Source organism: Eurosta solidaginis, chromosome 4 (genome assembly GCF_040869045.1).
Source record: "Eurosta solidaginis isolate ZX-2024a chromosome 4, ASM4086904v1, whole genome shotgun sequence".
Lineage (NCBI taxonomy): Eukaryota > Metazoa > Arthropoda > Insecta > Diptera > Tephritidae > Eurosta > Eurosta solidaginis.
In genome coordinates this window covers 114,870,562-115,014,740 of record NC_090322.1, presented here as the reverse complement: position 1 = coordinate 115,014,740, position 144,179 = coordinate 114,870,562, and the positions used below count along the sequence as shown (strand labels likewise).

The 144,179-nt window shown below is 40.5% G+C and overlaps 6 protein-coding genes, 1 long non-coding RNA gene and 2 pseudogenes across 23 annotated transcripts; 5 read left to right on the top strand and 4 right to left on the bottom strand.

The window, feature by feature from the left end:
- Positions 1 to 265: 265 nt before the first annotated feature.
- On the top strand, positions 266 to 13,258 carry LOC137250165 (TBC domain-containing protein kinase-like protein). The gene is made up of 9 exons (XM_067782547.1): positions 266 to 570; positions 652 to 907; positions 965 to 1,724; positions 1,783 to 1,938; positions 1,992 to 2,169; positions 2,250 to 2,456; positions 2,519 to 2,790; positions 2,849 to 3,142; positions 13,068 to 13,258. The coding sequence occupies exons 1-9, from the start codon at positions 375 to 377 to the stop codon at positions 13,170 to 13,172; spliced, it is 2,424 nt and encodes an 807-aa protein (XP_067638648.1). The 5' UTR covers positions 266 to 374; the 3' UTR covers positions 13,173 to 13,258.
- A 4,263-nt stretch (positions 13,259 to 17,521) lies between these two features.
- Positions 17,522 to 21,553, top strand: LOC137250166 (uncharacterized). 4 transcript variants are annotated; one of them, XM_067782548.1, is made up of 5 exons: positions 17,522 to 18,117; positions 18,227 to 18,355; positions 20,483 to 20,668; positions 20,726 to 20,882; positions 20,945 to 21,553. In XM_067782548.1, exons 1-5 carry the CDS (start codon positions 18,112 to 18,114, stop codon positions 21,067 to 21,069), a joined length of 603 nt encoding a protein of 200 aa, XP_067638649.1. In that variant the 5' UTR covers positions 17,522 to 18,111; the 3' UTR covers positions 21,070 to 21,553. The 4 variants fall into 4 exon arrangements, with proteins under 4 accessions (XP_067638649.1, XP_067638650.1, XP_067638652.1 ...); XM_067782549.1 differs by having other exon boundaries at positions 17,534 to 18,269; positions 18,333 to 20,384; XM_067782551.1 differs by adding an exon at positions 20,176 to 20,384 and having other exon boundaries at positions 17,534 to 18,355.
- LOC137247712 (transcription termination factor 4, mitochondrial-like) lies at positions 18,360 to 19,519 on the bottom strand (annotated as a pseudogene).
- A 3,072-nt stretch (positions 21,554 to 24,625) lies between the features above and the next one.
- LOC137250163 (uncharacterized) lies at positions 24,626 to 31,837 on the bottom strand. 2 transcript variants are annotated; one of them, XM_067782535.1, is made up of 6 exons: positions 31,636 to 31,837; positions 31,394 to 31,579; positions 25,709 to 25,771; positions 25,418 to 25,630; positions 25,203 to 25,359; positions 24,626 to 25,135 (listed from the first exon to the last, which is right to left on the bottom strand). In XM_067782535.1, exons 2-6 carry the CDS (start codon positions 31,439 to 31,441, stop codon positions 24,993 to 24,995), a joined length of 624 nt encoding a protein of 207 aa, XP_067638636.1. In that variant the 5' UTR covers positions 31,442 to 31,579; positions 31,636 to 31,837; the 3' UTR covers positions 24,626 to 24,992. The 2 variants fall into 2 exon arrangements, with proteins under 2 accessions (XP_067638636.1, XP_067638637.1); XM_067782536.1 differs by lacking the exons at positions 31,394 to 31,579; positions 31,636 to 31,837 and adding an exon at positions 25,898 to 26,477.
- On the top strand, positions 25,793 to 143,616 carry LOC137250164 (succinate--CoA ligase [ADP/GDP-forming] subunit alpha, mitochondrial-like). Of its 13 annotated transcripts, XM_067782541.1 has the most exons (8): positions 25,793 to 26,445; positions 31,734 to 31,976; positions 33,849 to 33,951; positions 34,674 to 34,863; positions 34,936 to 35,148; positions 140,489 to 140,678; positions 140,751 to 140,963; positions 143,168 to 143,616. In XM_067782541.1, exons 5-7 carry the CDS (start codon positions 35,063 to 35,065, stop codon positions 140,874 to 140,876), a joined length of 402 nt encoding a protein of 133 aa, XP_067638642.1. In that variant the 5' UTR covers positions 25,793 to 26,445; positions 31,734 to 31,976; positions 33,849 to 33,951; positions 34,674 to 34,863; positions 34,936 to 35,062; the 3' UTR covers positions 140,877 to 140,963; positions 143,168 to 143,616. The 13 variants fall into 13 exon arrangements, 9 of the variants coding, with proteins under 9 accessions (XP_067638642.1, XP_067638640.1, XP_067638639.1 ...); XM_067782539.1 differs by lacking the exon at positions 33,849 to 33,951 and having other exon boundaries at positions 25,793 to 26,356; XM_067782538.1 differs by lacking the exon at positions 33,849 to 33,951.
- Positions 56,836 to 58,528, top strand: LOC137248131 (putative nuclease HARBI1). The gene is made up of 5 exons (XM_067778998.1): positions 56,836 to 57,177; positions 57,232 to 57,551; positions 57,614 to 57,717; positions 57,775 to 57,922; positions 57,985 to 58,528. Exons 1-5 carry the CDS (start codon positions 57,020 to 57,022, stop codon positions 58,362 to 58,364), a joined length of 1,110 nt encoding a protein of 369 aa, XP_067635099.1. The 5' UTR covers positions 56,836 to 57,019; the 3' UTR covers positions 58,365 to 58,528.
- On the bottom strand, positions 58,992 to 59,821 carry LOC137248130 (uncharacterized). Its single transcript, XR_010952086.1, has 3 exons — positions 59,545 to 59,821; positions 59,292 to 59,487; positions 58,992 to 59,235 (listed from the first exon to the last, which is right to left on the bottom strand). It is a non-coding gene; the product is annotated as an uncharacterized lncRNA (long non-coding RNA).
- On the top strand, positions 83,983 to 97,431 carry LOC137247710 (T-complex protein 1 subunit eta-like; annotated as a pseudogene).
- LOC137248129 (uncharacterized) lies at positions 101,166 to 104,041 on the bottom strand. The gene is made up of 4 exons (XM_067778997.1): positions 104,021 to 104,041; positions 103,771 to 103,965; positions 102,223 to 102,393; positions 101,166 to 101,298 (listed from the first exon to the last, which is right to left on the bottom strand). The coding sequence occupies exons 2-4, from the start codon at positions 103,961 to 103,963 to the stop codon at positions 101,246 to 101,248; spliced, it is 417 nt and encodes a 138-aa protein (XP_067635098.1). The 5' UTR covers positions 103,964 to 103,965; positions 104,021 to 104,041; the 3' UTR covers positions 101,166 to 101,245.
- Positions 143,617 to 144,179: the final 563 nt, after the last annotated feature.

Genomic DNA, 144,179 nt, shown 5'->3' with positions numbered 1-144,179 from the left:
GCATGATGCCTCCGCCCTGACAATTGTTTACATCCGGCATGATGCCTCCGCTTTGACAAATGTTTACATCCGGCATGATGCCTCCGCCATGACAAATGTTTACATCATGTCTGAAGCCACACGTATACAACCAAACCCATCAGGTTTGTCATACTGCTAGAGCAAACCTGATGTGATATTCGTACTGCGCCCTGATGTGATTTTCCTACAGCACTTCCTGACAGATGATCAATCATCTGATTGTCAGCTGTCTAGTAGGGTTTTTAACGCAGAGATTTGTTTTCGTTTTGAGGTTTCATTAGTTTTTGCAGCGGTTTTGAATTTATTTTGAAATGGAAATTACAATGAATTTTAAATAGTAACTTGTATCCGATATGTCAATAAGTAAACCAGAGTCGCGCTTGTCAGCAATTACGTTTTTTGCACGCATACATCCTGGGGATGTATGCGGGAGTAATGGTTTACCACTAACACCTAATTCTATTGCGATACTGGGACGTTCCCAACGACTTAAGGAGTTAAGACATCCACACTTGTGCCAGTACCTAGATTTCGTGCGTGGTAAACATGGTATGTAAACGCATTAGTGCGAACTACCATATATACAACGCCCCTTAATATAATGTATCTATTTATCAAACTTCCTTTTAGAACGCACAATTGTTGTCTCAGAATACTATGGAATTACGTTGCATGAAAGATCTCGAGCTATATTAGTGGAGCCATTCGTAGCCCGTATATTTTACCAAATCATTTGCGCACTTAAAGAACTTTCCAAACACAATTTAGTTGTTCACAATATGGAACCAAAACATATATTGCTGGATGAGTACGATAATGTTAAACTCTTTAATTATGGACTTTATCATATGACTAACGGAGGTGATTATGTTCCTTTCCCCATTGGGTAAATAATATTGCATTTACTTATATTTTCCCAAAAATTATATTTACCCATCGTCAGCAACGTTAGATATATATCGCCGGAGCGTTTTCTTGGCTCAAAAAACAACATTAAGAGTGACATTTGGTCGGTGGGAATGATTGTCGCCGAACTATTGTTGCAAACATCAATTTGGCCTAATTTGAACGTGTCAATTATAACCCGTAAAATACTCTCACTGTGTAAATCAAAAAATGTATTCGAGGAAATAGCACGCGAGCACGATTGTCTTGAACAATATGAGCAAATAAATAGGCACTTTCGGTCTATAATTGAAAGTTGTTTATGTGTAATACCTGCGAAGCGTCCACTGCCAGATTCGATTTTCTCGCACGAGTTTTTTGCCAGGGATGTAATAACCTACAGGTATACTACTCCGCAAAAGCCAGCAATCCTTCTACTTCGGTGCCCACTCGAACAAATATATTACTGGTGGCAATTGGCGGGTGGTGATGTACAGAGCGAATTAAAAAAAGAAGGTCTAATTCGTAGCGAGGCACCCATATTGGCCATACCGCAGCTGGTATGCCTTAATGGAGCAATTGTCGGACCTAAACGTAGCCAATCGTATCTTATGGATGATCGCGTGGTTCCGCTTAAATTAAATAATTTGTTTGAAAAATTATGTAATCTGCCGGCAATGGCATATTTTCCGCTAATACATTCACCAAAGTTCCCACACAATTTTGGGGCGAGTATGGAGCTATTGCCTTTGATAATACGAGAAAAAGATATAGAATATCAGTTTTATCGCGTGCGTCTTTTTTCACGTCTTCTTAAGGTACGAAAATAATAACAATATTTTACATTACTCTTACAATTGTATAATTTGCTGGAAGGGTTATCCGTATACGAGTGAAATTATACGCCAGGAGGCCGCTGCTGACATTCCACCACTTTTACGAGGTCCAATTTGGGCATGTCTTCTTGAAGTGATAGAAAATGGTAGTTATGAGAAAATTGACAAATTTACATCAACATCCACCGATCGTCAAGTGAGTACAGGTTTTTCATTATTATTGCAATTGTCTACATATAGAATTTATAGATTGATGTAGATATACCACGGTGTCATCAGTATGACGAATTATTATCTTCGCCCGAAGGTCACTGCAAGTTAAAACGTTTATTGAAAGCTTGGGTTACTTCGCACCCACAATACGTTTATTGGCAGGGGTTAGACTCACTCACAGCGCCTTTTTTATGCCTTAACTTCAATAATGAGGGTCCGTTTCTATATTAATTTAAATTACATGTCATTTGCACACATGCTTATACTATATTTTTTTGTCCTAAACCAATACAGAGTTGGCCTTTCTCAGTTTATACAAATTTATTCCAAAATATCTGCAGTGGTTTTTTCTAAAGGACAATTCAGCTATTATCAAAGAGTATCTAAGCAAATTTTCACAACTCACCGCATTCCACGAGCCAATTTTGGCTAAGCATTTATCAAGTATCAATTTTATACCAGAGCTATTTGCTATTCCTTGGTTTCTTACAATGTTTTCGCGTAAGTCTCTATTGTATTCGTATCTATACATATATTTCTAATTAAAAAAAAAATCGTTTTAGACGTGTTCCCACTTCATAAGATAATGCACCTATGGGACAAACTTATGCTGGGTGATAGTTCGTATCCATTATTCATCGGGATTGCTATATTAAAACAATTAAAAGGCACTCTTCTCAGTTCTGGGTTTAATGAGTGCATTTTACTCTTTTCGGATTTACCAGACATCGTTATGGAAACATGCGTTTTCGAATCACAAAAAATGTATGAATGCACACCAAAAAGTGTAACTCATCGTGTTCATGGACTACGTGAAAAGCACCTAAATGAATTTGTATGCTTGTTATCTGCTTTGATGTAATGAAATACACAATAATTTATATTTTTTCCAGGATATTACATCTGATGTAACTCTGAAAGAATTGCAAGCAGAGGTGTGTCCTCGTATCAGTGCAAATGATTTTACACACATTTTACATAATACTCCGACAGATATGTGCATTCTGGATATACGCAGCGCTATTGAATTTACTCACGTAAAGACGCCTTACAGCGTTAATATACCATTTAACGCATCACAACTGTTGGAGCCACGTTTAGATGCGCTAGGTATACCACAATTGGAAGAAATGTTGCAAGGTTGTATTGTAATATGTATTAGCAATACGCACGAACATGCTGTTCAGGTATGTTTGCTTTTTCTTAACGCGGTCCCATGATGCAATAAAACCAGACAGTTGAAGTCATTAGTACAACAACAAAAATTTGGCGGCCCTCATAATGCGGTCATAAATTTTAAAGTAGTAGGGAGGGAACATTTTTGTACTATTTTGCTACTTGTGTACTATCTCAGTAATGTTATGTGCGGATAAACGCCAAACTCGATATATCTCCACACTAACAGACCCGTCAGACGTTGTTCCGCCATAAATTTGGTCTATCTGCGAAAATTTAAATAAGCTTTTTCCGTCCAACTCTGCCCTCCCCTCTTCACTTTTTCTAATCCCCTTTATTCACTCCACCCTCCGTCTTTTTTGCTTCATCTATCTCTATCTTCGTCTCACTCTATCTCTTTCTCAGTCTCCTCCATCTCTCTTTTCTCTTCTCTCAAGTTTTTCTCATTCTTCTTCATCCCTTATTGCCAGTCCCAGAGGGTGGTATGTATTTTGTTCCAGTCCCATTCCGAGTCCCAGTCCCAGTCCGTCTCTGGTCTACTTCCGGAAAAAGGATCGTAAATACTAATATAGGCAAAATTATATACCAAATTTCAGGCAAATCGAATAAGACGTATGTAAATAGGTATGTGGGTATTATTAATTCATGTCTTTATTTCGGCTTCGTTTGTATACTTATCAGTTTTGCCAGGTTGATTCGACTAAATCGAATATCACAATGACAATTACTTTAAAGCTCTCAGCAACGGCTTTCATTTGATATCCATATTACACACACATTCTAGGGTATCCGGGTCCACGCTTTGGCCTTTATCTCGCGACCCTAGTCACCCAGCGGTATAAAAATTACTCTGTACTAAAGCACTCATCAACAGCTTCAATTTGATACCCATAATGTAAAAACACATCCTAGTTGTTGTTGTCGTTGTAGCAGTGCTTCGCCCCATCCAATAGGTGCGACCGATCACATGGAACTTGGGGTGGGGAGGGAGGGATAGCCTGAAGATTTAATGTGGCCATATAAATCGTTCCCGAGATGGTCGGGCTAGCACCTTAATGGTGCTGTGTTACCGGAGCGTACCGGATCTGTGTCCGGCAAAGGACCATCACATCGATAACACTCCCCAAAGCCTTCGGGGAGCAACCTTATCGCTACAACAACAACAACAACATCACAAAATGTCATCAATATCCTCTAACGGAAACATACTGTTTTAACAGGGGTGGACCATAATGTGAGGGGTGTTAGAGGCGTTGGTTCCACATTACAATTAAAGAGATGGTTTGTGTCATGTGGGGACACATTGGAAGCAGGGCGTACATTTTGTATGTCGGGGTTGATTCTGGATAGTTAAGAGTTTAACCTGTTACAGTATCCAGATCGAAGTTGAGCTAGAGTGACTCGCGTTTCCCTGGGGGAGTGTGCGTTCCTCTTCCGCAAGTTTTGGGTACTGTTCTTTGAGTACTGGATTCACCGGGCAATTCCTGGCATAAAGGTCCGACACCTGTTTGTGGAGTTCACTGAGGTTTTGTGTTTTTTTGCTACATACGGCTTGTGTTTTTTCGCTCCATACGGCTGAGTTCTCAGGTGCCGTATTTACTCAAAATGAAGACAGCCCGTGGTGGTTCTGAGAACAGTGTTTTGGCAGGCCTGTAGCTTCTTCCAGTGGGTAGTTTTTAGGCTTGGCGACCATATAGGGGCCGCGTAGCATGCAATCGGGTTCCCAATTGCTTTGTATGTGGTAATGAGCGTTTCTTTGTCTTTCCCCCAGGTACTGCCAGCAAGATATTTGAGGATTTTATTACGGCTCTGGATTTTCGGTACAATTGCGGCTGCATGCTCACCAAAATGTAGATCCTGATCAAACGTCACACCCAAGATTTTGGGGTGTAGGACAGTCGGTAGCGTAGTGCCATCGACGTGGATGTTCAAAAAGGTCGAAATTTGGGCCGTCCATGTTGTAAATAAAGTCGCGGCGGATTTAGTTGGTGATGATGCCAGGTTTCGCGAGGCGAAAAAACTGGAGAGATCAGGGAGGTAGCCATTTATTCTGTTGCAAAGCTCATCGCTCTGTGGCCCTGGGCCTATGGCCATTATTGTGCAGTCATCGGCGTAGGAAACTATAGTAACTCCTTTTGGTGACGTAGATAGCTTAGATATGTAGAAATTAAACAAAAGTGGGGATGGGACACCACTCTGTGGCACCCCTTGTTTAATTCTTCTTGGTTTTGATGTTGCATTTCTAAATTGCACCGATGCCTGCCGAACACCCAGATAATTTGCGGTCCATTTTTTAAGACATGGGGGAAGGGTAGTCCCTTCCAGGTCTTGCAGTAACGTACCACGGTTGACCGTATCAAAAGCTTTTGATAGGTCTAGCGCAACGAGTACTGTTCTATGGTGGGGGTTTTGATTTAAACCGCAATTTATCTGGGTGCTGATGGCATTTAGCGCGGTGGTGGTGCTATGGAGTTTTCTGAAGCCATGCTGATGACAGGCTAGCTGCAAATTTGCTTTGAAGTAGGGGAGCAGAATGGGTTTAAGCGTCTTGGCTACTAGCGATAGGACAGATATCGGGCGATATGACTCTCCTATTCTCCTATCGGGCGATATGACTCCATATTCTCCTGCTCCGGGAAGGTATCGAATCCAATCCGGGTCCGCCTCCTGACCCCGGTCCTGAGAAATGGTTTTGCTGCATCTGCCGGAAAAGAATCTTTTTAGGACGGTCATACTCCTCTGTTCAGTGTGTCTCGTGTAAGGGATGGTTGCATCGGACAGGTTGTTCTGGGCTTGATCCCAAAACCCGACGTCCATGTAACTTTTATAAATCTTTTGTGGCTCCTTGCTGTTCACGCCCAAGGGCGTCCCGAGTCTACGCCTAAGCGCCCCACTACCTTCCAGCAGCCCCGCTGCTCAGCAAGCCACAACAAGTACCCGCTGCTGCTCGCGCCCCACGGCGCCAACAACTCAAACAGCTGCTACCACTCATAACTACAATCTCCGTAGTAGAGTCGGAAGCAATGCTGAGCAACAGCCCCTGCCCCCGTCTTCTCCCCCCTCTTTTCCGGCAGCAATCCTGTAGGTCAGAGAAACAGACTCTTAGTCCCTACCTCCGTTTGCACCGTTTGCCAGCACAGAATATATATGTTTGCGACATCCGCCCAATGCAGCTCCTGCCTTGGGTGGTGCCACTTTCCTAGATGTTCTGGTCTCCGCGACGGCAACCCCCCGACGGGTTTCATCGCGCCATGTTGCCAGGTCGCAAACCCAAATCATCCGGGTACCCCAATGCTTGCCCAAGGACGCCCAGTCCCAGGGCCACAACAGCAATTGCGTCCTGGCCTTCCACAACCCAGGCGTAGTCACCCGTCACTTACCCCCAGAGTGGCGACGTCTCCCATGCACTTCAGAGTTCTGCAGTTAAACTGCAATGGACTAACTGGGAAGATTACGGAGATAGTCGATTTCATGAAGCGGCACAACATCCGCATTGCTGCGATTCAAGAGACTAAACTCACAGCGCGATCTGCATTGCAGACCTGCTTTGGGTATAATGTCCACAGAAAAGATCGCGAGAGCGGAAATGGAGGCGGCCTCGCGTTTATAATACACCACTCTGTGCAATATTATATATTTGATCCTGGCATCGACCGCAGGGGCAATGTCTTAGAACGTCAAGGCCTATCTGTCCGGTCAGGCGATGCAAACCTAGAAATTATCAACATCTACATCCCCCTGCCACCTGTTGCCCCAGTGAATACCGCCCTAATATCAGAGCCTTACTCACTGGCAACAATCGCATTATCTTAGGCGATTCCAATGCCCATCACGATCTATGGCATTCAAACTTGCGGGCGGACAGTAGGGGTGAGATGTTGGCGAATCAAATAGAAGAAACGACGTTCTGCACAATAAAAGGAGACGCCCCCACACGTATGGTAGGAAGCTGTCACAGTTCGCCAGATATCCGACCACCTGCCTATACTTATTTCGCTCGAGCGTACCGCCGACTTCATCGTCACCAAAAACCGCACTTTCATAAACTTTAAAAAAGGAAAGTGGGAAGAATATAAATCTTTTACAGACAACCTCTTTGCTGCCCTCCCTATCCCGACTGATTCCCGCCAAGGGGAGCGTGCCTTCCGCAAGGTCATTGAATCCGCCTCGGCACGTTTCATTCCCGCCGGGAGAATTCCCGAAATCCGGCCCACTTCCCGGCGGAGGCCGCGAACTTAGCGAGAGAACGTGACCTTATAAGGCAGCTTGATCCAGGCGACCCCCAAATAAGGGATATAAACCAACGCATCAGATTGCTTGTGGATGAACACAAGCGGGCGAAATGGGAGGAGCACCTAAGAGGTTGTTACCTCTCTACCGGTGTGGGTAAACTTTGGTCCACCGTAAAGCCCCTATCGAATCCGACTAAGCACAAAGACAAAGTTTCCATCGCCTTTGGCGACAAAGTGCTGTCGGATGCGAAAAAATGCGCGAGCGCTTTCTGCCGACAATATATAATGCACTCTACGGTCGACAAAGGGATTCAAGGGGTTGTGTAGCACAATATATAGCTTCTCCAACCCAATTGTCAACCTCACCTTCGAGCGGCGAATCCCGTTTCACTAACAGACGAGGCTCTGGCGACCCCAAGCTCCTCATGGAACTTGGGGGTGGGGAGGGAGGGATGGCCTGAAGGTTCAATGTGGCCATATAAATCGTTCCCGAGATGGTCGGGCCAGCACCTTAATGGTGCTGTGTTACCGGAGCGTATCGGATCTGTATCCGACAAAGGACCATCACATCGATAACACTCCCCAAAGCCTTCGGGGAGTAACCTAATCGCTACAACAACAACAACAACAACACGGTCGACAAAGATAGACGGAGGGCCAACAGACACGCACATAAACACAAATTCAGCGCGTCACCAATCACCATCACCGCTAAAGAGGTTGAGGACGCCATTGGTCGCGCTAAACCATCCAAAGAAGTGGGCCCAGACGGCATAGCCATGCCGATGCTTAAAAGCCTAGGGAAAGAGGGTTTCAAATATTTAGCGCAGGTCTTCAACCTGTCTCTTTCCACCTTTGTCATACCCGAGAAATGGAAAATGGTCAAGGTGGTCCCGCTACTAAAGCCTGGTAAACCAGCTAAAATAGGAGAGTTGTTGTTGTTGTTGTAGCGATAAGGTTGCTCCCCGAAGGCTTTGGGGAGTGTTATCGATGTGATGGTCATTTGCCGGATACAAATCCGGCACGCTCCGGTACCATAGCACCATTAAGGTGCTAGCCCGACCATCTCGAGAACGATTTATGTGGCCACATTAAACCTTCAGGCCATTCCCTCCCTCCCTACCCCCAAGTTCCATGAGGAGCTTGGGGTCGCCAGAGCCTCGTCTGTTAGTAAAACAGGATTCGCCGCGGATAGGTGAGGTTGACAATTGGGTTTGGAGAAGCTATATATTGCGCTGGCAACCTGAAAGGTTGCGCTACAAAGCCCCTTGAATCTGGTATTTTAGTCGCCTCTTACGACAGGCATACCTACCACGGGTATATTCTGATCCCCCAACCCGCTGGGGGAACATAGAGTCGTATCGTCCGATATCTCTCCTATCAGCAGTGGCAAAGACGCTCGAAGCCATTTTGCTCCCTTATTTCCAAGCAAATTTGCAGCTAGCCTCTCATCAGCATGGCTTCAGAAAACTCCATAGCACTACCTCCGCGCTAAATGCCATTAGCACTCAGATAAATTGCTGTTTAAATCAAAACCCCCACCATAGAACAGTACTCGTAGCGCTAGACCTATCAAAAGCCTTTGATACGGTCAACCATGGCTCGTTACTGCAAGACCTGGAAGGTTCTACCCTTCCCCCATGTCTTAAAAGGTGGACCGCAAATTATCTGGGTAGTCGGCAGGCATCGGTGCAATTTAGAAACGAAACATCAAAACCATGGAGAATTAAACAAGGGGTGCCACAGGGTGGTGTCCTATCCCCACTTTTGTTTAATTTCTACATATCTAAGCTACCTTCACCACCGGAAGGAGTCACAATCGTTTGCTACGCCGATGACAGCACAGTAATGGCTACAGTCCCAGGCCCACAGATCGATGAGCTATGCAATAAAATAAACCTCCCTGATCTCCCAAGTTTTTTCGCCTCGCGAAACCTGGCATTATCACCGACTAAATCTTCCGCGACCTTATTTACAACATGGACGTCCCAAATGTGAACCATTTTGAACATCCACGTCGATGGCACTACGCTACCGACTGTCCTACATCCCAAAATCTTGGGTGTGACGTTTGATCATGATCTACATTTTGGAGAGCACGCAGCCGCAATTGTTCCGAGAATTCAGAGCCGTAACAAAATCCTCAAATCCCTTGCTGGCAGTACCTGGGGAAAAGATATTACGTGCTACGCGTCACCCATATGGTCGCCAAGCCTAAAAATTACCCACTGGAAGAAGCTACAGGCCTGCCAAAATACTGCTCTCAGAATTGCCACTGGCTGCATAATGAGGCGAGAATACTCCCCATCAGGGAGAGAAACGAGATGCTGACCAAACAGTTCCTGTTAAATACCCAGAAACCTGGGCATCCCAACAGACATCTGATTGATGAGCCAGCACCGTCTAGGGGCTTAAGGAGTCATTTCCGTAAGCATTTTGAGGAAATACGGCACCTGAGAACCCAGCCGTATGAAGCGAAAAAACACGAGCAGGTCCTTGGTGAACTCCACAAACAGCCGTCGGACCTTTATGCCGGGAATTGCCCGGTGAATCCAGTACTCAAAGAAAAGTATCAAAAACTCGCGGAAGAGGAATGCATACTCCCCAGGGAAACGCGAGTCACTCTGGCTCAACTTCGTTCTGGATACTGTAAGAGGTTAAACTCTTACCTATCCAGAATCAACCCCGACATACAAAATGTATGCCCCGCTTGCAATGTGTCCCCACATGACACCAACCATCTCTTTAATTGTAATGTGGAACCAACGCCTCTAACACCCCTTTCCTTATGGTCCACCACTATTGAAACAGCAAGTTTCCTTGGACTCCCGTTAGAGGATATTGATGACAATCTGTGATCGGTCGCGGCTGTTAGGTGGGGCGAAGCTCTGCTACAACAACAACAACAACAACTCTCCTATGTTAGCTGGTTTCCCAGGCTTTAGTAGCGGGACCACCTTGGCCATTTTCCATTTTGCGGGTGTGACAAAGTTAGAAAGAGACAGGTTGAAGACATGTGCTAAATATTTGAAACCCTCTTTCCCTAGGCTTTTAAGCATCGGCATGGCTATGCCGTCTGGGCCCACTGCTTTGGACGGTTTAGCATGACCGATGGCATCCTCAACCTCTTTGGCGGTGATGGTAATTGGTGACGCGCTGAATTTATGTTTATATGCGTGGCTGTTGGCCCTCCGTATATCTTTGTCGACCGTAGAATGCATAATATATTGTTGGCAGAAATCGCTCGCGCATTTTTTCGCATTCGACAGCACTTTATCGCCAAAAGGTTGTCATTGTGCCTAGACGGATTCGATAGGTACTTTACGATGGACCAAAGTTTACCCACACCGGCAGAGAGGTTACAACTGCTTAGGTGCTCCTCCCATTGCGCCCGCTTGTGTTCATCCACTAGCAATCTGATGCGTTGGTTTATATCCCTTATTTGGGGGTCGCCGGGATCGAGCTGTCATAAGGTCACGTTCTCTCGCAAAACTTGCGGCCTCCGCCGGGAAGTGGGGCCAAATTTCGGGAATTCTACCGGCGGGAATGAAACGAGCCGAGGCGGATTCAATGACCTTGCGGAGAGCACGCTCCCCTTGGCGGGTATCAGTCGGGATAGGGAAGACAGCAAAGCGGTTGTCTGTAAAGGATTTGTAATCATCCCACTTTCCTTTTTTAAAGTTTATGAAAGTGCGTTTTTCTGTGACGATGAAGTCGACGGGACGCTCGAGCGAAATAAGTATAGGCAGGTGGTCGGATGCCAATGTTACCATCGGCTGCCAGTTGACGCAGTTTACGAGTTCTGCGCTCACGATTGAAATATCCGGCGAGCTGTGACAGCTTCCTACCATACGTGTGGGGGCGTCTCCGTTTATTGTGCAAAACGTCGTTTTTTCTATTTGATCCGCCAAAATCTTACCCATACTGTCCGCCCGCAAGTTTGAATGCCATAGATCGTGATGGGCATTGAAATCGCCTAATATAATGCGATTGTTGCCAGTGAGTAAGGCGCTGATATTAGGGCGGTATCCACTGGGGTGGCAGGAGGGATGTAGATGTTGATGATTTCTACGTTTGCATCGCCTAACCGGACAGATAAGCCTTGTCGTTCTAAGACACTGTCCCTGCGGCCGATTTCGGGATCAAATATATGATATTGCACAGAGTGGTGTATGATAAACGCGAGGCCGCCTCTATTTCCGCTCTCGCGATCTTTTCTGTGGACATTATACCCAGAACAGGTCTGCAGAGCAGATCTTGCTGTGAGTTTAGTGTCTTGAATCGCAGCAATGAGGATGTTGTGCCGCTTCATGAAATCGACTATTTCCGCGATCTTCCTAGTTAATCCAATGACAGTTTAACTGCAGAATTCTGAAGTGCATAAGGGCAGACGTCGTCAGTCTGGGAGTAAGTGACGGAGTGAGTTGCGCAGCCTCAATTGTTCCGAAAATTAAGAGCCGTAATAAAATCCTCAAATCCTTTGCTGGCAGTACTTGGGGAAAAGACAAAGAAACGCTCATTACCACATACAAAGCAATTGGCCAGCCGTTTGCGTGTTACGCGTCCCCTGTATGGTCGCCAAGCCTAAAAACTACCCACTGGAAGAAGCTACAGGCCTGCCAAAATACTGCGCTTACAACCGCCACGGGCTGTCTTCTATGTCCCCAGAACACCATCTACATAATGAGGCAAGAATACTCCCCATTAAGGAGAGAAATGAGATGCTAACCAAACAGTTCCTGTTGAATACCCAGAAACCTGGGCATCCCAACAGACATCTGATTGATGAGCCAGCACCGCAGAGGGACTTAAGGAGTCATCTCCCTAAGCATTTTGAAGAAATACGGCACCTGAGAACTCCGCCGTATGAAGCAAAAAAACAAGCAGGTCCTTGGTGAACTCCACAAACAGGCGTCGGACCTTTATGCCGGGAATTGCCCGGTGAATCCAGTACTCGGGGAACAGTACCCAACACTTGCGGAAGAGGAACGCATACTCCCCAGGGAGACGCGAGTCACTCTGGCTCAACTTCGTTCTGGATACTGTAACAGGTTAAACTCTTACATATCCAGAATCAACCCCGACATACAAAATGTATGCCCGGCTTGCAATGTGTCCCCACATGACACCAACCATCTCTTTAATTGTAATGTGGAACAAACGCCTCTAACACCCCTTTCATTATGGCCCACCCCTGTCGAAACAGCAAGTTTCCTTGGACTCCCGTTAGATCGGTCGAAGCTATTAGGTGGGGCGAAACATTGCTACAACAACAACAACAGCCTTCCGCAACCCCATTGTCATCTTCACCTATGCGAAGCGAATCCTGCTACAAATATGCATGTATCATAAACATATTTAGCAGTTGAGGTTCTGGCGACCCCAATTTCCTCATGGAACTAGGGGGTGGGGACGGGATGGCCTAGAAGGTTCAATGTGGTCAGATTAAATTGTTCCCAAGATGGTTGGGCTAGTACCTTAATGGTGCTTGTTACCGGAACGTACCGGATCTACATATATCCGCCAAAGTATCATCAGCATCGACAACTCTCCACAAAACCTTCGGGGAGTGTCTTTATCGCTACAACAACAACAGGACGAGTTTTTTCAAACGCAACTTCATTTTGTAATATTCACTTCACCTGTCTGGTTTTATTGCGTCATGTGCGGTCCTATGCGATTATATATACTACTACTATTGCAGTTTTCGACATTTTTGGTGGAATGTGGAGTATTGCGTGTTTGTATTTTACATAAAGGATTTAATATTTTACACACCATCGAACCGAATATACTTATTTCAAATTGATATCTAATAAACTAGATTAATAAGCATTTTGTTTTGTATTCATATGTATATCAGAAATAAAATAACTTTTGCGTATTTAAAGTCAACTTGGGGCATTGTTTCATAGGGTTGACAGGGACAATTTGGCATGAACGACTTTTGTCTTTTCTGCTCTCGCTATTCCTACTGATGTCCGGCAAGGCGAGCCTGCGTTCCGCAAGTTCATCGCTTGTGCTTTGGTACGCTTTATTCCGGTGAGTCAAATACCTGAAACCATACCTCGTTTTCCGGCTGAAGCTGCAAGCTTAGCTAGAGAACGTGACCTAGCAAGACAACTTGACTCTAAGAGAGGCTCATATTAGGAATATCAATTCGCTTCCCAAGGCAGCCGGTTCTATGTACCAGACCGACTCGGGATTTTTCCCGATTAAGGGCTGTCATTTTTAACCCCATTTAATGTGTTGCGTCCCTCCCACAAATTGTCATCCTCCCATCAGATCCTTGCAGCGGGACTGCGCCATACTCTCCTGCTCCAGGATGGTATCGAACCCAATTCGGGTCCTACACCTGACCCCGGTCGTGAGACACAGTTTTGCTGCGTGGGCCGGAAAATAATCTTTTTAGGACGGTCACACTCTTGTCAGTGTGTCACGTGCAAGGGATGGTTGCATCGGCCAGGTTGTTCTGTGCTAGAATCCAAAAGGCGACGTCCACGTAACTTTTATATATCTTTTGTGGCTCCTTACTATTCACGCTTAAGGGCGTCCCGTTGTCTGCGCCTTAGCGCCCTTCCACTACCTTCCAGCAGCCCTGCTGCTCAGCAAGCCACAACAAGTACCCGTTGCTGGGCGCGTCCCATGGCGCCAGTAGCTCATACGGCCGCTCCTACTCATAACTACAGTCTCCGTAGTAGAGTCGGTAGTAATGCCAAGCGTCAGCCCTCGCCCACGTCTTCTTCTCCCCCTATTTCCGGCACTAGCGATCGTGCAGGTCAGGGAAACAGACAGTTCCTACCACCTTTTGCACCGTCTGTCAGAATAGAATATATATGTTTGCAACATCTGCCCAATGAAGCTCCTGTCTTGGACGGTGCCACTTTCCTAGATGTTCTGGTCTCAGCGACGGCAACCCCCAGACGGGTTTCATCGCGCCATGCTGCCAGGCCGCAAACCCAACTACACCGGGTACCCCAATGCTTACGTCCTGTCCCAGGGCCACAACATCAATTGCGTCTTGGTCTCTATCAACTCAGGCGTAGTCACCCGTCACTTACCCCTAGAGTGACGACGTCTCCCCCGTTGCACCTCAGAATTCTGCAGTTAAATTGTGATGGATTAGCTGGGGATATAGTTGATTTTATGAAGCGGCATAGCATCCCCATTGCTGCGACCCAAGAGACCAAACTCTCAGCAGGATCTGCTCTGCAGACTTGCTCTGGGTATAAGGTCCACAGAAAAGATCGTGAGAGCGGAAATGGAGGCGGTCTCGCGTTTATCATCCACCAATCAGTGCAATATAATCTATTCGATCCCGACATCGGCCACAGGGACAGTGTCCTAGAATGTCATGGCATATCTGTCCGGCAAGGCGATGTAAACCTAGAAATCATCAACATCTACATTCTTCCTGTCACCTGTTGCCTCAGTGGATACCGCCCTGATATCACAGCACTACTCACCGCCGATAATCGCATTATCTTAGGCGATTTCAATGCCCATGTTGTTGTTGTTGCTGTTGTTGTAGCGATAAAGTTACTCCCCGAAGGCTTTGGGGAGTTTTATCGATGTGATGTTCCTTTGCCGGATACAGATCCGGTACTCTCCAGTAACACAGCGCCATTAAGGTACTAGACCGCATCTCGGGAACGATTTATATGGCCACATTAAACCTTCAGGCTATTCCTCCCTCCCCACCCCCAAGTTCCATGAGGAGCTTGGGGTCGCCAGAGCCTCGTCTGTTAGTGAAACAGGATTTGCCACGGATAGGTGAGGTTGACAATTGGATTTGGAGAAGCTATATATTGCGTCGGCAACCTGAAATGGTTGCGCTACACAGCCCATCATGATCTATGGCATTCAATCCTACAGGCGGAAGCAGGGGTGAGATGTTGGCGGACCAAATAGAGGAAACGACGTTCTGCACAATAAACGGAGACGCCCCCACTCGTATGGTAGGAAGCTGTCACAGTTCGCCAGATCTATCCATCGTGAGCGCAGGTTTAGTAAACTGCGCCAACTGGCAGACGATGGTAACATTGGCATCTGAGCACCTGCCTATACTTCTTTCGCTCGATTGATCCGCCGACTTCATCACTACCGAGAACCGCACTTTCATCAACTTTAGGAAAGGGATGAATACAAATCCTTTACAGACAATCGCTTTGCTGCCCTCCCTATCTCGACTGATGCCCGCCAAGGGGAACGTGCTTTCCGCAAGATCATTGAATCCGTCTCGGCTCGGTTTATTTCCGCCGGAAGAATTCCGGAAAGCCGGCCTCATTTTCCGGCGGAGGTCGCAAATTTAGCGAGAGAACGTGACCTTATAAGACAAACGACTCCGGCGATCCCCAAATAAGGGATATAAACTAGCACATCAGATTGCTTGTAGATAAACACAAGCGGGCGAAATGGGAGGAGCATTTAAAGAATTGTAACCTCTCTGCCGGTGTGGGTAAGCTTTGGTTCACCGCAAAGTCCCTATCGAATCCGTCTAAGCACAATGACAAAATCTCCATCGCCTTTGGCTATAAAGTGCTGTCGGATGCAAAAAAATGTGCGAACGCTTTTTGCCGACAATATGTAAAGCATTTCACGTTTGACAAAGTTAGACGGCGGGCCAACAGACGCGCACACAAGCATAAATACAGCGCGTCCCCAATTACCATCACCGCCAAAGAGGTTGAGGATGCCATCGTTCATGTTAAACCAGCTAAAGCAGTGGGCCCAGACGGTATAGCCATGCCGATGCTTAAAAACCTAAGCAAAGAGGGATTTAATTATTTAGCATGTCTTGTCTCTTTCCACCTACGTCATCCCCGAAAAACAGAAAATGGGCAAGGTGGCTCCGCTACTAAAGCCTGGGAAACCAGCTAACATAGGGGCATCTTACCGTCCGATATCTCTCCCATCGCCAGTAGCCAAGACACTTGAAGCTATTCTGCTTCCCTACTTCAATGCAAATTTGCAACTAGCCAATCATCAGCATGGCTTCCGAAAATTACATACCACTTCCACCGCGCTAAATGCCATTAGTTCTCAGATAAATTGCAAATTAAATCAAAACCGCACCATAGGACAGTACTCGTTGCGTTAGACCTGTCAAAAAGTTTTGACGGTCGACCATGGCACGTTACTGCAAGACCTGGAAGGGACCGCAAATTATCTGTCTGGTCGGCAAGCATCGGTGCAATTAAGGAATGTAACACCCAAACCAAGACGAATTAAACCAGGGGTGCCACATGGTGGAGTTCTATCCCCACTTTTGTTTAACTTCTACATATCAAAGCTACCTTCAATACCAGAAGGTCACTACGTTTCCAACGCCGATGAGTGCACAACAATGGCCACAGGCCCAGGTCCACAGATCGATGAGCTTTGTAGCAAAATAAACAGCTATCTTCCTGATCTCTCCAGTTTCTAAGCCTCCCGAAACCTGACATTGTCACCGACCAAATCATTGGTGACCTTATTTACAATACGGACGCGCCAAATGTCGACCATATTAAACATCCTCGTCGATGTCATCACGCTACCGACTGTCATACACCCTAAAATCTTGGATGTGACGTTCGATCAGGATCTACATTTTAGAGAGCATACAGCCGCAATTGTAACCACTTATAAAAAGCAATTGGCCCGCCCATGGCATGCTACGCGTCCCCGATATGGTTGCGAAGCGTAAAGGTTACGGACTGGAAGAAAATATAGCCTGCCAAAATACTGCTCAGAACGGTTACGGGCTGTCTTCTTATGTCCCCAGAAACCATCTATATAAAGAGGCGAGAGTACCCCCCAATTCCCACAGCGGGTTAGGGGGTTAGAATATACCCGCGGTAGGTATGCCAGTCGTAAGAGGCGACTAAAATACCAAACAGATTCAGCGCAACCCTTTCAGGTTGCCAGCGAAATGCCAAGGCTATGGCGACCCCGAACTCCTCATGGATCTAGGGGGTGGGAGGGCGGTATGGCCTAGAAGGTCGCATGTGTTCATAACAAATCGTTCTAGAGATGGTCGGGCTTGGTACCGGAACGTACCGGATCTGTATCCGGAAAAGGAACATCACATCGATAAAACTCCCCAAAGCCTTCGGGAAGTAACTTTATCGCTACAACAACAGCAACAACAACACGGTCGACAAAGATAGACGGAGGGCCAACAGACACTAACCACTATTATTTTTCGCGTATCAATTTTTTGAGTGAGCTCCATACATTCCGACAGCTTTTGGTATTTTCTAATATTATTTTTGATTTTTTTTTCTTTTAGCATGGAGCTTTGAAATGCTCTCTTTTTCATTTTTTAAACTTATTTTTTATATGGTTTTCGTCGGTTGAAAATGGCGGAATTTAAAAAATAACAATACAACCGTGATAATCATTTGATTGTCATATGACAGTCAGTACCCAGCAAAAATCTAGTGACCAAAGATGGCGACCAACAACAAAATATCCCACATTGTTCCACAATTATTAGTATGGCAGAATGAGATGGCCTAATTGAAATGCCCGATACATATATGCTTGCCTTTTCTTACATGCTATGTACCCTCAAATACGTCACAAAAATTTTATGCGAATCCACCATTTGTTATTTTCAGCTTGAAACGCAACAGCAGAGTAAGAAAAATTTATTTACAAATAATTTAGGATATAATAAAAACTAAATTTAAATTAAGTGTTGTGTGCGCTACGGTATTTGCATTTATATTTTCCACAAAGGAACCAAAATCAAGTGATTTTTAATGGATGTAGGTTATTGCATTTTTGGTAGCATCTACAGTGAATAATTCAATTCGTGCATATAAAAAACGTTTATACATAAATTAATATGAGCTATGGAATTTTCAATGAAACTAGGTGCCGTACTATTGGTGTCCTGTGAAAATTATAGATGTAAATGGTGAAGAAAAAGAATTTCCATTGACAAAAAGTGATTTATCAACATATCTTCCCAATCGCTTAGCGCTGAGTTTTGAAGCAGAAGAGGTACGTCATTGCATTTTAGAGCACAAAACACAAAGTGATTTACTTGATCACAAAGAAAGTTTGGCATTGTAATATATTGAGGATCAAATTCGTAGACAATTGGGCGTTACTTACGCAGAGGATAAAACAAATTTGTGCAAATTGTTCGAATAAGAAATTCACATCGGAATTTTAAAACAATTGTTTTTTTTTTTTTAATTAAATTAATATATGTAACATGTAACTAACAAAAATATCTACGAGCTTTTCAATGCTTTTTATACCCGCGTACTAGCTGCATATCCTCATCTTCGTATTCAGCATCCTGTTTTCGTTTCAATTCCCGTGCGTACAAGTCTTTAAATGCTTCAAATTCAGCAAGTGTAACATGGCACACCTTAGTTGCAAATGCATTGTCCGATTTATTGGTTATTTGATATAAAAGTGGATTCTTAGTTGGCTCATCTGGATCTACTTTAAGTGGTCTTGGTTTGAATAGACCCAGTCTTTCAAGAAAGACATGGCGGCAACGTATCTCCTCTAATGGCTTAGATAACGCTTCTGATTTTATTTTTTCAGGTATTTCCGCACGCATTACCTCTTTCAAGTACGTCACCTTTTCTTCGGCACGTCGCTCCGACAGTTCAAGTAAATCCGGACAATTCATTAACAATTTCCAAACATTTTTGCTAGTGCCAGCAAATGATTTCAAATAACCAATATGTTTACGTAAACGCATGTTTTCGTTCACATCTAAAAGTTCTGGATATTTTGTTAGCATTAAAAACATTAGCTTCTCGGTGAATTGAAAGCTGCGCCAAAATTCCATTGCATCAACTAGACGTTGTGTCGGACGTGCAAACACCTCCGGATTACCGGTTGCAATGCGCAGGAAATTGCTCGTATTGAGACCGTGATTCATGAGTGTTTCATGTGCATTACGCCATTGTGCCGGGACACTCTAGCCAACAAAGGATTCACTCTCACAGCTTCGTCTATGTGCGCTTGATCCAATGGTGTTTCATCATCGAGCACTGTGCTCACCGTACTTGGTGTTGATAGCTGTTGGTCATGTATGAACTAAATTAAAAATATTCATTAACTCATTAATTTTAATCTTACTTGCTGTCTTCTGTGAAGCAACGGCACATATTTATTGGAATTTGTTAAAAATTTCCGCAACATTACGAAAGCTATAGGAACCTCGGTTCAAAACAAATAGAACAGCAGATTGCGGTGATGTGATGCCGTACTGTAAATGGCCTCGTCAAAATGGCTGCGTCACAATCGGCGCTTTCAGGAAACTTGTATTGAGCAACAATGCAAAGAGGATAAATAAAATAAGAGCCACCAGTCTGCTACGAGTGGCGAGTAACTCCCAGAAATCAAAAAATATATGCCGAATTTTTTCAAAGAGGGACATTTTTGAATTGTCTCGCATTTATTCCTACAGTGTAGATACTTTATGCAACTGTGATTTTTGGAAAGAGAATTAATTAGTTAATTAAATACAGGCGGAAAAATAAACGCAAGTACCCCACGAAAATGGTTAGAAGACATTTTATGCACATCTCGCCCAAAAAAACAGCGACTTCCTCTTAGAAAACATTGAGCATACGTCTCTTCATAACTTATCCTCTTTGCTTTGGCTTTTTACGTTTATCGCGTCACTAAAGCTGCAGACATTGGTGCTTTATCGGTAACCTTATAACAGCTGATTCGACCAACCTTATGAGAATCAATGCAATCAATTATTGTTGCCGATAAGGTCGTAAACATATCGTAGCCAACCAATTGGTTTTTGGGTTACCGTCGTAACAATAAACAGCTGATTACGTTAGGGATACGACTACATCATCGGTGTAGCACAACACAGCGCGTCCTTTCACTCCTCCTTAATACAACGAGTACCGTTTTGAATAATGCGGCTACTTCCTTAACCAACGAAGGAACATTCCCTACAACAAACGAAAATATAATGGCGATACTACAAACAATATTACAGAAGCATATCGACCTGGAATTTAGATTGACTAAGATTGAAGAAAAGGTGCATAGTGAAATATTGAACTGTTATTTGTGAAACCCTAGTAATTGTAGCCGCAATACCTTGATTCTCTTTAATTATTATTTATGCTATAATTTCAGCTTCCAGAATTGGCAGAAGTCATGGCTCAACATTGGAAGAAAACGCACAAAATAGTATGCCGTATCAGCGGAGAAATGGAAAATGATACTCACACCGAGCTCTCTATCGTTATGCCACTAACATCGTTGGATTCAGTTTATGACATTGAGAAAAAGTTGGACTCAGATGATTATCAAGAAGCAATGGTATTTTTGAATATTTTTAATTGTATTTCATAACTTAAATTGGTGGTTTTCATTTAGAAATCATATATCTTTATGCTGAAAGATGCATCATCAGACATTATTGGAGTAATGAGAAAACTTTTCTCTGACAACGTTCTTTTCAATTTTAACTGGGACGGAGTACATGGCAAACGATCTTTATCTAAACTGAAACTCGTGAACAGCGTACTTTTTGGTAGTGTAATTTAAATTGTTTTAAAATGTCATTATTTTCATTGTCCATTCCTATTAATTTAGACGTTTTCAAACTGCAAGGCAGGATCGACTTCGAAGACAGCATGAGACGGTGTTTAACGCTGAGCCACAACTGGCATAAACAAAGGCGGTATCTGAGCAATAAATCCAGCTCTGCAACAGCATAAGCCTACATACAACAAACGAACAAGACACACTGAAATAATCTTGATTAAAAACTATATAAGAACCTAATAATTCTAAGTTTTTTCCTACGTTCCTATTCTAAGGTTTTTATGCCTAATTAAAATAATATTCAACAATCGCACAAAGTTTGCAAAGATTTTTAAAGCAATTTAAATGCAACAAATTTGTCAATAATTTTTAACCAAAAATTTATAAACTAGATGTATAAGGAAAAAGTATTTTGATATAAATATTTGTAATGAACTTAACTGAAATAATTCTAACTTTTTTCCTACGTTACTAATCTAAGCTTTTTATGCTCTAATTAAAATAATATTCAACAATCGCCCAAAGTTTGCAGAGAATTTTAAAGCAATTTAATTGCAACGAATTTGTCAATAATTTTTAACCAAAAATTTATAAACTAGATGTATAAGAAATAAGTATTTTGAATATACATATTTGTGATGAACTTAACTGAAATAATTCTAAGTTTTTTCCTACGTTACTAATCTAAGCTTTTTATGCTCTAATTAAAATAATATTCAACAATCGCACAAAATTTGCAAAGATCTTTAAAGCAATCTAATTGCAACGAATTTGTCAATAATTTTTAACCAAAATTTATAAAATAGATGTATAACAAAAAATATTTTGAATATAAATGATTGCTGATGAATTTAACTGACAGTACCAATACCATCAACTAAATAGTCCTTATAAATATTGTAATCACATAATTCAAAACAAAAAATTACTATGAGTACCTACGTTTATTATTGCAAAATCACGAAGAAAAAAAATTGCATGAAGTACATTCAATCTAAAATTATTCCACTGAATGCATATATCGCATTTTAAACTAAAAAATGTGAAAACTTAAAAAAAATTCAGATCGGTACTTAAGTGTAAATCGATCCATGAAAGCATCGTGAAATAACTTTTTTTTGGTATTTAACGTTATCGTTTAGCCTGGTTTTGTTACCCATTTTGTTATTTTCGTGGTATAAATCAACATTCAACACAAAGTTACTCTGATTATGAGTTGAAATACTTTAAGGGTTAGGTTGCGATATGTAAAATTACATATTTTTGTACACAGTTCTAAAATGTAAAGGAAAAAAATGTATATTTGTGTATTAATTAAATTATTCAAAAGATATTGTTATATTAATGATATAGAGAAGCGCCAACACGAATGCAAGTGGTTTCAAACCACTGGTAGGCAATTCACCACTTTAACTGTCAGAAAAAATTTTAAATTGTTTATTTTATGTAAAAAAAATTTGAAAGTTGCAATTGAAGTTCTGAAAGCTCAGGAATTTCAATTTAAGTTCAAAAAATTACAATTGAAGTACACAATTTTCAATAGAAGTTCAGTAAATTATAATTGAAGCTCAGGAATTTCAACTGCAGTTCAGCAAATTACAACTGAAGTTCAGAAAATTACAATTTAAGTTCAAATATAATTTTCTGAACTACAAACAGAAATTCTGAACTTCCATTTTAATTTTCTGAACTACAAATAGAAATTTTGAGCTTGAATTTAAATTTTCTGAACTTGAATTGAAATTTTTGAACTTAAATTGTAACTTTCGAACCTCAATTGCAGCTTTCTGAACTAAAATAAAAAAGGTATAGGATTAAAATTGGCGAATTACAAGTCAACTTACTCAAATTGTGAATTGCCTACTCGCGATTTGATGGTTTACTGCAACCAATAGTTTTATTAGTTCTTCTCTTTTGTTTTCTATATCATAAATTAATTTATTTAAGTTTCCCTTAACTTTGTTTGCATACAATCGCATACAATAAAATTTGTATTTATGGGTCACCAACAAGACTGAAAAACTATTCCTTAAGACTTATAGTTAATAATTTACAACTATTATAAATAATGTAATATATTGTAAAAATGTTTAATAAAAGAAATGTTAATAGATTTGAATTAAAGAAATATTTTATTTATATAGCAGTATAATCCAAGTAAAAAAACGGTCATAACACTAGTAAAAAGACGGTCATATTAACGTAAAAATACTCGTAAAGTTACAGGTATATAACTCAAAAAATGATTGCCAGAACGTGAATGTAAGAACAGTACAGCACTATAGTTTGTTTACTTTTCGATAACCTAAAACCGTATATGTGTGAGCAGTATGGACAATCACATAAATAGGTACGACGGAATGGACTGGTCACAAATGTTACTGCTGCCCTGTAAAAATGCTACTTAGCGATTTACGTGTTCCATCGACACAGCTGTTAGTCATTTTCCTAGTCAATTTACGGGCACATTTTTGCTGGGTAGTGACAACATGATTAAATCGGATAAACTGTTCTCGCATACATAAAATTCCGTTGAGAATTATGTATCTGTCTCACATGCATAATGGTATCTGCTGTATGTTCTTTTGTTCTGTACCAGGTGTCCGAAGCTTTCCCAGTTTGAGTCCTTTTTCATGATTATAGGCTGTTGTTGGGAACATGCGGACATGCGTGAGCGATCAAAGGAACATACATAAATTTAAGTATCAATGTTTACGTCATCGCAGGATCAGCATTCCCTACTAGACAGCTGACAATCAGATGATTGATCATCTGTCAGGAAGTGCTGTAGGAAAGTCACATCAGGGCGCAGTACGAATATCCCATCAGGTTTGCTCTAGCAGTATGACAAACCTGATGGGTTTGGCTGTATACGTGTGACTTCAGACATGATGTAAACATTTGTCATGGCGGAGGCATCATGCCGGATGTAAACATTTGTCATGGCGGAGGCATCATGCCGGATGTAAACATTTGTCAGAGCGGAGGCATCATGCCGGTTGTAAACATTCGTCAGAGCGGATGCATCATGCCGGATGTAAACAATTGTCAGGGCGGAGGCATCATGCCTGATGTAAACATTAGTCAGGGCGGAACTATCAAACATGATGTAAACATTAGTCACGGCGGATCCATCAAACCGGATGTGCAAATCAATCACAGAGGATGCATCATAATAAATAAAACATATACAGATGTATATAAAAATTCGTTTATTATTCAATATATGTGCACTTTTATATAGTACTTATGATAAAAGACTATAAAAAGATCTCAAAACGTCCAATTCAATATATATATAACATTATTTATTCTCACTTAGTTTTACTTATTTACTTGTATATCTGATTACTTTTTTTAATGTTTTCATTGTTCATTAAAATTTCGTTTCTTGAAATAAAGTATATTTACATTATTTATTCTAACTTTACCTATTTACGTATATATCACATTGCTTTTCTTTATGTATTCATTAAAATTTCATTTCTTTAAAAAGCTAATAATTGTTTGTCTTTTCATTCTCAGGTACTTATGATAAAAAGCTATAAAAAATATATATGTTGCATTATTTATTATAACTTTTACTTATTTAAATGTGTATATCATTACTTTTTTTATGGATTCAGTATTCATAAAAATGTAATTTCTTAAAAAAAAACATAAATTGCATTTTTATATCAGATTGTTTTTCTTTATGTGTTCATTATTAATAAAAATTTCATTTCTTTAAATTTTGTTCACAACATGTTTTGTCAAAAAGGCTTTTATTTATTAGTTATTTGTCCTTTTTGTCTCAGGTAGTTATGATAAAAGCTATATAAAAAATTCAATTAAACATTGGGACTAAATTAAAAAATATTTCGAAAACTTAAAAAACTTCATTTAAACATCACATTATTCTAACTTAAAAAAAGTAACTGACTAACTTAAAAATATTACGAAAACTTAAAAACTTCGTTAGTATATTACATTAGCCTAACTTAAAAACCGTAACTAATTAACTTAAATATATTCCGCAAACTAAAAAAATTCAAAAACATAAAAAACCGAAAATTCAAAAGCTACAACTTAAATGCAAAAGAAAAGAGGAAACAATTCATTGCGCTGGTGGGCTTGTCTGTGCAGTAACTAATTTTTGCTTTTTGCCGAATTTCCTTTGTGCCATCCTGTAGTGGCTGAGTTCAACCGCCTTTCTCATTCCTTTTTCATACGATGCATGTCCTTGGTGTATGAATACATCTAAAAACGTACCAAAAATCAATATAGGAATACAATTTATAATACATCTGTCTTTATAACATCTTACCGCTAAGAAATGTCTCGAACAAGGAAAGCTTTTGGAGACTTTTCTTTCCAGCTGCTCCCGCCCAGTTGTACTCTTCCATCCACGTGTCACTAAAAATTTCTTTTACTACTCGGGGTATGTCCTCTGAAATGCCCTTAATTTTGAACATATGAGCCTTCTAAAGTATGAAAGCGAAATTAAATTATGGTAAAAGATAACTTTTTGGGTCAAATTACCATTGCTACTGCATACTCCTCTACCTTCAATCTTTCTTCCACCCTTAGAACCTCTAATACATTCTGGAGAGGCAATGCGCTGGCAACTTCATCCATGTACTTGTCTCTGACTTCCCCAGTAATTTTGCACACAGAGCTTTCCACCTTCTTCAGCGTCACCTTGCACTCTCGCATTAAGGGCTGTTGCGCCAAAACTTCACTCTTCGGTACCGCCTGTTTAAAACGAAGGTTTATTGTTAAAGTATAAATATTAACAAGAAACGAGTTGAAAATCGGAAAAACAATACTTACATCTTGCTTTATTTCCTCCACCATTTTCATTAGTACGCTTTGATTATAGCTGAGTGTACGTTGCTAAGTTTAAAGAATACAAAAAGTACTTTGCATGAATATTGTAAAATACAAATATCTAGTTAAATACAATATCATTGTGAATTTTAATGCTATTTTTCCTCCGTCTCCTATTACCCTACTTCTTACATTCTGTTCAATTTGATCCATATTATAAATAATCTCCATCAAAACTCTCAGCACATCTATAAAAAGAATAACATACGTTTAATATCTTATACAAAACAATGGGGCGTATTCATAGTCAAAACTTAGTTAAGAATTAAAAGTTAGTTACAGCTTTTTGACATAATATTCTATTGGCTATCTCAAAAAAGCTTCAACTGACTTTAAGTACCAACTAAATTCCGTCTATGAATATGCCCCAATATTTAATATGCAACCCAGCTATCTAACCGATAGCTTCCTTATTGGGCATTGAAAACGATAGAAGTCAGCTGATCAAGCTAATTTTGTTGCACATATCTACCTTTGGCTAAAATATTCGTGCAACTTTAATAAGAGACATTTAGGAATAAATAAAACTTTACTAGTGATTAACCTGGTGTATAGAGTAATTAAATAACTCTAACCCATATCAAACTGGATGTGAGACAGTTCTCAAGCCAAAAAAAAGAGAACCACTTTTGTTATAATGCAAAATAAATAAATTGTGCAGTGAATTGTTAGCATGGGGGGTAATTCTTTACTTTAGCTCACAACTGCTAAAACTCGTCCAAAACTATCAGGAGAGGTGTCAAAAGACGCACTTTGGACCCAGGATAACGAATCCGAAAGCGGAAATTCAAAATTTTATTTCGTTTCGGAGATATTTGCAAACAAAATTGAAAATTTTCATGTGGTTGTTGTTTTGATGATTTTGGTGTACCCACAAGAAAAACTGGGTAAAAGTGTTTTGCGCGGATACAGTTTTGGTCTCCAAACCGGTATTGGACCCATTCAGGGTAATTTTTTAAAAGCGCGGCCGAAGGCCGCCAATGCAGAAGTGTTCTGCGCAAAAATACTATGATCAGACCCGCGGGTACCTCCGAAACCGGGGGTCGAATCCATAGTATAGTATTAGCAGTCGACCCCTCAACTAAACTTTTACCTTCTTTTGCTAAACCAGAGGGCCCTTTATTCAATCCTGCGCTATTAAATTTAATTGTGATGTTACACCTGGATATTATACCCGTCTTTGTATTAAAGGGGGCATCTATACTTGTAAATGTAACTTCTGTCATGACATTACATGGAGCTTTCATCTTGGCAATCATTTCTTTGCTTGGACAATGGAAAAATATAGAAATATTACATCTGGATTATCTGTTTTCTAAAAATAAGTCTGAAATAGGTCGGTGTGCAATCCCATTCTGCGATAGGGCAGCAATCGATGTGCAAATGTATTAGGGCGGACTGAATAAATATAAATCTTTCTGTTGTTGTTGTTGTAGCAATGCTCGCCCCACCCAATAGGCGCGACCGATCACAAATTGTCATCAATATCCTCTAACGGGAGTCCAAGGAAACTTGCCGTTTCAACAGGGGAGGACCATAAGGAAAGGGGTGTTAGAGGCGTTGGTTCCACATTACAATTAAAGAGATGGTTGGTGTCATGTGGGGACACATTGCAAGCAGGGCATACATTTTGTATGTCGGGGTTGATTCTGGATAGGTAAGAGTTTAACCTGTTACAGTATCCAGAACGAAGTTGAGCAAGAGTGACACGCGTTTCCCTGGGGAGTATGCGTTCCTCTTCTGCGAGTTCTGGATATTTTTCTTCAAGTACTGGATTCACCGGGCAATTCCCGACATAAAGGTCCGACGCCTGTCTATGGAGTTCACCAAGGACCTGCTTGTGTTTTTCCGCTTCATACGGCTGGGTTCTCAGGTGCCGTATTTCCTCAAAATGCTTACGGAGATGACTCCTTAGGCCCCTAGGCGGTGCTGGTTCGTCAATCAGATGTCTGTTGGGATGCCCAGGTTTCTGGGTATTCAACAGAAACTGTTTAGTCAGCATCTCATTTCTCTCCCTGATGGGGAGTATTCTCGCCTCATTATGCAGATGGTGTTCTGGGGACATAAGAAGACAGCCCGTGGCGATTCTGAGAGCAGTATTTTGGCAGGCCTGTAGTTTCTTCCAGTGGGTGGTTTTTAGGCTTGGCGACCATATGGGTGACGCGTAGCACGTAATCGGCTGGCTAATTGCTTTGTATGTGGTCAAGAGCGTTTCTTTATCTTTTCCCCAGGTACTGCCAGCAAGGGATTTGAGGATTTTATTACGGCTCTGAATTCTTGGAACAATTGCGGTTGCGTGCGCACCAAAATGTAGATCCTGATCAAACGTCACACCCAAGATTTTGGGGTGTAGGACAGTCGGTAGCGTAGTGCCATCGACGTGGATGTTCAATATGGTCGACATTTGGGGCGTCCATGTTGTAAATAAGGTCGCGGAAGATTTAGTCGGTGACAATGCCAGGTTTCGCGAGGCGAAAAAACTGGAGAGATCAGGGAGATAGCCGTTTATTTTATTGCATAGCTCATCGATCTTTGGGCCTGGGCCTGTGGCCATTATTGTGCAGTCATCGGCGTAGGAAACGATTGTGACTCCTTCCGGTGGTGAAGGTAGCTTAGATATGTAGAAATTAAACAAAAGCGGGGATAGGACACCACCCTGTGGCACCCCTTGTTTAATTCTCCTTTGTTTTGATGTTTCGTTTCTGAATTGCACCGATGCCTGCCGACCACCCAGATAATTTGCGGTCCACCTTTTAAGACATGGGGGAAGGGTGGACCCTTCCAGGTCTTGCAGTAACGAGCCATGGTTGACCGTATCAAAAGCTTTTGATAGGTCTAACGCTACGAATACTGTTCTATGGTGGGGATATTGATTCAAACCGCAATTTATCTGGGTGCTAATGACATTTAGCGCGGAGGTAGTGCTATGGAGTTTTCTGAAGCCATGCTGATGAGGGGCTAGCTGCAAATGTGCTTGGAAATAAGGGAGCAAAATGGCTTCAAGCGTCTTTGCCACTGGCGATAGGAGAGATATCGGACGATATGACTCACCTACGTTAGCTGGTTTCCCAGGCTTTAGTAGCGGGACCACCTTGGCCATTTTCCATTTCTCGGGTATGACAAAGGTGGAAAGAGACAGGTTGAAGACATGCGCTAAGTATTTGAAACCCTCTCTCCCTAGGTTTTTAAGCATCGGCATGGCTATGCCGTCTGGGCCCACTGCTTTGGATGGTTTAGCGCGACCAATGGCGTCCTCAACCTCTCTAGCGGTGATGGTAATTGGTGACGCGCTGAGTTTGTGTTTATGTGCGTGTCTATTGGCTCTCCGTCTATCTTTGTCGACCGTAGGATGCATTATATATTGTCGGCAGAAAGCGCTCGCGCATTTTTTCGCATCCGACAGCACCTTATCGCCAAAGGCGATGGAAACTTTGTCTTTTTGCTTAGTCGGATTCGATAGGGACTTTACGGTGGACCAAAGTTTACCTACACCGGTAGAGAGGTTACAACCTCTTAGGTGCTCTTCCCATTTCGCCCGCTTGTGTTCGTCCACAAGCAATCTGATGCGTTGGTTTATATCCCTTATTTGGGGGTCGCCTGGATCAAGCTGTCTTATAAGGTCGCGTTCCCTCGCTAAGCTCGCGGCCTCCGCCGGGAAGTGGGGCCGGATTTCGGGAATTCTCCCGGCGGGAATGAAATGTGCCGAGGCGGATTCAATGACCTTACGGAAGGCACGCTCCCCTTGGCGGGCATCAGTCGGGATAGGGAGGGCAGCAAAGCTGCTGTCTGTTGCAGATTTATATTCTTCCCACTTTCCTTTTTTGAAGTTTATGAAAGTGCGTTTTTCGGTCACGATGAAGTCGGCAGTACGCTCGAACGAAATAAGTATGGGCAGGTGGTCGGATGCCAATGTTACCATCGGCTGCCAGTTGACGCAGTTTACGAGTTCTGCGCTCACGATTGAGATATCTGGCGAGCTATGACAGCTTCCTACCATACGTGTGGGGGCGTCTCCGTTTATTGTGCAGAACGTCGTTTCGTCTATTTGATCCGCCAACATCTCACCCCTACTGTCCGCCCGCAAGTTTGAATGCCATAGGTCGTGATGGGCATTGAAATCGCCTAAGATAATGCGATTGTTGCCAGTGAGTAAGGCCTCGATATTAGGGCGGTATCCACTGGGGCAACAGGTGACAGGAGGGATGTAGATGTTGATGATTTCTAGATTTGCATCGCCTGACCGGACAGATAGGCCTTGACGTTCTAAGACATTGTCACTGCGGTCGATGCCAGGATCAAATATATGATATTGCACAGAGTGGTGTATAATAAACGCGAGGCCGCCTCCATTTCCGCTCTCGCGGTCTTTCCTGTGGACATTATAACCAGAGCAGGTCTGCAATGCAGATCTTGCTGTGAGTTTAGTCTCTTGAAGCGCAGCAATGCGGATGTTGTGCCGCTTCATGAAATCGACTATCTCCGTAATCTTCCCAGTTAGTCCATTACAGTTGAACTGCAGAATTCTGAAGTGCATGAGGGGTGACGCCGCCACTCTAGGGGTAAGTGAGGGGTGACTACGCCTAGGTTGTGGAAGGCCAGGACGCAATTGCTGTTGTGGCCTTGGGACTGGGCGCCCTTGGGCAAGCATTGGGGTACCCGGATGATTTGGGTTTGCGACCTGGCAACATGGCGCGATAAAACCCGTCGGGGGGTTGCCGTCGCGGAGACCAGAACATCTAGGAGAGTGGCACCACCCAAGGCAGGAGCTGCATTGAGCGGATGTCGCAAACCTATATATTCTGTGCTGGCAGACGGTGCAAACGGAGGCAGGGACTAAGAGTCTGTTTCCCTGACCTGCACGATTGCTGCCAGAAAAGAGGGGGGGAGAAGAAGACGGGGGCAGGGGCTGATGCTCAGCATTGCTACCAGCTCTACTACGAAGGTAGTAGTCATGAGTGGTATCAGCTGTTTGAGTTGTTGGCGCCGTGAGGCGCGAGCAGCAGCGGGTACTTGTTGTGGCTTGCTGAGCAGCGAAGCTGCTGGAAGGTAGTGGGGATACGCTTAGGCGTAGACTACGGGACGCCCTTGGGCGTGAGCAGCAAGGAGCCACAAAAGATTTATAAAAGTTACGTGGACGTCGGGTTTTGGGATCAAGCCCAGAACAACCTGTCCGATGCAACCATCCCTTGCACGAGACACACTGAACAGAGTATGACCGTCCTAAAAAGATTCTTTTCTGGCAAATGCAGCAAAACCATTTCTCATGACCGGGGTCAGGAGACGGACCCGGATTGGGTTCGATACCTTCCCGGAGTAAGAGAATATGTAGCAGTCCTGCTGCAAGGAGCTGCTGGGAGGATGACAATTTGTGGGACGGACGAAACAAATTAATTTCTCTTTTGGTATAGTGAAAATATGGTTAAGGACATCCAAATAGATGGTCTATCAACATTTAAGCTTTTAGTTTTAAAGTTAAGTGGTGTTTATCACGATTTTTGTTTTCACCTGCAAATAACATGGGGATATTTGATTTTTAACTATATGTGGGCAAATGATTTGTGTATAAACGAAAGGTAGTACTCTAGAAGGGGGGTTTAAAACAACCAAATGAAAATTTAAAAAATTTACCTCCATTAGGTCCTGCCAGGTTGACTTCAATTTGGTTGGTTCCAACATCTTCAGCCTGATCTCCTTGTAGCAGTCCTTCAGCCTGATCGACTACCATTTCTGCTGAGGAAATGGCAGCACCTTCGGCTTCAGATGTAGCCTCATTAAAACGTATATTCGTTGCAAACACTTTATTGAAAGAATTCGCTGAAAATTATTGAAAGTTAACTTATGTACAAATCATGTACAAGAGATTTTCTTACCATTATTTGTAGATTCCATAACTGCACTTCTTGTAACTGGACTCTTCAAAAACTTTAGAATCAAAAGCTAAAGGATACGTTTTAATTATATTTTTAAGATTTATTTATTCGAAAGTGTGGAAAGTGTTACTTTATTGAAAGTTTATGAAACAAGGGTTAGGAAAAAGTGGCTTAATTGGAAAACTCATGGAATAGGTGGTGAAGAAGGGGTATAAGCAAACATTTGCTTTCCTGAGGGATACAGAAGTACTTGTAATCAAGATCTTCTCTCTTTAAATCAACCAAATTTAAGCTTGGCTCACTTGCAACAACAATACCTAATCTATCGGAGGAGCTAACAGGTACATCGAAAAAATTTTGCGTTTTCCGAAAAACAGTACATTGCACTATTTCCAATTCTCCTGACCCTACAAGTTCTACTACCTTTATAGGGCAGACTTTTTTGCTATAACAAAAACAGTCTTTATCTTTCTTTAAATCAATATCGAAAGAGCATAGCTTGGAAGGTTTGTGAATCGATGAACTTACATCCTGCCTTTCTTTCAACCTTAAAAACAGCTGTTGCAATATTTGATTTGGTTTTCTTACTATCTTTTTTAAAAATTGCATAAAATTTTCAAACCTGTAAGCAGAAAAGGAATCTAAAGGACCAAGGTCTTTGACACATTCTGACAAGTGTAATAAACCATGAATGTTGAAAGTAACGCTTTCCTTCCCAAACATTATACTGAACTGCGTGACGAAATGCTCTAATATATCTTGGGCAACATCAGCCTCAGACCTAAACGACCTTTCACTTGAAAGAAGTCGAATGCCGGTATGTAGTAGTAGGAAAAGGAAGTACAACTCACTACTTATGCAGTCTTTTAAAACAAAAATGCCTGTGTATAGCAGGAACTGTCTGAATTCCGTTGCTTTCCACCGACTAACTTCATCTAAACTTCTCGCAGTACGACAGAATTCAGACGGAAAGTAATTCGAAATAAATTTAATATTTTCATTTATCTTTCGGATATTTGCATCGCTATTCAAACTTTTTAAAAACCTTTTTACGACACCTAAATCTACCAAATTCATACAGTCTAGTGGAAACTGAGAAACCATTTTAAAGCCGGCATCTTCTAAAACGGTTTTCTGTTGCCTGAATTGAGGACTGTGGTGAGACACATGATCTCTTTTCTCAATACTTATATCCGTCCTGGGTATACCAGACGTTGTGGGTAAATATACTTTCCCATCCCAGTCACCCCCTATATGACACCTGGGGCATCCATGTTTGGCATTAAATGACATAACACCACTAACAAACGCCCTAGCTGGGGAGTCGCAAATGAACACACGCACATCAAATCTTAACAACACTTTATTGGGACCGACAGCAATACCGTTTTCTCGCAGGGATTTTGCCTCTGAAGCGAACTTAGCCATAAAATCATTAATATTTTCAGGCTTTTTAAAACCTGAGAAGCTAGCTCTAACAAAAGGATCAACACTAGGAAAATGTACTAGTGCCCCAAGAATAGGCCATAAAACTCGACTTGAACTGTTAAAAAGTTTGAGACCATCTACTCCCACATCAATTAAAACCTCTTCTTGTGCCTCCAAAAATGAAAATTGTTTAGAAACTAGTTGGTCTTGTATACCAAAGTACAAAAATTCACCATTTGACATAGATTCTACACTGACTTTTTCTCGAAAGGTGTCTAAAAGAGTTTTGGCACACAACGGTACATCCTTTATCCCACCCTTTTGGAGTGCCTGAAGAAGTCCGTCTATAATATTATGAGCAACTTTAAAATCTATGGCCCAACTTCTTAGCAAGTCGTTCAGATCCGTACCTGCACCCTCTTCTACATAATAACTTTGGGCACCTAAACACTCTTCTACGCTTTCATCACAATTACTTCGAACACTATCAACTGGCAAACACTGACTTTGCAAAATCTCACTACTCAAAGGATTAGCCTCACTTTCCAAAGGATTAGCAACACTTTCCAAAGAATTAGCAACACTTTGCACTTTATCTTGAGAGGACTTCTCAAGTTCTTTAAACATTTTAACGTTATCGTCAAAGAGCTTTTTCTCTTTCGATAAGCAATTAGCAAAATGCCTTCTTTTCATATTTTTTTTTATTATATTAACCTTTATTTTATTAATTAATTAATTTAAAAATCCCGTCGCGCTCTGATAATTTTAAGTCTTTTGCGTTTTAGAAAATAATAGCATTGTTCTGATATTCTCCAAATATCGTCCTCGTGTTCGCAAAACTGACCGAAAATAATGCAAGGGAACACAAATTGAGTTATTTATGGACAGGTATGCACAGTTTCGGGCAAACATGAAAAAAATTAACAACACCAAGTTTGTATGTATTAGTAATAGCAATACTTTTGTGTGAATGTGTTGGTGAACACATCAGCGTTCTGCTCACGCGTCTTGTAGGGTAGTTCACCCACACATTCAAATCTTTTTTCGCTCTCCACTAACACATCCACGTTTCTTGCTGTCATCGAAATGACAGCGTCATTTTAATACGACAATTTATTAATTATTCCGGGAAACATTTTAAAACGATGAAAAACTATAATTGTGGTAATTAAACTAAAAAACTAAAAAAGTGCTTGTGCTACGGGCTTTTAGGTGTGACGTATGTTAGCTGTTTAGGCACTTCTAAATTAACCTGGCGCATTAACTAGATGCAGCCAAGTCCTCTTGCCACCAATTGGAATTGGAAGATTCGATTTCCAAAACCAAAAAAGGTAACGTTTTCAAGACAGTGCACAACCTGACAAAGGTGGTATCAAAAGACGCGTGTAGAGATCCGTTTTTAGAATCTGAAAGTTGTATAGAATCGACGGGATGGCCTAGAAGGTTTCAGGTGGTCATACTAAATCGCTCCCGGGGAGTGTCCTTATCGCTACAACCAAAGCAACATTATTTACTCTCTGCTTTTCATTCATACGTATTTGTATTTTTAAATAATAAAAAAAATTTTATATTATTCTAATATATATCATCTCTGCCGGGGTGCGATTCAGCTCAGGATATGCCAAAACAACAAGAAACCTACAATTAAATGCAGATTCACGTGTCATTTGCCAAGGATTTACCGGTAAACAAGGTACTTTCCACAACCAACATGCTTTGGAATACGGTACAAAATTGGTTGGATGTATTTTCCCAAAAAAGGGTGGAACTACGCATCTTGGTTTGCCAGTATTTGCTTCGGTAATTTATATTCATTTGTATTGATTAAAAATTGCAATAGTAGATAATATAATGTGAATTAAAATTGAATAGGTAGCCGAAGCAAAAAACGCAACTGTTGTTTATGTGCCGCCACCGGGAGCTGCTGCTGCTATCATAGCAGTATTACAACCACATTTCTTTGATTGGTTGCATAATCGAAATTGTGCCCTAACATGATATGGTTCGCGTTAAGCACGCTATGTTAAAGCAAAATAAATCTCGTCTAGTCAGGCCCGATTGTCCAGGATCATCGCACCAGAAAGGGTAAGTAAATTGCCTACCATATTAAATATATAAACAACATGTATGAATTTGTTAGTGATAATTTGTCATGCTTTTGTTGATAATCAACTGAAGAAGGCAAATACCAAAGAGTTCGAAGTTCATGTAAATACCAATTGATTTCTTTAAATAGCGTTTGGAGAACAAAACCCATATGTATGTATGCATACAACTGCATAGAAAGGGAGGGATTAATTAATTATGATCAGTAGATTTATAGGATTTTTATTATTTTCCCTGCGTCGCCGTTGCCATTACATTGCGTTAAGAGAGGACATCAACACCTTACCCACAACCAATTAAAATTTTAGTAAATTTTGCTCTTTTCATTACTGACTCCAAACGTGGGAAGTTATATATGTAGCATTCCATGGAGAATGGTAAATTTTAGCAGACTTTCGCATTGCGGTCATTATTAATATTCAATCCCTAGAAGGTTCAATGTAGTCATATCAATAGGTCCGGAGATGGTCGGGTTAGTACCTCAATGGTGCTTGTTACCGGAACGTAGATAGATAATTTATTGAGGATTGCACAGTGACTTGCACATCTCCTTCACAGCACCTCATCGTAGCCGACTTCTTTGATGAACCCTAGCAGAGTTCTTGGCTTGAGGGATTAAATGTGGGAATGCACTGGCCATGGTGAGCCCATAAACTTAGCCCTACGTTTTGAGATTGCTTCGTATTGTGTTATACGATAGTATGCCCACTTTCTGCATACGACTGCTCAGTCTATAATGCCCTGTAAGAATAGCTCTTGGGATTCTTCGGTTATCTTTCGATAGGTCAATTATTGCCCTGTAAGGACTTGTGCTATAACTTCCTAACAGTAACTTAGATTGTCTCAAACCTGGCGTATTGCTCCAGTGTTCTCCCCCCCCCCCCCCTTCTAATAAATGCCCCTGTAAGCCAACTGACAGGAACGGCTCGGGATCGATAGGTCATGCAGTTCCTGCCTCTCTTTCCGGGTTGTCCGCCTGCTGTTGTTGTAGCAGTGCTTCGCCCCATCCAATAGCTGCGACAGATCACAAATTGTCATCAATGTCCTCTAACGGGAGTCCAAGGAAACAGAAAGTTTCAACAGGGGTGGACCATAATGAGAGGAGTGTTAGAGGCGTTGATTCCACAATACAGCTAAAGAGATGGTTGGTGTCATGTGGGGACACATTATAAGCAGGACATATGTTTTGTATGTGGGGGTTGATTCTGGATAGGTAAGAGTTTAACCTGTTACAGTATCCAGATCGAAGTTGGGCTAGAGTGACTCCCGTTTCCTTAGGGAGAGTGCGTTCCCACTCTGCTAGTTTTTTTCTTTGAGTACAGGATTCACCGGGCAATTCCTGGCATAGAGGTCCGACGCCTGTTTGTGGAGTTCACTCAGGACCTGCTTGTATTTTTCAGCGTCATACGGCTGTGTTCTCAGGTGCCGTATTTTCTCATAATGTAATGAGGGCGTGAACAACAAGAAGCCACAAAATATTTGTAAAAGTTACGAGGACGTCGGGTTCTGGGATTAAGCCCAGAGCAACCTGTCCGATGCAACCAATCCTTGCACGTGACACACTGACAAGAGTATGACCGTCCTAAAAAGATTCTTTTCCGGCAAACGCAGCAAAACCATTTCTCATGACCGGGGTCAGGAGAAGGACACGGATTGGGTTCGATGCCTTCCCGGAGGAGGAGAGTATGGCGCAGACCCGCTGCATGGATCTGCTGGGAGGATGATGATTTGTGGGAGGGACGCAACAAACTAAACACTAGAGTCCGCCTGCTCTTTACCCTGTACTCCCCTGTGGCGTGGGACCCAGTGCAACAGTACTACATTGTGCACCCAAGCAGTTTTAGCAGTACTTTGCCCGTTTCAATTTGCACATCCATTCAAAGAACTTCGCATAATGGATTAAACAGTCATCTGCATTTATTCGTTTTTGTTTTTGTAGCACGCCTAATTTACTACCTATTACCCCAACATCTATCAATTATCCCTTGCTATAATCTTCGGGTACCCCCGCTACCGGAAGATGCCTTGGCATGGTGGAGGTTCACTTGAATTTACTTTACAGGTCCTGATTCTGGTTATCTGAAATCCCCTTGAGTATCTTGTATTTATTAAGCACTTCCGGTTATATTAAAAACGTATTATCTATCCTTACTGATATTCATTTCTTTTTCATTCTAGGTAATTCGATTTGACGATGTGGGCATAGCAATATTCCAGCTGTGGCTGTAAGAAGAACGTACATTTGCTCAAACTACAAGAAAACTGCGACAACTGTCCCTCGGCCTTTTTAGTATCACATATAAGGCCCTACCACGCATATTATGGGAAAGGGTAAAGTTCAAAGGCTCAACATCACCTGCAAATCGACTTTGATAGCACGAAATGGGGCTGCATATATTCCGGTATTATATCTACAACCGGTATTATATCTAGCACCATCAGTGTGAGCTTCGAAACTCAAAATGGTTTCAGAAAGGGCACGACTACGAATGAGTTTATGTCTTTACATATGTAGTTTGTACATATAAATATGCACATATGTAAGGTTTACTAGAAAATTAAGGAAATTCTTTGTAAAAACCATTGTATACATAATTTATTCATAATTAAATATTATTTAAACAAAAGGGACGCGTTTCATTCATATAAAAAGCGAATTGACAGAAGGTAACCGGTACGGGTAACCGATAGGCCAGTTACCCGTGTTGTTGTTGTTGCATATGTTTTGGTTAGCGATAACGAAAACATACCTAATGAAGTAACTTAAAAATGTAAATAACATCGAGCGAGAAGGAATGTCGAAAACACAATAGGTAAGAGCGGGAAAGCGAGTCACACGTACACTATTTTGAGAGAGCGCATGCGTTAAGCTGGAGTCATTGGTGCCGTATGTCGTATCGCTGTATCCGTATCCCTAACGTAATCAGCTGTTTATCGTTACGACGGTAAACCAAAACCCAATTGGTTGGCTACGATACGGTTACGACTTTAGCGGCACCAATAATCGATTGCATTGATTCTCATAAGGTTGGTCGAATCAGCTGTTAAAAGGTTACCGATACGGTTACCAATAAAGCACCAATGTCTCCAGCTTTACCTTTTTCACGACAGCAATGTAAAAGTCATTAAGACGATAATTGGTGAACAAGTTATTGGTGACGATTAAGTAATCGATTAGGTAACGGGTACCTGTCTTGTAGGGAGGTTAGGTTAGGTTAGAGTGGTCACCGTTGCGAGCACCAGTGCACTTAGGCCCAAAAAGTTCCCACTGTGATAGCACGTGGATCTCTCCCTTACTCAAACCAACAGGCCGATACAGCAAACGTCAGGAGTTTCTTAGGTTCCAACTTAGCCAGATCACAAAGATCGTCAAAGAAGGGAGATCCCAGAGATTTCTTCCTCTTGTGCCAAAGCGCGGGACAATCGCACAGAAAATGTTTGACTGTTTCTAACTCCTCTTCGTATTTTCAGCTCCTGCAGTAATTATTATAGGGAGCACCCAGCCATTGTGCGTGCCTCCCGATTGCTATGTGGCCGGTTATAAGTCCAACCACCAGAGATATGCCCCCCTACCAAGAAGAAGGAGACTTTTTGTGCGTCTCGCGTCCCATTCAGGCCACACGAGCTTGCTCCATCTCACACCCGCTTCCCCAAGGAAAATCCCTTTCAAAATTAGCTTACAGGTAGCGAGCGGCATGCTCAATTCCTTCCAGGACAACGAAAGCGGATCGGATGTGCCCCCTCTTGCAAGTTCGTCAGCCATCTCATTGCCCGGTATATTCGAGTGTCCAAGCACCCGTACCAGACTGAGGGAAGTTTGCGATCTCGTTAAGAGATTTGCGGCACTTCTTTACTCTCCTGGATTTACATGTGACCGATCCAAGTGCTTTTAGTGCAGCCTGGCTGTCAGAGTAAATACAAATTTGGTTATAGCCGTGAGCAGCCTTCCCCAGGTGATCAGCGGCCTCATTCCGCCTGAAAGACGCTGCAATGATCGAGTAGGCTAAATGATAGATTCCACGCTAGTTGAAGCGCAAAGACACCGCTAACCACCTTATAATCCAGGGCCCGAATCGTAGCATACGATCACGGATCGGCAACCATACGAAAGAAAATTTTTGATACGTCAAACGTATAAACAAATTGGGATTATAATCATTGTTTACTATATAGTTTGGCAGCTTAATTCGAGGTTATGTTGCGAATAGAGTGGAAAGCACTCGCAGGCCGTGAAAATAGGCACTCGAATGGAGTGGAATGAAGAACAGTAGGAAACCAGAGTTGCATTGGATCAATCATTGCATCAATATTAAAGATAAATTTAGAAAAAATAATTAAATACTTCAGTATAAGCAAACATTTTCTTTCAATTACTGCAATTAAGGTGTCCTAGATGCTATATATTCCAAAATTATAACATTTTATGTCTGTTTAAAAATTTAACTTCAATTTCCCTAAGATTTCCGTAATATGGTCATTAGTGATGTTTTTGTGTGCGTACAAATTTTGAGCGATCAGCTGCTAGTTGCGCTACTTGGTCAAGTTTACAATGATTATAATAACATACTGTCACGGATATTAGCATCACTAAATTATCCCATCACTAAGGCGATGCTAAGGCCATGCCAAGCAGTATTTACGTTAATAATTAAATCAAGTATACACATATATAAGGCAGCCCAGAGAGATGTCACACACAGATGCATTTACTTATATGCCTATGTGCGCAAACTACAAACATTCACATCAATAATTCAATCTTTATGTATCTACATAAACCAATAAATAATTGCGTCTACACATATGTACGTATACGAGCAGCGGAGCGGCATTGCACAAACACGTGCATATATCTTATCTGAGTTGTCACAAGAGAGAGCAATAATTTGTGCACGTAGTTGTGGCTGGCGATTTTGTAGCCGAAACAACTAGTAAGTTCTGGAAATCGAAGAGCCTAGAAGTATGCAGCGTAAACTATAAAAGTGGGGCAAGCGAGTAAGAAGTAATTCAGTTTGATTTGAGTTGTCAAGCAGTTTGATTAAGACGATATCTAGCGAGCAATATCAGTGTTATTTTGAATAGTAGAGTTTCATTGAGCTATCAATCAGTGTGGTTATTAAGCAAGCTATTCGTTGCACAGTTTGTTATTGTGAAGTACTTTAATAAAGCCCATTTTGCATTATTACAAATTGGAGTTATTTATTCAACAGTTTAGTGATTCGAACTTAGCAGAGATTTGCAAATAAGAGGATTTACAAGCAAATTCGTTACAATTGGTGTCAGAAGAGGAATTGTTGAATAAATTCCAAAGGACAACAAGGACATGGCAAAGTTCGGTGAATTGAAGATCCAGCAACTAAAGAAGGAGTTGGAGACCCGTGGATTGAATACAACCGGCATTAAACTCGAACTTCAGGCACGGCTACGAGAGGCAATGGAAGCAGAAGGAATTGATGTGGAAGAGCATGTCTTTCATCTTGATAGCGAGGAGACAACAAAAATTGAAGAGAAAAACGAAACATCGCAGACGGTTACCAGTACAGACTTGAACATGATTTTAGCTGCAATATCTGCTCAAACATCGACAGTGTCATCTCAACTGGCAGAACAGCAAACATATATGGAATTGAAGGAGAACCGAATAACATCGAAGATTGAAGCACAGGAAACAAAAATTTCTTCACAACTTGAAGAACAGAAGACCTATATGGCATCCCAACTGGAATCGCAGGAGACACGCATAACATCAAAGATGGAAGAACAAGAAGAGCGCTTATCATTACAGGTGGCACAAATGTCTTCACAGTTAGAAGCACAGGAAGCAAGGGTAACATCAAAGCTGGAAGAGCAGGATGCAAAAATCGCTCAATTTCAGGCAGAAGTCGATGATTTGAAGGGTCGTATGGAGCAGTTACAATTAAATCGTCCAGCAGTTTCAGCGAGTAATCCAAAGGTAAAAACACCATCCTTTGACGGTTCTGTTCCTTTCCAGGTCTTTAAACTACAGTTTGAGAAGACCGCAGCAGTGAACAACTGGAATGTGGAAGATAAAGTTGCCGCGCTCTTCGTAGCATTGAAAGGACCAGCTGCCGAAATCTTACAGACTATTCCAGAGTACGAACGGAACAGTTATGACGCATTGATGGCTGCTGTAGAACGACGTTATAGAAGCGAGCATAGAAAACAGATATTCCAAATTGAGTTGCAAAACCGCTACCAAAAAGCAAATGAGACATTGCAGGAGTTTACTTCAGATGTTGAAAGGTTGGCTCATCTCGCAAATGCGGACGCACCCGTGGAATACACCGAGAGGGTAAAAATCCAGAGTTTTATAAATGGCATACGAGACGTGGAAACGAAGCGAGCTACATACGCGAACCCAAAACTGACATTTGCTGAAACGGTATCACATGCATTGACTCAGGAAACTGCCTCCCTATTAAGTAAACCAGCATATAAGGCTCATCGTGTAGAAGTAGAAAGGCCAGAATGGGTAGACACAATTTTGGAAGCACTGAAGGGATCACAACAGCAAAATGCCGGAGTTATTAAATGTTTCAAGTGCGGCAACCCAGGTCATATTGCACGACATTGCAGCACCGGTCCCAATAGCTCCAACAATGTGGGTGGCCGTAAACGCAGAGCTGAAGGAGATGAGCAAATCTCCAAGTCCACTCAATCGTTAAACTAAAGCGAGTCAGCCGCAAGGGGCGACAGCTGGCTCCCTCAATTGAATGCCCCATAATCTCTATCTCACAAATTGGAAGAAGGTCAAACAATCTTACTGTCGGAGGACATGTGGATGGAAAGGAACGTTTACTGACTGTAGATACGGGTGCATCTCATTCCATCATTCGAGCGGATTTAGTCAACAAGAAGATAACACCATTGCATGGAGCAAGATTGCGTACAGCCACTGGAGAAGACAGCACGGTTCTAGGAGAAGTATCATGTGAAGTCGCAATTGAGAACGTCACGGTAGTACACAATTTTATAGTGGCAGAGATTGTTGATGAAATCATAATTGGAGTGGACTTCTTAATCGACCAGGGCATCAAGATCGACATGCAAAGCAAGACGATGCGATATAAGAACATGGATGTACCACTTAATTTCGGCTACGAGAGAGGCTACAGCAGTAAATGAGTGCTGGTGGAAGAGAGTCAGCAAATACCACCAAAATCCGAAGCAGTCATCTGGGCAAAGGTTGATGGAGATTGTGGGACAAACAAATTGTGGGTTGTCGAAGCAGCAAACAAATCAGCACTGAACATACTTGTAGGAAAAACCCTGGCTATGACAAAACAAGATGGACGTGTTCCAGTAAGAGTACTCAGTGAGTTCAATTCACCATTCAAACTAACTAAAGGAGCTATTTTGGGAAGATGCCAAGAGGCTGAAGTAGTTATTAACTGTGAACAGCTCCAGGAACACGTTTCAGCTAGTAATACTAATCTTTCAAATGACATCACGGCATGGACGCAGGGGCTAAAGGAAGCATATCAGAGTAAGGCAAAACAACTGCTCCTAAAGTACGCGAACATATTTGACCAGCATGGTTCTAAACCAGGCCGCACCAACGTTGTGAAACATCAAATTGACACTGGAGATGCGAGGCCGATCCGTCAAGCTCCACGTAGTGTTCCACTGGCGAAGCGGCAAGTTGTGAGTCAAATTATACAAGAAATGAGCGACAGCGGCGTCATCGAACCATCAGCTAGTCCCTGGAGCTCACCGGTAGTACTTGTAAAGAAGAAGGAAGGAAAAATGAGGTTTTGCGTGGACTACCGGAAGTTGAATGACGTTACGAAAAAGGATAGCTACCCATTGCCAAGAATTGACGACACTCTGGACTCGCTCTCTGGTACGAAATGGTTTTCCACACTGGACTTGAAAAGCGGATACTGGCAAGTGGAGGTAAATGAGGAAGGCAAAGAGAAAACAGCCTTCAGCGTCGGAGACGGTCTTTGGCAATTTACAGTAATGCCCTTTGGACTATGTAATGCACCAGCTACTTTCGAGAGACTCATGGATCAGGTATTGAAAGGACTACATTGGAAAACATGCTTGGTGTACCTGGACGACATCATCGTATTGGGCAAGAATTTCGATGAACATCTTAAGAACTTGGAGGAAGTTTTCCAAAGAATAGCTGGCGCTGGTCTGAAGTTAAGTCCCAAAAAGTGTGCGCTGTTTAAAAAGGAAGTAAATTATTTGGGTCACAAGGTAACGACAGAGGGCATCTGCACTGCGAACGAAAAGATAGAGGCTGTAAAGGATTGGCCAAGACCACAGAACCTACATGAATTAAGAAGTTTCCTTGGGCTGTGCACATATTACCGCCGATTTGTACAAAATTTTTCCAGCGTAGCCCATAGCTTCCATGAGCTTACAAGAAAAAATAAAGCTTTTGAATGGAAGAAGGAGCAAGAAGTGGCTTTCCAAACATTGAAGGAGCGTTTGTGCACTGCCCCAATGTTAGCATATCCGATTCCAGGAGCAACATTTATTCTAGATACAGATGCGAGTGGATATGCTATAGGAGGCGTTTTATCACAACTGGTCGATGGACAGGAGAAGGTAGTTGCATATTACAGCCGTTCGATTGGAAAACCAGAGAGGAACTACTGCGTTACGCGGAGAGAGCTGTTGGCATTGGTAGAGTGCGTTAAACATTTTCGCAAATACCTCTACGGCCAGCGATTCCGTGTCAGGACAGATCACGCAGCTTTAAAATGGCTACTGCAGTTCCGTAATCCAGAAGGACAATTGGCACGGTGGATCGAGCGACTACAAAGCTATGACTTTTCCATTGAGCATCGAAAAGGTAGTACCCATGGAAATGCCGATGCAATGTCACGAAGACCATGTAGTTTGGAATGCAAGCACTGTTCAAAAGCCGAGGCTAAAGAAGACATTATAGATGTCCGGCTAATGACTATAACATGTACAGATGAATGGGACAAGGAACAGCTAAGAAAGTGCCAGCTAGAAGATGCAGATCTGTCACGTGTTATGCAAGGGCTCGAACGAAATGAAAGACCAAACAGAGAAGAGATGTCAGCAGAGAGTCCCATTGCGAAGTCATACTGGGCACAGTGGAACAGTTTGGAATTGATATCCGGTTGCCTTCATCGAGTATGGGAGAGTGAGGATGGTAAATACAAGAATAAACTGATAGCTGTTCCCAGAAAGAGGATTCCTGATGTGCTCAGCGAGCTGCATAATGGTCCAAGCGGAGGTCATCTTGGAATCACGAAGACGCTCGAGAAGATTAAACAGAGATTCTATTGGGTTGGTTGCCGTCAGTCGGTCACTGAGTGGATTGCGAACTGCGAGGTTTGCAGCAGAGCGAAAGGGCCCAGAACACGAAGTCATGGCCATATGAAGCAATATAACTCAGGTGCGCCATTTGAAAGGATTGCTATGGATGTCGCCGGTCCATTTCCTACTAGCAACGGCGGAAACAAATATGTACTGGTAGTTATGGATTATTTCAGCAAATGGCCAGAGGTATACCCAATCCCAAATCAAGAAGCGGAAACGGTAGCAGAAGTTTTTATAAACAATTGGGTTGCAAGGTATGGTGTACCAATGGAGTTACATTCTGACCAAGGCAGGAATTTCGAATCAGCTGTGTTCCAGGAAATGTGTAAGTCATTGGGCATTCGAAAAACACGGACAACTGCATTGCATCCTCAATCCGATGGTATGGTAGAACGATTCAATAGAACATTGGAGGAGCACTTAAGGAAAGTAGTGACAAGTACCATAAAGAATGGGATACCCGCATACCATTATTCTTGATGGCTTACCGATCAGCAGTGCATGAGACAACGGGCCAAACCCCTGCAAAAGAAATTTTTGGCAATGACCTTAGACTGCCAGCTGATTTGAAGTTTGGGATAGATGCCAATGCGGAGAGAAATGTCAGGAAATCCACTAGTGATTTGGAAGAAGAGCTAAGAGAAATACATGAACTGATAAGGCAACGAACAAAGATTATGAGTGACAAGATGAAAGCCAGATATGATAAAGCAATTAATTCAGAAGGTTTTCAGGAAGGAGATTTGGTGCTGTTATACAACCCGCAACGTAAAAAAGGTTTGTCCCCGAAATTGCAGTGTAATTGGAAAGGCCCATACAAAGTTGTAAAACGGATCAACGATGTAGTGTACCGCATACAAACCATCGGTAAACCACGAACCAAAATGAAGGTGGTCCATTTGGAAAGGCTAGCAACGTTTAGATCGAGAGATTTGTCTGATCGGGACGATCAGACTTAGGTGGAGGGCAGTGTCACGGATATTAGCATCACTAAATTATCCCATCACTAAGGCGATGCTAAGGCCATGCCAAGCAGTATTTACGTTAATAATTAAATCAAGTATACACATATATAAGGCAGCCCAGAGAGATGTCACACACAGATGCATTTACTTATATGCCTATGTGCGCAAACTACAAACATTCACATCAATAATTCAATCTTTATGTATCTACATAAACGAATAAATAATTGCGTCTACACATATGTACCTACGTATACGAGCACCGGAGCGGCAATGCACAAACACGTGCATATATCTTATCTGAGTTGTCACAAGAGAGAGCAATAATTTGTGCACGTAGTTGTGGCTGGCTATTTTGTAGCCGAAACAACTAGTAAGTTCTGGAAATCGAAGAGCCTAGAAGTATGCAGCGTAAACTATAAAAGCGGGGCAAGCGAGGAAGAAGTAATTCAGTTTGATTTGAGTTGTCAAGCAGTTTGATTAAAACGATATCTAGCGAGCAATATCAGTGTTATTTTGAATAGTAGAGTTTCATTGAGCTATCAATCAGTGTGGTTATTAAGCAAGCTATTCGTTGCACAGTTTGTTATTGTGAAGTACTTTAATAAAGGCCATTTTGCATTATTACAAATTGGAGTTATTTATTCAACAGTTAATGATTCGAACTTAGCAGAGGATTGCAAATAAGAGGATTTACAAGCAAATTCGTTACAATACGATAGCAAACGGAACGTAATTTATTTTCAATTCACAATAAATTCTACGATCCACATTAGGTTGGATTGCATTTTTAGCTCACAATAGATTTTGAACTGTCAAATTGGTTGCCAAAATATAAAAAATAAAGTAAATAACTGCGATGGATAAAATCATTGTAAACTTTACCAAGTAGCGCAACAGCTGATCGCTCAAAATTTGTACACACACAAACATCACTAATGACCATATTACGGAAATCTTATGGAAATTGAAGTTAAATTTTTAAACAGACATAAAATGTTATAATTTTGGAATATATAGCATCTAGGACACGTTAATTGCAGTAATTGAAAGAAAATGTTTGCTTATACTCAAGTATTTAATTATTTTTTCTAAATTTATCTTTAATATTGATGCAATGATTGATCCAATGCAACTCTGGTCTTCCTACTGTTCTTCATTCCACTCCATTCGAGTGCCTATTTTCACGGCCTGCAAGTGCCTTCCACTCTATTCGCAACATAACCTCGAATTAAGCTGCCAAACCATTGTAAACTTTACCAAGTAGCGCAACTAACAGCTGATCGCTCAAAATTTGCACACACACACAAACATCACTAATGGCCATATTACGGAAATCTTAGGGAAATTGAAGTTAAATTTTTAAACAGACATAAAATGTTATAATTTTGGAATAAATAGCATCTAGGACACCTTAATTGCAGTAATTGAAAGAAAATGTTTGCTTATACTCAAGTATTTAATTATTTTTTCTAAATTTATCTTTAATATTGATGCAATGATTGATCCAATGCAACTCTGGTCTTCCTACTGTTCTTCATTCCACTCCATTCGAGTGCCTATTTTCACGGCCTGCGAGTGCCTTCCACTCTATTCGCAACATAACCTCAAATTAAGCTGCCAAACTATATAGTAAACAATAAGCCAAACTATATAGTAAACAATGGATAAAATTTTATTGTTTTGTTTGAGCTCCAGTAATAGCGAAGGCGATGAAAAGATAGTCCAAAGGCGGTTGAGAGAGTACAGTAACCCTTTGGACTTACCGAACAAAAGACAGGCATATCATTTATGTATTATATCTTTGTAGCAAAAAATTATTGGAGTTTCTTGAAGAGATTTCACTTAACTTAAGCTTTTAGTTACTTCCTGGAGAAGTTAAATTTGAAGCAAGCCGATACCAAAGCGGGTGTCTCGCCATGAATTCCGCCAATATTTCCTTTTGGCTTGAATTAAGCTTGTTTGATTTCGACCTTTGTTAATAAGAAGAGTTTGAAATTTGTTATTATATTTTACTTGTTCATCTATTTTAACAATTTTCTTACATTTTCATTGAAATTTGTGTGTATACGATCGCCAGTTTGTGTTCGAATGAAAGTGGAATGGAACGTGTACGTTCAGCCACTCGTCACGTATGTTGCGATCTAAAATTACGATCGAAGTAGTACGTTCACGTATGTCATAATCCGAAAATCATATTTTTACGTGACGAGCTTTACGATCACATATGTTACGATTTGGCCCCAGTTTGGAGCCGTCAGTATATATCTGCAACCTATCGCTCAGGTCCGGCGGCTCCTTCAACCAATAATCCCTATCCGGGATAATAACCTCGTACTTCATATTGAAAAATACAGTCGGAGCGCAATAGTCCGACGAAGGCGAATCCTGATACTTAATGATGGTTGCATGGCCATCCACATTGTCTCTCCATCCGGATAACTCTCGCATCAGCAGAGCAGAAAAGGCCGCACACTGCTTGGCCATTAAATCTATTGGCAATACATTAAAAATAGTGTCCAGCGCCTTCGCAGGGGTTTTGCGCAGAGCAGCCCCCACGCAGATTAGAGCACTTCTTTGTACCTTCTGGAATACCCGTAGGTTTGATTTAGTATCTAAGCTGGTCCACCAGACTACTGCCCCGTATAAAAGAATTAGTCTAACCACAGCGGTGTAGAGCCACAGGGTAATATCCGGTGATAATCCCCATTTTCACGCAACAGCTCCCCTACAGCTGTACAGTGCCACTGTTGCTTTTTTCACACGCTCCTGAGCGTTTTCCCTTCAGGATAGTTTCCTATCCAAAATTACTCCTAGGCATTTGGCAGAGTCCCTCAGCGTCAGGGCCTGCCAGCTGCAACGCAGTTTACTTATATTTCCTGGTGAACAGAACCAGTTCAGTTTTGGCTGAATTGACCGATAGACCTTTACTCCTGGTCCAGTTCTCCACCAGTTTCAGCTTTGTTTGCATTATATCGCATAGTGTCTGCGGAAACTTCCCGCTAACTAATAGCCTAGGTCATCTGCATATGCGATTATCTTGCTGCATCCGTCCTTCTCAAGAAGAACCAAGAGCTCATTAAGTGTGGCAACCCATAGAAGTGGAGAACGCCAAGGATTTCTCGATCTGGGACACAACTGGATGCAAGGCCGTCTCCGTGGACTTCCCTTTCATATACGCATGCTGGGATGTCGATAACTTTCCCTCCAAGGACTTCATTAATGCGAAGTCCATTAACCTCTCGAGTGTCTGCAGCTGAAACGATGTCAGACATATCGGTCTGAAGTCTTTAGGGGTCGCGTGGACAGTCCTTCCAGCTTTTGGTATAAAGGTGACCCTTGAAACGTTCCAACCTCGTGGAATATAGTTAAGAGCACACACTCCTTTGAAGATGTTATACAACCATAAAGAACTCAGCTCGATTGTTTGCTGTAATTGTACCGGGGCTAATCCATCTGGCCCTCGTGCTTTGAAGGGCTTGAACGACATTATAGCCCATTTAATTTTACCCATGGTAATGAACTTCCCCTCATACGGCTCATCGGTGTGAGTCTCTCTCCAGTTCATTACTTCACCACTAGCGCCGGAAAGTGCGTACTCAGGAGCAGGCAAGGGGTGCTCTCTGTTGAATCCGTCCATGTCCCATCAGACCCTTGCAGGCATCTCGGGACACATTTTGGAGCTCCAGAGAGCACCTTTCTGAACCTAGATCCCTCAGACACCGTCTCCATTTCGCTACAAAATTTCCGCCAGGAGGTCCTTTTCGACGACCTTAGCAGTTTATTATAATCCCCTTGGATCATCTTGTATGCATCCCATTTTTCAGCCTCCCTGGAGGCTTTAGCAAGATTGAATGCTTTCCGACATGCCTTGCGTAGACCTCTGACTCTGTTCCACCATGGTGGTTTGGCCTTACCCCTAGATTTCTTCCTAGGAAAGGCCTTATCAAAAGCCTCCCCGCATGCCTTCGTGAACGAGTGAACCATATTATCCAGCTCCGCAGAGTTCTGGGGTATATGAAGACTAAATCCTGAAAGCCTCTTTTGAAGCTCCTCACTAGATAAGCCAGCTGGCGTTTTTAAGGTTCCTATGCCAGACAGTTTTGAGCGCCACCCCGCCGAGGTCGAAGCGGATAAATCCATGATCCGAAAAAGAGTGGTCATCAAGCACCGTTCAATTTTTTATCATAGATTCCTCGCTGCCCGAGGTCAGGGTGACGCCCAGAACCTCCTGTCTGCTCTTGGTGATAAACATGGGCACCGAACCCCTATTACAAATCTTAAAGTTATGATAAATAACAAAATCAAAGATCAATCAGTGTAATATCCGTACCACCGACCGTCAACATCATAGTTGTAGCATCCTCGTCGCTAAACTGGGGGAGAAAAAGGAAATTTAGTTGAGATCTCACCAAGATGCAAGCTCTCGGTTTCCCATGTGTGGCACCACTCAACAGTGTAACCACTAAGCCTGTCCATCGTTAGCGAGGAGATGGAAGACGCGTCCCCGCCCAATGTGTCATCCACCGGACTAACCGTGTTTGGTTCTGCGTCCTCCTCCTCCCCGCTCACCGCTTTCACTGGCTCTATTTCCAGCGCCGGAAATCGAATATCACGGTGTCGAAATCGAATATAATAGCGCCATCAGTGCTCTAAGAAAGGCAGTGACTCCTTGTTGAGCAACAGTATCGCCTGACGCGTCGCCCTGGTGCTATGCTCCAGCTTCAGGACTCTCCAACTAGAGCAAGTAAGCTCTGGGTTGAAGGTCCTTATGACCTCAAGGATTCCCTCTGAATCATCCGCCTTGGATGGAATCCAGACTCTAGCTCTCGGCCTAGATGGGATGTCCTTGAAGTCGACAGCCCTGAGCATCTCACCAGGGTAGAATTCACCCAACTTAGCCACCGCCCTTTTGTACACCACCAACTTGACTTGCCCCTGATACCAACCCACCTCTTTGCAAGCAGGTGGAAGTCCACGGTTCTCTCTTACCAAGGCGACTGAAAAACTGGCCATTTCGGTCCTTATCCAGTCCCATTTTTCTTTGAACATCTGCTCCTTTTCAGGATTAGATTCAAAGACCCCCACAAGGATGCTACTTTTAGCAACCTCTGCGAAGGAGGGGCCTTTATCTCTAAACCTTTTAGCAGCATTCTGAACAACCTCCATCGAACGGTTGCGCTTACCGGAGGCCTGTTCTTTCACCGGAGCAGACTCTTAAAATCAGGGACGATGGTTTTCGCCAACTCAATTTCAGCCCCTAACTCCTCTGCGCCCCAGGCAACGCCATGGAGAGCAAGTTAGGGACGTTCGCCAACCTTTTCAGGATGCGTATAGCCACCTGCCTATGCCTACTGCGCATCTGCGAGGGAGGTGGCCTATCCTTCCTTTGGGTGAGCGCCGTCGGCGTACCCCATGCCCCATGCTAGCAGCTCCCCCGGTAGCAAACTGCCTACCGAGAGGGTTACTCGAAGAGGCAGCAGGTCCAGTCGCCGCCCCAAAAGCTCCCCTAGTTGCGGGCGATGAACGAGGCTCCGGCGCCGCCTGAAGCCTTTGCGCACCACCCGCAATAGCCGCGCCGCGGCCTTGCAGCGCACGCGCTCCCAGATTGATGTAAAACCCCTTCCGGCTTTTTACGAGTTCCGGGCTCGGTATAATTATTTTTATTTTTAAAAAGTTCCATTATTTGAACCCACGATTTGCGGAGAACGGGGTCGTCCACCCCAGGCGGAGATCTGCTATACCTGGGGTAAGGCCAAGATTACAACTGGGTGTGGCCTGATTCCGAGAGGGCTCCGTTAGCGACTGGGCTATTTGAGGGTGACCCCAGCCAGGCTGACCATAGGCACGGCAACGCATAACACCACCGGTCCGACCCCCACCTTGAGACCACGTTCAAGAGCCACTTCCACATGCCAGAGCTATTAAGGAGCTAAGGCACTAATGGCACTGATTCCTGAACTTAGCTAGCACTCCCTAGCGGGGTTTCTGTAGTGGCTATTACCAGCCGGCACCCTCTAGGAGGGTTCAGCCCAAGGATTTTCGCCAGCCAACACTAAGGCACTAAGTGCATGACAGTTTTGTTAGGATTGATAGACAATCCTTTGGTATCGCACCACCTCTCTATTACGCGAAGGGCTTGTTGCATGCGATCTGTTTGCTTCCTCGTGCATCCCTGTGATGTAAATAACTAGGTCATCTGCATACCCTTGTGCGTTAAATCCCTTGGTTTTCATTCCTGAAGGAGGTCATCTATGACCAGGGTTCATAGAAGAGGGGAGAGCACACCTCCTTGTGGGCATCCTCTTGTGGCCGCAATTGATTCAGTTGCCCCTCCCAGTTCCAAATGCATTTTTCTACTCTTCAACATGGACATAGCCCGTCGAATTATTATAGGGATTATGTCCTTGCCAATCATAGCTTGATGTGTTGTGCTATCGAAAGCGCCGGATATGTCAATAAAAGCGTAGAGGACTATACTTTTTGATTCTAGAGCCTTTTCGATTTTTACCGTGATGCATAGCCGTCTTCGTGGATTTCCCTGAATGGTAGGCGAACTGATTCCTACACAGACGGAGTTTATTTAGATTGACCTCTCAGATATGCTGATCAAAGATTTTCTCCATACCCTGTAGGAGAAACGAGCTCAGGCTTATTGGTCGATACGACGAGGGCAGTTGCTCGGGCTTCTCTGGATTTGGCAAAAATACTACTTTAACCTCTGCCCACCTGTTTGGGATATGGCCGAGCAGTAGTGATGCCTTATATAAGGTGGATAGAACTGGGGCTATTTGATTTATCCCTTACTGTAGCAGACAAGGATATACCCCATCCGGTCTTGGTGACTTCAATGGGCTCAAATTAGACAGGGCCCATTGCACTCGTTTGACCATGGTGAGCTTTGTTGCCAGGCTTTTTTCATTACCGCTGATGGCCGGTTAATCTGCCATTATAGGTGGCGATTGATAGCCTACGGTGCAGTCAGCAAAGTGAGTTTCGAGTAAGAGTTTACATGTCTCTTCCGGCCGCATGGTGTAGCTCCCATCTGTTTTTTTAAGTTCCAATTACATTTCTGTCATCTCTAGAAAGGGCTTTTTATAGTCGAACCGCTGCTGGAAGATCATTACTCTTTTCAGTGTTCTGTCAAGGTAGTCCTTTTAGATTTCCTAAGTTCTTTATTGTAAGATGTTAGAGCACTTTGTACGAGTCCCAGTCGCCTGTAGCTCTCGCCTTACTAAACACCTTCCTAGCCTGGCATCTTAGCTGCCCAAGCTTTTTGTTCCACCAAGGCACATCGCGTTGTGTACGTATCTTTCCTTGGGCGCAACTCTCATTGAAAGCTGTTTTAATGTCTGAGTGGAGCTGTTCAGCTTCCTTCTCAAGCTCCTGCACGGTGGTTATATTATGGCTGCACAGAGTAAGATCTAAATCTTCCCCTCTAATAGCATTTACGAAGGTGGGTTCATTGCCCCGGTTGATAATGCTTATATTGTTCCTACTAATAAACTCAAGGAGGTACTCACCCCTGTTGTTGATGTTCGTGTTGCCCCACGTTGTGTGATTGGAATTTGCATCACAGCAGAGCATCCATGGTATACCACTCTGCTGACAGTATTTGATGAGGGCTATGACTTCGGTTGTTGGGACCTCTTGGGGTTGGAATTTTTGCCCATACTGCTACCAAATCAGCCGTCATAAACTGCAAAAGTTGAAGAAACATTAGTTTGTTGCTTAAAAACATTGCCGCTTGTGGACGAGAACTGGTGGCATAGATTAACTTACCATCAGTACTGTTCAGGCTTTTTACGGCACCGTGTTTGTTATATATGAATCATAAAAGATTATAGATCCTTTTTGTTTATTACTTAATGAATCATTCCACTATGGTATAAGTCTCATCTTTTGTACACATCGTTAAAATACTATTGAATATCTAACATACATACTTTAATATTCGTTTCTTGATAAAACTTGTATGTTATCTGAATATTTATTTTGAAGCAGGCATGCTTAACGAACGAAACGATATCATTTCGTTACGATAATCAACGCTAATAAACGAAACGAAGTCACTTCGTTTCGTTTATTAACGTTAAGAACGTCAAATTAACGTTAATTTGACGATCTTAACGTTAATAAACGAAACGAAGTGACTTCGTTTCGTTTATTAGCGTTGATTATCGTAACGAAATGATATCGTTTCGTTCGTTAAGCATGCCTGTTTTGAAGAAAAATGTTGAAGTAATACAAATGTTGTAAATATGTGCAACGCCAAGAAAAATTTGTTCATTTTCATATTTCAAACTGAAAACTTCAAGAATAAAAAATTTGTTCTTAAATGACCAAATTATTTTCAAATCCTTTTTTGAACAATAATTTTGAAATTGGCGTAGTCGGTAGGATACTCCTTGTAAAATAAGCAAAGAATCCTTACAACGAAAACCAATATTTAGTACAAATATTTAAATTTCTTAAAATCGGAGAAATTATAAATTGAGCTCTCATGTATCGTGTATGCAACAATCGAAAGGCAGTACCAACAATTGAATGCAGCAATCAAGCGGCAGTACCACAATCAATACATATTATATTCAAATATCATTCACTCATTAACGTTAGAATAACGCAGCAATCATAAAGCCTGAATATCTTTCCATATTGTGGACATCCATAGAGGAGCACTTCTAACAAAATGAGTTTTCAACCAGCATAATCATCAATACAGTAGTTTTAGAAATAACAATTTTAGACATAACACATCACATAATCAAATGTGCAATCAACCTAGAAATACTACTGAACCCATGAATGTGGATATTTCTGCTCAGACAGGAAAACCACAAACTAAATTTAGCGAAACTAGACAGGATTTTCAATTAATAGCCTCGGAAATGAATCAAGTTTACCCTATATTCGATTAATTAAAAATAATTTCAAAACAAAACTTTTAATTGATACAGGTAGTACAGACACTTTACTAAATAGACGAAATTGTCCACCCTGTACAATAATGGATCGTATGGTACCATTAAATATAAAAACTGCTTCAGGAAATATTAGAATTTTTTAAAATGCAATTATACCACAAGAGCGTATAACTTTGCCCATAAAAAATGATTGCATCTTTCATATCTATGATTTTCATTCCAAATTGGACGGACTGATAGGAAATGATATATTAAAAGAAAATAATGGTATAGTAAATTACAAGCATAAAACTTTGACTTTGAACGACCAAATCTTACCAATATTTGTTGATATCTAAGATAAAAGGGATTATGATTCTAATATAAATCATATGGAACAAATTGATCCATATCCAGAAATAATGGATATAAAAAAGGATATTAGAATCGAACATTTGAATAAGGAGGAGAAAGACAAATTAATTGATCTTTTAAACAATCATAAGGAAACATTTTATAAGGAGATGACTTAACTTTCACTCATGAGTCAAAACATTCAATCATAGTGTACCTATACAAGTGTTTTCACTAAGCGATAAACGTCAAAACTACAAACAGCCTCGCTCACCTGATGGAAATCTCAGGTCTAGAGTCGCATTTTTGGTCTCAACGACAACATTTTTGACTACCAATCGTATCGACTTTTTAAATTTTTCAATCATTCGGCGCACTCGGTAATGGTATCCAATTTGAATTCGCTGTCATTCCGAATCCAGCGAGTGCCTGTCAGAATGCTTGACAGATAAGTCAACACACTTGTACTTGTACACTAGGGGGACTCATGTAACCGTATAAATGCCTTATAAAGTGTGTAAACATATAAATTTATCTAGTTTACGCACGAGCTGTCAAATTTTGTATGAAAAATCATTTACACAATTTGTATAAATTTACGCGCACATTTCATTGTGTAAACGCGGTAAACTCAAAGGAATGCAACCTTGCAGACATTACAGACGGCATTTTCATCAAAAATCTCCAACATCAGCAAGTAAAGGCGTTTTAGTTTTGATTTTTCACTTAATCTTGGTATTTTTTAATTTGTATAACAATCAAAAACATTTTTTTGGAAATAATACAGCTGAAAAACAATCAAGTTTATCACGAGTATTACTAGGTGCGTTCATATAACCGCGTGTGTAAATGGATATAATTTTACACCTTATAAGTTTATATGCTATCATGAGTCCCCCTACTATGCATTCAATAACAACTAAAGATGGTTTCCCGATTTATACACGAATCTATCGATATCTTGAAATACATAAAAAAGAAGTTAATAAACAAATTAGGGAAATGTTAGAACAGGGCATAATTAGTCATACGACTTCAGCTGGAGACATTGGTGCTTTATCGGTAACCTTTTAACAGCTGATTCGACCAACCTTATGAGAATCAATGCAATCGATTATTGGTGCCGCTAAGGTCGTAACCGTATCGTAGCCAACCAATTGGGTTTTGGTTTACCGTCGTAACGATAAACAGCTGATTACGTTAGGGATACGGATACAGCGATACGACATACGGCACCAATGACTCCAGCTTTCCCCATATAATACACCTATTTGGGTGGTGCCCAGAAAGGAAGATAACCCTGGAAATAAAGAATGGCGTATAGTAATTGATAATAGAAAGCTTAACGAAGCCACAAAGAAGACAAATATCTTATACCTAATATTGAAGGAATTTTGGATAAACTAGGAAGAGCGAACTATTTCACAACACTTGACTTAACGAAAGGATTTTACCACATAGAAGTAAAGTCAGAAGATGGACGGACACTACGAATTCAATCGTATGCCGTTTGGACTTAAAAATGCACCAGCTACATTTCAAAGGTTGACGAAAAATATTTACAAGAATTTATTGGAAAAATTTGCTGTGTATTTAGATGATATAATTATATTTTTTACTACTTTGGAAGAACATATAAAAAGTTTAGCACAAATACTCAAGACCCTTCAAAACGCAAATTCGAAGGTATCCTTAAATAAAGGCGAGTTTTTAAAACACGAGACAAAATTCTTAGGTCATATAATAACTCAGGATGGTATAAAACTAAATAGCGATACAATTGAGTGTATAAAAAGGTTTCCTATTCCCAAAAACATTAAGGAAATACAATCCTTTCTTGGGCTCACAGGCTATTATAGAAAATGTATACAAGATTATGCTAAAATAGCAAAGTCACTTACTTTGTGATTAAAAAAGGAACAAAAATTAATATTAGCGATAAAGATTTTAAAGAAGCATTTGTAAAATTAAAATGTCTCTTATCCAGCGATTTAGTGATACAATATCCCAATTTTCAAAAGTAGTTTACACTTACTATAGATGCAAGTGAATTTGGGATAAGAGCTGTGTTATCTCAAACACATGGACCAATAGCGTTTATATCCAGGGCCCGAATCGCCACATACGATCACGGATCGAAAACTATACGAAAGACAATTACGTGATACGTCAGACGTATGGGTCGATTGGCATTACCACATACGAAAGCTATCGTATCGTAATTCATTCTTAGTTCACAATATATTTTAAGGTCCACATCACTGTGGATTTTATTTTTATGTCACAATAGATGTGGAAATGTCAAAATATTTAAAAAATTTAATAAACAAACGAAATTTCAAAATGGATGTGCACTTACTTTTCTATATAAGTTCAAGCGATAGTGAGGAAGATGAAACAGTAGCACGGAGGCTACTTAGAGATAAAAGTGATCCTTTAGCTTTACCACAAACTGCGTAAGTATGTGGCAAATAAAGTTTTACAAGTATACAAAAATGTGTGTTCTGCAGATTCTTGAAACGATTTAGATTATCTAAAGAGGCTTTCCAGTTTGTACTTCATGCCTTAAATTTGAAGCAGTCGGATGCAAAAGCGGTGCCTCCAGTTCTACAACTAGCTGCCACACTTTCTCTTCTAGGAAGTGGCGGGTATCAGCATTGTGTCGGCAGTGATTATTTGGTTGGAATGTGCCAGAGCACTGTGTCAAAGATAACATCCCACGTTATTCTCGAAATGGAGAACAAGTTGTGTCCACAAAATATACAATTTCATTTAAACGAAACTTCGGAATGCAAGCAATGGTTTATGGATAAATACAAAATACCTGGAGGTAGGCAAACGTTCAATTACATTTATTAAATAAGTTTTTTAATTGAATATCTACTTTTACAGTCATCGGTTGCATTGATGGCACACACATCGGCTTGCAAAGACCATCTGTGGATGAGCATATGTACTTTAATAGGAAAGGATACCATAGTATCAACGCAATGATAGTGAGTTGTTGCTCATTTTCTTTATTCTTTGTACTAACTATATAAATATTTTGGCAGATGTGCGATCACACCTATAAAATTTTGGCAATCAACTGTCAGTACGGTGGTGCGGCTCATGATTCCTTCGTTTGGAGGCATTCAGATCAACGACGAGTATTGCAAGAGAGGTTTGAAATTAATAGGCGGAGCAATGCGTGGCTTTTAGGTACGACAGTGTTTGCTTTTTGGTTAATATTACTATTGTAATGACAATTTTCATTTCAACAGGTGATTCTGGCTATCCACTAGAGCCGTGGTGCATAACGCCTTACCGAAACCCCGCCGATGGCTCCAGTGAATCCGCATTTAATGATGTACACTCAAAAGCAAGATGTATCATCGAACGTACCATTGGTATTTTTAAAGGACGTTGGAGAATATTAGGGTATGGCAATAGGGGTAGATACCATCCTACAAAAGTGGCACGATTTGCCAATGTGTGTGCAGCTTTACATAATATCTGCATACAGTTCAAAATTGATTACAACGTACGAAGATATGAATCAGACCAAATCAGCGATGTTGACCCAGGCGAAGCCAACCATCTTACCACAATTGGTCAAACAATAAGAGACCAAATAAAACACTCTCTAATTAATTCCACGTAAAAATTAAGAAAAAACGATTTGTAAAAGCAAATGAATTCATTTAATTGTTTCTACTAAGTGCTAAGTATGTATGTTAAAATTAGAGATAAATGAAATCACTATTCGCTTAATTGCTAAAATCACAAAAATTAAAAAAATTCAGGTACAAACTTTGTTTTTACTAAGTGCTAAGTATGTATGTTAAAATTAGAAATAAAATAAATGAAATGACTATTCGTTTAATTGCTTAAAATCAAAAAATTAAAAAAATTAATTATTAATTATTAATTAATAATTAATTTCTTCTTTTTCTATTTACACTTATTGCTAGAGACTCTAATTCTAAATTTTTGATTTGTAAATCAAGTGCATGTGATTCTTGATGCAGTTTATGCTTCTCCTCCTTAATGGTCAGCATCCTTTCATGCACTTGCAACAACCTCTCCTGCACCTGCACCAATCGGTCAATCTTCTCCCCCAAATCGCGCTGAAAATCAGACACTCTACTCAAATTTTGTTGGAGCAGGGACAATTTTTCGGCACTCTTACTTACTCGCCGTGGAGTATTGCACCGAGAGGTTACGCGCGGTGTAAGGGTAGTAACCGACCTAGATGGACCGGGTAAAGCGCTGGCTGATGCGGTGCTTGTTCCACTATCACTGTTGCTCTCACTATCACTATTTTCGGTGCTGCTTCTATGAGCGGGTGAATTGCCAAAAGTGCGAACGGTACTATTCCCGTCCACTGCGACCTCAAGTCCGGCTGCCTCTATAATCAATTCCTCAGTTGCACTGATGGGAATTTCATTATAAGGACCTCCTCCAGTTTGTCTTTTGGACAATTTGTTGTGGGAAAGCTTCTTCTTCGCCTGATATTTTTGATCTGCGAAAACCTACGAGCAAACATTTGTAAGTATCTTGGTTGGACTTTATATATATATATATATACCTTCCTCCACATTTTGGCGTCTTTTACTGGTGGCCCGTCAGCATTTAAACGCTTGGAAAGCTCCTCCCACAGTCTGTTGGACGTTGCTCTACCTTGTGCGGAATTGGGAAATTTGTTTTTCGCCAAGTTCGGGTGTTCCGCCATAAATTGCGCCATGCACTCCTTTTGGTTTGGGTTTAGCTTGTTAAAATTCGTCCTTAAATAATAAAATATAGTCCAATAATATAAACACATATTTTGAGAAATAACTTACATTTTCTCTTATATTTGTATTAAATTTTTGTATATTTATATATTTGTACTCGCTTTCGGTTGCCGGTTTGTAATCGAATAACAATACGAACGATCGAGTGCAATTGTCTCTCGTTCACGGTTGTCGCGATACCGATTTACGATCCACAAAGTACGTTCACGTATGTAGTAATCCCAAAAAGTGACATTTTACGTGACGGATCGTACGATCACGTATGTCATAATCCAAAAAACAAGTTTTTACGTGACGAGTTATACGATCACGTATGTGGCGATTCGGGCCCAGGACTTTGAATCAACATGAAATTAATTACTCTACTAGCCGTGTTTTTTAACACGCGCGTATACGTTTCGTTTGCGCGTGTTAAAAAACGCCTATCTTCGCTTAGATAATGCTTAGGAGACCCATCTAGCGGCTGTGGTTAAACAACTAGCTACAGCAACAGGGTGTACCGAAAAGCGGAGACGCAACGCTCTGATGGCCATAGGGTATAACATATAGCTGAATCAGTTGCGATGAATTGTGGACACACATAGAATACATAGAATTAGTGTAGAGGGTGAAACAAAGACACATATTTCAGTTACATCTGAGTATAATGCGTATTTAAATTTAGTAGGACAAAATTTATGCGCAGCAATTTCAGAGGTGTATTTATAGTTTGTCGACTAGCAGTCAATATAAAGTTTAAGCGTAAACGGATATACGCGTGTTAAAAAACACGGCTACTATTGAAAAATAATTTCTGGCAATTGTTTGGGCGACTAAGCAGTTTAGACATTACCTTTGGGGAAGAAAGTTTCAGTTAAAAACTGATCATAGGACATTGATTTTGTTAACTAACTAGTTAAATTTATCTTTTAAACAATAATAAAAGAGCCAAATTCTAAAATTTAGAGATGGAAAATCTTACCTAGTGAATATGATTTTGATATTACATACTTAGAAGGTAAATAGAATAAAATAGCAGATGCATTAAAAATTAGATTAAATGAAGTAAATGTATTTGAATATGAACAATGTAGCAAATCTTTTATGGATAAGAATAGTTTAAATAACCACGTAATCTTCCACAAAAAAGTATACGAATGCTAGTATTGCAGAGCCAAGCTTCAAAATGGTGAAAGTAAAGTTCGACATGAAACCGAATGTGACAGTCGTAACAATATATGCTCTTTATGTAATAAACGTTATAAGCGCATAGATACACTTAGACAACATATGATACGAGTACATTATCAGAGCAATAGACAAGAAACCAAAGAATTAGAAACTGTTCATAGCGCACAGGATGATTCTATAAAGGGGATTAGAATACGTGAAAAGCCGCTCAATATGTGTAAAAAACGAATTTTAGTATTAACCACAGAAGATTTAACGCTCCGCGATACAGTTATATTTAAACAACCTACATACTCTAGAAACCAGTTGAAGGAAATATTGAAAAATTGTGGAGCAAACAACACTGGCATATACTTTGATAACGATGATGTATTCAGAAATTTTCAAAATTTATATAATGATCTAAAATCCTGTCCAAATAAAATATATAGGTGTTCAAAGGTACTACCACAATATTCAGAAGAAGAAACATGAAATAATTCTTCAAAAACACAGGGAAACATATAATCATCCAGGCATAAATAAAACATATGAAGAATTAAGAAGGGAAATTTATTTTCCAAATCTAAAGAAAAAATCATTTAACAATTGCAAAATATGTTCGAAGAAAATTGAAAGAAATCAAATTAAGTTACCATATGAGAAAACACCCACTTCTACTGTAGCATTCACTCATTAAGTTATTCATTCATTTGTACAAACATATATTTCAACCCGTTTTGGAATGTCTTAAAATACATTGACTCTTACATACATATTAATACATTTGTACATACATATATTTTGGCTCGCTTTGGTACGGGCTGAGATTCAACTGACACATTCATTCATTTGTACAAACATATATTTTGTACACCGTGCATCATCTGGTAACTTGAACCTTGGTATGCTACTATTCAGAGCTTGCTCGCCACAAGCCTTTAAAAAAAAAAAATAAAAAGCCTTTACCTGTATACAAATTATTAACATGATTTACTTATGCTTGCGTTGCAGATTCCACAGCTAATTTTATTTATGCTTAGAATGCAGTTGCCAGGAAACTGAACTGAATGTATATGTATGTAATACACTTAGTTTGTAAGTATTAGTGTAAGTAGGTATTTTAGCTTATAGAAATTTTGTATAAAAGAAACAGCTTTTTAATAAAGAACTCAATTCTATCTGGTGCCGCTAAATGGGTACTGCAACCGAATTTAATTTATTTTCATTCTCCAATCATTACATGGCGATCCTGCCAGTTCTGCTTTAGAATAGGCAGACTGCTATTTAAAAATGCAGTCTGCTAAACATCTTTAGCAGGACGCCACAATCATTACATGGCGATCCTGCTATACTGACTAAATCGGCATCCTACTGCCTAAATTGGCATTCTACCAACGATCCTGCCAGCTCTGCTTAAATTAGCAGGACTGATTTCATTTTAAAATATTCTTGAAAAAGTTTACTTTCTGCAAAGGAGTTCAAGGCATCAACCTTGCAACGGCGAATGAAGGAAAAACTTTTCTGGCCTTTGATACGGATGGCATTTTCATTAACTACAACAACCGAAACCGCATAGCGAAGTGAAATAAACTAGAGTATGACCATATAAACTAATAAAAATATTTTTGGTCTTTGAAACGGATGGCATTTTCTTTAACTACAACAACCAAAACCGCATAGCGAAGTGGAATAAACTAGAGTATGACCATATACACTAATAGAAATATTTTTGGTCTTTGATACCGATGGCATTTTCATTAACTACAACAACCAAAACCACATAGCGAAGTGGAATAAACATGGAGCAAAACCATATACACCTACACTATCAGCTTGTTGGAGGTTCTACGTGCGATGACCAGGATTATGTATTATTTATCTCATTACGTATTTATTATCTAGGTAATTGTAAGATTATAATAGAAGCATTTGTCAACCTATCGGCTGCCAGTTTACGAACAAAAAGTAGATTTTTGCCAATAAATTAAAGAATTTTTTTCTTTCCCTTTCCACCTCTAATTTTTTTTAAATGAATGATATAAATAGTCAGGAAAAATTTGACGCTATATTCTTGGGTTGTAGAATAAGAAAAAAATTAGAAAAAGTAGTATCAAAAGCAGTAGAAGTAAAAACAGTAGGAATAACTAAACAGGGCCCTAAAGCAATTGCCATAGAAGAATATAGGCGTAGAAATTAGCAACATAAAATAGAGGAACCAAAGATTCCAAAAGCAGATAAAATCAAAAGAAAGAGAGGAGGTAAAAAACTCAACTTCAGAAAAACGATAGCAATTTTGTGTCAAAAAATACAAACGTAGACGAAAGAATTAGATTAAAGACAGAAATAAGAAAAATAGAGGGCATAAAAGTAAGCATTTTCAATGGAGAATGCATTGCCTGATGACCTCGACTACGAGGCTATCAACCGCATTGTTGATAATTTAGAATTGGAAAATAGGAATTTTGAGAAAGATACAATATCATTAAAGAAATTAAAAGAAGCAGAAAAGTCATTAGTCTCACTTAAAAAATGGTGGAAACTATTAGACATGCCTAGGAAGCCCACCTTAGAAAATGTATTAATACCTGGATGTAATGGCGCCCTTAACGATATGGCAACGCATATTAAAAGAATGCAATATCGACAGTGGGCTGGCAATGCCGTCATTCCGAATGGAATGACAATAACGGGATAGTGAAAATTTGGAAAAGCAAAATTCAATATGGATACGCGCTTGAACGAAAAAAGTCACTCTTCCGTTGCCGAATATACATATATATATACCTATATATTATATTAGAGTGAGCTTTTCAAATAAGCTCTTTTAAATTAAACAAAGCCTCTAGCTATAGGGTAAATGAGGCATATATAACATACCATAATATGATAAACACCTAATATTACCTAAAAATTAAAGTAAATTAATAAAATAAAATAAAATAAAGTAAAATCAACTAAAATTCGGTAAAATAAAAAAAAAAAATAAGTAAATAAATAAAGAAACAAATAACCAAAAATATAACTAAATAAATTAAAATCATAAATATAATGGAAAATAAGTACAAATATAACATAATAATAATATAACTGAAAAGAATAAGAAGAAGGTCAATATGAGAACACCACCAATTGTCCCTGTTGAAATAAACGAAGACAGCAGTATGAACCCATTCGCCAGGAGGTCAAGACTTGCGCAGTCGCCTCCACGTTCCGCTCCACCCATTAGTGCTTCTTCGCAGAGACTGAGCGAATCAGAGCCAGTGGCGGAGGGCGGATCAGACGACGAAAATGCTTTCCAGTGCCTCGGAAAGCTCATTAAGGAGATGAAGGAGTTTGTAGGAAGTGGAAAACGCACCATTAACCAAAACCTTCGGGATTTGGTCAAGGCTATTGCGATCTCCTACGAGCAAGCCACGGATGCGCTCAAGAAGACGAGTAATTCTTGCTGGGAAGTGAAGCAGTCACAGACTACCCCATCTCTGGCACAAAGCGTGCAACAGAAGTCTACAAAACGTGGCCGTGAGTGCGCATCCGGGGGTACGCCATCGCCGCAGGTGCGACCAAAGAAGAAGAAGAACGCGCAAAAGACCTCAGAAGTCGTGAACGCACCAACGAATGAAGTAACAGAGTTAGTGAAAGAAGCAGAAAAAGGAGGAGCTTGGGCGACGGTTAAAAAGCAAAAGCGCCCGAAGCAGAAACCAGCCCGCCCCGACGCAATCCTGATCAAAAGCTCAGGTGATTGCTCATACGCGGATATCCTTAAAGCGGTTAAAAATGAAGAGTCACTGAGAGAAATTAACACAATGGTTCGTAAGATCCGCAAGACTGCTAAAGGAGAACTCCTCTTCCAACTCAGTAGGCAGTCGGACAATGACACTGCAAAACTTGAAGCAGCTGTAGGACAAGCTCTCTCAGGGAAAGCCGATGTCAAGTCCCTCAAGGAGGAGTCTCTGTGCGAAATACGATATATAGACGAAGTAACGACGGTTGAAGAGGTCTGCCAGGCGCTGAACACACAGCTTGCAGGTTTCAATGCTAAGCCGTCTAGTGTGCGATCCTTGCGCAAAGCGTACGGCGGTACGCAGACTGCGACTATGTCTTTACCCACCGAGTTAGTTCGGGAACTTACGAGAAGTGGTAAAGTCCGAATCGGATGGGTCATATGCCGAGTCCGAGCAAAAGTTCAGCCGAAACGATGCTTTAACTGTCTCGAGTTCGGACACATAGCAAGAAACTGCGGCACCGAATCCAATCTCAAAGGCGTTTGCTTTAAGTGCGGGGGCCAAGGGCACGCGGCGAAATCATGCACTAACGCGCTTAAGTGCTTATTGTGCGCTAGAAGAGGGCTCAGCTGCACAGACCATCACACTGGTGGCTATAAGTGCCCAGTATATAAAGAAGCGGTCCAGAAACAAAGACCTTTATGAGATTATTGCAACTTAATCTTAACCATTGTGAAGCAGCCCAGGACCTTCTGGCACAAACAGTTTTGGAGTTGAAGATTGACTTAGCACTTCTTAGTGAGCCATACAGAGCGAAGACTGCGAATTGGATACAAGACGAATTGAGCAAGACTGCTATTTGGTCCTGCAGACATAATCCCTTATATGCGGAATTAATACTTAAGGAACGAGGATTCGTATGCGGTAAGATTGATGGCATTTACGTTTACAGTTGCTATATACCACCTAGTACGCCGCTGGACGCGTTCGAAGAAATCGTCGGGAAAATAGCCATGGATGCGACGTTGCGGGAGCGTTTCGTCATCGCGGGAGACTTTAATGCATGGGCTATAGAGTGGGGCTCACTGAGAACATCTCCCAAAGGGAGGGCTCTGCTCGAAGCATTTGCATGCCTTGATGTAGCGCTCCTTAACGTGGGTTGGCAAAACACCTTCTTAAGAAATGGGTTCGGCTCCGTAATCGACATAACGTTTGTCAGCGCCAATCTCTACAGGTTGGCTGAGTGGAAAATCAGTGATTGCTATACCCAAAGCGATCACTCAGCGATTGTGGTGGACATCAACCTCGAGGGGGGAGGGCGGCCCACTATACAGCCACCCCTAAAAAACAGAGGTTGGAATATCAATACTTTCGACCCCGACATATTCAAGCTAATGTTGACAACAGTCGAACATAGAGGAAGTGCTAACGACATGGCGAATAAATTAATGGCGGATATTAGAGCAGCATGCGATGCGTCAATGGCTAGAAAGACCAAGCGCAAACAACATTGTTCCACATTTTGGTGGAACGAGCGCATACACTCCCTAAGGAGAGAGTGGTTTCAGGCTAGGAGGCGCTATCAACGAGCCAGAGGGAGACCGGAATTTCTAGAGTGCAGAGCTACCTACAAAAGAGCGCGACTCGCACTTAAGAGAGCAATAAAAGATAGTAAGCGCGAATGCTTTCTCAAGCTTTGCGATGACGTCGAGAATGACCCTTGGGGCACAGCTTATAAATTGGTTTTTAAGAAATTGAAACACAAAGGAGAGGCGATGCCAACATGCCCCTCTTTTCTCAGAAACGTAGTAGATACTTTATTTCCCACGCAAAGGGAGCTAGTGTCTCCCACATCAGGCGCCGTACTATACTCATTTGACGAGGTTACCGTCGTCGAGGTCCTTCAAGCGGTGAATAGACTGCAAGACCGCAAGTCTCCTGGCCCAGACGGGGTACCAAACAGAGCACTCAAACTAGCTCTCACTTATAACACGCCAACATTTGCGGAACTATTTAATGCATGCTTGGCTGAGGGGACATTTCCTACAATATGGAAACGACAAAAGCTGGTCCTGCTGCCAAAGTTTGGTAAAAATACGGCGGAACCATCTAGCTACAGGCCCATTTGCCTGCTCGACTCCGCCGGTAAGGTTCTTGAGCGAGTCCTCTATAATCGACTCGAAAAAGAAATTGAAGATGTGGGTGGTATTTCCGATAACCAGTTTGGGTTTAGGAAAGGAAGATCCACCATCCAAGCTGTGAACATGGCGAAGGAAGTGGCCCAAGAAGCCATAAGTGGCACCCGATGGCTCGAAGGCTCTAAGGAATATTGCCTCATCGTTACTTTAGATGTAAAAAATGCCTTCAACACTGCCAATTGGGCAAAAATTCTAGACACGCTGGAGCAGATAGGCATATCCCTTTACCTGCGTAGGATCATACGCAGCTACTTTGAAGGTAGAGTGCTGGAATATGAAACGGCTGCTGGAGTAGAAAAGCTTCACGTCACAGGCGGTGTTCCTCAAGGCTCTGTGCTCGGTCCACTGCTTTGGAATATTATGTACGACGGAGTATTTCGACTCAAGGTACCCAATGGGGTGAAAATTATCGGCTTCGCGGACGATATCGCATTGGTAATCACCGCCAAGCACCTAGGCGAAATATGCGCCAAATCTAATACAAGCATAGCGATGGTTCAATCGTGGCTTACGAAAAATGGACTGCAGCTGGCGGAACAAAAAACAGAGGCTGTACTCATATCAAGTAGGAAAAGGGTGGAGCAGGTCACTATAAGAATCGGCCGCCATGACATCGACACGCTGCCTGCAATAAAATACTTGGGGGTTGTGATAGACAGGAGGTTGTCATTCAAATCCCACTTAGAGTATGCCAATGGAAAGGTAGCAAAAACCGTAGCAGCATTATCTAGGATAATGATAAAAGCAAGAGGACCAAAGCAACGACGGCGTCAACTTCTGGCTGGCGTTGTAAAAAGCCAAATACTTTACGGGGCTCCTGTTTTACATCAGGCCACGGAGTATAAATCATACTTCCGCGGGGTAAAGTCGACTTACCTTCTGTGTGCACTACGCGTCTGTAGCGCCTTTAAAACTGTCTCTGACGACGCAGCACTAATCATCGCAGGAATGTGTCCTATAGACATATTAGCAAAAGAAGCAGCGACGATTTATCGGGATCAAAGCTCAAGTAACGGAGCACGAGAGCGAAGCGTGCAGAACTGGCAGCTCAGGTGGAATGCCTCAACAAATGGTCGTTGGACACACCGATGTATCCCAGATATTAACATATGGATATCTAGAAAGCACGGCGAGGTGGATTTCTACCTCACACAGTTTCTGAGTGGTCACGGATGCTTTAAGGAATATTTGCACCGATTCAATCACGAGCCTAACAACATATGCGATCACTGCGGCGGCGATACAGTAGAAGATGTTTACCATGTATTTTTCGAGTGTCCTAGGTTCTATAGCTCGAGATGCAAACTGTGCAGAATATTTGGAGATGATTACACTCCTGAAACAATTGTTGGATGCATGCTACAAAGCAAGGTAAAATGGTCAGCGGCGTGCGATGTAATAGCGGAAATAATGAAGTGTCTACGAAGTCTTGAAAGGCTACGGCGCAGCAGCGAACATTGAACAGTCGAGTTGTGTGGGTGGATAACAAATTACTAAGGTGGAGGGGATCGAGCTGAGCACGTATTGAATGCAAGGCCTCCGTACAATTAGCGGCGTGAGAATGATAACATAAGAAAATACCGTAATATATGTAGGTAAATGTAATAGCAAACCAGGCGACGGATTGGAGACAAGGCCTCTTCAACCGTTCGAATACTGCCCCAGGTGAAGGAATAAAGCACGGATTGGAGACACGGCCTCTTCAACCGTGCGACCAAAAGCAGTCAACATACACGCAACAACAAACCTACGGATTGGAGACAAGGCCTCTTCAACCGTAGAAACAACGAGTATGAGGGTAAACGTCTCACATGCAATCAGAGTTTATACTCGGATTGGAGAGAAGACCTCTCCAACCGGTGGAAGTACGAGGAAAGTCCCGTTACGTATTGTGGAAAAAAAAAAATTATATTTATACATATATAATTTATTTACACATATATACATATGTAAAAAACAAAACCCTACAATACAAGTAGTCGAACGCACAAGCATGCCACAAGCACTATATGCACAGTGTTTAAGGTAGGCTTGCAAATATTCGTAGAAGTGGTATGCGTCAAGCACATTCAGGTAGTAAGCAGGGCGTGTCAGTCCCAGCGTTAACCATACCGCGGCACTATCTAAGTACAGCAACGTGACCCCGACAGACGTAGAGCTTAGTGCTCAACCTACCTCCCGACGGAATACTTGAAGGTAGTACCGGGGGGTAAATGGTACTCAGACGGTAGGAGGTTTAGTGCGGTTAAAGTCCCACACTGACTATGAGGCTTTCGATGCTTCCTCCTCGTAAAAAAAAAAATATAGAGTAATTGTGTTCTAATTAAAGTACAATTAATGTTACTAAAAATTTAAATAAAAGTTTTATAATCCACCGTGAGTGTGAAAAAACAAGAACCTATTTTAATTGTTGGAAAAGTGTGAGGTTACCCACTGACATCGGTGTCAATATTCCGACACCAGAGAATCGCAGCGTAAGTAGCAAGATCAACGGCATGGAACACCTAGAGTGTTCACATGGCGACCGCGACAGGACGTGCTGCAAAATGGCGGGCTGTAAAATAGCGCCCACTCGCAAAAAACATTGCGAAACAAAAAAAAAGTAACTTATATTTAGCTACGGCAAACAAATCCCGTTTCAATAATTGAAAAATTTAAAATTCTTTCAAAAAATCTAAAAATTTCAAATCGTTTAATAAATATAAAAAAAATTAAAGTTCAAAAAAAAAATCTAAAAATTGAAGAATCGTTCAAATAAAATGTAACAATTTAAAATTCTTTCATTACAAAAAATTACAAAAAAATTTTTTAAAAATTGAAAAAAACTACAAAAAAGTTATAAATTTAAAATTTACAAAAAAAAAATTAAATGCTGAAAAAGCAATAATTAATTAAATTTTTTCTATTTAGACATTTTTCAAAAAAAATGTTTCATACGTTACATATAGTAGTACAGTAGTGCACAATAATACTACCTTAAATAAAATGGACTCGAAAAAAATATAATTTATACGGAGATAATAAAAAACCTAATAGCTAAAGAAATTTCAAAAAATGCACAGATAAATCACAGATTAACAAAAGCAGAGATAATCTACAATACTACATACGAAAAATTTACAAATCTAATACAAAACGGAGATAATTTATAATAACATAAAGATACAAATTAATAAAAGCGGAAATAATGAAAAAACTAAATCTAATAATGAGTACTGTATAGCGAATATTCGACATAACGGTGCTAGCTAAAACACGCCACCAATAAGTGTATACAGCTATAGACATAACGGTCTCAGACAAACCACGCCATCAATAACTACGGTTCACATACAACTATACTGATGCCATAGAGTGGCACAGCAGCAACACGCCAGCAGAGGAAATTACTGCATCTGGCAGCGAATAGCAGCAGAGGAGGTTATTATACAGCAGCAGAGGAGGTTATTATTCAACACTCGGCATCACAGAAATTCGGCAGTTTAAATATGGGTATGGCGCACTGTGTGCACACAACATGTTACATGTAGACAATTACAAATCTCTTCAACTTTAACTTTTAATAATCTCTTAATCTTACTTCTTTAAAACACATTGTAGTTTTGAAATCTTTATCCTTCATATAACACTGTAACATTACCTATATGTAGCTATGTAGTTTCAATCACTATTGTCCAAGAAAAATTATTAAAATATTACAACACAAAAAAAAAAAAAAAAAACAAAAAATACATTTATAAAATTTTCTATGAATTTATTTCAAAATGATATGGGTCAAAGTTGAGCAAAGCCAAACTTAAAATTCAATTTAATACATTCGGTCAAATAAATTTCCTTTTTTATACTTTTTACCATTCGGAAATTTCAACTGTTCTAATCATAACTTCAAAAATATGCAAATTTCAATTCCGTTGATTCTAAATACAATTAATAAAAAATCCTAATCATCGTACACTTGCATTAAAATATTGCTGTGTGAAATTTTCGTTGGTGAAAAATTTCCTTTTTTGGTTTTTGCCCAACTCACCCATCTACGTCTGTACGTTTTTAAGCGTAACAATTTATTTTGCCAAGACAGATACGAGATTTTTGTGTTTTTGGAAATACGGTGCGTCCGTAAACAAACATACATATATTTTTGCATAAAGCGGTGGCTCCGTAAATTTTTTTTTACTTTAAAGCGGTGCGTCCGTGTATAAATATAACCCAATTTTCTTTTAATCCTGGTGCGTCCGAGGACATTCATATTACAAGTTTGAAAAGATGCGGTGCGCCCGTATCTATAAAAATAAAAACCACACAATTTTGATCAAAACGGTGCGTCCGTAATAAGACAAACACATTGAGATTCTTTTAATAAAGCGGTACGTTCTTTTCTACCAACAAAAAAAAAACATCTTTTTCTTTGAAATCAAATTAAATTAAATTACTTAAATATACATTCAACTTAAATATTCAGTATCTCATTAAATTGTCGATTAATTCTTTCAACTCCACATCAACATTCAATGCAATTTCGATTTCTGTTAAACTTTCGTAAGTAAATTCGATAAACTCGACTTTAAATCAGTCTAAATATTTGTTCTTTGTTTTCTACTACATATGTTTCTTAGAAACAAGAAAGTAGTTCCCAGAGCAAGACACAGATTCCGAAAATTCAGATTCCAATTCCAAAAATTTTAATTCCGAAAGTTCCGATTCCGAAAATCTTGATTTTAAAAGCCCAGTTTCCGAAGGCTCAACCACATATTCGCCCAGTACAATCAGAAACCTTGGTGTTAGACTTTCTTTGTCCGGAGAATTTCACGGATTTGAGGAATTGCCCGAAACACATATTTAAACTCCTCGTAATTACGATACAAATATGGCAACTCCTGAGGAAAAAAGATCGTTTATCAGCATGTGTGCTGGTATTTTGCGTGAAAATTATAGCGGTGAGCCCCTGGGTCTCGAATCTTTCATTAATAACATTGAGTTAATCGAAGAATTTGTCGGCAAAAATTTAACTGGCACTTGTATTTCATATATTAAATCCAAACTCGATGGTAAAGCTCGAGAAGCAATACCAACTCAAATACTTTCAGTTTATGACATAAAAATAGCGCTACGTAACCGTATAAAACCCGACAACTCCAAAGTTGTGGCCGGAAAAATTGCAGCTTTGCAAGTTAATAATAATAATTACACCGATTTCTCAAAACGCGTCGAAGAATTGTCTGATTCTCTAGAGCATTCGCTCATTATCGAAGGAATTACTCAGGCCAAAGCCCATGAAATGGCCATCGAGCAAACAGTTAACGTTTGCCGATTGAACGTAAAAACCAGTTTAGTCAAATCAATCCTTGCTTCAACCAATTTCTCTGACTCAAAGGACGTAGTAGCTAAATTGATTGTAGAGCAATCAAATGAAATAAAAGAACGCCAAGTTTTAGCATTTAGGGCTCGGAACAATAACAATTTCAGAAATTTTCAAAGTAATAACCGACGCAAACATTTCCAAAGTCAAAGTCGTAACCTTAACAATTATAGACAAAATAGACCCTCTTTTAGTAACAGTAACTATGGCATCAACTTCAATCGCGGCAATCAAAGCCAAAATATCCATTACGGCGGCGGAAATCGGCATCAGCCTAATAATAATAATAGCAACAATAGTCGTACTAGCAATAATAACGGTTCTAACACTTGCAATAATAGAGTAGAAATGCAAGTGTTCGGGCTTTAAACAGGGAAGCCCCTCAGGAGCGTACACTGAGGGAGGACGAGACAAATTACTAACTGATTCAGCCCACAGTTTTTCTTCTAAAACGTTTATTGTCTTAAGTTAAATTATTCCGATTTTATACAATTAAATATTACTGGCTCTGCCAAATTTTGTACATTTTTAGTCGACAAACAAGCCGACATTTCGTTAATTAAAATTTCTTCTCTCAATAAAAATTCGTCAATTAATAACAATGATACAATTAATATTACTGGAGTAACTACAGATACAGTTTATACATTAGGTACTTTTACAACTAACTTACACTTTTCAAATTTTTATATCAAACATACGTTGCACGTGGTAGACAATGATTTCAACATTCCATCAGATGGAATTCTCGGTAAGGATTTCTTAAAATCAAATAAATGCGATATCAGCTATGCAACAAATTGTATTTCCTTCTGGATAGGCAATGAAAAGATCGCACTTCCCATCCTTCACGGAACGGAAAGCGATACATGTGTTATACCACCTCGTTGTGAAGTTTATAGAATTTTCGCTTTGAAAAAAGACTCAGAACCACTTTTCGTGGATTCTCAAGAGATTTCTGACGGTGTTTTCACAGCGAAATGTATAGTTGATACTAGTAATCCGGTCATTAAAGTAATAAACACCACAAATAGCATAAAATACGTAAACAACTGCAACATTCAAACAGAAAAACCTTCTAATTATCACGTTTATAAAATCAATAAACCAGTAAAACAAGATAGTCGTATCAAAGAACTTAAAAGCATTTTAGAAAAACAAATACCTAATTATGCTGAAAATAAGCTTATTAACTTATGTTTACAATATTCCGATATTTTTGCGCTAGACAATGATAAAATGACAATAAACAATTTTTATGAACAAAAACTAAGACTAAGCGATACGACGCCAGTATACATTAAAAATTACCGCCTACCGTACTCTCAGCGCGAAGAAATAAATAAACAGGTTAATAAATTGTTGGAAAACGATCTGATCGAAAATAGTTGTTCGAATTATAACAGTCCCTTGATTTTGGTACCGAAAAGAGACTTAAATGGCCAAAAATCGTATAGAATGTGCGTTGACTTTAGGGCTGTAAATAAAAAGTTAATTGCCGATAAATTTCCTTTGGCACGTGTAGACGATATTTTAGATAACCTGGCCGTGCGAAATTCTTTTAGATCTTTAGATCTTACTTTAGAATTTTTTTTTGGAATTTTCACCAAATTCCACTTCACAAAGATTCGAGAGATATAACATCATTTAGTACAGATCGCGGAGCTTTCCGTTGGAAAGTCTTACCGTTTGGTCTAAACGTTGCTCCTAACTCCTTTTCAAGAATGATGTCAATAGCATTTTCCGGTATTTCACCCAACCAAGCATTTATGTATGTAGCCGACATTATAGTCATTGGATGCAGTGAAGCACACCATTTAAAAAATTTAGAAACAGTCTTCGAGACATGCAGAAAGTTTAATTTACGGCTTAACCCTATCAAATGCAGACCTGAGGTAAAATTTTTAGGGCATAAATGCTCAGCTAAAGGTCTATTACCTGACGATTCGAAAATAGAAGCGATTAAAAAATATTCTAAACCTCGTGACAAAGATGCAGTTAGAAGATTCGTTGCATTTGCCAACTACTATATGAGGTTTATACCAGATTTCGCTACTTTAGCAGCACCATTAAACCGTTTGAACCGAAAAAATGTAGAATTTAACTGGGATACTTCATGTGAATTAGCTTTCGAAAAATTTAAGCGCAACCTAATGTCACCAAAACTATTGCATTATCCAGACTTCACTAAGGAATTGTTAATAACAGTAGATGCTTCAAAGAATGGTTGTGGCGCGATACTTAGTCAAAATCACAATGGTAACGATTTACGAACTTATTTCGCTTCAAAAGCATTCAGCAAATCAGAACAAAATAAAGCAATTACAGAACTAGAACTTTTGGCAATATACTTTGCGATTAAACAGTTTCGACCATATGTCTATGGTACACATTTCAAAGTTAGATCGGACCATCGGCCGTTAGTTTATTTATTCAACATGAAAGATCCTTCATCCAAATTATCGAGAATACGTTTAGAACTCTCTGAGTATAATTTCACAATCGAATACGTAAAGGGTAAATCAAATGTAGGCGCTGACGCCCTATCACGTGTTACAATAGAAGAACTAAAAAACTCGACAAAAAATATATTAGCAGTACAAACAAGATCTATGACAAAGCAAAAAGACGAAAGACAGTTGCAAAACGATGACAAAGAAATGCAATCAGAAACATTACAAGTTTACGACAAATATGCCTATAATTTTTCAAAAAGAATCCCGAGGGCAAATCAAATATAAATTATGATAGAAATGGTAAAATTAAAAATATAAAAATATGCGCACATTTAAAACATAAAAAGCTCGAGTTACTTAATTTTGCGGTTGCTACCATGAAAAACGGTTATGTACTTTTAGTCTATATAATGAAAAATTAACGCCTAATAGTAATATAATTAACTCCTGAAAAGACAGTCACCTTGTAGCGGTGCAGGGGCTTACGCCGATCGCATATGATACTAATTGGTCAGATGGGAGCGGGGCAACCGCGCTCACCTGACAGATGTGGTCGAATGCGATCGGTAACCAGGAACTGTCACCTCCTAATCCAGGGTGTCATGCGTCACCGTGCCCATTGGACTGGTTTGCAGCCAGGAGGTCCACAACACCGGCTGTATTATAACGGCGCCTCCCCAACACCGGGCCACCTTGGGGAGTAACCATGGCCTTACCGCGTCAAGGGGCTCTGCCGCGGCGGACCAACCCAGTTCCCCAAATTAAGCAGCAGTTCCCCATGTCAAGCAAGTTGTCGTAAGATAAAAATGATGAACAACAACAACAAAAAAACCAACAACAACAATAAGAATAAAAACACAACAAAAAAAAAACGGTCTCCAAGAAGAGCAGCGGGCAGGGAAGTAGCAGGCCACGCACGTACTCCAGGCAATTCCTGGAAAGCCTCACGAGAGAGGAGGCAATGCTGTTCTTAGAGCATCAGAGGGATGAATATCCCTCCACTAGCACTGGAGTATACAGAGAACCGGCTCTTAAAACCGCGAACCCCAAGGGCAACACCAAAACCCAAGGAGAGCAGCGCGGGCCCGAAGAGCACTCCAACCAGGAAGCTGAGAAACCCGCGATCCCCAGTGGACCCCTATCCACTGGTGAGCAGCGCGGGCAAGTCAAACAAGGTGAGCAGAAGGCGGCGGCAGGAAACAAACCCGCGATCCATGGAGGGCCCAGTACCTCCATTGCGCAGCGCGGGCCGAAAGAGAAAACAAAAGATTTAACTGCCGGAGAGCGAGAAAAGCTGACAAAGAGAGGCTACGACGGTGCATCCAAGCACGAAACCACCACCCTAGCAGTCCCTCTAGAGGGACGAGTAAGTCTAGACGCTCACCGTCGGAGCATGACTCAAGTAGCAGCTCACAGAGCACCTATGGAAGGTCCCAGGAAGAGAAAAATAAAGAGCGGAACCCGGAGGAGCAGAAGCGGCCTAACAGAAGGCACAACAGAGGCAGGCAACCTGCACTTCCACCACGGGGCAGTCCAGGAGCGCTGGATGATAAGAGACGCTTTGGACTAAGTGGGGCTGGGGTAAAAAGATATCTCCGATATCTAGAGGAAGGCCTGTCACCCAGGGAGGCAAGAGCCAGGGCAGATGAGCGCAGGCATGAACCAGACCACGGGCAGAGAAAAGCCAATGCTCAAAGTGGAAGCAGAGAAGGAAGAAGAGCACAGCCAGCGGCAGCTGACCAGCATGCGCCCGCTCCCGCTGAAAAGCGCAGGATCGGGCAAATTACGCCGGAGGAGACTCCAAGCTCAAAAAGGCAACGGGCCCACGCTCCCAGGAACACGCACCCACGGGCAGGGAGATTCTAGCCAGGGCGACTGGGGTACCCGCTGGGATGGCAGCAAGGCAGCAGAGCTATTCAGAAGCCCTTAGGGATATCCGAATAGCTGTTCTGCCCAGTAACTACCCGGCGGAGGCCCTAAGTTCAGAGAACCTGACGAATCTCCAAGAGCTCATAATGGACGGAGTGTTCAGGGGATGTGGGCATGCCCTAGTTTTTTGCGGGGTATACTTCCGAGCAGGGCTTCTCCTCGTGGACTGCGAGGACGAAAAAACAGTTAAGTGGCTCGTTGAAGTAATACCGACGCTTGAGGGGTGAACAGGGCCACAATTATGCACGAGACGCGGGGATGAAATACCGCCAACGCATAATGTGACTATGTTCCTCCCCAGAAGTGCGGAACGCCCCAAAGAGTTTGCGTTACGGCTCCTCGCCAACCAAAATGAGGGCCTCAGGACGCAGAAATGGCGCGTCATTAATTGTAGCGCAGAGGAAACAGGCCTACGTCTCGACGTAGGCATAGACGAGGAATCGTATCAAATCATATGCAGGAACGGACTTAAGCTGCACTATAGGTACGGCCTGGTCCTAGTGAGACCCTGGAGGCAGAGGCAACCAGAGAATAGTGAGCAGCCGGAAGACAAGGCGGAGGCAGAGGGCACCGACAGAGGCGAGCTGTCGGACGAGAACATGACGGACGCGAGCACCGATACCATCAGAGCTCGCGAGACCACAAACCCTCCCACCGCAGCAAGCAAGGACAAAATCGTGCAGCCTGGGGATGAAAAAGAAATCCCCACCACACAAGAGCTCATCGAGGGCCTCGACCTCCAGGAGCTGGAGCTGAATAGGCGGGACGAAAGCGAGAGCGGATTGTCGGATGACGATGATCCGATGAGGCCGGCCGGGCCAAAATGACCGGCACAAGCATAAAAATAGCTGAGATCAACCTCCATCACGCCATTGCAGCCTCGGCTGTACTGGTGACGAGGTTCGCCTCGGATGATCTGGGCATCGCCCTCATACAAGAACCTTGGTCTTACAAGGGACAGGTGAGGGGCCTTAATGTAAGTAATAACAAAGTTATTTGGGATCTCTCACAGCAGAGACCAAGAGCATGTGTAATGCTTAAGTCAAACATTAACTATTTTTGCATTATAGAATTTTTAAGCCGGGATCTGGTGGCGGTGCAGATCGAGGCAAAGGTGAATGGAGACAACACCAGCATTGTGCTGGCCGCAGCCTACTTCCTGGGGGACGACAGCACAGTCCCTCCAGTTAACGTGCAGAAGCTAGTGGAGCACTGCAGAAGAGCGAAGCTTCCGTTGATCATAGGAAGCGATGCTAACTCCCTCAACACGGAGTGGGGCAGCAATGATACCAACCAAAGGGGTGAGTGTTTACTAGAATATATAGTCAGCAACGATTTGAATATATATAACGTCGGGAGCAAACCGACGTTTGTCACGAGAGTCAGGGCAGAGGTCCTAGATATAACACTTGGCAATAACCTAACTGAGAATATGATCTCGAAATGGAGAGTCTCAGAAGAACCCTCCCTATCGGATCATAGGATCATAAGGTTTGAGCTGGGTGCTGTATCGGGGCAATTCAGCCCTAAAAGAAATCCCAGGAAAACAGACTGGGGCAGCTACAAAAGTATCATAGAGGCTAACGCGGATAGTCTCAGAAATAAGAGCAGAAGCACTAACTGTATTGAGTTAGAGGGCAGAGTGGATAGGGCAAAGCAGATAATGATAGATGTCTAAAATTCCAGTTGCCGAGTCTCCTTAGTTAAGGGTAAGAAGGCAACCCCCTGGTGGTCGCATGACCTGACACTACTAAGGAAGAAAGTCAGGAAACTCTTTAACGGGGCAAGAAGAACCGGCAACTGGGAGGAATACACCCAAAATTTAACAAAGTACAATAAAGAGATAAGGAAAGCTAAGAGGGAAAGTTTCAGAAATTTCTGTGAGGGAATTTCTAGCACACCTGCAGCGGCAAGGCTCCACAAGGCCCTAGCCAAAGAGCAGAGGGAGATTAACTTAGCGATTAGGCTTCCAGACGGTACCTATACCGGAACGGTGGAGGAGCGAGCGAGGGCCCTGCTACACACGCATTTTCCGGGTGCCTCTCCGCAAGTACCGGAACCTGTGTTCCCCAGAGTGAAACCAACCCCATCAGACTGGCAACTGGCCAACTCCCTCTTCAGTGAGGCCAGAGTCAGATGGGCAGTGGAATCCTTTGGGAAATACAAATCTCCGGGGGTGGATGGCATCCACCCGGTGCTAATGCAGCAAGGGACACAGATTATCCCACATCTGGCCAGGATCATGAGAGATAGCCTGACACTGGGAGACATACCCATGATGTGGAGAAGAGCAAAAGTGGTTTTCATACCAAAAGTAGGAAAAAAGGACTATTCGCAGGGAAAGTCCTTCAGACCAATAAGTATAACTTCCTTTGTCTTGAAGGCAATGGAAAAGATATTGGACCAAGAAATCAGGTCGAACGCCCTCAAGAGCTGGCCCTTACATCATAGCCAGCATGCGTACAGAGCGGGTAGGTCCACGGACACAGCTCTGTACCAATTAACATCTGAAATACAGAGGGCGTTCGAAACAGAGGAAACAGTGATTTGCGCTTTCCTTGACATTGAGGGTGCCTTTGACAACACATCTCATGAAAGCGTAAACATAGCACTGCAGAGAAGAGGAATTCAGATGCCTATCCATAGATGGATTGACAATCTACTCCGCACAAGAATCGCTGAAGTCCATGTATTCAACAGCGCAGTTAAGGTTAATACCACGAGGGGGTGCCCTCAAGGAGGTGTTCTATCACCCCTTCTGTGGATCCTAGTAGTGGACGAACTCCTGCAAAAGCTATCTGACAGTGGCATAAGATGCCAGGTATATGCTGACGACATCGTCATAATTGCAAGGGGTAAGTTCGAGATTACGCTCTGTGACATAATACAGAGAGCATTGAATATTACGAAGGGATGGTGTGCCAGTGTGGGGCTTAACATCAACCCATCTAAAACGACCATCATCCCTTTCACCAGAAGAAGAGCCCTACCAGCCCTGAGAGCAATTACAATAGATGGCGTGGCACTAGAACATGGAACCGCGGTGAAATACTTGGGGGTCACTTTTGACACCAAGCTCCTATGGAAACAGCACTTCGACTCCATGAGAGCTAAGGCCACGAGGTCCATCATGATATGCAAACGTCTAGCAGGCAAATCATGGGGCTGTAGCCCGCATGTGCTAAGATGGATGTATACCATGATAGTAAAACCTATGATAACATACGGTTCGATAGCCTGGGCATCGAAAACAACTCGGGCGACGACGAGGCAAGCGCTGTCAAAACTTCAGCGACTGGCATGTGTATGCATCACGGGAGCTATGCGCACATGCCCTACAGCAGCGCTGGAGGCTATCCTCGATCTGACCCCGCTGCATATATCAATAGAGCAGTCAGCCAAGCGAACCCTCCTGAATATTGCTAAGGAGGGCTCGGGCATAGGTAAAGTTATATCGTCCCGAAACATGGCGGAATTGAGAGAGAAGATCCCAATCTCTCAACTCCCGAGGGATGATATCCTCAGGCAGATAGTCTATGAGAGAAGGTACAAAGTAGAATTGGGAGACAAGGGTACGTGGGAGGAAAGCAGAATTGTGTACATTCATCAGCTAAATAGAATAGTATGGTACACAGATGGCTCGAAGACGCCAGAGGGGATTGGATCTGGAGTCATTGGACCCAGAGCCAAGGTATCATCGCCTCTGGGAGCACACCCGAGCATTTTTCAAGCGGAAGTATTCGCTATAAGCCAGTGTGCTGACCTGAACCTTCAGCGCGAATACTCCAACGAGACAATTGCCATACTCAGTGACAGTCAGGCCGCCCTCAAGGCGATCTCGGCGTCTGAAATAAAATCAGCACTACTACTTGAGTGCGTTGAAAAGCTAAATCAACTAGGAGCACACAACAAACTGTTGTTGGCCTAGGTTCCTGGCCACAGGGGAGTGGAGGGCAATGAGCAAGCGGACAGCCTGGCAAGGGAGGCAGCAACGACACGACCTATTGGTCCTGAGCCGTTCCTGCCAGTAGGCCCGCAGGAAATCAGAGGGCATCTACTATTAGAAGAAAGGGAAGAACACTGGCGCAATATAATAATAATAATAATAATAATAATAATACCCAACGGATTAAACCCTCCAAAGCCCGCCGACCAGCGCGAGGGGCGCATCCGCATGACGCACGGATTTGTTATTGCCGAGTTGTTGATAGGCGGAGGTTTGTTAAGCGTCGAGATCTAAAACTGCTCAGCTACAGAATAAAAATCATCAGCTGAGTACTATACATAACAGTTAGAAATTACATAGAAATTATACATATATATACTACATTGTTAAATAAGTGAACATTTTTAATTTATTTGATTTTTTTTTTTTTGTTAAGAGTTAAGATAGGATAAGACAGTTTTCTTTATGGTAAAAAGTGAATCCGTTATATCAAATGAATTATAATGAGTGTTAAACTCATGACACAAACACCGAAAAGATTCATTTAATTCGAAATTAGTTCTACACTGCCTCAAAAGAAGAGGTTTGTAATGTCTTGACACCCGTGATGGGACGTTGAAATTTACTTCGTTCAAAAGAATTGGACTAGAAATCAGTCCATTCAGGAGTTTAGCCATAAATATAACGCCTAGCATTTCTCTACGACTTGCAAGAGTTGGAAGATTGATAAGCTTCAACCGACTAGTATAAGGTGGAAGATTATACGCAGAGTCCCACTGAAAATTCCTTAAAGAGAAAAGTAGAAATTGCTTTTGTATTGATTCAAGTCTATCTGCATGAACTCGATATTGTGGATTCCAGACTATTGATCCGTATTCTAGTATCGGTCTAACTAAGGTGATGAAAAGGGCTTTAGTTACATAAGGGTCACTAAATTCTTTGGACCACCGTTTCACGTATGAAAGAACACCTCTAGCCTTATTGACAGTAGCATTAATATGAAGGTTGAAACTAAGTTTAGCATCTATCGTGACTCCCAAGTCCTCAAAATAGTTTACTGATAAAAGACAAAAATTATTAATTACGTAAGAGGCTGCTGGCAAAGAACTTCGAGATAGGCACATGAATTTGCATTTATTGAGGTTCAGCGGCATTGAATTTACGTTGCACCAAGTAACTAGGCAGTTTAAATCCGCTTGAAGCAAGGGACGTTCTTCGATAGACGCATAAGACCTAAAAAGTTTTACATCATCAGCATACATTAAGATTTTGGAATATTTTATAGTGGTACAGATATCATTAATAAATAGCAAGAACAGAATTGGACCAAGGTGGCTGCCTTGTGGGACGCCAGAGGGAACATCGATGGCATTTGAAAAAGTATTTTTAAAAATAACTTTTTGCGTTCGACCGCAGAGATACGACGAGATCCACTGGGTGAGACCAGGTTGGAAGCCAAGCCGATCCAGCTTGTAGATAAGTAAGGAGTGGGATACTTTGTCAAATGCTTTACTGAAATCAGTATAAATAACATCTGTGTGAAGATTTTCTCTAAATCCCTTAGAAACATGAGTTGTCAATTCAAGTAGATTAGTAATGGTAGATTTGCCTTTACAGAATCCGTGTTGCGGTTCTGCAATCAAAGTAGAAATGGAAAATGTTAGCTGATTGGTAACGATAGTTTCAAACAACTTTGGGATGACCGACAATTTTGCTATTCCTCGATAGTTCTCTACACACGACCTACTACCACTTTTGTGAAGGGGTATGAGAAAAGATTCCTTCCAAGCAGAAGGAAAGACTCCACTTTTTAGGGACATATTGAATAAATCAGTTAGAGGCTGATAAATGTGTTCAGCGCATTTTTTAAGAAAACAAGTGGGAATTAAATCAGGACCGTACTTGTAAGATTCTTTCAAAGCGTTAAATATGAAAAAAACTGCATCCGGATATATTTCTGGAATATTAATGGTGTTAAGTGAGTTAAGCTGAAATGGATATTCATTTGAAAAAGTATTAAATTCATTGGAACAGTTGGACTTGAAAAGTTGTGCAAAGAAGTTAGCAATATCTTGATCGTCGCTAGACAAATCACCCTGGTATTTTAAAGCAGAGGGAAACCCTTTAACCCTACGTTTAGAGTTCACGAAATTATAGAAAGCTTTCGGATTGCAAGTTATTTTCCTTTTCATCTTACAGATGTACGTATTATAGCACTTTTTGTTTAATTCAAAATATTTATGACGCAAAATAGAGTAATGCAAGTAATCGGAGTGAGAGCCCGACCTTTTGTATAATTTGAAGAAGCGAGATTTTCTGTTTTTTAAGGACTTCAGCTCTTTAGCGAACCATATTTGGACTGATTCGGTAGACACACGTTTTCGCTTAGGTACGTGTTTTTCCAAAATACCGTAAATGGTGGTATAAAAGTCAGAAACATTTTTGTCAATATCTACACCATATTTGGGCCAAGCCACTGTAGATAAAGTTTGATTAAGTTTACTAAAATTAGCCTTCGCGAATTGAAATCTGAAACTAGAGTCGTATTTAGTAGCAATGCTACTCGGAGAATTTCTTTCGAATTCGTATGCTATTTCCAGGGAAGGATGGTAAGGGTCTTCAGGTACACTAAGAGGTTCACCCCGGCTTAGAGTACATTTTGATGTATCATCGACAAATACCAAATCAAGGGTCCTCCCGAACATGTTAGGAATTATATTTATCTGTTTAAGGCAAAGTTCAGTTATTTCGGCTAAAAATTCGTTGTTGGACAGGCTAGAAGAAATAGGTACAATATTCTGATCAGATAAAAATAAATAAATAAATGTAAGGCGCGATAACCTCCGAAGAGATCTAAGGCCGAGCTTCTCTTCCAATTTGCGTCGTGCTCCTCTTGATTTTTCCCTACAAATTGGCCGGACGGGACCTACATGTTTTATGCCGACTCCGAACGGCATCTGCAAGGCAGATGAGTTTTCACTGAGAGCTTTTCATGGCAGAAATACAATCGGAGCGCTTGCCAGACACTGCCGAGGGGCGACCCCGCTTAGAAAAATTTTCTTCTAATTGAAAAATCTCATTTCTAAAATTTTGATGTTGCTTTGCCCGGGAGTTGAACCCACGGCATACGGTGTGATAGGCGGAGCACGCTACCATCACACCACGGTGGCCGCCATCAGATATGGTCCATAATACATGCGGGAGATTAAAGTCACCCAGGACTATCATCGAATCAATGGGCTTCATCAATGAATTAACAATTTTGAGCAGGGAAATATGATCCAGGCTTGAGGCAATCTAAGTTACTGCTGGGGGGCTACAACACAACTCGATATAGGGCATTAATGGGCCTGTCGAAAGATAACCTGAGGATCCTAACAGCTATTCTTACAGGACACTACAGACTGAACAGCCACATGCAGAAGCTGGGCATACTATCGAACAACACATGCCGATTTTGTGATCGATCAGCGGAGACGGCGGAACATATACTCCTGGAATGTGACGCAATCTCAAGACGTAGGGCGAAGTTTTTGGGCTCACCATGGCCAGAGCACTCTCACATCAAATCCCTCAAGCCAGGTGAACTGCTAGGGTTCATCAGAGAAGTCGGCTTGGATGAGATGCTGTGAAGCAGTTCAGGGCACAATAGACCAATGGTCGCAGTGCGATCCTCAATTAATTATCTATCTATCTATCTAATATAATTAATAGTATAACTAGTAATATGATTAATGGTATAACTAGTAATATAGTTAGTAATATAACTAGTGATATGATTAGTAATATAACTATTAATTAAAAGATTACAGTAAGCTATAATAAATTTTTATAAAGATTAGTAATAAAATAGCTAGAGTAGAAAATTTAATTTACCAAAAAATTGATATGGATGAACGAGTTAAAGGGGGGAAAGAATTAAGCAATGTAATTAAAGAAATCTCGTTCCTCCAAATCAATTTACATCACTGCAGGGTAAAGGGATTTTTGCAAGACTGATCACCTTGCAAAAATCTTTTCCCTAGGGGGATGGTGTAATGGCATCACTAACAATATGGCAACGCATATTAAAAGAATGCAATATCGATAGTGCGCTGGCAATGCCGTCATTCCCAATGGAATGACAATAACGGGATAGTGAAAATTTGGAAAAGCAAAATTCAATATAGATACGCGCTTGAACGAAAAAAGTCAATCTTCCGTTGCCGAATATATATATATATATATATACCTATATATTAAATATAGAGTAATTGTGTTCTAACTAAAGTACAATTAATGTTACTAAAAATTTAAATAAAAGTTTTATAATCCACCGTGAGTGTGAAAATCAAGAACCTATTTTAATTGTTGGAAAAGTGTGAGGTTACCCACTCACATCGGTGTTCAATATTCCGACACCAGAGAATCGCAGCGTAAGTAGCAAGATCTCTGGCATGGAACACCTAGAGTGTTCACACGGACTAACCACAGCGGAAGAAAGGTGGAGGTTCGAAGTTAAATATATGGGACGTACCGACTAATATTAATTAATAAATAAATAAACAAATATAAGAAAATTTTAACAATTATTATTTCAAAATGGGAGGCAAAGAATCCAAAGTAGATGAACCTAATGCAAACGTAATTAATTCGATTCAGGTCGTTGACCACAGTGAAGCATTAGAATTAATCAAAATCTAGTAGATAATATTAACAATTTGCACTTGCCTCAATTTGTTTCTCAAATTATACTCAGCTCACAATAAATTCTTAAAGAAAAGATACATGAGCCGAGCAGATGGTCTAGACAGAGTCTAATTCTAAAGCTGGCATGCTTAACCACCGAACCGATATCATTTCGTTATGATAATTAATCCTTATACACTAATAAAAACGAAATGACTTTGTTTCGTTTATTAACGTTAAGAACGTTAAATTAATGAAATGATTTTGTCTCGTTTTCTGCCATATCAAAACGAAATCAAATCGTTTATGTTAATTACTATGCTGGCAAAGCTGATTGATGGCGGAGTCATTAAAGGTGAAAGCATTAGCCAAGCTGATTGCAACTTTTCTCATGAATTTTGACAGTACGAACATTTCTCAGAGTATTTTTGACATTACCACCAACGAATTACACAAACAAATTACATGGAGTTTGTGTGTATGTCCGCTCGCTGTTACCACCTTACGGCTTCACCATGGCTATAGCATTGCCAGCACAATTCAAACATAAAGTATCACGTTTTTGTTAACTTTTTTAAGCTTGGTACGCAGATCACAAGTAATTGCTCAAGAAAAATTTTGCCTTTTTTCTTGCGTGAAAAATAGTAGTATGGAAGTAATTTTGACGTTTAAAAATCTACGGTGAATAGTGAAACAAGCAAGAAGAAGAGCACATAAACAAAAGAAATATAAAGAATGTCACTTCTTTATTAGGGAAAGTATTCGCAAACATATATTTTTGATAATTTTCTGTCTAATAAATGTTGTTATTTTTCTAGAGTGGTCCTCAAATTGGTCAGCTACACCACCAACATCAATTGCCGGCAGTGTTAAATCTCCATACCAGCAAACAGATGAACAGCAAATGCCACCGCAACTGGGTCCAATGCCACGGTAGCCTGGTCTAATGCAGTCAAAATCCGGTCAAATGCCACCTCAACACCCTATGCGCCAGTCATTTGGTGGCCATGAGCAACAAGGTCCTCCAGGTATGCCGCCCGCATCTACTATATACCACAACAGCAACCGGGTTATGCAATGCCACGATAACAGCAGCAACAACCTCCCCAGGATGGCTATCTGCCAATGCCACAAAATCCGGGCTATCCACCACAACCTCAAAATCCAGGTTATCCTCTACAACAACCAGGTGCACCACGTGGTTACTATATCAACATTCAAGTTGATATTTAAAAAATCTTTTATTTTGATTTTATTTTTGAGTTTAGATATTTTCCAACTAATTAGAATTTTCTTTTTTTGAAGTTATTCAAAATTTTAATTTAACACGAAAACTCAATTAAAATTATTTTAAAAATTAAAGTAAAGAGTACAAAGTTTTAAGTTAACACGAAAACTCAATTAAAATTATTTTAAAAATTAAAGTAAAGAGTACAAAGTAGTTAACACTATATTTACACCCCCTCCAAGAAAATTTGAAACAAACAAATTATTAATTAATATTAAATGTAACCTTTTTTTGTTTTTTGTTGTTTAATGTATTTGTATTTAAATTAGTGTTAATAAGTATGTTTGCTGGTTTAAGTAAATCAATTGAAATATTTTTAATAGTATTATTGTATTGAATTGTAAATGTTTTATGTTTCTTAGATATAACTTTAAAAGGTCCTTCATAAGGTGATTCTAAATTAGATTTACGAAAAACTTTAACAAAAACTTTAGAACGAACAAGTGAAAAATATTCTCTTATTTTATGAAGAGCGTCATTAGAAAAATCATGTTCTTTATTACTATTTGAAATAATTAATTCACCAGGTATTCTAAGTGTTTGGCCATAAACAAGTTCAGCAGATGAACATTTTAAATCTTCTTTAATAGAAGTTCGTAAACCAAGTAGAATGAATGGTAAAATGTCAGACCAATGAACCGAGTCGTTTGATGCTATAATTGCTGCTTTTAAAGTTCGATGAAATCTCTCTATCATGCCATTTGCTTGGGGATGGTAAGGAGATGTATGAATTTTATGAGAACCTAAAAGTTTAGTTAATTCTGTAAAAAATTTTGAGGTGAATTGTGAACCTTGATCTACTGTAACATTTAATGGTATACCAAATCGTGGTATATAATTTTGAATAAAAGTTTTTACTATAGTATTTGTTGAAATATCTTTAAGCGGATAAGCTTCAGGCCAACGTGAAAATCTGTCAATAATTGTTAAAATATAACAATTTCCATTTGAAACTGGAAGAGGTCCAACAATATCCATATGAATATGTTCAAAACGGCCTGATGGTATTTGCATTTTTTGGATAGGAGATTTAGTATGTTTTGAAATTTTGGATTTTTGACAATTGATGCAAGATGAAGTCCAATCGTTAATCTCTTTACGCATGTTAGGCCAATAATATTTATTTTGAATTAATTTTCTAGTTGTTCTTATACTTGGATGAGATAGTGAGTGAATTTTGTCAAATATAATTCTTCTCATAGAATGTGGAACATAAGGTCGAAAAGGTTGTAGAGAAACATCACACCATATGTTTAAATTAATAATTGGAATTTCTTTTAAATTATTTTTAGAATTTGGATCAGAAATGGTTTTTTGTAAAAATGTATCAGTTTGCTGTTCTTTATATAAAGTTTCTAAATTTATATCTTGAGTTGAAATTGCATTTATTTCTGGAATACGGGAAAGTGTGTCTTCAACTATGTTGTCTTTTCCACGTATATATTGAATATCATTTGTAAATTGAGCAATATATTCAAGATGACGTAGTTGACGAGGAGATCTATCTACTTTAGAATTTAGAACATGAATTAAAGGTTTATGATCAGTATAAATTGTAAAAGTTCTACCTTCAAGAAAATGTTTAAAATGTTTAATTGAATTATAAATTGCCAAAAGTTCACGATCAAATGTTGAATATTTAGTTTCTGTTGTAGTTAATTTTCTTGAAAAATAAGCTAAGGGTTCTAGTATATTATTGCTAGTTTGTTGAAGAACTGCTCCAATAGCAACATTTGATGCATCTACTGCTAATGATATAGTACCATTTTTGTCGAAATGTGTAAGTAAAGTATTTTTAGCAAAAAGTTTTTTAACATTTTCGAAAGCTGTTGTGGTTTCATTTGTCCAATTTAATTGTTTGAGTTTGTTTTTAATTGCATGTGTTAACATTTCATGCAGAGGACTAAGTTCTGTTGCTAACATTTTAATATATCTGTGATAGTAATTTATCATACCTAAAAATTTTTGTAATTTATTTATAGAAATTGGTTTTTCAAAATTTGTTATAATTTCAATTCTATCTAAAGATGGTTTAATACCTTCGCCTGAAATTTCGTAACTTAAAAAATTTAATTTATTTACACCGAGAGTACATTTTGAAGGTTTGATATTTAAATTATATTCTTCAAGTCTTTTGAAAATTGATTTTAAATGATTTATATGTTGATCTTCATTATCACTGGCAATGAGAATGTCATCAATGTATGTAAATACAAAATCGAAATCAGAAAATACTTCATTAATAAAGCGTTGGAAAGTTTGAGCACTGTTTCGTAAACCGAAAGGCATTCTTACGAATTCAAACATTCCAAAAGGGGTAGTTATTGCAGTTTTATGAATGTCTTCTTCTGCCATTGGAATTTGGTGGTAAGCACGCACAAGATCAATTTTGGAAAAAAATTGTTTGTTTTTTAAATCAATTGTTAAATCGTGAATATGTGGTAAAGGATACCGATCTTGTGTAGTAATAAAATTAAGTCTTCGATAGTCTCCGCAAGGTCTCCAATCATTTGGTTCTTTTTTAGGAACGAGATGAAGTGGAGATGCAATAGGAGAATTTGAGGGTCTGCATATACCAGTTTTAACTAAAAATTCAAATTCAGCTTTAGCAATTTTAAGTTTGATTGGATCAAGACGTCTGGGTTTCGAAAATGGTAAAATACCTTTTGTTTCTATCCTGTGAACCGTATGGTGTTTAACTTTTTTAGTATAATCTGGTTCACAGGTAATAGATGGAAATTCATTAAGTAATTTTGAAAACTTATTTTCGACAATAGGAATTTTGAGTGAGAAAATATCAGAAAATCCAGAAGATCCAGTAACTTTAATTTTTGTAGTAGAATCCATTATTTCTTTATTTTTAATATTGAAAATAATTCCGAATTTTTCTAAAAAGTTTGCTCCTAAAATTGGTGTATCAATATTCGCAATAATGAATGGAAATTCAAAATCTCTTCTTAAACCTAAATCAATTTTAAGTAGTTTTGTACCGAAAGTTTCAATTGAAGAACCATTTGCTGCAGTCAAAGTAAGATCCGAATTTCTTTTATAAATTTTAAATTTAGAAAAAGGAATAACTGATACAACTGCACCGGTATCGATAAGAAAATTAAGTTTATTGAATTTATCAAATATGAATAGGCGACGAGTAGGTTTAATAATAGTTCCATTATCCGTCACCGTCATAATGGATCGTTTCAGTTTAAATTTTGTTCGTAATTTGAATTATGATTTTGATTAAAATTGCATGGGGGTATACATTTGAGAGCGTTATTCTTAAATATTTTGTGATACCAACAAATAGTTGTTTGTGAATTAAAATTACGATTGTTTGAAAAATTTCTTGATCCTGAAAAATTTCGAGATTTAGATCTATTTCTATCTTTAGATCTTGAACGGATTTGTAATTGATTAATATCATTAAAAATTTTATTTAAATTTTGAAAAATAGTCGTAGTTAATTCAGTTAAATTTTTAACGCATTGTTCTAAAATATTATTATTTTTACTTGAGACTACAGGAGATTTGGAAGAATGAGATTTATTGATTAAATCAAAAAGTTTGTCAGCTAAAATAATAATTTCATCTCTGTTTTGCTTATTATTGGAAGTCAAATGAATTTGTATTTCTTGTGGTAATTTACGAATCCACAATTTAAAGAGTAATTCTTGACTAACTATGGAGTCAGAACCTATAAGTGATTTCATAAATCTGAATAATTCAGATGGTGAACGATCACCAAGTTCAGCTTTTGAAAATAATTGTTCTAATCGTTTTTCTTCGCTAAGAGAAACTATTTCACATAGAATTTTTTTGATTGTATCATATTTATTAAAAAGAGGAGGAGGGTTAATAACATCTAAAATTTTAGAAATAGTATCTCGTTGAAGAGTAATTAGAACATTTTGAAATTTTAAATTATCATCAGTGATATTATTAATTTCAAATTGTCCTTCAACAAGTAAAAACCAGGCATCAGGAGAATCTTGCCAAAATTGTGGTAATTTAATAGATTTAGTAGAAGGAAAATTTGTAAAGTTATCTTGTCTTGAAGTATCTTGTGTTATATTAGAGATGATGTTTTGTGTTGTATTAATGTTAGAATTTTGAGTTGTATTGTGAGTCATTGTGTTATTTGTATAATTGTTGTTTTGATTTTCCGAATTTGTAAACTTACGGGTTCGTATTTGGTGAACGTAGAACCATATGAAAAAAAAAAAATTAAATGAAAAATTTGAAAATTAGGAAATATTTAGGATTTTTTTTTTTTTTGGAAAGGGAGTTAACAATTTAAATAAAATATTTAATTTTATATAAAAAATAAGTAAATTTAAATAATTTATATTAAAATTGTTAAAATATAAAAATAATCTTAAAATAAATTTGAAAGTTAAAATGTTTAAAATTTTAATTTAAATTATAATTGAAAAATTTTAAATTTAATATTAAAATAAAAATTATACTTACATAAAATTAAATTTAATAAAAAAATATTAAAATTAATAAGTAGTTGATTGATGATTGTTTAAAAATTTCTAGAAATTAATATCTGTATTGTTTGATATCGTAATGCTTTTAAAATATGCAATGGCTTTGTTGTTTTCTTTGTAAATCTCTTAATTTTCATCGTGATGTCTTCATTTTTAATCTGTTCTTGTGTGTATTGCGTGCAACATTGTTGTTGTGGCTTGGATAACCCAATCGTTGTAAATGTTTTTATTTTGTTTACACACACGTTTTTAGAGTTCTTTATTAATTAACAAATCGTAAACAAATTTTATTTTGTATTTTGTTTATGTTGCATAAAATTCATAGAATGCTTACTAGTAAATTTCTGTTATACGTACTTTTATGTTTTTAATTTGATTTTCAACACTTATTCTTTGTTTTAATGTTTCGTATATATAATTTACAGCGACTGTTATATGAAATTTGCACAGACTGTTGTTGCATTGCTTCCTGTTCACAAATGTATAGGGAACACAAACATAGTTAAATTATATGCACAAGAATTTCAATAGTGCTATTTATTAAATTTTTTATTCAGTTAATTTTTCAGCGCGTACTGCATTATGATCACGTTACTATATATTGCGAAATCACATAAAAGCAAAATAAATTCGTCTATGATCCAAGTTGATTTTGGTTTTAAAGTTCGTTTTAAAGTTGTAGGATCATTGGTAGGATCGCCAATATATCAACATTCAAGTTGATATTTAAAAAATCTTTTATTTTGATTTTAAATATAAAAATTTATTTTTGTTTATTTTTGAGTTTAGATATTTTCCAACTAATTAGAATTTTCTTTTTTTGAAGTTATTCAAAATTTTAAGTTAACACGAAAACTCAATTAAAATTATTTTAAAAATTAAAGTAAAGAGTACAAAGTAGTTAACACTATAGTTACATGGATCAAATGATGCCACCAACACAACCTGGACAGACGCCAATGCTCAGTCAAACACCCAAGCCGGGTCAACCCCCAATACCCGGACACGTCCGGACGTTCTGGTTATAATGTATGCTAATACAACTAATAATTTACAAATTTGCTAATGATTATTTTTGTGTTATTTTCTTTAGCAACCACCTGCAACTGTTACTGGTAAATATCAACAGCCGAAACAGTATGATCAAGCCCAACGCCGTTTAGATCCCGATCAGTTGCCAAATCCGATAAGCGTTATCATTGAAAATCAAAATAGCGCTGGTGGTGCTTTTATTACTAATGAACAGGGTTTATTACCACCATTGGGCGTTCCCAAGGCAGTCGGTTCTATGTACCGGAGCGACTCGGAATTTTTCCCGACCAAGGACTGTCATTTCAGTGTGACCCCATTTAATTTGTTTCGTCCCTCCCACAAATTGTCATCCTCCCAGCAGCTCCTTGCAGCAGGACTGCTACATATTCTCTTACTCCGGGAAGGTATCGAACCCAATCCGGGTCCGTCTCCTGACCCCGGTCATGAGAAATGGTTTTGCTGCATTTGCCAGAAAAAAATCTTTTTAGGACGGTCATACTCTGTTCAGTGTGTCTCGTGCAAGGGATGGTTGCATCGGACAGGTTGTTCTGGGCTTGATCCCAAAACCCGACGTCCACGTAACTTTTATAAATCTTTTGTGGCTCCTTGCTGCTCACGCCCAAGGGCGTCCCGTAGTCTACGCCTAAGCGTATCCCTACTACCTTCCAGCAGCTTCGCTGCTAAGCAAGCCACAACAAGTACCCGCTGCTGCTCGCGCCCCACGGCGCCAACAACTCAAACAGCTGATACCACTCATAACTACTACCTTCGTAGTAGAGCTGGTAGCAATGCTGAGCATCAGCCCCTGCCCCCGTCTTCTTCTCCCCCCCTCTTTTCTGGCAGCAATCGTGCAGGTCAGGGAAACAGACTCTTAGTCCCTGCCTGCGTTTGCACCGTCTGCCAGCACAGAATATATAGGTTTGCGACATCCACTCAATGCAGCTCCTGCCTTGGGTGGTGCCACTTTCCTAGATGTTCTGGTCTCCGCGACGGCAACCCCCCGACGGGTTTCATCGCGCCATGTTGCCAGGTCGCAAACCCAAATCATCCGGGTACCCCAATGCTTGCCCAAGGGCGCCCAGTCCCAAGGCCACAACAGCAATTGCGTCCTGGCCTTCCACATCCTAGGCGTAGTCACCCCTCACTTACCCCTAGAGTGGCGGCGTCACCCCTCATGCACTTCAGAATTCTGCAGTTCAACTGTAATGGACTAACTGGGAAGATTACGGAGATAGTCGATTTCATGAAGCGGCACAACATCCGCATTGCTGCGATTCAAGAGACTAAACTCACGGCATGATCTGCATTGCAGACCTGCTCTGGTTATAATGTCCACAGGAAAGACCGCGAGAGCGGAAATGGAGGCGGCTTCGCGTTTATTATACACCACTCTGTGCAATATCATATATTTGATCCTGGCATCGACCGCAGTGACAATGTCTTAGAACGTCAAGGCCTATCTGTCCGGTCAGGCGATGCACATCTAGAAATCATCAACATCTACATCCCTTCTGTCACCTGTTGGCCCAGTGGATACCGCCCTAATATCGAGGCCTTACTCACTGGCAACAATCGCATTATCTTAGGCGATTTCAATGCCCATCACGACCTATGTCATTCAAACTTGCGGGCGGACAGTAGGGGTGAGATGTTGGCGGATCAAATAGACGAAACGACGTTCTGCACAATAAACGGAGACGCCCCCACACGTATGGTAGGAAGCTGTCATAGCTCGCCAGATGTCTCAATCGTAAGCGCAGAACTCGTAAACTGCGTCAACTGGCAGCCGATGGTAACATTGGCATCCGACCACCTGCCCATACTTATTTCGTTCGAGCGTACCGCCGACTTCATCGTCACCGAAAAACGCACTTTCATAAACTTCAAAAAAGGAAAGTGGGAAGAATATAAATCTGCAACAGACAGCAGCTTTGCTGCCCTCCCTATCCCGACTGATGCCCGCCAAGGGGAGCGTGCCTTCCGTAAGGTCATTGAATCCGCCTCGGCACATTTCATTCCCGCCGGGAGAATTCCCGAAATCCGGCCCCACTTCCCGGCGGAGGCCGCGAGCTTAGCGAGGGAACGCGACCTTATAAGACAGCTTGATCCAGGCGACCCCCAAATAAGGGATATAAACCAACGCATCAGATTGCTTGTGGACGAACACAAGCGGGCGAAATGGGAAGAGCACCTAAGAGGTTGTAACCTCTCTACCGGTGTAGGTAAACTTTGGTCCACCGTAAAGTCCCTATCGAATCCGACTAAGCACAAAGACAAAGTTTCCATCGCCTTTGGCGATAAGGTGCTGTTGGATGCGAAAAAATGCGCGAGCGCTTTCTGCCGACAATATATAATGCATCCTACGGTCGACAAAGATAGACGGAGAGCCAATAGACACGCACATAAACACAAACTCAGCGCGTCACCAATTACCATCACCGCTAGAGAGGTTGAGGACGCCATTGGTCGCGCTAAACCATCCAAAGCAGTGGGCCCAGACGGCATAGCCATGCCGATGCTTAAAAACCTAGGGAAAGAGGGTTTCAAATACTTAGCGCATGTCTTCAACCTGTCTCTTTCCACCTTTGTCATACCCGAGAAATGGAAAATGGCCAAGGAGGTCCCGCTACTAAAGCCTGGGAAACCAGCTAACGTAGGTGAGTCATATCGTCCGATATCTCTCCTATCGCCAGTGGAAAAGACTCCTGAAGCCATTTTGCTCCCTTATTTCCAAGCACATTTGCAGCTAGCCCCTCATCAGCATGGCTTCAGAAAACTCCATAGCACTACCTCCGCGCTAAATGTCATTAGCACCCAGATAAATTGCGGTTTGAATCAATATCCCCACCATAGAACAGTACTCGTAGCGTTAGACCTATCAAAAGCTTTTGATACGGTCAACCATGGCTCGTTACTGCAGGACCTGGAAGGGTCCACCCTTCCCCCATGTCTTAAAAGGTGGACCGCAAATTATCTGGGTGGTCGGCAGGCATCGGTGCAATTCAGAAACGAAACATCAAAACAAAGGAGAATTAAACAAGGGGTGCCACAGGGTGGTGTCCTATCCCCGCTTTTGTTTAATTTCTACATATCTAAGCTACCTTCACCACCGGAAGGAGTCACAATCGTTTCCTACGCCGATGACTGCACAATAATGGCCACAGGCCCAGGCCCAAAGATCGATGAGCTATGCAATAAAATAAACGGCTATCTCCCTGATCTCTCCAGTTTTTTCGCCTCGCGAAACCTGGCATTGTCACCGACTAAATCTTCCGCGACCTTATTTACAACATGGACGCCCCAAATGTCGACCATATTGAACATCCACGTCGATGGCACTACGCTACCGACTGTCCTACACCCCAAAATCTTGGGTGTGGCGTTTGATCAGGATCTACATTTTGGTGCGCACGCAACCGCAATTGTTCCAAGAATTCAGAGCCGTAATAAAATCCTCAAATCCCTTGCTGGCAGTACCTGGGGAAAAGATAAAGAAACGCTCTTGACCACATACAAAGCAATTAGCCAGCCGATTACGTGCTACGCGTCACCCATATGGTCGCCAAGCCTAAAAACCACCCACTGGAAGAAACTACAGGCCTGCCAAAATACTGCTCTCAGAATCGCCACGGGCTGTCTTCTTATGTCCCCAGAACACCATCCGCATAATGAGGCGAGAATACTCCCCATCAGGGAGAGAAATGAGATGCTGACCAAACAGTTTCTGTTGAATACCCAGAAACCTGGGCATCCCAACAGACATCTGATTGACGAACCAGCACCGCCTAGGGGCCTAAGGAGTCATCTCCGTAAGCATTTTGAGGAAATACGGCACCTGAGAACCCAGCCGTACGAAGCGGAAAAACACAAGCAGGTCCTTGGTGAACTCCATAGACAGGCGTCGGACCTTTATGTCGGGAATTGCCCGGTGAATCCAGTACTTGAAGAAAAATATCCAGAACTCGCAGAAGAGGAACGCATACTCCCCAGGGCAACGCGTGTCACTCTTGCTCATCTTCGTTCTGGATACTGTAACAGGTTAAACTCTTACCTATCCAGAATCAACCCCGACATACAAAATGTATGCCCTGCTTGCAATGTGTCCCCACATGACACAAACCATCTCTTTAATTGTAATGTGGAACCAACGCCTCTAACACCCCTTTCCTTATGGTCCACCCCTGTTGAAACGGCAAGTTTCCTTGGACTCCCGTTAGAGGATATTGATGACAATTTGTGATCGGTCGCGGCTATTAGGTGGGGCGAGCATTGCTACAACAACAACAACAACCACAAATATGTGGTAGAAAATTAGGGTAACTCCTCGCCACGTTACGTTAGGTATCGATAATCGAAATTAATGTTTTGTTTGGCAATTACATTGATCTTTCTTCTTTGCAGGTCGTCTTTGTATTGCATACCTGCAACAGCTGATTTATTAAAAACAACAGCTTTGTCCATTACACTTACCGTCTCACCAATGGCACGCACGGTTGAGGGTGAATATGAGCCACCCATTATAAATTTTGGTGAATTGGGTGCAATTAGATGTAATCTTTGCAAGGCTCATATATACAATTTGTAGATGCTGGTCGTCGTTTCCAAAGTCTTGTGTGTAAAGTAACAACAGATGGTAAAAAAATCTGTAAATTTTGCTTGTGTTCATTGATCCATATTTTTTCTCAACAGAGCCAACTGAATATTTCCAACATTTGAGCCACACCGGACAGCGTGTAGATAAATATGAATGTCCTGAACTTGTATTGGGTACGTATGAGTTTTTGTGTAAAAAATGTTTGGGTACCGATAGCTCTCAAGGTAAACCTCAACTCATATCCAACATCAATGCCTCGCAATCAATTGTGGACGCTATACGCGCTACATTGGGTCCACGTAGTATGGACAAGCATATTGTGGATTCCAGTGGTAAGGCCACAATTTCAAATGATGGGGCAAGCAGTATGAAACTATTGCATATTGTGCATCCAGCCGTAAAACTCTAGTCGACATCGCCAAATCTCAAGATGCTGAGGTAAGTTTTTTGTTATATTAGAATGTGTAGAATAAAAATGTTTCTCTTATCAGGTCAGCGATGGCACCACTTCAGTAGTACTTTAAGCAGGTGAAATCTTAAAACAAGTTAAGCCATATGTTGAGGAAGGCGTGCATGCACATATCATCATTAAAGCTATACGTAAAGCATTACAATTATGCATGACCAAAATATGACATGGCTGTACATGTAGAGGCGCCAATCAAAGGAATAACAACGTGCTTTATTGGAAAAAGACGCTGCCACAGCAATGTCATCCAAACTTATTCATCAACAAAAAGATTTATTTTCTAAAATGGTTTTGGACGCTGTACTTTCCTTTAATAGACCCAAAGTCATACAAAAAATATAAAATCGCAAAATTAAATATAGAATTGGAATTGAAGGCTTTTATTCAGTCTATAAATTTCACTTTCAGACAATGTATGTATATACAAAGAAACATTAAAAACTAAAAATAAATATACATACAAACAGTGGCTCCGAAATCTATAATAGAAGCCACCTAAACAAAAGTTGCAAAAGTTACAGAGAGTTAATCAAACTTTGAAAAACGGACATCAAAGTTTGAACCTTTTTTGGCAGAGGGTCTAGCAAATTTTTGAGTACGCAGTTTTGTAGCCCAATCAATTTCAAAATAATAATGTAAATGCTAGAACGACTCAAAAGTTTATCTGAATTTTCAGAACTTTTTTGTAGAGGCTGTTCAACATTTTCTTCCATACAAAAGAAAATTTTTCTCATGCGTTGTATGGAAGAAATTTCTCAACAGCTTCTACAAAAAAATTCTGAAAATTCAGATAAACTTTTTAGTCGTTCTAGCATTTACACCATTATTCTGAAATTGATTGGGCTACAAAACTGCGTACTCAAAAATTTGCTAGACCCTCTGCCAAAAAAGGTGCAAACTTTGATGTCCGTTTTTCAAAGTTTGATTAACTCTCTGTAACTTTTGCAACTTTGGTTTAGGTGGCTTCTATTATAGATTTAGCTATATTTTGCAAATTAGAGCGCCTTTTTGTTATGCTAATTATACAGCCTTCCTGTGATGCATTTTAATCGAGATTTTGATACAATATAGAATATTTAATGGTTCATCTAATGACCTGATTAGATCAAAGTTTAAAAAATGGCACACTCACGCTTCTGGCAATCAAGTGACGATATGTACAGTGTGCGCCAAAATTAAAGCACCGAAGTCTCTGTTGCTTTTGGTTAAGTAAAATCTTAAATGCAAGTTCTTAATTCAATCGGGCGTATACTCTAAATTAGTTGCACCTTTTTTGACAGATAGCCCATTGGAAGTTTTGTCAAAAAGCTACAACTAACTTTAAGTACCCACTCAATTCTGACTATGAATATGCCCCAATATTTTGCTTTTATTTGTGAAGACCACAACGACGGCTGAGTGGAACAGCACCGTATTTCAAAACATTTTTCGAAAATTCCCTTTCTCAGAAATTGTTTCACGAGCGCCTTAAATTAGAACTTGTCTCAAAAATGCCCTATTTCAAAACTTGGTTCAAGAACGTCCTATCTTAGAATGAGTTTCAGAAACGCCCTATCTCAGCTGCAAGTGTATTTAGCTTTAGTTCAGATATGACCTTTTGTAAACTCATTCTAAGATACGGCGTTTTGGAACTAAGTTATAAAATAGGGCGTTTTAGGAAAAAATTCTAAGTTAAGGCGTTCTTGAAACAATTTCTGAGAAAGGGCATTTTTTTTAAAATGTTTTGAAACAGGGTGATCTTCCACTCAGCCGTCGATATACTAAACATTTATATATTATATTGAGTATATGTTCTTCCTTAATAAAAGAGACTTAACATCCTAGAACTTATAATTTGACTTTTGTTGAGCTATGTAGATGTTCTGAAAGGAATTTCGGTGTTTTATTTATGCGCACACTATATATCATAAATTTCACCAACAGACTTCAATATTTACTCTTGGAGAGCTCATTAATAATACAATACAATAAATAATAACAAAGGTATGCTTTCAATAAGCGCCTATAAACTTCCCCTCTTATCCATAAAAAAATAAAATAGGTTTATTAAGCTCTTATAATTGGAAATTTGTATGGAAATGTCATTTTAAAATGCTTTATAAACCTTCAATATTTTATATGAATAATGGGATTAAATAAATATACCCCCTTATACATAAAAAATCACGAGGGTTTATAAAGATTTTTAAAATGACATTTCCATACAAATTTCCAATTATAAGAGCTTAATAAACCTATTTTCTTTTTTATGAATAAGGGGTATAATTTATAACAAACATAAAATAACATTTCTTTTTATCTAATAATATATTGGGTAATATGAACAAAAGAGTTTGCTAATAGACTTCAATATTTGGACGCTTTAAGAGCTTATTAAATTCATTAAATGTATACTTTCAATAAGGGCCTGTATTAGGCTGAGGCGATTTGGCAATTTATACCGTGCCGTCGAAATTATAGTTCCTCATGTTCGTACGAACCAAAAATTTAATGTTGTTATAAAAAAAATTAAAAACTTAGAAGGAATCATTCGCAAATCTAAATCTTTTCCATTTTGAATTCAGAAAACGTCAACTGAATTTCAGAATAGGTAATTGGATTTCAGAATAGGCAATTGAAATTCAGAATGTGTGAAGTGGATTTAAAAATAGACAATTCAATTTCGGAAGGCATCAATTGGATTTCAGATATCAAACAATTTATTACGCAAAGTTGGAAAATAATTTGTAAGTTCAAGGCATTTCATAAATTCATTTAAATGTAAAATGGTTCGAAAGGTATTTTCTGAAATCCACTTGTCGATTTCTGAAATCCAATTCACACATTCTGAATTCCAATTACCTATTCTGAAATCAAATTAACATATTCTGAAATCCAGATAACTATTCTTGATCCAAATGACAAATTTTGAAATTCAATTAACTATTCTTGTTTAAGCGACTTAAACTATGAACATTTTTCGTTCGTTTGTTTCAGTAGCCATTGAGTGTGCTTGTAATTCTCAACTGGTTAGTGAAATATTCTAAAGACATAGTTTGAGTTTTTTAATTAAAAGCGAGGTTCTTCGGATGGTGTGCTAATACATCAGAGCCCAGTGCTCGCCTCCATATCACACTTTGAAGGGGTTCTTCAAATAGAAGATGAGGTGGCTCATTAGAGCGAAACCTCAGAGTGCCCAACTCTCGCCCCAAATTAAATAAATAGAGGTTTTTCTTGTAGAAAATGGGGTGCCAATACCTCAGAGCCGTCCCTTGCTCGCCTCCATATCACATTTTAAAGGGTTCTTCAAATAGAGGATGAGGTGGCTCAGTAGAGCGAAGCCTCAGAGCCCCCAGTGCTCGCCCCCACATTAAATAAATAAAAGGTGTACTGATGCTATGTATCCTCCCATGACTTATACACACCAATAACCCTAAAACTACCCAACTTAATAAACTGAATCCCTTAAAATAAACACAAATAAATAAATAAAGGTGTACTGATGCTATGCATCCTCCCATGACTTAAATACACCAATAACAATAAAACTACCCAACTCAATAAATGGAATACATTAAATCAAAAACCCCATAAACTCAATACAGTCCATTAATAATAATAATTTATAAATTTAAAAAAAGGAATGCTTGGTGGGAGTTGAACCCGCAACCCCGGGCGTTTGGTCGGGTACGTCAGCCACTGTGCCACGACTCATACGCTTACAAGCACATAAAATTACTCATTTATAACTCTTATTAAACTGCTCGCCCTCAATTGCCCAAAGCTTAGACAATTCTGAAAGGTGTAGTTGACCGATCAATTATGTACCTATTAATTTGGCAATGAGTGTATGTTGTAGACCAATTTTTTGTTCGTACCAACATAAGGAATCAAATTTCGACGGCGCGGCCTAGCCTGCTTACTTAAATATAATTTATAACAATTTTTCGTGAGGACGATATGTGATCACAGGTGGTGCACTGACGTACAGACCAATTTATTCTGTGGTCTGGCTGGATTTGTGTTCCACGATTTTCTGTAGAAGGATACTGTTTATGTGAAGACACATGTCATCTCCGACAGAACGTGGCAGCTTATTTAGCAGCCAGTCAAAAGTCGATAATGCCTGGGCGTATGGGGATTACTTACGATCCTCCAAAAACTCCTCTTGCTTTTTTAAAATTCTATTGAAGCGCCCCCACTTCTCATCTGGACTTTGAGATAACGTATACGGTTTCGAACGCTTTGGATTCTGTAAATACCAAATGATAGGTATATTTATATATTTTATTTATTTATTATTTATAGAACGTCACGCTGTTGCGCATATTGCCAGACATCAACGCAGAATATGATGCTGGTGCAAATGCGCAATACTGCTGTCGATATTACCATCTGCACCCATACTCACATAGTCGTATTGGGAATCGTTGTCACTAATTTGCGTGCTGTTCAAGTCCTCTGATGGATCTAAGGGAGATTGGCTTGATTCCTCACTGAAATTCGATGAAGATGTAAATGTCCTGCAAGGGAGTACATGTACAATGTTAACATTTTTTGAAGTATACACACAGAATTCATGACAATGGATCAAACTTCAAAAACGTTTTTTTATCAAAACTTGAATTTTTTTATCCGAATTTCAAAAAATTTTTCGAATATGGAGTTTTGTAATGTCCAAGTTAGAAGTTTCTCAAAAGTTTCCCCGAATTTTCAGAACTTTTTTGTAGACAGTGTTGGTTATTTTCTTAAAAAAAAAAAAAATATTTCGTTTTTTATTCGATATTCAAAAGTTTCATTTCGTTGATATCAAAGTAAAAAAAAATTGATTTTTAGAGTTTGAGTATGTTTTTCCATACAAAAAACGCTCAAAAAATTACTAAAAAATTCTAAGTTTTTGATTTTGTTTCTGATGCCATCATAACGAATTTAAAAAATTTTTTTTTGACTTCGTTGTCGAAAAAAAATATTTGTTTATTTCGTTGTGCAGCCTTGTTTTCTTCCATAAAACTCATGCACAAAAAGTGATTTTTCAATCAAAAGATATGGAAAAAGTACTCAACACTCTCGACAAAAAAAAATTCTGAAATTTCGGGGAAACTTATGAGGTACTTCTAGCTTACACATCTATCTATATATATATAAATCAAATTATGTATGTATGTATGTAGGTATAGATCGAGTTGCGTCCTAAACGTATCGATCGATCACAACCAAATTTGCACAACCCACTAGAAACCTTCCAAGGATGGTCATAGGCTAAAAATAATATCGATATATAAAAGGGGCGTGGCACCTCCCATGCAAAATGAATATTTAGTACTACATAACTCTGAATATATTCATGCTAGAACATTGAAATTCAGTAAGGAGTTATATGAGGTCAATCCCCAACACAAACAAAATGTGGGGAGGGGAAGTTAGTTAAAAGTTGATTGCAAAATTACCTTCGTTTTTGTGAAACGTTTGGCAAGAAAGCCATTTCCCCCGGCATACTCCCAATATAGCCGCATCCAACGCAGCGCCGCCGCTACTGCCACTCTTTTGCCGCTTGGATGCTCTGGCGTGGTAGCGATAGCTTTCCCGAAGGCTGGTCCACGCGCCTTTGCTTTCAATCACTAATGTAAATAACACATACAATTAAATGTGATACTTTGCATTTGCTCACAATTGTTAAAACATGTCCAAAAATGTCGCGAGAGGTATATAAAGATACGTTTTGACTTCCGTACTAATAACACACTTGCAGTTTTCGGAACACGCAATACTTGTGCGTACACGAACCAAATGGAAATTACAGAAAATTTCCAACTTTGCTTGCAAATACCTATTTATAACAGACAAAACGCGTCTTTTGACACTCCTCCATATATTTTTGGACGTGGTTTAACAGTTTTGAGCTAAAGTAAATAATTACCAATTAAAATACACAAATATGGTAATTGTTTACTTTAGCTCACAACTGCAAAAACCCGACCAAAAATATCGGGAGAGGTGTCAAAAGACGAGTTTTGAACCCAGGACAACGACTCCGAAAGCGGAAACTCAAAATTTTTTTTCTGTCAAAAGTTATTTCCAAAAAAACGAAAAATGGCCCCGGAGCGCTCCGAAACCGGGGGTGGGATCCATAGTTGTCTTGAGCAGAACACCTTTCTGCATTGGCGGCCTTCGGCCACGCTTATAAAAAATTACGCTGGGTGGGTCCAACACCGGTTTGGAGACCAAAACTATATCCGCGCAACACACTTTTACCCACAGTTTTTCTTGTGGGTACTACAAAATCATCAAAATAACAACCACATGAAAATTTTCAATTTTGTTTGCAAATATCGGTAACAGTCTAATTGAGGGGTCGACTGCTAATACGCTACGACGCGTCTTGACATCAGTATTAATAATCCGAAGGCGGAAAATAAAAATTTCAACTCGTTCAAAAGATATTAACGAAAAACCGAAAAGACTCGCGGGTACCTCCGAAACCGGGAGTGGGATCCATAGTATTTTTGCGCAGAACACCTTTCTGCATTGGCGGCCTTCGGCCGCGCTTATAAAAAATAACCCTGGGCTACGCCATGCCAAGTCCGAGTGTGTGGTATAACCGTGGCTACCGCCACGGTGATGCACAATTTTTTTTGGGGGTACTAAAACAACAACAACCACATGAAAATCGCCAACTTCAACTGCAAATATTTCCGGACAGAGACACAATTTTTCTTTTCCGCCTTCCGATTATTGTTCTCGAGATTAATACGCGTCTTTTGACACTTCTCTCAATATTTTTTGACGCGTATTAGCAGTCGACCCCTCAACTAGACTATTACCCAAATATCTCCGAAACGAAATAAAATTTTGAATTTCCGCCTTCGGATTCGTGATCCTGGGTGCAAAACGCGTCTTTTCACTTCTCTCCCGATATTTTTGGACGAGTTTTAGCAGTTGTGAGCTAAAGTAAACAATTACCACAAATATACATACAAACAGTTTTATTAACATACCTTCTTTACCAAGGGAGCTACTTAAGTGGACCCAGGCCTGATCCACTGCATTTTTGTTGCAATGCAATGGATCAGAAGTATCCCATATTCTGGGCCAGTCTTTCACTTCCCTTATCAGAGCCCGTTTCTCCTCCGCCGTGAAATTTAATACGCGCTTTTTGCGTTTTGGTGCTGCAGCAATATTTATTTCCATTTCTGAAATAAAATAATAATTATTTATTGCAGAAAAATTAAAAAACCATTTGCTTACCTAATTTTTCCAGTTGTTTACCTTTTTTTCTTCAAGAAATATATGGCACTTGACATATTTCTTGCGGAAACCGGTGTTGCCGTATGTAAATTTAATGGAAAAATAGTAGTAAAGTATCGTACTAAATTTCTTGTAAACTGCGTACTACTTCAAGAAAATTTACCACAAGGAATTTTCTTGAGCATTTCTTGAGCGTTTTTTATATGGAATTTTTACTTTCTTGTGATCTGCGTACCACGCTTTAACGTTAACGAAAGCTTTTCGTTTCGGTTAAAAACGTGATACAATTTATTTGGATAATTTCTTTATCGATAATATTTCGAAGTGTTTCAACGGAAACGGTCGAAATTTTTTGATAAACGATTAGCTTAACGTTAAGGTGCATCCCTGTTCTAAACGACAAATATATAACCCAATGGAGAAATGGAAAACCATTCTGAATAAGCTTGTGGAAGAGAAGACCTTGGCGGAAAAATCTTATAAGTGTATCAACAAAAATACAACCATACTAAGAGTTACTGTGTTGAAACACCTCATGACAATATTACAGTCGTTAAACTATATAGGAAAAATCATACAAAGGGTATATAGCAATTTAACAGCTAAACATCAAATTTTTTCCAGTGTCAGGGATAAATTGGTATCCTCACTGAGTAGAGGCATTGGTCCCAACGTCAGTTGAAAAGCAACTAGAAATAGATTTTGCTGCCCTGTTGCCAGAGACTCAACCCAATTTAGGGGAAGTCCTAAAAATTGAAATTTCTGATAAAAATTCACAAACAGAAAGCGACAAACTCCCACAAACCATAGGTGAATTTTTAAAGAATGCTTCGTCAGTTCTGCCAGAATTCGATGGTAAAGCTGAGAACTTGAATAGCTTCTTAAATGCTTTGGATATCCTAGAACAAATTAAGGATACCCATGAAGCTATAGCAGTTTCGATGATAAAAACCAAGCTGAAAGGAACAGCCAGAACCTATTAAGCACTGAAAGCTCAATTGAAGCAATAAAACAAAAATTAAAAACAGTAATTAAGAGTGAATTAGTTGAAGTTTTGACAGCAAAACTCCTGAACATCCAGCAACGTAGTAAAACGGCAAACCAATACACTGCTAAAATTGAAAGACTCACAAAATCGTTGGAAGGTGCTTACATATCTGACGGACTAACACCAGAGTTAGCAACCAAGTATGCTACACGTACAGCTGTGAAATCTATGTGTAAAAACAGCTCCAACGAAAAGGTAAAAACAATTATGCAAGCTGGAATGTTCACAACAATGAACGAAGCCATATTAAAATTCACTAACAGTTGCACAGAGGTAACTGGAAATCCAAATTCAATATTACATATCCGCCAACAAAATGAGTTCCGAGGTAACTTCCGCAGGAGTTACCAAAACAATAATTATAGAGGAAATTATAGACGTTCTTTCAATACCTATAATAATAATAACAATAATAATAATAACAGACAAAATAACCAAAGACCTGGTCGAAATATCGGATCGCGAGGAAATACCCGCAATAACACCAAAAATGTCCGAAATGTTACACAACAGGAAAACCAACAAACTCCGCCTCAATAAATAAAAAATTATATATTTCCAATTTACACCTTAATAGCTACATATCTTCCAGAACAACTCTGAATGATTCCATATCAACCCTCCTAATCTATACGGGAGCGGATATTTCAATAATAAAAAAGGGTCAAATTGACAGTAATGTCACGATAAATAATTCTCAAAAAACGGATGTAAGAGGAATTGGTCAAGGAATAACAAGCACTATTGGCACGGTTAAAGTGGACTTAAAAGATGATTATGTATTAATTAGACACAAATTTCGCGTAGTAGAAGACAATTTACCAATCCCATGCGATGGAATATTAGGATTAGATTTTGTTGCAGAACGCCCTGTGTTCAATAATTTTAGTAGTAAATTTTATAATCTGGTAACCTTGAAATGTAAACTCGCCGCTGTCTGCCAAGTCCCATTTTGTAATATGAAAAACCGCCATTCGTTGGCAAGCAGTCGGATAAGGCACACAGCGGTAAGTAGAAAATTTGTCATTTTGTTTTGTAATGTGATTTTATTAACCTGTAACCTGATTTAGAAATATGATTTAGAATAATAAACCACCCCCATCCACCCATCCAACCTACCATCTAATAAACCAACATCAATTGTTCACAACTGGGTGCGTTAAATTCGCAAGCCTGGGCCAACGACATCAAACTTTATTTCGCTACAAACTTTATTTCGCTGTTGACCAAATGGACTGCGCTTACTGCGCCCGTCACATCAGCAACGCCATGCCCGTAATACTTTGCCAATAACAGCAGCGATCATTTTTATTGCCAAAAAAATATTCTCCGTTAAATGTTCAACAGGTGGATATCAATGTTGTAATTGTTTGCCATTTTAACGCTAGTAACACACCACCGTGAAAGCCACTACAACGCTACGTCAACGTCGCCGTCTCAGCCAGGAACGTCGCAGCGCTAGCAAAGTCGTAACACCACTTCGCAACGCAAGGTAAATGTATGTATGCATATTTCTGCCTATATTTCCCAACATCACCGCCACAAAGCAGTAAATACGTTGCTATTTGTGCCATATATATCAAACAAAGATTCTGGTAATTAATAAATTTAGAGCCACGAATCTGCGTAGTTAAGCCACGGGTCTGCCTCTACATATATGTAATTTAATAGCCACGCTTCTGTATTAACTGCTTCAATACACCTGCTACATATGTTGCACACACCGCCACGTGAAAGTGCTCGCCTTATGAATAGTAGTAACAACATGGATAAGAACGCCACATTATCCCCAATAACAGAAACGCCGTCCAGCATATCTGAATCTGCCACACGGACACGTTCAGAAATACAGGTATACAGTGCCCCTAGTAAGTCCGCGGTAACCGAACCAGTACACATCCATGATGGAGCCCCAATTGCCTCAGCCAGCCAAACGGTTATAACCACGGGTACTTCTTTGACGCCAAGCCATGCCCAAAGTAACCACGGTGGTCATAATTACGACGAGATGGAAAAACGTATAGCCATGTTGGAGCTCCATCTGAAAGCCACTCAGGTACAGTTACAAGAACGGGAGTCCCAGAACTATGCCCTTCGGTCAACGGGATTGCATAACGGTAGTTCTGCTGTTACCTACGCCAGCAGCGTCGTCGCGCAGTCGCAGCTAATGCTGCCGCAGTCAACGCAAGCACCTCCAGTGCTACCACAGTCAACGCAGACGCGGATTGAGCCGTCGCCAATGCCAACTAGCACACAGTCGAATGCCTTTACGCCATTTATCGAAGCCCCTTGTGTACCTCCGCCCAATTCTAGAAATTTATACAATTTTTGTCAACCCAATGCAATACCTTATGATTTGCGCTATACCTCCGCGCTACATTCAAATAATTTATTTTCAGCTCAGTCGTCAGCCGCTCCGACGTCGACGCCTCAAGTCAGTGGGTCTTGCAATAACGTACAGTATGTACCCTATAATTTGAACCCTCCCAAAAAATTGTTGGATTTGCCTGAGTTTAGCGGTAGGGCTGAGGACTGGCCTATGTTTTATGCATCTTTCGTAGAGTCGACGGCGGCGTACAGATATAGCAACTTCGAAAATAACCAGCGACTCCAAAAGTGCCTTAAGGGTGATGCACGTGAAACGGTCAAGTCACTACTCATCCACCCTAACAATGTAAATTGCATTCTAGAACAGTTGAAGTTTAGATTCGGACGACCAGAGCAGCTGGTTCGTAGCCAGTTAGCGCAGGTTAAAGAGATAGCACCAATCTCTGAGAGTATGTTAGGGAAAGTTATATCATTTGCAATGAAGGTAAAAAACATCTGCGCACTTTTGGAATCTGCCGGTGCCGAGCATCATATCGCCAACCCTATGCTACTCGACGAACTTATCGCCAAGTTACCCATGAGCAAACGCATTGAGTGGGGTCGGCATGCAGCCACCATACCTGCTCGAGCCACAATAATACATTTTAGCGACTGGCTAGCCTCACTCGCCAATGTCATATGCACCATCAATGATGACTGTCAACTCGCTGCTCGTGAACCTAAACGCCGTACAGTCCTCCATGTAGATGATACTACTCTGCGGAGTTGTCCTATTTGCCAAGGTCAACACAAGCCATCAGAGTGCAAACGCCTCACTGGAGCCACGGTAGCCGATCGATGGACCCTAGTTAAATCTCGACGATTATGTTTTGCCTGCCTAAATGGGGGTCACATCACCAGCAATTGCAGAAGGCGAAAGGTTTGCGGCATCGATGGATGCAGTAGAGCACATCATAAATTACTTCATGAGTCTCGGTCAGAGCGTCCGCCAGCTCCATCAACATCATCGTCACGAAGCGCCTCCCTTGTTACGTCCAGATCTACTTCGCCACTAAACAATGCTCGGCAGTAGCCGCTTAGCGATAAGGGAGCGACCGTTTTAAGCTGTTCTACCAACTCGCCAAAGGTTAAGTTACTCTACCGCATTCTCCCTGTCACACTGTACGGAAAGCAACGTCGCGTGGATACATATGCCTTACTAGATGAAGGTTCATCTATAACGATGATGGAAGACAGCCTCGTAAAGGAGTTAAACCTAGTAGGACGGCCGTACAGTCTGAACGTTCAATGGTTTGGGGGGCATTCGGTTCATGAGCCCGCCACCTTAGTCGAATTACAAACAAGCGGTGCTGGTATGAACAAAAAACACAAGCTGCGACAGGTCCATGCCGTACGTAATCTAAAGCTGCCAACACAAAGCCTTAGTTGGAGTGACCTGGAAATGGACGACAAGGAAGCAAGTCAACTGCCAGTGCAGCCGCACTCAGGAGCCACACCTCGACTTCTCATCGGGATTGATAACTGCCACTTGGGCATAGGTTCAGAAATCATCACGATGAGGAAACACGGTCCGTTTGCAGCCAAACCGGAACTGGGTTGGGTAGTGTCTGGTCCTGTCAGCAAATCCCCTCCTTCTATAGTTACATGTCTTTTTTTGAAATGTAACCCAGATGAAGTGCTTCATAACATGGTTGCCGATTTTTTCGAGACCGAAAGTTTTGACGTTAGACCATCGTCACCAATCGAAAGCGACGCCGACATCCGCGCACGATCTATCTTGGAGTCGACAACTTGTCGTGTTGGACGAAGATATCAGACGGGACTTATATGGAAGGATGATAATATTCAGTTGCCGAACAGTCACAATATGGCGCTCAAGAGGCTAAAGAGCGTTGAAAGGAAAATGAACTGCGATGCCGAGTTTGCTAAAGTGTATAAGCAAATCATTGATAGCTATATAAGGAAGGGTTACGCACGTAAACTCACTACGTCGGAATCTATCTGGTCATCGCCGCGTACCTGGTACCTGCCCCATTTTGCCGTAGCAAATCCGAACAAGCCTGGAAAACTTCGATTCGTGTTCGATGCCGCCGCCCAGGTCAATGGTATCTCCTTGAATAGCTGCTTACTTAAGGGACCGCAGGAGTATAAGCCTTTGCCTTCGATTCCCTTCCGCTTTCGTGAACGAGCGGTGGGCCTGTGTGGCGACATTAAGGAAATGTTTCACCAGATATTAATACGTCCGGAAGATAGGTGTGCCCAGCGCTTTCTGTGGCGCAGTGGTGACTCTGTCCAACTACCCGATATATACGAAATGTGTGTCATGACGTTTGGAACTGCTTGCTCCCCTTGCGCGGCTCATTATGTTAAGACGCGAAATGCGTTGGAACACGTCGATGACAATCGTTATACGTCACGGGCCGTGACTGCGATCTTGGAAAATCACTATGTGGACGACTTGGTAGATAGCTTCGACTCAGCAAAGGAAGCCATAACCGTTGCAAACCAAGTAAGGAAGATCCACAAGGATGCCGGCTTTGAGCTCCGTAATTTTACGTCACACTCGGAGGAAGTGATTGCAGCATTGGGTGGAGTGGACGTCGACAAAGCCATCGGATTAAAAGACGGACTGCAGACTGAGAGAGTTCTTGGGTTACATTGGCACTCTACAACGGACTGTTTTAAGTTTGGACTGAAGTTTAACAAAGTAAGCGAGGCGGTAGTGAACGGAGGTAGGTGCCCTACAAAGAGGGAACTTCTCAGTGTGGTTATGTCCATATTCGACCCACTGGGATTTCTAGGCAACTTCGTGATAGGAGCAAAGTTATTGAAGCGAGAAGTGTGGAGGCACGAAACACATTGGGATGATCCACTCCCAGCAAACATAGCCGAATCATGGGAAAGATGGCGAAAGCAACTGTCAGAGGTAATGGAGTATGCCTGCCCTCGCTTCTATTTCCGAAATGGTGCGCCGAAATCTCTACAGTTACACGTATTCGTCGACGCTAGCGAAAATGCCTTTGCTGCTGTCACATATTGGAGAGCAAGGAATACCCAAGGGGATATAGAGGTCACATTCATCTGCGCGAAATCAAAGTGCGCTCCACTAAAAACTTTGACCATACCGCGATTAGAGCTGCAGGCCGCAGTTTTAGGAGCTCGTCTTCAACAAGCTGTGCGAGAAGCACATTCTTTCAAAATCGACCAATGTTTTCTTTGGAGTGATTCGGGAACAGTGATCAAATGGATTCGAAGCAAACATCGTAAATATAAGCCCTTCGTGCAGCATAGAATCGCCGAAACCTTAGCCGCTACTCACGAGTCCGATTGGCGCTGGATACCCACAGCACAAAACGTGGCCGATGAAGCCACTCGAGCCAATCATAATATCGTGCTTGGTCCTAAGACTCGTTGGGTACAAGGTCCATCATTTCTGCGCGAAGAGGAATATGCCTGGCCTACTGAAGATGGCATCTCTGCCGATGTTGTTTATGAAGAAGAATTGCGCCCACAGCATACATTTATCATCGTATGCAAAAATTTCATTGACTTCGATCGGTTCTCTTCATACAATAGGCTACTACGAACTACCGCCTGGGTTGTGCTGTTCGTCGGGATATGCCGCCGAATCCAAAATAAGGATCCGTATGGTCTTACAGCTAACAATCTCGAAGCAGCGAAGCTTCTCCTATGCCGCATCGTTCAGAATGAATGCTTCCCCGAGGAAATTCAACAGATCCAAGATGGAAAAGAGATATCAAGTCAGAGCCCTTTGGTGCAGTTGTCGCCGTATCTGGATGAGAATGGTGTGCTACGTGTTCGTGGCTGTATAGATGCAGCCAGCCGGCTCCCGATATGTACTAGACGCCCTATAATATTGCCGCCAAAACATGTGCACACGAAACTTATAACGGAGCATTATCACATCCTCATGGGCCATCAAAATACCGAAGCCGCCATATGCGCTATTCGCCGAGAGTACTGGGTGCCGCGTCTAAGAACACTTCTACGAAACGTCATCGCTAACTGTAAGGTTTGCCGCCTACGGAAAGCAGCACCAGTCCCGCCATTAATGGGGCCGTTGCCAGTGGATCGACTTACACCCTACGTAAGGCCGTTTACTTACACTGGTATGGATTACTTCGGGCCACTTAACGTAACAGTGAGGCGGAGTACAGAAAAGCGGTGGGTAGCACTTTTCACATGCCTAACCACGCGGGCTGTGCATCTGGAGGTAGCTCACGATCTGAGCACTGACTCCTGCATCATCGTAATCAGAAATTTTATTAATCGTAGGGGCGTCCCTACAAGGTTGAGGTCAGACAATCGAAAAAACTTTGTTGGTGTGAGCAACGAGGCCAAGAGATTCACCGAGGTATTCGATTGCGAGCGTGTCCAGGGCGAGCCATAAATGCACAAGCAAAGGAATTTTGCTAGACCCCAATAAATTCGAAATTGTTAAAAATTTCCCAACCCCTAAAAATGCGGATGAGGCGAAAAGATTCGTCGCATTTTGCAATTATTACAGAAGCTTTATCCCAAATTTTGCAGAATATTCTAGAAAAATAACAAGACTTTGCAAGAAAAATGTAGTTTTCGACTGAACAGAGGATTGCAAAAAATCCTTTGAATATTTGAAAGCTTCGTTACTAAGCCCTAATATCCTACAATATCCCGATTTCAATAAACACTTTTGTATAACAACTGACGCAAGTGGATATGCTTGCGGAGCAGTATTAAGCTAAGAGTATAAAGGAAAACCATTGCCAATTGCCTATGCATCAAAATCATTTGCTAAAGGAGAAATTAATAAAGCAACAATTGAGAAAGAATTAGCGGCCATTCATTGGGCCATAACATACTTTAGACCATACATTTACGGTAGAAAATTGTTGGTCAAAACAGACCACAGACCCTTAACTCGAATCAGATTAGATCTGGAAAAATATGATTTCGAGGTGGAGTATATCGCAGGTAAAGAAAACTATATAGCCGACGCATTATCACGCATAGATATTAAAGACCTAAAGCAAATAGCGGTAGAAGCGTGTAAAATATTAAAAGTTACGACTAGATCGGAAACTAAGAAAAATTATAACAATAAAGATTCCAGTAGTAAAAATGAAGAAATAAAATGTCACAAAGGGAACACAATAATATTTGAAGCGCTAAATAAATGTGAAGTAAAGAGACTAGTCCAGCTCGTTTTCGATCCTCCGAAATTACGTTTCAAAAAAGGAAAGAAAATTTGTAGCGAAATTAATATAAAAAATCTAATTGTTGAGGCGAAGATTGACTTAGGTCAATTCTTTGCCAGGCTTATAGAAGAAGCCGACAATTTAGGAATTAGAAAAATACAGTTGTCCTTAAGAGACAAATTGTTAAAAATAATTATACCCGGGTAGACACATTTAAAGAAATCAGTACCAAAGTTCTCAAAAATCTAATTAAGCATTAACCCCAGAAGTTATCCATGTGACAAATAATGAAAAAATTTAAGAAATCCTGTTTTTGGTGGCCACCCAGGAATAAATCGCATGATAAATAAAACAAAACAAAAAAATTACTGGAAGGGAATGAAAAACGATATCAGAAAATATATCAAAAAATGCGTTCACTGCAATAAAAATAAAATAATGAAAAACTTGAAAGAACCTATGTTTATTACCGAAACGCCCACGAAAGCGTTCGACACAGTACAAATAGATAAGATAGGCCCTCTTCCCAGGTCGGACAATGGAAATGAATATGCAGTTACTATAGTATGTGACTTGACTAAGTATTTAGTTGCAACACCAATACCCAGCAAACACGCAAAAATAATAGCCAAAGCGATATTCGAAAACTTTATCCTCGTTTATGGTTGCATGAGGACACTTATAACAGATATGGGAAGCGAATATAAAAATAGCTTATTTGAGGAATTACCAAGCTTCTAAAAATAAACCATAAAACATCAACACCTTACCACCATCAAACTTTAGGCACAGTTGAACGTAGTCATAGAACACTCAATGAATATGTACGTTCCTACATATCCATTTACAAAAACGATTGGGATGGAATATCTTACATATTTTGCGTATTGTTACAATACTACCCCATCTACAGTTCATAATTATTGTCCATACGAATTAGTATTTGCCAAAAAACCCCAGACCTACGAATTTGTAAGAGAAAATACAGTAAGCCCATTATACAATTATGAGGCTTACGGCAAAGAAATTAAGTATAGGCTACAAATAGCGCAAGATAGAGCATATAAATTAGTAAAACAGGCTAAGGAAAGGCAAAAAATTAGTTATGATAGGAAAACCTCGCCTTTTAGAGATGTCATAAGGTAGATAATAGACATACATATAGGGCCCTGCAGAATATAAAACCGATAGGAAAAAAAATTTTAGAATAGAAAAAATAATTTTATTATGACCGGTAGAATAGGAAAAATAACTTTATTAATACCCTATAAGGTAGAAAAAAACTTTTAAAAATAATAATTTTACTATAATTCCATTTAGAGAAGTAAAGATTGATAAAAAACAATGTAGCAAATAGAAACATAGAAAACATAAATCAAAATAATAAAAATAAGAAAATTGTAATACACAAAAATAGACTTAAACTCATAGAATAAGAGTACTTTAATTTTGTAAACACAAAGAAAATGTTTATTGTATGCAAAAGAAAAATACAATAATAAAAAAACAAATGTAAACTATTCTTTAGAAATCAAGCTAAATGTCATAAAATACTGACACACACAAAAAAAACCCAACAAACAAAGTAAGCACAAACGGATTCAAAAATTAATAGCATAACTTGAGTAGCCATAGATAATTCGTGTACAAAATTAGATATGTCTACTCTTTCAAAGGCGGATGGTGTAGCATTCACTTATTAAGTTATTCATTCATTTGTACAAACATATATTTCAACCCGTTTTGGAATGTCTTAAAATACATTGAATCTTACATACATATTAATACATTTGTACATACATATATTTTGGCTCGCTTTGATACGGCTTTGACACATTCATTCATTTGTACAAACATATATTTTGTACACCGTGCATCATCTGGTAATTTGAACCTTGGTATGCTACTTTTCAAAGCTTGCTCGCCACAAGCCTTTACCTGTATACACATTATTAACATGATTTACTTATGCTTGCGTTGCAGATTCCACAGCTAATTTTATTTATGCTTAGAATGCAGTTCCCAGGGAACTGAACTGAATGTATATATATGTAATACACTTAGTTTGTAAGTATTAGTGTAAGTAGGTATTTTAGCTTATAGAAATTTTGTATAAAAGAAACATCTTTTTAATAAAGAACTCAATTCTATATGGTGCCGCTAAATGGGCACTGCAACCGAATTTAATTTATTTTCATTCCCCAATCATTTCATGGAAATCCTGCCAGTTCTGCTTAAGAATAGGCAGACTGCTATTTAAAAATGCCGTCTGCTAAACATCTTTAGCAGGACGCCACAACCATTACATGGCGATTCCGCCATACTGCCTAAATCGGCATCCTACTGCCTAAATTGGCATTCTACCAACGATCCTGCCAGCTCTGCTTAAATTAGCAGGACTGATTTCATTTTAAAATATTCTTCAAAAAGTTTACTTTCTGCAAAGGAGTTCAAGGCATCAACCTTGCAACGGCGAATGAAGGAAAACCTTTTTTGGTCTTTGATACGGATGGCATTTTCATTAATTACAACAACCAAGACCGCATAGTGAAGTAGAATAAACAAGAGTATGACCATATACACGAATAAAAATATTTTTGGTCTTTGATACGGATGGCATTTTCATTAACTACAACAACCAAAACCGCATAGCGAAGTGGAATAAACTAGAGTATGACCATATACACTAATAAAAATATTTTTGGTCTTTGATACGGATGGCATTTTCATTAACTACAACAACCAAAACCGCATAGCGAAGTGGAATATACTAGAGTATGACGATATACACTAATAAAAATATTTTTGGTCTTTGATACCGATGGCATTTTCATTAACAACAACAACCAAAACCGCATAGCGAAGTGGAATAAACATGGAGTAAAACCGAATACACCTACACTATCAGCTTGTTGGAGGTTCTACGTGCGATGACCAGGATTATGTATTATTTATCTTATTATGTATTTATTTTCTAGGTAATTGTAAGATTATAATAGAAGAATTTAACAACCTAACGGCTGCCAGTTTACGGGCAAAAAGTAGATTTTTGGCAATAAAGTTAAGAATTTTTTTCTTTCCCTTACCACCTCTAATTTTTTTTAAATGAATGATATAAATAATCAGGAAGAATTTGACGCTATATTCTTGCGTTGTAGCAAACTAATTGAGGAAGAAGAAACAAAATTAATAAAAGTAGTTACAAAAGCAGTAGAAGTAAAAACAGTAGAAATAACTAAACAGGGCCCTAAAGCAATTACCATAGAAGAATATAGGCGTAGAAATCAGCAACATAAAATAGAGGAACCAAAGATTCCAAAAGCAGATAAAATCAAAAGAAAGAGAGGTGGTAAAAAATTCAACCTCAGAAAAACGATAGCAATTTTGTACCAAAAAATTAACTTATCCACAAACATAGTGGAAAGAATTCGATTAAAGACAAAAATAAGAAAAATCAAGGGCATATAAAGTAAGCTGTTTCAATGGAGAATGCATTACCTGATGACCTTAAAACTACGAGGCTATCAACCGCATTGTTGATAATTTAGAATTGGAAAATAGGAATTTTGAGAAAGATAAAATATGAATCAAGAAATTAAAAGAAGCAGAAAAGTCATTAGTCTCACTTAAAAAATGGTGGAAACTGATAGACATGCTTAGGGAGCCCACCTTAGTAAATGTATTAATACCCGGACTAACCACAGCGGTTGGCGGTTCGAAGTTAAATATATGGGACGTACCGACATATATTATTTAATAAATAAATAAACAAATATAAGAAAATTTTAGCAATATTATTTCAAAATGGGAGGCAAAGAATCCAAAGTAGAAGAACCCAATGCAAACGTAATTAATTCCATTCAGGTCGTTGACCACAGTGAAGCATTAGAATTTATCAAAATCTTGTTGATAATATTAACAATTTGCACTTGCCTCAATTTGTTCCTCAAATTATGCTCAGCTCACAATAAATTCTTAAAGAAAAGATACATGAGCCGAGCAGATGGTCTAGACAAAGTCTAATTCTATAGGACAAATATATACCCCAATGGAGAAATGGGAAACCATTCTGAATAAGCTTGTGGAAAGAAGACCTTGGCGGAAAAATCTTATAAGTGTATCAACAAAAATACAACCATACTAAGAGTTACTGTGTTGAAACACTTCATGGCAATATTACAGTCGTTAAACAATATAGGAAAAATCATACAAAGGGTATATAGCAATTTAACAGCTAAATATCAGACAGAAGCACAACAAATTTTTTCCAGTGTCAGGGATAAATTGGTATCCTCACTGGCATTGGCCCCAACGTCATTTGAAAAGGAATTAGAAATAGATTTTGCTGCCCTATTGCCAGTCACTCAACCCAATTTAGGGGAAGCACTAAAAATTGAAATTACTGATAAAAATTCGCAAACAGAAAGCGACAATATGCCACAAACAATAGTCGAATTTTTAAAGACTGCTTCGTCAGTTCTGCCAGAATTCGATGGTAAAGCTGAGAACTTGAATAGCTTCTTAGATGCTTTGGATGTTCTAGAACAAATTAAGGATACCCATGAAGCTATAGCAGTTTCGATGATAAAAACCAAGCTGAAAGGAACAGCCAGAAACCTATTAAGCACTGAAAGCTCAATTGAAGCAATAAAACAAAAATTAAAAACAGCAATTAAGGGTTAATCTGTTGAAGTTTTGACAGCAAAACTCCTGAACATCCAGCAACGTAGTAAAACGGCAAACCAATACACTGCTAAAATTGAAAGACTCACAAAATCGTTGGAAGGTGCTTACATATCTGACGGACTAACACCAGAGTTAGCAACCAAGTATGCTACACAACCAGCTGTGAAAGCTATGTGTAAAAACAGCTCCAACGAAAAGGTAAAAACAACTATGCAAGCTGGAACGTTCACAACAATGAACGAAGCCATATCAAAATTCACTAACAGTTGCACAGAGGTAACTGGAAATCCAAATTCAATATTACATATTCGCCAACAAAATCAGTTCCGAGGTAACTTCCGCGGGAGTTGCCAAAACAATAATTATAGAGGAAATTATAGACGTTCTTTCAATACCTATAATAATAACAATAATAATAATAACAGACAAAATAACCAAAGATCTGGTCGAAATTTCGGATCGCGAGGAAATACCCGCAATAACACCAGAAATGTCCGAAATGTTACACAACAGGAAAACCAACAAACTCCACCTAAATAAATTAAAAATTATATATCTTCAATTTATACCTTAATAGCCACATATCTTCCAGAACAACTCTGAATGATTCCATATCAACCCTCCTAATCGATACGGGAGCGGATATTTCAATAATAAAAAAAGGGTCAAATTGACAGTAATGTCACGATAAGTAATTCTCAAAAAAACGGATGTAAGAGGAATTGGTCAAGGAATAACAAGCACTATTGGAACGGTTAAAGCGGGCTTAAAAGATGATTATATATTAATTAGACATAAATTTCGCGTAGTAGAAGACAATTTCCAAATCCCATGCGATGGAATATTAGGATTAGATTACATTAAAAAATATAACTGCATTTTGGATTATCAAACAGAAGGAGACACTCTAATATTGAGACCATATGACTACCCAGAAAACATAATAATTCAGATGACTAACAAATCAACAATAAATAGTATTTCAATTCCCGCACGATCAGAAGTAGTTCGACAAATTCACATAGAAAATAACAATTCAGATTTACTACTCCCACAACAAGAATTGTCTGAAGGTATTTTTATTGCAAACACACTAGCAAATTCACAACAAACATTGGTTAGAATTATAATAAATACAACAAATAAAAATGCAACACTTCAAGATTTTAATATACGTACAGAAAATTTGAATGATTATACAATAGTTAAAAATAAAAAACTCGAAAATGAGGCCAACAATAAGGAAAAATTAGAAAGATTAAATAAAAATATTCCAAACTTTGCAAATAAATCGCTTAATGCATTATGTGCAGAATTCATTGACATTTTTTCATTGGAAACAGAACCAACTACCACTAATAATTTTTACAAACAAAAACTTCATATGAAAGACAATAACCCAGTCTACGTAAAAAATTATGAAATACCAGAAGCTTATAAGAGTGAAATTACTAAACAAGTAAATAAATTAATTAAAGATGACATAATAGAACCCTCAATCTCAGAATTTAATAGTCCAATTTTAATAGTACCGAAAAAACCACTCCCGAATAACCAAGAAAAAAGATGGAGAATGGTTGTAGATTACAGACAGGTAAATAACAAATTAACCGCAGATAAATTACCTTTACCAAGAATTGATGACGTACTAGATCAATTGGGAAAGAGCTAAATATTTTTCACGCTTAGATTTAATGTCTGAATTTCACCAGATTGAACTCAGCAAAGAATCAAGAGATATCACATCCTTTACAGCAGATAATGGTACTTATCGTTTTAAAAGATTGCCGTATGGCCTTAAAGTAGCACCGAACTCATTTCAAGGAATGATGACATTAGCATTTGTAGGCTTAAAACCTTCACAAGAATTACTATACATGGACGATTTAGTCGTATTGGGATGCTCCGAAAATCATACGATTAAAAATTTAGGATGTTTTCGCAACTTGTAGAAAATATAATTTAAAATTACATCCGGATAAATGTTTATTTTTCAACCAAGAAGTAACTTACCTTGGCCATAAATGCACAAGCAAAGGAATTTTGCCAGACCTCAATAAATTCGAAATTGTTAAAAATTTCCCAACCCCTAAAAATGCGGATGAGGCGAAAAGATTCGTCGCATTTTGCAATTATTACAGAAGATTTATCCCAAATTTTGCAGAATCATAACAAGAATTTGCAAGAAAAATGTAGTTTTCGAATGGACAGAGGATTGCAAAAAATCCTTTGACTATTTGAAAGCTGCGTTAATAAGCCCTAATATCCTACAATATCCCGATTTCAATAAATAATTTTCTATAACAACTGACGCAAGTAGATATACTTGCGGAGCAGTATTAAGCCAAGAGTATGAAGGAAAACAATTGCCAATTGCCTATGCATCAAGATCATTTACTAAACGAGAAATTAATAAAGCAAATAATTGAGAAAGAATTAGCGGCCATTCATTGGGCCATAACATACTTTAGACCATGCATTTGCGTTAGAAAATTTTTGGTCGAAACAGACCACAGACTCTTAACATTCCTATTTTCGATGAAAAATCCGTCATCAAAGTTAACTGAAATCAGATTAGATCTGGAAGAATATGATTTCGAGGTGGAGTATATCGCAGGTAAAGAAAACTATATAGCCGACGCATTATCACGCATAGATATTAAAGACCTAAAACAAATATCGGTAGAAGCGTGTAAAATATTAAAAGTTACGACTAGATCGGAAACTAAGAAAAATTATAACAATAAAGATTCCAGTAGTAAAAATGAAGAAATAAAAAGTCTTAAAGGGAACCCAATAATATTTGAAGCGCTAAATAAATGTGAAGTAAAGAGACTAGTCCAGCTCGTTTTCGATCCTCCGAAATTACATTTCAAAAAAGGAAAGAAAATTTGTAGCGAAATTAATATAAAAAATCTAATTGTTGAGGCGAAGATTGACTTAGGTCAATTCTTTGCCAGGCTTATGGAAGAAGCCGGCAATTTAGGAATTACAACAATACAGTTGTCCTTAGGAGACAAATTGTTTAAGAATAATTATACCCAGGTAGACACATTTAAAGAAATTGGTACCAAAGTTCTCAAACATCTAATTACAGCATTAACCCCAGAAGTTATGCATGTGACAAATAATGAAAAAATTAAAGAAATTCTTCACAAATTTCATGACGATGCTGTTTTTGGTGGCCACCCAGGAATAAATCGCATGACAAATAAAATAAAACAAAAATATTACTGGAAGGGAATGAAAAACGATATCATAAAATATATCAAAAAATGCGTTCACTGTAATAAAAATAAAATAATAAAAAACTTGAAAGAACCTATGATTATAACCGAAACGTCCACAAAAGCGTTCAAAACAGTACAAATAGAAACGATAGGCCCTCTTCCCAGGTCGGAAAATGGAAATGAATATGCAAACACGCAAAAACAATAGCCAAAGCGATATTCGAAAATTTTATCCTAGTTTATGGTTGCATGAAGACAATTATAACAGATATGGGAAGCGAATATAAAAAGAGCTTATTTGAGGAATTATGCAAGCTTCTAAAAATAAATCATAAAACATCAACACCCTACCACCATCAAACTTTAGGCACAGTTAAACTTAGTCATAGAACACTTAATGAATATGTACGTTCCTACATATCCATTGACAAAAACGATTGGGATTAATATCTTAAATATTTTGCGTATTGTTACAATACTACCCCATCTACAGTTCATAATTATTGTCCATACGAATTAGTATTTGCCAAAAAACCCCAGACCTACGAATTTGTAAGAGAAAATACAGTAAGCCCATTATACAATTATGAGGCTTACGGCAAAGAAATTAAGTATAGGTTACAAATAGCGCAAGATAGAGCATATAAATTAGTAAAACAGGCTAAGGAAAAGCAAAAAATTAGTTATGATAGGAAAACCTCGCCTTTTAGAGAGGTCATAAGGTAGATAGTAGACACAGATATAGGGCCCTGCAGAATATAAAATACCGATAGGAAAAATAATTTTAGAATAGAAAAAATAATTTTATTATGACCGGTAGAATAGAAAAAATAATTTTATTAATATAAGGTAGAAAAAATCGATAAAAATAATAAATTTACTATAATTCCATTTAGAGTAGTAAAGATCGATAAAAGCAATGTAGAAAACAGAAACCTAGAAAACATAAATCAAAATAATAAAAATAAGAAAATTGTAATACACATAAATAGACTTAAACTCATAGAATAAGAGCACTTTAATTTTGTAAACACAAAGAAAATTTTTATTGTATGCCAAAGAAAAATACAACAATAAAAAAAAACAAGTAAGGAAGGCTAAGTTCGGGTGTAACCGAACATAACATACTCAGTTGAGAGCTATGGAGACAAAATAAGGAAAATCAATCTGGGGTAACCCTGGAATGTGGTTGTATAACATGTGTATCAAATGAAAGGTATTAAAGAGTATTTTAAGAGAGAGTAGGCCATAGTTCTATGGATGAACGCCATTTAGGGATATCGCCATAAAGGTAGACCAGGGCTGACTCTAGAATTTGTTTGTACGATATGGGTATCAAATGAAAGGTGTTACTGAGCATTTTAAGAGGGAGTGGGCCTTAGGTCTATCGGTGGACGCCTTTTCGAGATGTCCCCATTAAGGTGGACCAGGGGTGATTCTATAATGTGTTTGTACGATATGGGTATCAAATGAAAGCTGTTAATGAGTATTTTGAAAAGGAGTGATCCTTAGTTCCATAGGTGGACGCCGTTTCGAGATATCGCCATAAAGGTGGACCAGGGGTGTCTCTAGAATGTGTTTGTACGATATGGGAATCAAATGAAAGGTGTTACTGAGCATTTTAAGAGGGAGTGGGCATTAGGTCTATAGGTGGACGCCTTTTCGAGATATCGCCATTAGGGTGGGCCAGGGGTGACTCTAGAATGTTTGTACGGTATGGGTATCAAACGAAAGGTGTTACTGAGCATTTTAAGAGGGAGTGGGCATGAGGTCTATAGGTGGACGCCTTTTTGAGATATCGTCATTAGGGTGGGCCAGGGGTGACTCTAGAATGTGTTTGTACGATATGTGCATCAAACGAAAGGTGTTACTGAGCATTTTAAGAGGGAGTGGGCATTAGGTCTATAGGTGGACGCCCTTTCGAGATATCGCCATTAGGGTGGGCCAGGGGTGACTCTAGAATGTTTGTACGATATGGGTATCAAACGAAAGGTGTTACTGAGCATTTTAAGAGGGAGTGGGCATTAGGTCTATAGGTGGACGCCTTTTCGAGATATCGCCATTAGGGAGGGCCAGGGGTGACTCTAGAATGTGTTTGTACGATATGGGTATCAAATGAAAGGTGGTAAGGAGTATTTTAAAAGGGAGTAATCCTTAGTTCTATAGGTGGACGCCTTTTCGAGATATCGCCATAAAGGTGGACCAAGGGTGACTCTAGAATGTTTGTACGATATGGGTATCAAACGAAAGGTGGTACTGAGCATTTTAAGAGGGAGTGGGCATTAGGTCTATAGGTGGACGCCTTTTCGAGATATCGCCATTAGGGTGGGCCAGGGTGACTCTAGAATGTGTTTGTACGATATGGGTATCAAATGAAAGGTGGTAAAGAGTATTTTAAAAGGGAGTAATCCTTAGTTCTATAGGTGGACGCCTTTTCGAGATATCGCCATAAAGCTGGACCAAGGGTGACTCTAGAATGTTTGTACGGTATGGGTATCAAACGAAAGGTTTTACTGAGCATTTTAAGAGGGAGTGGGCATTAGGTCTATAGGTGGACGCCTTTTCGAGATATCGCCATTAGGGTGGGCCAGGGTGACTCTAGAATGTGTTTGTACGATATGGGTATCAAATGAAAGGTGGTAATGAGTATTTTAAAAGGGAGTAATCCTTAGTTCTATAGGTGGACGCCTTTTCGAGATATCGCCATTAGGGTGGGCCAGGTGTGACTCTAGAATGTTTGTACGATATGGGTATCAAACGAAAGGTGTTACTGAGCATTTTAAGAGGGAGTGGGCATTAGGTCTATAGGTGGACGCCTTTTCGAGATATCGCCATTAGGGTGGGCCAGGGTGACTCTAGAATGTGTTTGTACGATATGGGTATCAAATGAAAGGTGGTAATGAGTATTTTAAAAGGGAGTAATCCTTAGTTCTATAGGTGGACGCCTTTTCGAGATATCGCCATTAGGGTGGGCCAGGTGTGACTCTAGAATGTTTGTACGATATGGGTATCAAACGAAAGGTGTTACTGAGCATTTTAAGAGGGAGTGGGCATTAGGTCTATAGGTGGACGCCTTTTCGAGATATCGCCATTAGGGTGGGACAGGGGTGACTCTAGAATGTTTGTACGATATGGGTATCAAACGAAAGGTGATACTGAGCATTTTAAGAGGGAGTGGACATTAGGTCTATTGGTGGACGCCTTTTCGAGATATCGCCATTAGGGTGGGCCAGGGGTGACTCTAGAATGTTTGTACGATATGGGTATCAAACGAAAGGTGTTACTGAGCATTTTAAGAGGGAGTGGACATTAGGTCTATAGGTGGACGCCTTTTCGAGATATCGCCATTAGGGTGGGCCAGGGTGACTCTAGAATGTGTTTGTACGATATGGGTATCAAATGAAAGGTGGTAATGAGTATTTTAAAAGGGAGTAATCCTTAGTTCTATAGGTGGACGCCTTTTCGAAATATCGCCATTAGGGTGGGCCAGGTGTGACTCTAGAATGTTTGTACGATATGGGTATCAAACGAAAGCTGTTACTGAGCATTTTAAGAGGGAGTGGGCATTAGGTCTATAGGTGGACGCCTTTTCGAGATATCGCCATTAGGGTGGGCCAGGGTGACTCTAGAATGTGTTTGTACGATATGGGTATCAAATGAAAGGTGGTAATGAGTATTTTAAAAGGGAGTAATCCTTAGTTCTATAGGTGGACGCCTTTTCGAGATATCGCCATTAGGGTGGGCCAGGGGTGACTATAGAATGTTTGTAGGATATGGGTATCAAACGAAAGGTGTTACTGAGCATTTTAAGAGGGAGTGGACACTAGGTCTATAGGTGGACGCCTTTTCGAGATATCGCCATTAGGGTGGGCCAAGGGTGACTCTAGAATGTTTGTACGATATGGGTATCAAACGAAAGGTGTTACTGAGCATTTTAAGAGGGAGGGGGCATTAGGTCTATAGGTGGACGCCTTTTCGAGATATCGCCATTAGGGTGGGACAGGGGTGACTCTGGTATGTTTTTGTACGATATGGATATCAAATTAAAGGTATTAATGAGGGTTTTAAAAGCGAGGGGCCCTTAGATGTATATGTGAAGGCGTTCTCGCGATATCGACCAAAATGTGGACCAGGTGATCCAGAAAATCATCTGTCGGGTACTGCTAATTTATTTATATATGCAATACCACTAACAGTATTCCTGCCAAGATTCCAAGGGCTGTTGATTTCGCCTTGTAGAACTTTTTCATTTTCTTCTACTTAATATGGTAGGTGTCACACCCATTTTACAAAGTTTTTTCCAAAGTTATATTTTGCGTCAATAAACCAATCCAGTTACCATGTTTCATCACTTTTTTCGTATTTGGTATAGAATTATGGCATTTTTTTCATTTTTCGTAATTTTCGATATCGATAAAGTGGGCGTGGTTATGGTCAGATTTCGCCCATTTTTTATACCAAGAAAAAGTGAGCTCAGGTAAGTACGTGGGCTAAGTTTAGTAAAGATATATCGGATTTTGCTCAAGTTATTGTGTTAATGGCCGAGCGGAAGGACAGACGGTGGACTGTGTATAAAAACTGGGCGTGGCTTCCACCGATTTCGCCCATTTTCACAGAGAACAGTTACCGTCATAGAATCTATGCTCCTACCAAATTTGAGAAGGATTGGTAAATTTTTGTTCGACTTATGGCAATAAAAGTCTTCTAGACAAACTAAATGAAAATGGGCGGATCCACGCCCATTTTGAAATTTTCTTTTATTTTTGTATTTTGTTGCATCATATCATTACTGGAGTTGAATTTTGACTTAATTTACTTATATACAGTAAAGATATTAAATTTTTTGTTAAAATTTGAATTAAAAAATTTTTTTTTTTAAAAAGTAGGCGTGTTCTTCATCCAATTTTGCTAATTTTTATTTAGCACATATAGAGTAATAGTAGTAACGTTCCTGCCAAATTTCATCATGATATCTTCAACGACTGCCAAATTACAGCTTGCAAAACTTTTAAATTACCTTCTTGTAAAAGTGGGCGGTGCCACGCCCATTGTCCAAAATCTTACTAATTTTCTATTCTGCGTCATAACGTCAACCTATCTACCAAGTTTCGTCGCTTTATCTGTCTTTTGTAATGAGTTATCGCACTTTTTCGGTTTTTCGAAATTTTCGATATCGAAAAAGTGGGCGTGGTTATAGTCCGATATCGTTCATTTTAAATAGCGATCTGAGATGAGTGCTCAGGAACCTACATACCAAATTTCATCAAGATACCTCAAAATTTACTCAAGTTATCGTGTTAACGGACGGACGGACGGACGGACGGACGGACGGACGGACGGACATGGCTCAATCAAATTTTTTTTCGATACTGATTATTTTGCTATATGGAAGTCTATATCTATCTCGATTCCTTTATATATGTACAACCAACCGTTATCCAATCAAACTTAATATACTCTGTGAGCTCTGGTCAACTGAGTATAAACAAATGTAAACTATTCTTTGGAAATAAAGCTAAATGTCATAAAATACTGACAAAAAAAAAAAAACAACCAACAAACAAAGTAAGCACAAACGGATTCAAAAATTAATAGCATAACTTGAGTAGCCATAGATAATTCGTGTACAAAATTATATATGTCTACTCTTTCAAAGGCGGATGGTGTAGCATTCGCTCATTAATTTATTCATTCATTTGTACAAACATATATTTCAACCCGTTTTGAAATGTCTTAAAATACATTGACTCTTACATACATATTAATACATAAAATATATTACTTTAATAGATAAATTTTCTAAGTTTGCGGCTATAGAGCCTTACGATGAAAACAGTTTCATAAATTTATTCAATATCATGACTAAAATTTTCTCTTATATGAATAAACCCAACTTGATTACTCTCGATAATGAAAAAACATTTAAAACGTTACCATTCTTAGAATTTCTTAAGAATCTTAATATTCAATATAACTTTACATCTCCTAATCGACATACCGGTAATTCCGACATAGAGCAATTTCATAGTACCTTAAATCATGGTATAAATATTTCAAGGTAAAACCGGTCAGAGCCGAAATGACGTTTAAAAAAATTTTAAAATTCTCACTGCTCTCACATTTTTATACTCATTTGAGCAGAGCTCACAGAGTATATTAACTTTGATTGGATAATGGTTGGTTGTAAAGGTATAAAGGAATCGAGATAGATATAGACTTCCATATATCAGAATCATCAGGATCGAAAAAAAATTTTATGGAGCCAAGTCCGTCCGTCCGTCTGTCCGTTAACACGATAACTTGAGTAAATTTTGAGGTATCTTGATGAAATTTGGTATGTAGGTTCCTGAGCACTCATCTCAGATCGCTATTTAAAATGAACAAAATCGGACTATAACCACGCCCACTTTTTCGATATCGAAAATTTCGAAAAACCGAAAAAGTGCGATAATTCATTACCAAAGACGGATAAAGCGATGAAACTTGGTAGGTGAGTTGAACTTATGACGCAGAATAGAAAATTAGTAAAATTTTGGACAATGGGCGTGGCACCGCCTACTTTCAAAAGAAGTAATTCAAAACTTTTGCAAGCTGTAATTGTTGCAGATATCATTATGAAATTTGGCAGGAACGTTACTCTTATTACTATATGTTTGCTTAATAAAAATTAGTAAAATCGGAGAACGACCACGCCCACCTTAAAAAAAATTTTTTTTAAAGTCAAATTTTAACAAAAAATTTAATATCTTTACAGTATATACGTAAATTATGTCAACATTCAACTCCAGTAATGATATGGTACAACAACAACAACAACAACACGGTCGACAAAGATAGACGGAGGGCCAACAGACACGCACATAAACACAAATTCAGCGCGTCACCAATCACCATCACCCCTAAAGAGGTTGAGGACGCCATTGGTCGCGCTAAACCATCCAAAGCAGTGGGCCCAGGCGGCATAGCCATGCCGATGCTTAAAAGCCTAGGGAAAGAGGGTTTCAAATATTTAGCGCAGGTCTTCAACCTGTCTCTTTCCACCTTTGTCATACCCGAGAAATGGAAAATGGCCCAGGTGGTCCCGCTACTAAAGCCTGGTAAACCAGCTAAAATAGGAGAGTTGTTGTTGTTGTTGTTGTAGCGATAAGGTTGCTCCCCGAAGGCTTTGGGGAGTGTTATCGATGTGATGGTCCTTTGCCGGATACAAATCCGGCACGCTCCGGTACCATAGCACCATTAAGGTGGTAGCCCGACCATATCGAGAACGATTTATGTGGCCACATTAAACCTTCAGGCCATTCCCTCCCTCCCTACCCCCAAGTTCCATGAGGAGCTTGGGGTCGCCAGAGTCTCGTCTGTTAGTAAAACAGGATTCGCCGCGGATAGGTGAGGTTGACAATTGGGTTTGGAGAAGCTATATATTGCGCTGGCAACCTGAAAGGTTGGGCTACAAAGCCCCTTGAATCTGGTATTTTAGTCGCCTCTTACGACAGGCATACCTACCGCGGGTATATTCTGATCCCCCAACCCGCTGGGGGAACATAGAGTCGTATCGTCCGATATCTCTCCTATCAGCAGTGGCAAAGACGCTCGAAGCCATTTTGCTCCCTTATTTCCAAGCAAATTTGCAGCTAGCCTCTCATCAGCATGGCTTCAGAAAACTCCATAGCACTACCTCCGCGCTAAATGCCATTAGCACTCAAATAAATTGCTGTTTAAATCAAAACCCCCACCATAGAACAGTACTCGTAGCGCTAGACCTATCAAAAGCCTTTGATACGGTCAACCATGGCTCGTTACTGCAAGACCTGGAATGTTCTACCCTTCCCCCATGTCTTAAAAGGTGGACCGCAAATTATCTGGGTGGTCGGCAGGCATCCGTGCAATTTAGAAACGAAACATCAAAGCCAAGGAGAATTAAACAAGGGGTGCCACAGGGTGGTGTCCTATCCCCACTTTTGTTTAATTTCTACATATCTAAGCTACCTTCACCACCGGAAGGAGTCACAATCGTTTGCTACGCCGATGCCAGCACAGTAATGGCTACAGTCCCAGGCCCACAGATCGATGAGCTATGCAATAAAATAAACCTCCCTGATCTCTCCAGTTTTTTCGCCTAGCGAAACCTGGCATTATCACCGACTAAATCTTCCGCGACCTTATTTACAACATGGACGTCCCAAATGTCGACAATTTTGAACATCCACGTCGATGGCACTACGCTACCGACTGCCCTACATCCCAAAATCTTGGGTGTGACGTTTGATCATGATCTACATTTTGGTGAGCACGCAGCCGCAATTGTTCCGAGAATTCAGAGCCGTAACAAAATCCTCAAATCCCTTGCTGGCAGTACCTGGGGAAAAGATATTACGTGCTACGCGTCACCCATATGGTCGCCAAGCCTAAAAATTACCCACTGGAAGAAGCTACAGGCCTGCCAAAATACTGCTCTCAGAATTGCCACGGGCTGCATAATGAGGCGAGAATACTCCCCATCAGGGAGAGAAACGAGATGCTGACCAAACAGTTCCTGTTAAATACCCAGAAACCTGGGCATCCCAACAGACATCTGATTGATGAGCCAGCACCGTCTAGGGGCTTAAGGAGTCATCTCCGTAAGTATTTTGAGGAAATACGGCACCTGAGAACCCAGCCGTATGAAGCGAAAAAACACAAGCAGGTCCTTGGTGAACTCCACAAACAGGCGTCGGACCTTTATGCCGGGAATTGCCCGGTGAATCCATTACTCAAAGAAAAGTATCCAAAACTCGCGGAAGAGGAACGCATACTCCCCAGGGAAACGCGAGTCACTCTGGCTCAACTTCGTTCTGGATACTGTAAGAGGTTAAACTCTTACCTATCCAGAATCAACCCCGACATACAAAATGTGTGCCCCGCTTGCAATGTGTCCCCACATGACACCAACCATCTCTTTAATTGTAATGTGGAACCAACGCCTCTAACACCCCTTTCCTTATGGTCCACCCCTATTGAAACAGCAAGTTTCCTTGGACTCCCGTTAGAGGATATTGATGACAATCTGTGATCGGTCGCGCCTGTTAGGTGGGGCGAAGCTCTGCTACAACAACAACAACAACTCTCCTATGTTAGCTGGTTTCCCAGGCTTTAGTAGCGGGACCACCTTGGCCATTTTCCATTTTTCGGGTGTGACAAAGTTAGAAAGAGACAGGTTGAAGAAATGTGCTAAATATTTGAAACCCTCTTTCCCTAGGCTTTTAAGCATCGGCATGGCTATGCCGTCTGGGCCCACTGCTTTGGACGGTTTAGCATGACCGATGGCATCCTCAACCTCTTTGGCGGTGATGGTAATTGGTGACGCGCTGAATTTATGTTTATATGCTGTTGGCCCTCCGTATATCTTTGTCGACCGTAGAATGCATAATATATTGTTGGCAGAAAGCGCTCGCGCATTTTTTCGCATTCGACAGCACTTTATCGCCAAAAGGTTGTCATTGTGCCTAGACGGATTCGATAGGTACTTTACGGTGGACCAAAGTTTACCGGCAGAGAGGTTACAACCGCTTAGGTGCTCCTCCCATTGCGCCCGCTTGTGTTCATCCACTAGCAATCTGATGCGTTGGTTTATATCCCTTATTTGGGGGTCGCCGGGATCGAGCTGTCATAAGGTCACGTTCTCTCGCAAAACTTGCGGCCTCCGCCGGGAAGTGGGGCCACATTTCGGGAATTCTACCGGCGGGAATGAAACGAGCCGAGGCGGATTCAATGACCTTGCGGAAAGCACGCTCCCCTTGGCGGGTATCAGTCGGGATAGGGAAGACAGCAAAGCGGTTGTCTGTAAAGGATTCGTAATCATCCCACTTTCCTTTTTTAAAGTTTATGAAAGTGCGTTTTTCTGTGACGATGAAGTCGACGGGACGCTCGAGCGAAATAAGTATAGACAGGTGGTCGGATGCCAATGTTACCATCGGCTGCCAGTTGACGCAGTTTACGAGTTCTGCGCTCACGATTGAAATATCCGGCGAGCTGTGACAGCTTACTACCATACGTGTGGGGGCGTCTCCGTTTATTGTGCAAAACGTCGTTTTTTCTATTTGATCCGCCAAAATCTCATCCATACTGTCCGCCCGCAAGTTTGAATGCCATAGATCGTGATGGGCATTGAAATCGCCTAAGATAATGCGATTGTTGCCAGTGAGTAAGGCGCTGATATTAGGGCGGTATCCACTGGGGCAACAGGTGGCAGGAGGGATGTAGATGTTGATGATTTCTACGTTTGCATCGCCTAACCGGACAGATAAGCCTTGACGTTCTAAGACACTGTCCCTGCGGCCGATTTCGGGATCAAATATATGATATTGCACAGAGTGGTGTATGATAAACGCGAGGCCGCCTCCATTTCCGCTCTCGCGATCTTTTCTGTGGACATTATACCCAGAACAGGTCTGCAGAGCAGATCTTGCTGTGAGTTTAGTCTCTTGAATCGCAGCAATGAGGATGTTGTGCCGCTTCATGAAATCGACTATTTCCGCGATCTTCCTAGTTAATCCATTTCAGTTTAACTGCAGAATTCTGAAGTGCATAAGGGCAGACGTCGTCAGTCTGGGAGTAAGTGACGGAGTGAGTTGCGCAGCCTCAATTGTTCCGAAAATTAAGAGCCGTAATAAAATCCTCAAATCCTTTGCTGGCAGTACTTGGGGAAAAGACAAAGAAACGCTCATTACCACATACAAAGCAATTGGCCAGCCGTTTGCGTGTTACGCGTCCCCTGTATGGTCGCCAAGCCTAAAAACTACCCACTGGAAGAAGCTACAGGCCTGCCAAAATACTGCGCTTACAACCGCCACGGGCTGTCTTCTATGTCCCCAGAACACCATCTACATAATGAGGCGAGAATACTCCCCATTAAGGAGAGAAATGAGATGCTAACCAAACAGTTCCTGTTGAATACCCAGAAACCTGGGCATCCCAACAGACATCTGATTGATGAGCCAGCACCGCAGAGGGACTTAAGGAGTCATCTCCCTAAGCATTTTGAAGAAATATGGCACCTGAGAACTCCGCCGTATGAAGCAAAAAAACACAAGCAGGTCCTTGGTGAACTCCACAAACAGGCGTCGGACCTTTATGCCGGGAATTGCCCGGTGAATCCAGTTCTCGGGGAACAGTACCCAAAACTTGCGGAAGAGGAACGCATACTCCCCAGGGAGACGCGAGTCACTCTGGCTCAACTTCGTTCTGGATACTGTAACAGGTTAAACTCTTACATATCCAGAATCAACCCCGACATACAAAATGTATGCCCGGCTTGCAATGTGTCCCCACATGACACCAACCATCTCTTTAATTGTAATGTGGAACCAACGCCTCTAACACCCCTTTCATTATGGCCCACCCCTGTCGAAACAGCAAGTTTCCTTGGACTCCGGTTAGATCGGTCGCAGCTATTAGGTGGGGCGAAACATTGCTACAACAACAACAACAGCCTTCCGCAACCCCATTGTCATCTTCACCTATGCGAAGCGAATCCTGCTACAAATATGCATGTATCATAAACATATTTAGCAGTTGAGGTTCTGGCGACCCCAATTTCCTCATGGAACTAGGGGGTGGGGACGGGATGGCCTAGAAGGTTCAATGTGGTCAGATTAAATTGTTCCTAAGATGGTTGGGCTAGTACCTTAATGGTGCTTGTTACCGGAACGTACCGGATCTACATATATCCGCCAAAGTATCATCAGCATCGACAACTCTCCACAAAACCTTCGGGGAGTGTCTTTATCGCTGCAACTTCATTTTGTAATATTCACTTCACCTGTCTGGTTTTATTGCGTCATGTGCGGTCCTATGCGAGTATATATACTACTACTATTGCAGTTTTCGACATTTTTGGTGGAATGTGGAGTATTGCGTGTTTGTATTTTACATAAAGGATTTAATATTTTACACACCATCGAACCGAATATACTTATTTCAAATTGATATCTAATAAACTAGATTAATAAGCATTTTGTTTTGTATTCATATGTATATCAGAAATAAAATAACTTTTGCGTATTTAAAGTCAACTTGGGGCATTGTTTCATAGGGTTGACAGGGACAATTTGGCATGAACGAATTTTGTCTTTTCTGCTCTCGCTATTCCTACTGATGTCCGGCAAGGCGAGCCTGCGTTCCGCAAGTTCATCGCTTGTGCTTTGGTACGCTTTATTCCGGTGAGTCAAATACCTGAAACCATACCTCGTTTTCCGGCTGAAGCTGCAAGCTTAGCTAGAGAACGTGACCTAGCAAGACAACTTGACTCTAAGAGAGGCTCATATTAGGAATATCAATTCGCTTCCCAAGGCAGCCGGTTCTATGTACCAGACCGACTCGGGATTTTTCCCGATTAAGGGCTGTAATTTTTAACCCCATTTAATGTGTTGCGTCCCTCCCACAAATTGTCATCCTCCCATCAGATCCTTGCAGCGGGACTGCGCCATACTCTCCTGCTCCAGGATGGTATCGAACCCAATTCGGGTCCTACACCTGACCCCGGTCCTGAGAAACAGTTTTGCTGCGTGGGCCGGAAAATAATCTTTTTAGGACGGTCACACTCTTGTCAGTGTGTCACGTGCAAGGGATGGTTGCATCGGCCAGGTTGTTCTGTGCTAGACTCCAAAAGGCGACGTCCTCGTAACTTTTATATATCTTTTGTGGTTCCTTACTATTCACGCTTAAGGGCGTCCCGTTGTCTGCGCCTTAGCGCGCTTCCACTACCTTCCAGCAGCCCTACTGCTCAGCAAGCCACAACAAGTACCCGTTGCTGGGCGCGTCCCATGGCGCCAGTAGCTCATACGGCCGCTCCTACTCATAACTACAGTCTCCGTAGTAGAGTCGGTAGTAATGCCAAGCGTCAGCCCTCGCCCACGTCTTTTTCTCCCCCTATTTCCGGCACTAGCGATCGTGCAGGTCAGGGAAACAGACAGTTCCTACCACCTTTTGCACCGTCTGTCAGAATAGAATATATATGTTTGCAACATCTGCCCAATGAACCTCCTGTCTTGGACGGTGCCACTTTCCTAGTTTTCTGGTCTCAGCGACGGCAACCCCCCGACGGGTTTCATCGCGCCATGCTGCCAGGCCGCAAACCCAACTACACCGGGTACCCCAATGCTTACGTCCTGTCCCAGGGCCACAACATCAATTGCGTCTTGGCCTCTATCAACTCAGGCGTAGTCACCCGTCACTTACCCCTAGAGTGACAACGTCTCCCCCGTTGCACCTCAGAATTCTGCAGTTAAATTGTGATGGATTAGCTGGGGATATAGTTGATTTCATGAAGCGGCATAGCATCCCCATTGCTGCGACCCAAGAGACCAAACTCTCAGCAGGATCTGCTCTGCAGACTTGCTCTGGGTATAAGGTCCACAGAAAAGATCGTGAGAGCGGAAATGGAGGCGGTCTCGCGTTTATCATCCACCAATCAGTGCAATATAATCTTTTCGATCCCGACATCGGCCACAGGGACAGTGTTCTAGAATGTCATGGCATATCTGTCCGGCAAGGCGATGTAAACCTAGAAATCATCAACATCTACATTCTTCCTGTCACCTGTTGCCTCAGTGGATACCGCCCTGATATCAGAGCACTACTCACCGCCGATAATCGCATTATCTTAGGCGATTTCAATGCCCATGTTGTTGTTGTTGTTGCTGTTGTTGTAGCGATAAAGTTACTCCCCAAAGGCTTTGGGGAGTTTTATCGATGTGATGTTCCTTTGCCGGATACAGATCCGGTACTCTCCAGTAACACAGCGCCATTAAGGTACTAGACCGCATCTCGGGAACGATTTATATGGCCTTATTAAACCTTCAGGCCATTCCTCCCTCCCCACCCCCAAGTTCCATGAGGAGCTTGGGGTCGCCAGAGCCTCGTCTGTTAGTGAAACAGGATTTGCCACGGATAGGTGAATATGAGAATCCGTCTCGGCTCGTTTTATTTCCGCCGGAAGAATTCCGGAAATCCGGCCTCATTTTCCGGCGGAGGTCGCAAATTTAGCGAGAGAACGTGACCTTATAAGACAAAGGACTCCGGCGATCCCCAAATAAGGGATATAAACTAGCACATCAGATTGCTTGTAGATAAACACAAGCGGGCGAAATGGGAGGAGCATTTAAAGAATTGTAACCTCTCTGCCGGTGTGGGTAAGCTGTGGTTCACCGTAAAGTCCCTATCGAATCCGTCTAAGCACAATGACAAAATCTCCATCGCCTTTGGCGATAAAGTGCTGTCGGATGCAAAAAAATGTGCGAACGCTTTTTGCCGACAAAATGTAATGCATTTCACGTTTGACGAAGTTAGACGGCGGGCCAACAGACGCACACACAAGCATAAATACAGCGCGTCCCCAATTACCATCACCGCCAAAGAGGTTGAGGATGCCATCGTTCATGTTAAACCAGCTAAAGCAGTGGGCCCAGACGGTATAGCCATGCCGATGCTTAAAAACCTAAGCAAAGAGGGATTTAATTATTTAGCATGTCTTGTCTCTTTCCACCTACGTCATCCCCGAAAAATAGAAAATGGGCAAGGTGGCTCCGCTACTAAAGCCTGGGAAACCAGCTAACATAGGGGCATCTTACCGTCCGATATCTCTCCCATCGCCAGTAGCCAAGACACTTGAAGCCATTCTGCTTCCCTACTTCAATGCAAATTTGCAACTAGCCAATCATCAGCATGGCTTCCGAAAATTACATACCACTTCCACCGCGCTAAATGCCATTAGTTCTCAGATAAATTGCAAATTAAATCAAAACCGCACCATAGGACAGTACTCGTTGCGTTAGACCTGTCAAAAAGTTTTGACGGTCGACCATGGCACGTTACTGCAAGACCTGGAAGGGACCGCAAATTATCTGTCTGGTCGGCAAGCATCGGTGCAATTAAGGAATGTAACACCCAAACCAAGACGAATTAAACCAGGGGTGCCACATGGTGGAGTCCAGCGACCTTCAATACCAGAAGAAGTCACTACGTTTCCAACGCCGATGAGTGCACAACAATGGCCACAGGCCCAGGTCCACAGATCGATGAGCTTTGTAGCAAAATAAACAGCTATCTTCCTGATCTCTCCAGTTTCTAAGCCTCCCGAAAATTGACATTGTCACCGACCAAATCATTGGTGACCTTATTTACAATACGGACGCGCCAAATGTCGACCATATTAAACATCCTCGTTGATGTCATCACGCTACCGACTGTCATACACCCTAAAATCTTGGATGTGACGTTCGATCAGGATCTACATTTTAGAGAGCATATAGCCGCAATTGTAACCACTTATAAAAAGCAATTGGCCCGCCCATGGCATGCTACGCGTCCCCGATATGGTTGCGAAGCGTAAAGGTTACGGACTGGAAGAAAATATAGCCTGCCAAAATACTGCTCAGAACGGTTACGGGCTGTCTTCTTATGTCCCCAGAAACCATCTATATAAAGAGGCGAGAGTACTCCCCAATTCCCACAGCGGGTTAGAATATACCCGCGGTAGGTATGCCAGTCGTAAGAGGCGACTAAAATACCAAACAGATTCAGCGTAACCCTTTCAGGTTGCCAGCGAAATGCCAAGGCTATGGCGACCCCGAACTCCTCATGGATCTAGGGGGTGGGAGGGCGGTATGGCCTAGAAGGTCGCATGTGTTCATAACAAATCGTTCTAGAGATGGTCGGGCTTGGTACCGGAACGTACCGGATCTGTATCCGGAAAAGGACCATCAACATCGATAACACTCCCCAAGGCCGTCGGGGAGTGTCCTTATCGCTGCAACAACAACAACAACAGTACTTCCCATTAGGGAGAGAAATGAAATGCTAAACAAACAGTTTCTGTTGAATACCCGGAAACCTGGGCATCCCAACAGACATCTGATTCATGAGGCTACACCGCCCAGGCGCTTAAGGGGTAATCTCCGTAAGCATTATGAGTAAATTCGGCGCCTAAGAACACAGCCGTATGAAGCAAAAAAGCACAAGCAGGTCCTCAGTGATATCCACAAATAGGCGTCGGTCCTCTATGGCGGGAATTGCCCCGCGAATCCGGTACTCAAAGAAAAATACCCAGAACTAGCAGAGGAGGAACGCACTCTCCCTAGGGAAACGCGCGTCACTCTAGCTCAACTTCGATCTGGGTACTGTAACAGGTTAAACTCTTACCTATTCAGAATCAACCCTGACATACAAAATGTATGTCCTGCCTGCAATGTGTCCCCACATAACACCAACCATCTCTTCAATTGTATTGTGGAACCACGGCCTCTAACACCCCTCTCATTATGGTCCACCCCTGTTGAAACAGCAAGTTTTTGCACTCCCGTTAGAGGACATTGATGACAATGTGTGATTGGTAGCACCTATTGGATGGGGCGAAGCACTACAACAACAACAACAACGGGAATATCAACTAAGATATTACGAGCCCAGTAAATGAACATAAACGTGCCGAATGGGAAGAGCATTTAAAGAGCTGCAACCCCTCTGTGGGTGTTGGTAAACTGTTGTCAACCGTCAAATCCTTGCAATTACCTAAATTACCTAAACTCTGCAAGACTTTTTTTGTCAATGCTATCCGCATTTGGAACTCTATCCCCAACTCGGTTCGCAATAGCTTAAGTAGAAGCAGCCTTAAGAATGTTATATTTTCTTTCTTTGGTAAAGTTTATACAAATTAGAATCTGAGTTTAGCTACTTATTAATCTAGTCAATCATTGTTGCTAAATGTCCTTGTCACAATTCTTGTGAAAATTATATATTATCACTTTTATTACTTTATGGAATAATATATACATTTTTAAGTTTTAAGTTTTAAAAAATTATACTCATTATTATGTAACCTTTGTTGCACTATAAAAGATCATACAAGATCTTATTGTGCTAATACTGTCAGTAAATAAATGAAATGAAATTATCCGACAAAACACAATGATTCATCGCCTTTGGATATAAATTTCGTTGGATGCGAAGAAATGCGCTCGCGAATTTCAACAGTTTGTAATGCATCCCCCTGTAGAAAAGGTAAATGTCATGCAAACAAACGGGCACATAAAAACAAACACGACATGTCACCCATTACCATCAAAGCCTGGGAAACCAGCTAACGAAGGCGAGTCTTATCGACCGATATCACTCCTTTCGCCAGTAGCGAATACATTGGAAACCTTCCTACTCCATCATTTCACTCCGAATCTTCGCCAAGCCACCCATCAACATGGCCCGCTCAAAATGCACTAGCACCGCGCTAAACGCCATAAACACTCAGATACATTAGGAACAAAACCAGGGAAAACCCCATCATAGGACGGTGCTCGTGACACTCGACCTGCCAAAAACTTTTGACACACTCAACCACGGTGCGCTACTCCAAGTCATTGAGGACGCACCCCCTTGTCTAAAAAGATGGGCCGCAAATTATCTGAATGGTCGGTAAACGTTGGTTCAATTTAGGAACGAAACCTCAATGGCTAGAAGAATTAAACAGGGGTACCACAGGGTGGTGTTCTATCCGCGCTACTATCATTTCCGACGACTGCACGAAAATGGCAACGGGACCTGGCCCTCCTATTGACGAACTAGTTTTAAAAATAGGCAGCTATGTTCCCAGTCTTTCTAGTTTCTTCACCTCGCGCGACCTACTATTATCACCGACCAAATCCACGGCCACTCTGTTTACGACGGGTGACGAAAGTATTGGACGGTTGACGTTTATTGTGTTACGCTACCGGCTGTCAGTCACCCAAAGATCGGCCTAATCGAAATATCAGCTAGTCCATGTAGCTCACCGGTACTTGTGATGAAGGATGGAAAAATAAGGTTTTGTGTAGACTACCTCAAGTTAAACGACGTCACGAAAAAGGATAGCAACCCATTGGCAAGAATTGACAACACTCTGGACCCGCTATCTGGTACGAAATGATTTTCCACACTGGACTTGAAAAGTGGTTACTGGCAAGTAGAGGTGAAGAAGGAACACAAGGAGAAAACAACCTTAAGTGTCGGAGATGGTCCTTGGCAATTTACAGTGATGTCATTTTGGCTCCTTTTTTGAGACTCATGTATCTGGTATTGAAAGAACTACATGGGAAAACGTGCTTAGAGTACCTAGACAACATCATCTTATTGGGAAAAAACTTTGAGGAATATCCTAAGAACTTGGAAGAAGTTTTCCAGGAAATAGCTAGTGCTGGTCTGAAACTTAAGTCACAAAAAGTGTTCACTGTTCAAAAAGGAAGTAAGTTACTTGGGCCATAATGTACCGACGGAGGGCATCTGCACTGCGAATGAAAAGATAAAAGCTGTAAAGAATTGCCCAAGACCACAGAACCTGAATGAACTAAGAAGTTTCCTTGGGCTATGCCCATATAACCTCCGATTTTTACCAAATTTCTCCAACGTAGCCAATAGCCTCCAAGAGCCTACAAGGAAAAATAAAGCTTTTGAGTGGAAGAAGGAGCAAGAAGTGGCTTTTCAAACATTGAATGAGCGTTTGTGCCCTGCTCCAATGTTGGAAAATCCGATTTCAGGAGCAACGTTTAGTTTAGATACAGATTCCAGTGGATATGCTATAGGTGGCGTTTTTTCACAACTGGTCGATGCACAGGAGAAGGTAGTTGCCCATTACAGCCGATCAATTGGAAACCCATTAAACATTTTCATAAATACCTCTACAGGCAGCGATTTCGAGGGGGAGAACAGTCCATGCAGCATAGAATTGGCTTCTGCAGTTCTGAAATCCGGAGGGTCAATTGGTAGGGTGGATCGAGCGACTACAAAGCTACGACTTTTTCATTAATCATCGTAAAGGTAGCATGTAATATAAGGGGGTGTTGTGTAAATTTAACTTACAATTTAATAGCAACAAGAATAGCCGAGCGGGACGCTTTGACAATGGCTAGGCTTCCGCCTGGCTGTCCGATATAATGTAGATGCTCTTCGATGTTGAGCCTATCCGCAGAGATTCTCTACCACAGAATTCTATTGCATAGATTTCTGCCTGTAATATGGTGGTATCGATTTCTTGAAGTTCGGCCCATAGATGCCAGCTCCCGTTCTTCCGTCATCGAATTTCGATCTATCCGTGAACCAGACCCTGGAGTTAGTCATTATAGGGATTCCCTGTTTCCCAGTGGGTCCTGTCCACAATTGACACCTCAAAGTTCCGTGAGATTCTGAGCTTAGAGGACATTACGTCACGCAGTTGTAATGTGGGATTTCCTATGAGTTTTCTTATTACTTTCATATGCTCTATCCTGACTTCAACTCGGAAATATTTGGAAGTCTTAGTGTGCCTAGTGTTGCCTCTTTCCCTATCAGAATAGGGAAGAGAGGTATTCCCACTAAAGCTCTAGCCCTTAAGACGGAGGTAACTAGTTCACCCACACATTCAAAACTTTTTTCGCTCTCCACTAACACATCCACGTTTCTTGTTGTCATCGAAATGACAGCGTCATTTTAATACGACAATTTATTAATTATTCCGGGAAACATTTTAAAACGATGAAAAACTATAATTGTGGTAATTAAACTAAAAAACTAAAAAAGTGCTTGTGCTACGGGCTTTTAGATGTGACGTGTGTTAGCTGTTTAGGCACTTCTAAATTAACCTGGCGCATTAACTAGATGCAGCCAAGTCCTCTTGCCACCAATTGGAATTGGAAGATTCGATTTCCAAAACCAAAAAAGGTAACGTTTTCAAGACAGTGCACAACCTAAACAAAGGTGGTATCAAAAGACGCGTGTAGAGATCCGTTTTTAGAATCTGAAAGTTGTATAGAATCGACGGGATGGCCTAGAAGGTTTCAGGTGGTCATACTAAATCGCTCCCGGGGAGTGTCCTTATCGCTACAACCAAAGCAACATTATTTACTCTCTGCTTTTCATTCATACGTATGTGTATTTTTAAATAATAAAAAAAATGTTATATTATTCTAATATATATCATCTCTGCCGGGGTGCGATTCAGCTCAGGATATGCCAAAACAACAAGAAACCTACAATTAAATGCAGATTCACGTGTCATTTGCCAAGGATTTACCGGTAAACAAGGTACTTTCCACAACCAACATGCTTTGGAATACGGTACAAAATTGGTTGGATGTATTTTCCCAAAAAAGGGTGGAACTACGCATCTTGGTTTGCCAGTATTTGCTTCGGTAATTTATATTCATTTGTATTGATTAAAAATTGCAACAGTAGATAATGTAATGTGAATTAAAATTGAATAGGTAGCCGAAGCAAAAAATGCAACTGTTGTTTATGTGCCGCCACCGGGAGCTGCTGCTGCTATCATAGCAGTATTACAACCACATTTCTTTGATTGGTTGCATAATCGAAATTGTGCCCTAACATGATATGGTTCGCGTTAAGCACGCTATGTTAAAGCAAAATAAATCTCGTCTAGTCAGGCCCGATTGTCCAGGATCATCGCACCAGAAAGGGTAAGTAAATTGCCTACCATATTAAATATATAAACAACATGTATGAATTTGTTAGTGATAATTTGTCATGCTTTTGTTGATAATCAACTGAAGAAGGCAAATACCAAAGAGTTCGAAGTTCATGTAAATACCAATTGATTTCTTTAAATAGCGTTTGGAGAACAAAACCCATATGTATGTATGCATACAACTGCATAGAAAGGGAGGGATTAATTAATTATGATCAGTAGATTTATAGGATTTTTATTATTTTCCCTACGTCGCCGTTGCCATTACATTGCGTTAAGAGAGGACATCAACACCTTACCCACAACCAATTAAAATTTTAGTAAATTTTGCTCTTTTCATTACTGACTCCAAACGTGGGAAGTTATATATGTAGCATTCCATGGAGAATGGTAAATTTTAGCAGACTTTCGCATTGCGGTCATTATTAATATTCAATCCCTAGAAGGTTCAATGTAGTCATATCAATAGGTCCGGAGATGGTCGGGTTAGTACCTCAATGGTGCTTGTTACCGGAACGTAGATAGATAATTTATTGAGGATTGCACAGTGACTTGCACATCTCCTTCACAGCACCTCATCGTAGCCGACTTCTTTGATGAACCCTAGCAGAGTTCTTGGCTTGAGGGATTAAATGTGGGAATGCACTGGCCATGGTGAGCCCATAAACTTAGCCCTACGTTTTGAGATTGCTTCGTATTGTGTTATTCGATAGTATGCCCACTTTCTGCATACGACTGCTCAGTCTATAATGCCCTGTAAGAATAGCTCTTGGGATTCTTCGGTTATCTTTCGATAGGTCAATTATTGCCCTGTAAAGACTTGTGCTATAACTTCCTAACAGTAACTTAGATTGTCTCAAACCTGGCGTATTGCTCCAGTGTTCTCCCCCCCCCCCCCCCCCCCTTCTAATAAATGCCCCTGTGAGCCAACTGACAGGAACGGCTCGGGATCGATAGGTCATGCAGTTCCTGCCTCTCTTTCCGGGTTGTCCGCCTGCTCTTGTTGTAGCAGTGCTTCGCCCCATCCAATAGGTGCGACAGATCACAAATTGTCATCAATGTCCTCTAACGGGAGTCCAAGGAAACAGAAAGTTTCAACAGGGGTGGACCATAATGAGAGGAGTGTTAGAGGCGTTGATTCCACAATACAGCTAAAGAGATGGTTGGTGTCATGTGGGGACACATTATAAGAAGGACATATGTTTTGTATGTCGGGGTTGATTCTGGATAGGTAAGAGTTTAACCTGTTACAGTATCCAGATCGAAGTTGGGCTAGAGTGACTCCCGTTTCCTTAGGGAGAGTGCGTTCCCACTCTGCTAGTTTTTTTCTTTGAGTACAGGATTCACCGGGCAATTCCTGGCATAGAGGTCCGACGCCTGTTTGTGGAGTTCACTCAGGACCTGCTTGTATTTTTCAGCGTCATACGGCTGTGTTCTCAGGTGCCGTATTTTCTCATAATGTAATGAGGGCGTGAACAACAAGAAGCCACAAAATATTTGTAAAAGTTACGAGGACGTCGGGTTCTGGGATTAAGCCCAGAGCAACCTGTCCGATGCAACCAATCCTTGCACGTGACACACTGACAAGAGTATGACCGTCCTAAAAAGATTCTTTTCCGGCAAACGCAGCAAAACCATTTCTCATGACCGGGGTCAGGAGAAGGACACGGATTGGGTTCGATGCCTTCCCGGAGGAGGAGAGTATGGCGCAGACCCGCTGCATGGATCTGCTGGGAGGATGATGATTTGTGGGAGGGACGCAACAAACTAAACACTAGAGTCCGCCTGCTCTTTACCCTGTACTCCCCTGTGGCGTGGGACCCAGTGCAACAGTACTACATTGTGCACCCAAGCAGTTTTAGCAGTACTTTGCCCGTTTCAATTTGCACATCCATTCAAAGAACTTCGCATAATGGATTAAACAGTCATCTGCATTTATTCGTTTTTGTTTTTGTAGCACGCCTAATTTACTACCTATTACCCCAACATCTATCAATTATCCCTTGCTATAATCTTCGGGTACCCCCGCTACCGGAAGATGCCTTGGCATGGTGGAGGTTCACTTGAATTTACTTTACAGGTCCTGATTCTGGTTATCTGAAATCCCCTTGAGTATCTTGTATTTATTAAGCACTTCTGGTTATATTAAAAACTTATTATCTATCCTTACTGATATTCATTTCTTTTTCATTCTAGGTAATTCGATTTGACGATGTGGGCATAGCAATATTCCAGCTGTGGCTGTAAGAAGAACGTACATTTGCTCAAACTACAAGAAAACTGCGACAACTGTCCCTCGGCCTTTTTAGTATCACATATAAGGCCCTACCACGCATATTATGGGAAAGGGTAAAGTTCAAAGGCTCAACATCACCTGCAAATCGACTTTGATAGCACGAAATGGGGCTGCATATATTCCGGTATTATATCTACAACCGGTATTATATCTAGCACCATCAGTGTGAGCTTCGAAACTCAAAATGGTTTCAGAAAGGGCACGACTACGAATGAGTTTATGTCTTTACATATGTAGTTTGTACATATAAATATGCACATATGTAAGGTTTACTAGAAAATTAAGGAAATTCTTTGTAAAAACCATTGTATACATAATTTATTCATAATTAAATATTATTTAAACAAAAGGGACGCGTTTCATTCATATAAAAAGCGAATTGACAGAAGGTAACCGGTACGGGTAACCGATAGGCCAGTTACCCGTGTTGTTGTTGTTGCATATGTTTTGGTTAGCGATAACGAAAACATACCTAATGAAGTAACTTAAAAATGTAAATAACATCGAGCGAGAAGGAATGTCGAAAACACAATAGGTAAGAGCGGGAAAGCGAGTCACACGTACACTATTTTGAGAGAGCGCATGCGTTAAGCTGGAGTCATTGGTGCCGTATGTCGTATCGCTGTATCCGTATCCCTAACGTAATCAGCTGTTTATCGTTACGACGGTAAACCAAAACCCAATTGGTTGGCTACGATACGGTTACGACTTTAGCGGCACCAATAATCGATTGCATTGATTCTCATAAGGTTGGTCGAATCAGCTGTTAAAAGGTTACCGATACGGTTACCGATAAAGCACCAATGTCTCCAGCTTTACCTTTTTCACGACAGCAATGTAAAAGTCATTAAGACGATAATTGGTGAACAAGTTATTGGTGACGATTAAGTAATCGATTAGGTAACGGGTACC

Coding starts and splice junctions, on each gene's coding strand:
- LOC137250165 (XM_067782547.1), top strand. CDS start 375: ATGTCAATAAGTAAACCAGAGTCGCGCTTGTCAGCAATTACGTTTTTT. Junction 908..964: donor TATGTTCCTTTCCCCATTGG/GTAAATAATATT, acceptor ACCCATCGTCAG/CAACGTTAGATATATATCGC. Junction 2,791..2,848: donor AAAAGCACCTAAATGAATTT/GTATGCTTGTTA, acceptor TATTTTTTCCAG/GATATTACATCTGATGTAAC.
- LOC137250166 (XM_067782548.1), top strand. Junction 18,356..20,482: donor TGAGTTTTGAAGCAGAAGAG/GTACGTCATTGC, acceptor CTATAATTTCAG/CTTCCAGAATTGGCAGAAGT. Junction 20,883..20,944: donor CGTGAACAGCGTACTTTTTG/GTAGTGTAATTT, acceptor CTATTAATTTAG/ACGTTTTCAAACTGCAAGGC.
- LOC137250163 (XM_067782535.1), bottom strand. CDS start 31,441: ATGTTGGAACCAACCAAATTGAAGTCAACCTGGCAGGACCTAATGGAG. Junction 25,360..25,417: donor AGGAGTATGCAGTAGCAATG/GTAATTTGACCC, acceptor TTCATACTTTAG/AAGGCTCATATGTTCAAAAT. Junction 25,136..25,202: donor GTTCGAGACATTTCTTAGCG/GTAAGATGTTAT, acceptor GTACGTTTTTAG/ATGTATTCATACACCAAGGA.
- LOC137250164 (XM_067782539.1), top strand. CDS start 35,063: ATGGTTCGCGTTAAGCACGCTATGTTAAAGCAAAATAAATCTCGTCTA. Junction 35,149..140,488: donor GGATCATCGCACCAGAAAGG/GTAAGTAAATTG, acceptor GGTGCGATTCAG/CTCAGGATATGCCAAAACAA. Junction 140,679..140,750: donor GTTTGCCAGTATTTGCTTCG/GTAATTTATATT, acceptor AAAATTGAATAG/GTAGCCGAAGCAAAAAATGC.
- LOC137248131 (XM_067778998.1), top strand. CDS start 57,020: ATGTCAAAATATTTAAAAAATTTAATAAACAAACGAAATTTCAAAATG. Junction 57,178..57,231: donor TTAGCTTTACCACAAACTGC/GTAAGTATGTGG, acceptor TGTGTTCTGCAG/ATTCTTGAAACGATTTAGAT. Junction 57,552..57,613: donor TAAATACAAAATACCTGGAG/GTAGGCAAACGT, acceptor CTACTTTTACAG/TCATCGGTTGCATTGATGGC.
- LOC137248129 (XM_067778997.1), bottom strand. CDS start 103,963: ATGGAAATAAATATTGCTGCAGCACCAAAACGCAAAAAGCGCGTATTA. Junction 102,394..103,770: donor TAGCTCCCTTGGTAAAGAAG/GTATGTTAATAA, acceptor TATTTACATTAG/TGATTGAAAGCAAAGGCGCG. Junction 101,299..102,222: donor AACGTTTCACAAAAACGAAG/GTAATTTTGCAA, acceptor ACTCCCTTGCAG/GACATTTACATCTTCATCGA.